The sequence below is a fragment of the Pituophis catenifer genome, unplaced genomic scaffold (genome assembly GCF_029215685.1).
Source record: "Pituophis catenifer annectens isolate HBS135680 unplaced genomic scaffold, rPitCat1.0.hap2 SCAF_3, whole genome shotgun sequence".
Classification (NCBI taxonomy): domain Eukaryota; kingdom Metazoa; phylum Chordata; class Lepidosauria; order Squamata; family Colubridae; genus Pituophis; species Pituophis catenifer.
The window spans coordinates 123,478,517-123,622,695 of NW_027256883.1; the positions used below are offsets into that span (position 1 = coordinate 123,478,517).

The following is a 144,179-nucleotide window of genomic DNA, read 5'->3' on the forward strand; positions in this document are numbered from 1 at the left end:
TCAGGCACTTGTGCTAAATATAGAACGCATCTTCCTGCTTCTCAGACGTAGAACCTGCTTCTTTAAAAGGAAAAAAAAAGCAAGCTATGAAATCCTGTAGAGAGGTGGATTTTCTGTCAATCTTCTCTCATGGCTGGAGAAAGAAAAGTTTTGATTCTTTGGGATCAAAGGCAGGTGTGCTGGATTACTGGGTCTAGGAAAAGGAAAGAAATACAGGCATTCCTCAATTTACGAACACAATTCAGCCCAAAATGTCTTTTCTTAAGTGAGACAGTTGTTAAGTGAGTTTTGCCCCATTTTACGACCTTTCCTGCCTCAGTTGCTAAGTGAATCACTACAGCTGATAAGTTAGTAACCCGGTTGTTAAGTGAATCTGGCTTCCCCATTGGCTTGTCAGAAGGTCACAAAAGGGGATCGCATGACCCCCAAGACACTGCAACCGTCATAAATATGAATCAGTTGCCAAGCATCTGGATTTTGATCACATGATCATGGGGCTGCTGCAAAGGTCGTAAATGTGAAACACGGTCATAAGCAGTGGTGGAATTCAGCCGGTTCTGTCCGGATCGCGCAAACTGGTAGCGGCGACTGCAGGAGGCTCCACCCACCTGCCCGGATGTAATGTGCGACTATTGCGCATGCGCAAAAGGTTGTGCCCATGCGCAGAGGTGGCGCGTGCTCTCACATTTGTGAACCAGTAGGGAAGGTAAGTGAATCCCACCTCTGGTCATAAGTCACTTTTTCAGTGTTGTAATTTTGAACAGTCACTAAATGAACTGTTGTAAGTCAAGGACTACATGTATATTGTTTTTGCTTAAGCCTCTGATTAAAGGTTGAGTCTAGAAGCAATTCCCCTTAACCAAGCTCACCAATTGAAGCAAACAAGCTCCATCTAGTGGTCTGCCTGGTACACTGCATGTTTTTTTCCCTTATGATCATTTCAAGTAGATAAAGTTTCATGCCTCTTGTACATTCACTTCTTTTTTGAAAACAAAGTTTGCTTTGGATGATTACTTGTAAGATTTTGTGTCACAAAAAGGGCAAAGGCAGTCTGAAACAGTGGCAAATATCTAGATAGAATCAAGATCACGTGAAGTGTTAATACCACTTTATAATACCTTGGTAAGGCCACATTTGGAATACTGCATCCAGTTTTGGTTGCCATGATGTAAAAAAGATGTTGAGATTCTAGAAAGAGCGTAGAGAAGAGCAACAAAGATGATTAGGGGACTGGAGGCTAAAACATATAAAGAACGGTTGGTGGAATTGGGTATGTCTAGTTTAACGAAAAGAAGGACTAGGGGTGACATGATAGCAGCGTTCTGCTATCTCAGGGGCTGCCACAAAGAAGAGAGAGTCAAGCTATTCTCCAAAGCACCTAAGGGCAGGACAAGAAGCAATGGATGGAAACTAATCAAGGAGAGAAGCAACCTAGAACTAAGAAGAAATTTCCTGACAGAATACTTATATATAAGGGGCCTGGTGGCTCAGCAGACTGATAGCATTGTGATTAACACCAGCTGTCTGCAATTACTGTAAGTTCGAATCTCACCAGGCTCAAGGTTGACTCAGCCTTCCATCCTTTCTAAGGTAGGTAAATTGAGGGCCCAGTTTGTGGGGGCAATAAGCTGACTTTGTATAAATATACAAAAGTATGAAGGCTCTTGCTTAACACATTGTAAGCCGCCCTGAGTCTCCGGAGAAGGGCGGCATATAAATCAAATTAAAAAAAAAAAAAAAGTTAACCAGTGGAACAACTTACCTCCAGAAGTTGTGAATTCTCCAACACTGGAAGTTTTAAAGAAGAGATTGAAAAACCATTTGTCTGAAATGGTATAGGGTTTTCTGCCTGAGCAAGGGGTTGGACTAGAAGACCTCCAAGGTCCCTTCCAACTCTGTTATTCTATTCTATTCTATTCTATTCTATTCTATTCTATTCTATTCTATTCTATTCTATTCTATTCTATTCTATTCTATTCTATATGGTAGCTTGGGTGTAGCTTGAGTGAGGATGAACGTTTTGTTACCAGACTAAGTAATATCTTCAGCGGAGTTTAGGGGGTGTCAGTGTTCTTAAGGGGTTCATGTGGTCAGTAGGTCTTGTGATGGCATCTCCTAAACTCTGATGAATATGTTAACTAGCCTAGTAATGAAACACTTGGAAACCAACCCACAAGCTCAGAGAATGAACCTTCACTCTCAAGGTCTAAAATCCCTAGTCACACATTTCTATGTTACAAGACAAAAAATTAACAATAGCCATATCAGGTTATGGTAGTTCTTCTGAGCTTGTTTTTTTTTTTTCCCATTTGCATAGATGTCATTACCTTCCCCCCCAATAGCATTTTCAGTGCATCTGCTTCATAATAAGTGCATCTGAATAATAAAATGACTGCAAATGAAAAACCAAACCCAGAGAATCTTACAATTCGAAGAAGTCATGTTTTTTCTTGTATTCATCGATAAATTGAAACCATACTTTTATTTCCAGCAAGAACTTCAAGTGGGGTAGGAGACAACCTAATAAAACTAAGGTTCAAGACTTAAAGGGGCACCTAATTCTGAGCAAGTGTATCTATGAGTTATGACCCAGTTAATTAATTGTACTTTATTTTTATTAAATTAATTATGGCCACCTAGTACAAAAGACTCCGGATAGCTGTAAGGATGGTTCCTGAGGCAACAGCCTGAGAAAGTTCCTTCTTGGACATTTATTTACTTATTTGTTTAATTAGGTTTCAGTGCTGCCCAACTCCAAACCAATTCTGGATGGCTCACGACACAAAAGAAATAGATAGGTTCTGGTCATTCAGTAGAAACATTCACAGAAGCACATCCAACAAGGGTCTCCATCCATTCTAACCCAAGCCTGGGAGAACAGCCATATCTTTGAGGGTCTCTGAAACATTTTTAGGATGGGAAACACATGGATCTCTAGAAGGATCTCATTCCAGAGGGCAGTTGCTGTGACAGAAGAGGCAAATTTCTTGGACCCTGATAGAAGGCACTATTTAATTGAAGGGACATGGACCATGTCCAGTCTCTTGATTCATACCAATCAGTCAGAAAGCATGGAAACATAGATGGCCGCTCTCTTCTTATGAAATGCTGTGGGTGCCCTCATAAAGTCATTGTGTTTGTAGTTAATGCCAATTCTTGGGGCTTTCCAGCAACAAATGAAGACTCATCTGTTGCCAACTTTTTGTTACCACATTACTGTGTTTATTGCTTCTGTATTTCCTGTTATCGTATATGCTTGGTATTGTTTTGTTTTTATGATTTTAAATTGAAATTTGGTATATATTTTTTATCTTGTTCTATAACCTGTCTCCCTTTTAGGTTTATAATTTAGCGATAAAAACCTATGGATGCATACTAAGCAATCAATTTTCTGGTTGCTGGTTCTCTAGTAACTGCTATAGTTTCATTTCCAGTTTTAAAAGCAACTCCCTGGAGGACAATTTCGGAAACCTTGCCTTTAATATAAAACTTGGAGGCATTTGTTCTGACTTTTTTTTCCCCCAGGTGAAATGTTCCGTATTCAATCCTCAGTGGCAGTTTCACATCAGGGAAGAGACCTCAACAGAAAGCACATTTGTCTCTTATACTGCCTGTGAATGCGGGTTGCTGACGGTTGGGGTTACTGAATGCTGTAACAATGATTTCAAAGTCTCTTGCCTATCTCTCTTGCTTCTGTTTTGAAAACGGCCCTGGGCTATTCCTGCATAAAATGGGAGAGATGAAATAATAAACACCATAGTCCACATGTATCATAGTACAAAAAAAAAAATTGAGTCACTTTAAAACAAACGATCAGAAAAAAAGGAAGGCAACAAACATAAAGCATTTAGACAAACTTTTGGATCTATTGAAAGCCGGAGTCAAACATCCATTGATTGCAACAAGAGCAGCATTTCATCCATATGGTGATCTTTGTGAATTGCCTGAATGGAGCCAACTGTTCTCCTTTTCCCTTTCTCTCTCTCTCTCTTTTTCATTTGCTCCTCCTGTATTCTTTTTTAAATGCATTTTAAAAAATGGATAACAAAACATGCACTAGATGGATATCCCAAAGAGTTAGAGTTCTAATAAGCATGTCATAGGATACAGTATGGCTATGCTGAAAAAGAAAAAGGGTCAGCCTTTGTTATTTATTTGAATGTACTTGCAAATCTTCCCCCTGCTCTTTGATTATTCAGAATATAACTCTAGAAATATTTCAGATCAGAACAGGTGTACATCTTTTCAAGACTGTGTGTCGCCGTCCCATTTTAGTGCCATGCTTTATTAAGTTTACTTATCATTTATTCAAGGCACTGGGTTATTTATGGGACCATTTCCTTCTGGTTGCAGCTACCTGTACTATTCTGTCCAAAAGGAGGGGCATGGTATGGTATTGTTGTTCAAGCAGTGGTAGCCAGCAAAGTCCCATAGGAGAGGCTTTTCTGCCATGGTGGAGCATCATCCCATGAGATAATAAGTTGGCTCTAACCTTAGTGGCCTTCTGTGGAGCCCTACAGGTGTGGATCTGTGCTCAACCTTGGGGCTTCAGGTATCAGGTGGAATTGTTACCAGAAGGTATGCACACATGTGCATAGACACATACGTGCACATATCTGCACACCCATTTTTGTTTTCACCTTTCTTCTCCTTATTTTTAGCTCTATTTGATCTTTGTTTGTAAAAGAATAAGAGAGAGTTTTAATTTACCATTATATCTTTTGCCAGAATGGTCTGATTTTTAAACTCGTCTGGGAGAGACACGTTTACAGACTGTCTTAAGAATTGATTCTCCCTTGCCTTATTCTATAGTAAAAGGTAAAAGAAGCAAACTGAAAAGGGGACCACATTTTTCCATGGTTTGGAATCATATATATATAAACAGTTTATTTTTAGGAGGATGGGGAAAATCTGACTATAAGGGGGAAAATAGACTTTACAGTAAAATTGTGTATGAAAGAAATTCTATTCTACTGTGGTTTTTGACAGATTTTGATAGTTATCATGAAGCAGCTTTCAAAAACCAACAATAAAATACACACAATTCTTCCATAGCCTATTCTGTATACGTTTCCATTGATGTACTGTACATCATGGAAACCAATGTTGTATCACATCCCAACAAACTTGTAATATGCATTTAGACCTGGCATGTCCAACTTTTGGCTTCCCTGAGCTACATTGTGTGAAGAAGAATTGACTTGGGCCCCCATATAAAATATACAACATAGTTAATTTATATAAAAATAAACTTCCTTTATTTGGGGGAGGGGGGTTGTGGGGCTGCTTTACTAGCAGTTCAGGGCTGCATGTGGCCTACAGACTAGATGTTGGACACCTGAATCAGACAGTGCAAAGTGCACAAGAACAAAGAGAAACCTGAATTAATTTTGCCGCCACTGGTGCTTTTCATCACAGTATAGTTTTCTGTTGATAATACTCTAGCCATCTATTCTTCAGATCAGGGTAGTCTACTGAATCTGATGTCCTTACTATCTAGGAACTGTGAGAGTCCACTACTTCAGGAATTGAAGTCTGCTTGATTTTGGTCCAAAATGCATGTTTGGCCTCTTTAGTCCCCCCTTTTCTCTTGTTTTATGTAGTTCTTTCCAAAATTCCTCCTCTCTCCCCAGGCCTTTGAAAGATCTCTCAGTTACATCAAAACAGACACATTTTTGGGGAATATGCCCCAGCAACAAATAAAACAAAACACCAAATCTACACATTTTAAGAAGAATATGCTGAATTTTCCCTCCAGTTGTTTCATTTCCAAACTTCTGGTCTGTCTGACTATAAAGTTTTTTCGCCACAGGAAATCAGGCATGTATGCTTTTATTTCATTACTTGGAATTACTTCACAAAGTTATTGGATCACCATCTTGATATACTCTACATTAGTTGATGCCATACAGTATATACATGAATGACTCAATGTAACAGAACGTTTATATCCTCTAATGCTGATTAGGTTTAAGGGAATTTCATACTTTCATATTTCCTATTGCTCCATTACACTTGGATGGTGGTTCTTCATACTGATATTAATCACAAACAAATGCTTTTTAATTTGAATACTGTTTTGAGTTTGAAGATCTCAAAACTTAGTAGCTATGTAAGTTTTAGCTCTATCATCAGACCAGACCAGGGGTCTGCAACCTTAAACACTCAAAGAGCCATTTGGACCCTTTTCCCACAGAAAAGAAAACACCGGGAGCCACAAAACCCTTCCTGTGCCTGAATATTTCTTGAGTGGCCACAAAACTAGCATATGTAGTTGAATTAAATGTTTTGTTTTCTTCTGAAACTTTTCTTTTCTTGGATTTATCCATGGTTGGCCTACTGGGGATTGAAAAGCTCAATAAATCGTGTACCAGTGGGTGTTGCACATTGGTGATTGTGATGCATATTTTGAGTGACTGGGAGCTGCAGCAGAGGGGTGAAAGAGCCACATGTGGCTCCAGAGCCGCAGGTTGCTGACTCCTGGACCAGACCAATCAATTGTTATTTCAGAATTCATTTCGGACATAACTATTTTGGTCTTTTAAAAATTGTTTTGGTACTACTGTGTCTGCTCATGGCTTCTACGCCAACTTCCTATTTGAAGAACATTAAAAATGTTGATATTTAGCATATTCTTTCCTATTGGGTGTAAATATATATATAACAAAACCATCAATTTTATATTTCATTGCAGTCGAGTTGTTACAACCATATTCCTCTTTTCTTGTCCTAACTGAGATGCAAATTCATTTTGCTGCCTTAGTTTCATTTTTTAATAATATTGCTCAATGGGGGCTAGTGTTCTGTGTTCTGTATGAAAACGTGGTCAGAACTCTTTCCTTTAATTGGACCTAATTGAGACTCGATTTTGGTGAAATTTGGTGATGCTAACAACAAGGACAGTGGTCCAAAACTGTAATTGTGAAGCTCTTGGATCCATTAGGGCAACTCTGAGGGTTTCTATGTGACAGATCAAATTGTAAATAATATCATAATCATGTTTCTGTTTGAACCTAATAGCTACTAAGTGACTCCTAATGAACGTACTAGGTAGGTGACTCAATTCTAAGGGTTTTTCTTACCTTCTTAAGAAATTGTCTGGATTGCTACAATGAAGGTAAAGGATTGACATTATTTCGGTAAAAGGATTTGTTGTTGCATTTCTTTACATGGGTCCAGTGTTCTCCCATATGATCTATCACTGAGTGGAATTTACTAGGAAATTGGGAATAACATTGCCTGTAGAGGAAATGTCACTAGAAAAATGCTTTGCTAGCTTTACTAAAGGTTGAAAACTCTGACAAACATAAGAAGAAGAAAAAAAGCTAATTAATCATATTCATAGATGAAGTGAAAAATAAGTACCGTGGTGGCCTAGTGGTGAATATGCTCTCCTTCCACTCGGAAAGTTGAATTCAATTCTAAGTAGCGACAGTTGTTTCTCTCTCAGGGCTCAAAGAGAAAATATCTGCTGCAAACTCCATATGGTGTCAGGAAGGGCATCCGGCCAGTAAATGCTCAGCTCCATCCAGTCAGCCTAACTGTACCCTAAATTAAGGGACTACAGGGTCGTTAAAAGGGAGTTTATAGATGAAATGAAAAACAAATGATATCACACTCTGAACTTCCTGTTCTACTTTGCCAGACAGAATCAGCTTCAGCTCTTTCAGTTTTAGCTTAGCTATATAGTTTCAGTTCAACTAAGTATTTAAAAAAGTCTAATTTAATCTGGTTATGATAGTTTCCTATCATTATTAATCCACAGATAACAGTGTATTAAATTCAGATGCACATGACCCATCTAGGTTCTGCAAAAATTGGCAAAAGCCAAAACTACAATAAAAAGCAAGATTGTTTAATAAATAAAATTAAAATTTATATATAAACTCGTTATATAAGCATGTTAACTATGTGAAATAATGACTGGGTTTGGTGGAAGAGAAAGCAAACATAAAGCCATGGATGGAATTCCTCTTCTTATTCTTACCCTACATGACAACAAAATATGTAAACCTTTCTCCAACACTACACCTTAGTTTTTGTAATCCCCTCTCAAGTCAGTATTGATTTCTAGTGATAGCCTGGACAAATCCCCGCAGGTTTTTTTGGCAAGATTTCAGAAATGGTTTGCCATTGACTTCTTGTAAGGGCTGAGAGAGAGTGACTGGCTGAAGGTCAGCCAGCTGGCTTGGGTGTAAAGTGGGACTAGAACTCATGGTCGCCTGGTTTCTAGCCTGGTACCTTAACCACTACACCAGTGGTGGGTTTCAAAAATTTTTACTACCGGTTCTGTGGGTGTGGCTTGGTGGGCGTGGCATGGCTATTTGATTTGGATATTCAAATTTCCTATTAAAAATTACTTACGTGAATCTTTTCTTTCTCCCTTACTTCTTTCCATTTTCCTCCTCAGTTATGTTCTTGGCTATTTCTGTAACATAACTTCAACTAATGTAAACCCTGAACTCTCCATTGCACCAAAATTTCACAACACAAATTTTTGTTGTCTTTTAAAATATCATTATATTGCTCTTTGTTTTGCAAAGGAAGCATTATCAGCGATATTATGTACAAAATTTAAATGCATTCCATTGTATAATAGGTTACTTTAACAACTACTGAGAAAAAAATGTAAGTAATTGACAGCGAGGACTGCACGAACCTGGTATCTTCAATATTTTTGCTTTTCCAAATAATCTTCAGATGAATGTATTATTCACATACCAGTTCTGTGGGTGTGGTTTGGTGGGCATGGCATGGCTTGGTGGGTGTGGCTTGGCGGATGTGGCAGGGGGAGGATACTGTAAAATCTCCATTCCCACCCCACTCCAGGGGAAAGTTACTGCAAAATCCCCATTTCCTCCCAATCAGCTGGGACTTGGGAGGCAGAGAATACATGGGCATAGGGCCAATCAGAATTTTTACTACCGGTTCTCCAAACTACTCAAAATTTCCACTACTGGTTCTCCAGAACTGGTCAGAATCTGCTGGAACCCACCTCTGCACTCACCAAACTGGCTCTCCGTGTTACATTATATGGTTGTTATTAGCACCATGGAATTTGACCCTTTCTTCTATAACTATTAATATTCAATTACTTGTCATCATCATCATTATCAGCAGCAGCAGCAGCAGCATGCCAATGTCCAGTAGCATTCTTTTAATGAAGAAGGCCTGCAAATATGGAAGCATGTTGGTTTCCTCCTTGCCTTACTCCTTGTGCCCCCAATTAACAAAAACAAAGCCCAATACGATCCATACTGGAGGAGCAGTGCAGGATAAAAGAAGGAGTGAATGAGGAAAGAACCACCTATAGTTACTGTTATTACACAACTGCTACATCTTAGCTACAAAAATTTGAACTACTACTAAATGGCAGTAAAGGTAACTTATTTATCAGGACCTTCTTCCTTTCTTCTGCTATGTCTTAGTTGCAAGAATGGTGGAGCCGATAAATTTGCTTTGCAGATTATAAAGCTCCTATTATGATTTAACTTCCAGTAAAATATAGACCTGCGTATATTCTGAACTTGATTAGTTCACCTTGACCTTTATTCTATGTATTACTTAAGTCTATCTCAGCAGATGTTCAGTGTGTTTTAGACATTAAAGTCTTTTGAAACTTGATTGCTAAGCAAGCATTTTCCATTCTTTGGTTCCCTTTGCAACTTTTTAATATAGTTTGACAAGTAAAATCAAAAATAATCTTATAAGAAGCCGTAGAAGGATACAGAGAAACATCTAGCAAGAGACCCTCTTTGAGGGAGATGGGCAGTTAAGAAATATGACATATAAATTAAAAGAATAGAAATATTTTGACTTGTGTCAAAATATTGGATATATTGTGGTAGAAAATGTTATATTGATGAAATATAGTCAATATCACATCCTTCCTCTCTTTATAGACAAAGCATTACCTTGCAGTGGGATAAATAAATAAATAAATAAATAAATAAATAAATAAATAACTTTCATAATCTAATATTATTAATATGTGAACTTAGACTGGTAGTGTTAGAAAATGGTATAAATCACATGTGATACCAGGGGTGAAATCCAGCAGGTTCTGACAGGTTCTGGAGAACCGATAGTGGAAATTTTGAGTAGTTCGGAGAACTGGCAAATACCACCTCTGGCTGGCCCCAGAGTGGGGTTGGAATGGAGATTTTGCAATAACCTTCCCCCAGGAGTGGGGTGGGAATGGAGATTTTGCAGTATCCTTCCCCTGCCACGCCCATCAAGCTACACCATGCCCACCAAGCTCAACCCATCCAAGACCGAGTGGCTGTGGTTTCCGACGTCCCGATATAGTCAGTTGACGCCATCGCTGACTATTGGGGGTGAATCGCTGGCCCCCACGGAGAGGGCTCGCAACTTGGGTGTCCTCCTGGATTCATGGCTGTCTTTAGAAGAGCACTTGACGGCCATGACTGGGAGGATTTTTCATCAGGTTCGCCTGATTCGCCAGTTGCGTCCCTTTCTGGATCGGGACTCCCTACACACAGTCACTCATGCCCTCGTCACTTCTCGCCTGGACTACTGCAATGCTCTCTACATAGGGCTCCCTTGAGGAGCACCCGGAGGCTCCAACTGGCGCAGAGTGCGGCCGCGCGGGTGGTTATGGGAGCAACATGGCGCTCCCGTGTGACACCTCTCCTGCGCGAGCTGCACTGGCTCCCGGTGGTCTTCCGGGTGTGCTTCAAGGTTCTGGTTACCACCTTTAGAGCGCTCCATGGCTTAGGATCTGGTTATTTATGGGACCGCCTACTACCACAAGCAGCCTCCCACCGGCCGGTATGCTCTCATAGAGAGGGGCTCCTCCGGGTGCCGTCAGCTAAACAATGTCGACTGGCGGCCCCCAGGGGGAGGGCTTCTCTGTGGGAGCACCCACTATCTGGAACGAGCTCCCCCCAGAGTTACGGAGGATCCCGGATCTACGCACTTTCCGCCGTGCTCTTAAGATTCTTCTATTCCAGCAAGCCGGCCTGGCCTAATTTTCTCCCCTGTTTTAAAATTCTTTGACATCGAAATTTTAATTTGTTTTAAATTATTGGGATTTTTTAATTGTCTTGGGCTAAATTATTTAATCTGGTTTTAATTACATCTTTTAACTTTTGTATTTATGTATTTTATTTTGTGCCTGTTCACTGCCCTGAGTCCTTCAGAAGTAGGGCAGTATATAAATCTAATAAAAGACAAAGACAAAAGACAAAGACCAAGCCACGCCCACAGAACCGGTAGTAAAAAAATTTGGATTTCACCACTGTGTGATACCTCTGGGTAATGTATAGGCAAGTATAAAGATCTGGACTGTAGATTATCTTCTGATTCCTTTATCTTGGTATTAGACTTCTTAGGAAGCTTTCTCAGTTGTTAAATGAATTGTCATGAACTGATGCAAATGAAACACAGACTTTTTCCTGAATATTTGGTGCAAGATAAATGTAACAAGATAAATTAGTCTCCAAGATTGATTTATACTCTGACAGGCCTTCCTGTGCTTGTGAGATTCCAATAGAGGACAATATATGCTGCTCAGGATTGAATTGTGGATTTCTTGGTGCTCTTTGGCTATTTTCTTACAGATGTTTCATTACCCATATCCATATCCAACTAGGGGTGAGTGAGTGTAAGATTTGCTCCCAGGTAGTTCCTTGTTTGGGGTATTGTTTCCTGCTTGATGGTTTTTCTGGTGTTAATCTCTGCATATCTGGGTGTTGGCTGCTGCAGAGGATGTATTCTGGTCTTTTTGAGTTTAGGGTTAGGTTTTTTTATTGTCTCTTTTGAATGGTGTGTCAATGTAATTTGTCTCAATGAGTGTATTGATGACTGATTTGTTTGAATGCCAATCTTCCAGGCTATTCTAGAGTATCCTAATAAAAGAATTTCCAAGAAGAAAACCACACTCCCATCAACACTGGCAGGGCAATCTATTGTATATAAACAGGGAGCACATCCCACACTCACTAGCATTGATGATGTTACCTAGTTGGGTAATGAAACATCTTCAAACAACCAAAGTCAGAGAATACCAAGGAATCAACATTTTATTATATTATTTAAACAAATGTACAGAATATAAAATACATTTATTTGACAAAGGCATTCTTCAAGGCTTGCATTTTCCAAGTTAGATCCCCATGCAGCAAACGGTTTAATTTTTTATACTTTCAGTCATTGGCCATTTCTTCTAATTTGATCACTGGTTAAAATAAGGAACTCCACAATTCAGGTTCTGTTTTGTTCATCTCTAGAATTGTTATTTAACTCCTTTGAATTCTGGCAAATATTAAGATTGTTATTTGTCTGGATAACAGTTTTAATACTAGCACTTAATGCTACAAGATAGATATGAAAAAGATTAGATCACATGTATAGTTCTGATCTGGTTTCTCATGAGATAATTGCAACATAAAATTAATAAGTAAATCCATATTTACATAAGTTAGGCCCCTCACAATATTATTACTTTGGAGCAATTCAGTTCTGAATAAGTTACTTTTAACATGTAATTGATTTACATGCAAAAAAAACTCTTAGAAGTTTATTCAATTTATATATCAATATATGATGTGTTTGACCCAGAAAATGCTATTGCTATTTCTAAAATCCCTTTGCTATTAGAGGAATTGGAGAAATCCATGGTGGCTCCTAAGCTAGTAAGAATCAGGACAGAAAAAAGAACATATTTTACATAAAACATAATTAAACTTTGAAATTTGCGCCCATGAAAATGTGGTGATGGTTACCAACTTGCCTAGCTTCAAAAAAAGATTGGGCAATTTCATGGAAGTCATGGGGAATGGTGGCTAATAGTTTTAGGGCAGTATGACTGCTCTGAAGTCCATCTGCTGGTGGTCTTGTATCAGGGTGGGTTCTACTTACCTTTACTACCAGTTTGCAATGGGACCCCATGTGCGCTTCTGTGCATGTGCAGAAACTTCCTGATGATATCCAGGTCGGTGGGCGGAGCCTCCCGCCTGTTTTACTACTGGTTCTTGCGAACCGGTCCGAACTGGGGGCAACCCACCACTGTCTTGTACAATTGGTTGGCCATTGTGAGAACAGACTGCTGGTATGTTCCTATGTTCTAACTCTTTTTTTTTTTATTTTTACAGAAAGTTGAAGAAAATTTATTAAACTGAGACTGGTTATTTATGCAATTTATGGAATAATGAGCTTCAACACCCTTTTCGGGTAAATCATCAGAAGGTCATTTTAAAAAACGAAACGATCAAATAAAAACATTTTGTATACACTGTACACCTCAGAAAATGTTTAACAGTGCATATTTACTTCTTGTCTATATTCCCTGTGTTTTGAATCTAGGAAAACAGCAAGAATTATGGACCTTTCAGGAATGGGACAGGCTAAAAGCTTTCTCATACAACAGTGGAAGGAGAAATCTATCTGATTAGCAGCAACAAATTACTGATTCAATATGTAATATTTGCCAACAAAGATTTTTGCGTTTTTTTGACATTAAGCTTCTTGTTAAAACATTAAAGCGACCAAATTTTGTGGGAATTATTCTCAGGTTTTCCTTCCCGTTCCTCCTTTTTAAATTATTATGATAAATAATTCTGAAAGTCAATTATATTGTTAATATAGTATGTATCTATTCTTTTTATTATATCAGATAGTTTAACACAATACAGTAATGAAATGATTAAAATGCACCAAGGGCGTCTGTTGGAAAAGATTGAATAGATTGTCGACCTAGTGAATTTTTGCTCACATAATTATTATAGGAAGTGTAATTTTAGAGAAGCATAATGTGTTGTATATATGCCATGAATTAGTCGGGGACATTTTTATCAAAGGTATCCTTCTTTGTTAATACTTGAGTCTAAGTTTGACTTGAAAAGCAGTGTGACATGTTAAACTCAATTATAGTAAATCTAGCTGAATAAATTCTTCACAGTTTTTGAGACACTTCCTGATGTTCTGAAAGAGGCCTGGAATTTGTAATGTTCCTGTGCCCCATAAAAATCAAAGGGTTTCAGATTATTAAATGTATATAAATTTTTAGCAATATAAACATAGGACAAGAAGATTTTTTACTTCAAGATAAACCAAGCTCTTCTTTTCTGGTAAGCTTTTTCATTCTGTTCTATGTGCAAAATAAGCTAACTGGTTTAAATTCAATAACCAAGACTAAAATTAACCAAACTTAGTTTTTAATATAATTGCAATAACAGAATCCATGCCCATACATTCACATACACACTGTCTGCACATACTAATCCCATCAGTTGAAGGGAATTGATGAAATGATAATTGTAAAGAAATGTTAATGCAGATGTTTCATTCTGTTGGATCATCTCTGTCTGCTGTCTAGTTGCCTGTTTCATGTGAAAATTAAACATGCAAAATGCAATTTAAAAGTTGTTAACCACTACCACCACACTCTATTTCTCAAGAATATTGTGAGAGAAAAAAAAGATAGTGGAGAAACAATGTGTTTTGGAGGAAGGAGAAAATATAAATTAAATAAAGTGATAGAAATACAAAGTACCACATGTATATTTGCCTTAAACCAACAAAGAAACAACCTCCTCATACAAAGACACATACACACATTTATACAGAAACATCAAAATAATAAAATACAAAGGAACACACACACAGAAATAGCTGCATAAAAATACTGAAACAAACATACGTATGTAGAAAAATACCTAACATCCATGTATTTTAGGACTAAAAAAATCACAGTAACAGAGAATGAAATGCAGATACATCCTTTCATACAAACACAAAACATAAATTGATACATACAGGATAAAACGCTCACAGAGAGATCCGTAGATTCAAAGGCCATTCATTTAAAAGATGGGAGGACATCCCGAGAAGAAAGCAGCTTTGGTGGCAAGAAGAGTGATGAAAAATAGGAGGATAGAATGGGAACCAGAAGGCATATGGAGGGAAAACAATGGAATAATGAGATGAATGAAACTTTAAAGAAAGAAATGGGGTGGGAAACAAAAGTGGAGAGCTTGATGAGAAAAGAAGATAGATGTTGCTTCAATGGGTAGGGAAATGGAAGAATGACAAGACAAGGGGAAACCACAGTGTGGTGGTACAGATGGGCAAAGATGCAATGGAAAAAGAAGCTATAGAAACTGGCATAGAAACTGGGTAGAATAGAAAGGATCTGGGACAATATATGTGAAGAACAGGACATACTGACCAAAGTCTAGCATAAAATGGCCCTGTTGAAAGCCACCTACTTCTTCAAGGCAAACACCTGTCAGAGTTCTATTTTTCACCCAACACACATATTTCCTTGCACATATAACCTTGCATTTATTTCAGATCACTGCAAAAAAGTAAGAAGTGCTGCATGCATGATTTAATGAGAAGATCCCCTGAATATTTTTCCCTATTTAAATACTTAGTTCTTTATTTGTTTAACAGTATACATTCAGTATTTACAGTCTGTTCCAATTTGTACAGATTCTTTTGGCAAACAACACTTCAATAATAATAGTAGTAATAGTAAACTACCTACAATAGTCACCCAAAATCATTAACAACCAAAAACTCATTGAATGGGTACAGATTTACGGTGGTGCAGTGGTTAGAGTGCAGAACTACAGCTACTTCAGCTGACTGCTAATTCAGCAGATCAGCGGATCAAATCTCACTGGCTCAAGGTTGACTCAGCCTTCCATCCTTCCGAGGTGGGTAAAATGAGGACCCAGATTGTTAGGGGGCAATATGCTATTTAGTATACTGTCTTTGGTGTAAGCCACCCCGAGTCCTCAGAGAGTGGGCGGCATAGAAATATGACTAATAAAGAATAAACTAATAAATAAATAATTTCCTTCTAGAAAGCAAAGAGGATTGGGCCACCAGACTTCCAGGAGATAGGTGTTCCATAGAATGAAAAACCCAATCAAAAAGGCCCATTATCTGCTCCATACCCCATATACTATGATATGGGAAGACCCTTAACAGATTTTCTCTAGTTATCTATACTGGAGGGCAGATTCTTATTGTTTGTTTGTTTTAAAATACTTATAAACCTGTCCATCCCAGAGGACCCTGAAGACTGTGCAACATCAAATAAAAACTTAATAAATAACTTAAGTCGAAATCAATAACTAAAACAAAGCCTAACTACAAAAGAAAAAGAAAACACAGCACCCAAAGCACACTGAAATAAAATAGATTTAACTTGGTTTGGAACTGACCCTAGCCTATCATCCACTCAGTGGATTGGAAGTAGTCTGATATACACTCCATTCCATCTCATTATTCACTGTTTTCCCTCTGTATCACTTCTGGTTTCCTTTCCACATTCATATCCATAAACAATTTAACAACATACACACTTAGCAACCATCAGCTATATTTCACCCACTTCCTACAATAGTTCTTCCCACTTATATTCTAAAACTTTCCACTTCTAGGGAATTTATACCTCTCAGACAGTTTTGGCTAAATTCAGCATCAAATTTTAAACATAACTTTAAATGGTCAAATTTGATCACAGCTCTCTAATTCCTCTTCTAGATTCATTCATTGATGAGGTCTCAGAATCAATTATTCAGGGTTTTTTAAAGTTGCTGTCTTTGATAAAAAATAATTTCTAATCGTCACAATATTTCAGTTTCACATAAACTAATTTCATAAATGTGAGTTCACACTTTTGATTTCATAAGCATTTAGAACCAAAGAGTTTTCAGTGGTGAAAAAGATGAACAGAGCTATTTTCTTAAGGCCTACTATATAACTCCAGTTCAAAAAAGTCTAGTTTAATTTTTGTTATTATTAAACTCTTGTATGTAATTTTCACTTTTTATTCCCAAACCATCTCCTAAGAACTCTTTTAAAAAGATCTTACAATTACCAGATACAGCATTTATTTTTGTAAATAATTGTTGTCCTGCATGCAGTGTAATGTCTAAGCAAATGTGAAGGATTATTTAAACATGCCTTTAACAGGGGAGAGCAAGATAGTTCTAATAAGCTACCCTTGCATTTACCAGATGGTGTGATCCTTACCCCTTTGATCACCCAGTGAAAATAAGTCAGCACCCATATATGCATGTACAGGTATGCATGTATATACACACAGATACATAAATGAGGAGCAGGATGTATGAAAGAAGAACAGGAAACTTATTTTCTTGACCTAAAAAGAATGTTAGCAATCTACAAGCATTCAATCAATTATAAGAGCCAGTATATTGTAGGTTGGACTGATATATAACTTGTCTGAGCTCAGGGTTTGTTCTGTCCCCCTTCCCCACACAAGCAAACACACAGCCAGGCACGCCTGCCAAGATTTTATTAAGCAATCAGACTAGAAACCCTTGCAGATAAGAGTTTTGGCAGTAAACTGCGAAATGCCAAGTCAGTTTTCATTCACAATCAGCAAGAGAGAGTTTCTCCTCAGTCCGGTTCAGTAGCAAAAAGTAATCCACGAATTGGCCAAGGTCCAATCCAAATATGACAAGCCAGATTTCAGGTAACGCGATGTGACTCTCAGGTTTTTAACTTTGACCGTCACAAAGCCTGAAGAGCAATCACACCCACTTTTATTCCTTGTGGGGTGTGGCTCAGTGACTCAGCTCAATCTCTGGCCCTCCCACGCCTCTTTCGTTGCTGCGCCCGCTTCTCCCTCCGACGCTGCCTGGGATCAAGCCAGGATTCATCATCCTCACTCCCTATCTGTTGTTGTTCTGATATGCTTTCCTCCTGGCATATCCCAGGCTGTTCCTCTTGGCCTTCGGATGGAACCTGAGGCATTGCCAGAGAGGAGGGACCTGGAGAGGGAGGCCTTATCAGTTCCTCCCCATCAGCTTCTGAGGCCTCTTCCTCTGTTAGGACAGGCTCAGAAGTCGGGGTCACAACAGGGTTATTATTTTGGGGAAAGATTATGGGATATGTACCACCTCAGGTTCCTAGAGAAAAACCTGGATATAAATAATACAATTTTATTTTATTGCATCAATACGAAGTATAATTAAATCTCAAATCAATCCTATTTGATTTGGATATTTAGATTTCCTATTAAAAATGTCAATTTACTTGAATCTTTTCTTTCTCCCTTACTTCTTTCCATTTTCCTCCTCAGTTATGTTCTTGGCTATTTCTGTAAGATAACTTTAACTAATGTAAACCCTGAACTCTCCATTGCCCCAAAATTTCACAACACAAATTTTCTTTGTCTTTTAAAATATTATATTGCTCTTTGTTTTGTTTTTAGCCAGAGCCCTATAAAATTTTGCAAGGGAGGCATTATTAGTGATATTATGTACAAAATTTAAATGCATTCCATTGTATAATAGGTTACTTTAACAACTACTGAGAAAAAATGTAAGTAATTGACAGCAAGGACTGCATGAACCTGGCATCTTCAATATTTTTGCTTTTCCAAATAAACTTCAGCTGAATGTATTATTCACATACCCCCCCACACACAAACACATAATTCATATGCCACCTACAGACACAGACACACCTATCCACCTGTATCAATATCGTAATTTTTCTTCAAGATGAACATCAAAGAGAAATTGAATAAAAGTGCAGATGGTCTATTAGAGAAAGATATTATGTATAAAGAAAATGGCACTAATGATACTCAATTCTTCTCATTCTTCCTTTAAACAATGTCTTATGTACTAGAAGTCAGTTAAAAGAAAAAAACAAGAATTTGTGGAAAGTTGTTGAAAAAGATGCAAAGGGTACCAACAGCCACGACATGTTGCATATACCTGCTGGTTGTGGTATATGCAACATGTCATGTCATGGCTGCTGGTGAACTTTTTTGATCCATCTGTTTCCTCTTTATTTCTCTCTGAGTTCCCTTCTCATTAAATATGTTTTTCTAGCCTCCTAATGGAGCCAGCTTCACACAACTCTCACTTTTTCTGGTTGGAAAAATGGATGAGATTAAGATTATCATATCAGAGCTACCAACATCTGGATAACTAGAAGAAGACAGGAAAGAATTTTAGGTTTCAGTATCTGTTTGACCATCTGGATTTCTATAGCCCACATTTGATAGTCCTAGAAAAGTAGAGGAATTGGGAATGTTTGTTTCATGAAATTTCTGGCCAAAAACTTCTTTTAAGAAGAACTCTTGGAGGCATGTACCTAGAGTTGTCAATTTCCAGAAAACCATCTTACTTCTCTTTCAGAGAAAGTAGAAAGAACACCTATCTAATTTGATAGATGCTAAATCTTTTAAGATGCCGTGGCATGGACCCCAAAATTCAGTGACAAACAAAAAAAGCACTCTAGTTACTGATATCAGATAATTTAATTTAATTTAATTTAATTTAATTTAATTTAATTTAATTTAATTTAATTTAATTTAATTTAATTTAATTTAATTTAATTTAATTTAATTTAATTTAATTTAATTTAATTTAATTTAATTTAATTTAATTTAATTTAAATGCCGGCCCTCTCCGAAGACTCAGGGCGGCTCACAATACATTTAAAAAATCATTATAAAAGGACATTGAAAAATTAAAAACATTAAAAACATTAAAAACTCATTCACACCATTCATGGCCGGATCTCGCCAGATCACAAGAGCGAGATCGACGGCCCCAGGCTTGCCGGAAAGCCAGGTCTTCACCGCTTTTCGGAAGGCCAATAGGGTGGGGATGGTCTGGACCTCAGGATGTAACTGGTTCCAGAGAGCTGGGGCCCACCAGCCACGGGCCCGCCAGCCGACATTGTTTAGCTGACGGGACCCGGAGGAGACCAACTCTGTGGGATCTTACCGGTCGCTGGCAGCTATGCGGCAGAAGGCAGTCTCAAAGATAACCTGGCCCTGAGCCATGTAGGGCTTTAAAGGTAATAACCAACACCTTGAATTGTGACTGGAGACCAATAGGGAGCCAGTGCAACTCGTGGAGAATTGGTGTAATGTGGGTGTACCTAGGTGCACCCACGACAGCTCGCGCAGCTGCGTTCTGGACCAACTGTAGTCTCCGAACACTTTTCAAGGGTAGGCCCATGTATCAATTATGCACCTCTTTTTGATGGAATTGCCAATGGACTCTTTGAAGTTACTACATAGATAGCTATGTAGTAGGTGACAACATTAGCAGAATGAAGATAGAAAATGGCAGAGCTAATGTAATTGCTAAACACTTGGTCTGTCATAAATAGCAAAAAATATAACAGCTCCCCTTAAATGATCATTTGGCAAACACATATCTGTCTTTGTACTTTCAGAATTCTATCTAGACTTGTGAATCGTATGAGCAGCTGCTACTACATGTTTTGTTTGATATATTAAACAACATATTCAATTATATCATAATTGAAAGTGGTTTCAACTCTTCCATGATGTGACTAATAGGAGGGAGGTTAGCTTTTACTAAAATCAGAACAAGTGGCTCTTCCACAAAAATAGAAAGTTTGTTGCCCTGAAAGCTCATTTCTTCTTTCCATAATTGGCTGATGTTCAGGCATTTGAGATATGTCAACACACAGATTACCATATTGTCAAGATTTGGGGGAATAAAGATTGTGTATATGGGCTCTTACAATGGAAGTTAGCATATCTAGACAACATATTTTTCCCCCATACAGAGAGCCTTATGAAACAGTTTTATATCCCCTTCGGAAATGACTGAAGTATAAATCAAAGGAGTCATTGGCAGATTTTCGTTATTCCACTTTTCAATATCTTCTTGCTTCATTTCGGCCCCACCCCCATAAGAAGCTAACATCTGGCACAATGAAAATGCCCAGTGATTATCGTCAATAGGTAAATGGGGGACTCAATTTTGTCTCCCAAGAATTCGGATGCCATGTCTGATAGCATCAGGAAGATTACCTATTCTTTTCTCTTTTTCAGCACATATGCTAACAATACACAGGCTATTGTGGAAAGAAAGATTATGCCAGCCTATTCCCAAATCAGCCCCCTTGTCAACTTTGTAAAAATTATGGCAGCTATAACCCTGAACAGACTGACCTGAGGTCTGGCCCCACCCTTTTGGTTTTCCAGGGGGGTATTAAAACCTGGCTCTACCACTTACCTTGGAGTCTTGATAGGGGCACTCAGTGTTGAAGGTGGCAGATGAATTCACTGAAAAGATGCTACCGATCTTACCTCTTTTGCTTCTTGTCTTTGTATTTAATGGTTTTTTTAAATATATATTTTAATTTTAGGCTGTCCAGAGTTACTTTTCAGAGTGAGATGGGTAGCATGTCAATTTAATAAATAAATAAACCAATAAAAATTGTGGGACAGTTTCATCAGGGTTTATTTATATTTTACTAATCAAATTTATATGGCTGTCAATCTCACAGAAAATGATTCTACTTCAATATTTCTACTGCTTTGAAAACTGCTTTAGCATAGGATTACTCACTGGGTAATTGACATGGGAGACAGGATTGGAGAAAAGTCACATATACCCACTTGTCCCCATGCTGACACATATTTTTTTGTGTGTAAATGACTGCAAGTAAGGGAAACAAGAAATAGGGTCAGTTGACTTTTTTGATGGACCTTCCATGGATTGATGTTGCATTACACTCAGATCAACCAGTAAGAGGAATGCATACTCTTCATAGAACCCAGGGGTGGGTTCTAAATTTTTTTAGTACTGGTTCTGTGGGCGTGGCTTATTTTGTGGGCACGGCTTGATGGTCATATGACAATTATTTAGGATTTAGCAGAGGTACTGGTCTACCAGACTTTTAACTGCTTGCAGAGCTGTACAGATCTACCCATTTATTTTTGCAGGCACTGGTCTACTCATGTATTTTTGCAGGCATTGGTCTACCCATTTATTTTTGCAGGCACCAGTCTACTCATGTATTTTTGCAGGCACTGGTCTACCCGTTTATTTTTGCAGGCACTGGTCTACCCATTTATTTTTGCAGGCACTGGTCTACCCATTTATTTTTGCAGGCATTGGTCTACTCATTTGTTTTCTTTTAACACTGATCAGCTGTAGGGCGGTCCTTTGAAGCCCCGCGGCAAGAGTTTAAACAGTTTTTTTTCCCTCTAGCCATCAGCTGGGACTCAGGAGGCAGCAAGAGATTGGGGGTGGGGCCAAATAAAAGGTAAGAATAACGCGGAAGGTGGGGGGCGGGGGGGCAGAACTGATTTGGTGATGTCATATCATCACCGCTACCGGCTCGGCAGAACCGGGCCAAACTGGGAGGAACCCACCACTGATAGAACCCCTCTAGAAGTTGTTACTGGACTGTAACAGAAAAGAGACCTTAGATGCATGCTAATATAAATATAATTATAATTACATTTAAATTTAGTTTGATTTTTCTCCTAAGCTCATTCATTTTTGGAAGGCAGACCTTCTACTTGAAAGCCAAAAATGGATCTCGGTCTGAAAAAAAAGTTGCATACATCTAATTTAGATGACTGATTCTTAAATTCGCTCCCAGGCTAATTTCTTCTTATGTTGTTGTACTATAATGTCCATAACCCTAGATAGCTTCCTTGATCACGAAGGAGAATTGTAACACAGTTACTTCATTTACTTTACTAGTGAGTACTTTAAAGAAGAATTAGATAATTTAGTGTAGACTTATTTTTAAACTTGTCACTATATTATAATCATAGAAAAGTTTGCCTTATTCTCTTTTTTAATAGCAGGGTTTTATTTTTTTTCTTTGATCAAAGGAAAGAGTATTTAAAATTACTTCAACATTCAATTCTACAGGAGCAATTGCTTCTTAAGTAGGATATCAGAACAGCACTGCAATAACTTTGGGGGGGGGAACTCTCTTCGTTACTTCCTGGAAACTGAAGAAAGAAGAAAAAGTGGTTTTAGAGAAGTGAGTAAAACTGACATCACTTTGCTGTAGAGTGTGACTGTCAGTAGTTAAATTTTGCTTGACAGAGGAAGCTGCTTCTTGGATTATAAGGACGTGTTTCAATGTATGCGTACAGCCTGTTCTACATTTGATGCTGGGAACTTTGCATGACTTTCATAGAGAGCAATAACTTTTATTTTACTTTCCAGAGACAGACATCCACATGCTGTTTTGTAAAGATACATATAATCCCTGGATATAACCATGTTTTTGTGGCTAGAACTCTTGGTGTTTGGCTTGGCTCTTGTGGACATGGAAGTTTTCATAAATGGTAGGTGCCTTCATTTGTTTTGATACCACAGGTTCTCTTGGTAATTGTAGCAACAACACTATGTTGCCTTGAATCAGTCTTTTGAGATAATTAGCTCTAAAAAGGAAAGTCAGGCTCTCAAACTTAAGTCTTTTTGAAGAAAGGTTGGAGTTGACCATAACCTTAAAAAGTCTTAGGCCTTGATATCCCTTTTTTGAGTTCCACAATTCTACGATCATCAAGAACCTCAAACTAAGTTTGGCTGAGTAAAATTCAGGCACAGCCTTGAGTTATATAAATAAGCAGCATGCAGAAATGAGCTCTAAACACTCCTGCAACATTTGAGGAAGCAGAGGTGTCCACATGGAAGTAGTTTCCTTCTCACAGGGAACTTTTTTTTATCCCAGATAACCTCATCATTTGGGATCTGGACCATGTGGTTTGATTATTTTTTCCCCCCACGCTGCGTCCGAGGCTGTCCACTAGGGGTTAAGGTCTTCCTTCATTGCCTATGTGGTCTTTGGGTTGTGCAAACCATGAAAGTATTCATACCACAATGAAGGTGAAGTGACTTTTCCTAGATCTCCTTTGGAACAGATTTTGGGGGGAAAATATTTTCTTTTTCAGTGCAATGTGCTTAAAATTTGGCCTTTTTTGTGAAGAACATTTAAGATTGCAGTCCTAGGGCTGTTATTCCTTATTATGATATGTAACTCAATAGATTCACATTTGGATGTTATACAATTACACGTTTTTTTCACATGTTTGTTTAAGCAATAATGTTACAGTGAATTTCCCCTGCTTTAAGATGGACTTCTGCATTACATTTTGAGCCACTCCCTAATCTCAGATCCTGTATTTAGTTCCTCAGATTTCAAGCTCTACTGCATCACATATTTTTGTTTCTTTTTTAGTTCTTAACTGAATTGATTAGTCCTTGGGCCATATCAAAGTGCAGAGTTCCAGACACAAATTATTACTAAAATCTGATAGAAACAATGTAAAATGGAATTGGATAAAATACAATTTAAAATTCTTTAGTTAAAATCACCGTCAGATTATAAATGATGCCAATATGTTGCATATAGATATAGTTTATACAGGTATTCATAATGGCTGACACATCTATATGTACTGTACTGCCATTTTATTTCAATTTCATTTAACCAAGCTTGTGAACCATTTTGAGTGTCTGGAAACCTGAACTTATTGTACAGTATAACTCTCAGTTCCTTGGGAACCCCAAAGATGACCATTTTGGATTCAGGCAAATATATAAGCCAAAAAGCTTATTATTCATAGGAAGAAAACTGCTTCACTTGATAAAAGTATTTGTGCATCTTTTATGTCTAGCTGGTGAGAAGATGCTCATGGCTTGATTTATAGTGATAAAGAATCTGATCACGGGAAGGGCTGAACCTTTATCTGTATCCTCTTTTAAAGTATATTTCTGCATGCTTTTGCAACCTAGAACTAGAAGCCAGTTTCTAAATCTGTTTGTTGCTGAATGTACAGTTTAGCAACAATATAAACACTGCAATACTGTATATAACACTGGCCCACCAACTTTTAAGAATTCTCATTCCCTTAATTTCAGGAACTGCTTAATTTCAACAGTTCCTCGAGTGGTTAGAAAATATTGAGGTCCCACAGTTGTTGTTGGTGCCACTAGTGGGGTTTTTTTTCTTTTCTTTTCACTGATGATGTCCAGCCTGATCACAATAGTGCGCTATCCATTTAAGAAACAAGGCAAAGGGAAACTTCAAAATTTACACCAGACAATATGTAAAGCATTAACTAATAACATTCACAGCTTCTCATAAAATACAGACTTACAACAGTTCATTTAAGGCTGTTCGAAGTCACAACGGCACAGAAAAAAGTGACTTGTGACCGTTTCCCACTTATGACCTTTGCAGCTTCCCCCTTGTCAAAATTCAGATGCTTGACGACTGACTCAATTTATGACGGTTGCAGTGTCCCAGCTTCATGTAATCCCCTTTTGCAACCTTCTGAGAAGCAGAGTCAACGGGGAAGCCAGATTCATTTAAGAACCGTGTCACTAACGTAACACCTGCAGTGATTCACTTAACAACTGTGGCAAGAAAGGCAGTAAAATGGGGCAACATTCAATTTAACAAATGTCTCACTTAGCAGCAGAAATTTTGGGCTCAATTGTGGTTGTAAGTCAAGGACTACCTTTGTATGGACTTTTTTTTTAAAAAAAAATCATAATATTACAACAAACGAGAGCAGATTTAATTCTGGAATATAAATACATTGTTATGAGTTTTTATCTTGCCTGGATATGGAAATCTAAGGGTTATAGAAGTTTCACAGTGGGCCACCCTGTATGTAAGGGCCTTGCATGATCCATTCGTGCATAAGCTGTTTTCCACCTAAAAGACTAATAGTACATTACTCACTAATGATTCTTCATGCAACAAGCCATTTTCTTCTTGCCAAATTAGTGTTATAAAGAGAGTGTGAGAATGAAGACCTCCATGTTTCTTTCTAATGCATAGTTTTGTCCAGATGGCGCTGCTTTTGTTGTTTACAACTAATGCTAAGTAGATTTATTTAAGCTCATTTTGCAACTTGATAAAATTGCTACAAAATTTTAAAAAACAGTTTGTCTACATCTGTATTTTGGGGGTAATTGGGGTGGGGAGAAGGAGGAAATCTTATTCTTCTGTGAACATTTACTACTCAGTTTAATTCCCTTTTAAGTTGTGAATGAAAATGAAAAACATTTTTGAAATGTTAATATTAAAATTTAAAATTTTAATATGTCAAAATAAAATCACCATGATTCAACATCCATTAAAATGATCCACATTTTACTTTTTTTTAATACACGAAGGCGGTATTCTGAACATCTACTAGTTTGTCAGCTATGTTTCTCAGTATTTATGCCTGTTGTATGAGTTCAAGATTTTAAAATTGTAAAAAAAGAATCCGAAAATCCAGCACTGAAACAGGTTTCCTGAATAAGAGTATCAGTACTGAAATATTTTTTTTGTTTTTTTAGTCTTGTATTGGACCTGGACCATTTTATAAAGATTTCAAATTTGTCAATATATATATATATATATATATATATATATATATATATATATATATATATATATATATATATATATTTGCAGTTTACATTTTTGACAAAATATAATTGCATCATAAAATATAGAAAAATGAGAATTTTAAAGGAATACTAACTTGACAATGTAAAATTGGGTAAAAATCCCTTCTAACAGGAGATGGGAGGCATAACAAACAAACAAACAAATTGCAAACAGAACAATTTTTTCCTGACATTTTTGTCAAAATATTATTCTTATATGCTTATTCAAACAGCTGTAATGAGCACATGGCAGTAATAAGTCTTTTTGTACCCATTGTGTATGTGTGTGTGTGTGTGTGTGTGTTTTGCTATTGCAGAATGGGACTGCTAAATTCCAAAAAGTACAAATTTCAAAGACGTCTGTTTACAATTTGTTATATATTGAAATTAGAAAATGAGCATTCAAATGTTTTCTGAATATTTGAATGCTTTTGGTCTTGTTAAACACTGATTAAATTGGTCATCTCCTTATTAAATTGGTTACCAAGAGAGAGAAATATAAGGCTTGAATGATTGTGGTAAGAAAGCAAATATATACAATATAGGAAAAAATTGTGCTTCTTCTTCAACCATTTCTCTTGCTGATGCAGCTGAGTGTTTATTTCTGCAGCTTCTCTGCATTGTGACTTCTTATGATGTCCAATAGGGAAAGTTATATGGCAATAATTTTCTTCAAAAACCAGATTGCAATCTTCTTTGCCTGCCTGACATAGATATCCAGGATATCCTAACAAATTGCTGTTATAGAAATGCTAACTATTACCTAAGAGTTAGAAACCATATTTCAAGGTATATCTGATTCATAACTGAGAAGTTAAAAAGAAAATCTCTTTTTCCTTCCTTAATTGTCATTTTGGAAGAGAATAGTTGCATGTTGGCATTCTCTTCTGTGTTTATTTATAGTCCTTGACTTACAACAGTTCATTTAGTGATCAAAGTTACAATAGCACTGAAAAAAGTGACTTATGACTATTTTTCACACTTATGACCGTTGCAGCATCCTAATGGTCAGGTGATTTACATTCGGATGCTTAACTAACTCAGATTTATGACGGTTGCAGAATCCTGGAGTCATGCGATCCTCTTTTGCGCTTTATTGACAAGCAAAGTCAATGGGGAAACCAGATTCACTTAACAACCGTGTTACTAATTTAAGAACTGCAGTGATTCGCTTAAGAAATGTGGCGAGAAAAGTTGTAAATGGAGAAAAGTCACTTAACAAATTTCTCATTTAACAACATAAATTTTGGGCTCAATTCTGGTTGTAAGTTGAGGACTACTTGTACATCTATTACATCACCTGTTATAAGGATATTTTCAGCAAGAAAAGGCCCCTTTTTTTGTGAAACAGGAAAGTGTGTTTTGCTCTGCCTGCCATGGATATGAATAAATAGGATATACATTTCTGAAAATAAAACCAAAAGAGATCATTTTCAAGTAGTTGATTAAGCACATAGGACTCTTCCCGTCAGAGTATGTGCTGCTTTTCCCAAGTTCTCATATTCTGAGTTTCACTTCTACTCTTGCCACATAAATTAGTCTGGGAGATACTTTCTCCCTTGCCTAATTTTTCTTTAGGCAGAGCAAGGGAGACGAAAAAAAGTTCAGTCCTGGCACGGTGAAGGGCGCTGTACGTAAATAAGGAGCTGCAGTCTGAAGCTCAGTCTGCCTTGGATGGATTGTGTAGTTTCTGAAGGAGCAGCTCTGTGGCCTGGGAATGCCTCTTGATCCACGGGTGTTATTCAGTTTGCAGGTAGCATCTGCAGTGAGCAGCACCTCTGCATAATTACAGCTGGTGCAGTCTGTTTTGGCAAGTTATTCCCAATTGGATTATTTGTAACATGCTTACTATGGGGGTTATCCTCAGAAAAGGTCTTGTGGTTGATGCAAGATGGTTGGCTGCTATTGGGGATCAGATAAGGACTGTGCTCGTTGCCAATGGCTTACCACATCTTTGGAATTGATCTTTAAAGGACTAGATGGTTTATAATCTGACTATCTTGGGACCATCTCCTTTCTTACAAAACTGTCTAGACTTTATTATCTGCAACAGTGATTCTCAACCTGTGGACCTCTGGGTGGGGGGACAATGTCATCACAGAGGGTCCACAAAGGCTTGAAGAAATGTTACGATTTGAATCTTGAGTTGAGTCTTGTGGGGGTTGTCAGTGGCCATGGTTTGTGGTCATAAAAGGTATTTGAAGGGGGTCCATGGTGAAGAAAAGATTGAGAACCACTGATCTGCAGGAAAGATCTGTTTGAAGTGACCCTGGGATCATAGGTTTCTTTTTCTGACACATAACACACAGAAAGGTCTATCCAGTGTTACTCCATTAGCAAATGAGTAAAATGTACCTCTTTCCCCAGGCTGTTGTGACACTGTTATTGCCTGTTTAAATGTTAATTTATGGCTTCTAACCATATATTCTATTTTTCTTTTAATTTTGTTAATCATCTTGAGTACACATCACAATAGAAAGGCAGAGAAACCAAACAATCATTCAAAGCTCTCTCTTATCATAAAGTTACAATTGAGAGCCTGGCACCTTACAATCCTTCTGAATTACCAAACTGTTTGCCCTACTACATTCGTTTCAATGTTCTCCCTAACTATTTCTTAGATTTATTCATTTATTAATATCCCACTTTTTCTCTGGGAGCTTAAAGTTACATTCTTTCTTCCATGTTAACACAAGTTTGTGAGGGAGATTGGAGTGAGAAGTGAGACCAGCAAGTTGATAGTGTCTCACTGCAGATATCTACCCGGATCTGCTGGTTAAACCCACCCTCCACCTTCTTGTGTTCTGAGTAACACAGTCATTGAATTTAGCTATTGTATTAATTTCCTACAATGCCCATGACGTAGGCATTGTGAGAGGTTTAATGGTGGTGCTGTTCAGAGCACTGTGCCCTTAGATGAACCCAGAGATTCCTGCCAGCAGAGAGAGATTTTTCCACCAGAGTTTAGCTGGCCCAGGTCACCTTGCAACCTGCAGCTTAGGTGGGGGAGTTTAGTTGGAATGAGATGTTAAAATGTACCAATAGAAAAAAAAAACCCACCATTGTCAACATTCTGCCACGTGTGTCGTTAAAAATGCTTCACACTCTAAGAAGAGTAATAATGAAGAAGACCAGTGTAAGAAAATAACCATTCCTACCTCCTATATGGTTCTCTATTGATTTAAAATCCCATATTAGATATTTTTAATAAGGTTGTATTTCTTTCACTTGTGCATCGTTGAGAGGAAATAAATTTTGGGAAGACAGCCAGGTATAAAGTTCAAGGAGAAAAAGGAGAACCTTTGTCTCTTTTCTAAACTTGCAGAAAATAGCACCTTTAAAAGAAGTGCAAAAGTGTGTTAGGCATTTTCTAAAAAAATAAAGAGCAGGGGTACTACAGTCTTGTGAATATTTCCTCTAGTTTTTACAATGAGGAGATGCACTCTATTGAAGCAGTGCCTTTTGTTCATTGCTCCAACCAAATTGTTCAGAGTTTTAGGGTGCTCCAAATTTCTTATGTATATGAAAGCCTTGGTTGATGCATTTTAGAATTATTAAAGCATTTATAGAAAGCGTAAGAAAACTCTGATGTTCCAGATGTTGCTAAAGTACAGCTTCAGCAACCTCATCTAGCATGGCTCCTCATGAGGGATGCTGAAGCTGGCTCATCATAAGGGATGCTGGCTTACAATCTAGCAACATCTGAAATGCTACAGCTCCTCCTTCACAGAGCAATAAAAAGCCAGATCCTCTGAAATGTGGGTTGCTAGATCAGGTAGTTGGGGCTAAGACATCTCTGCAAAGTCATTTATTTCAGGCTTTTGTTGGAGAAAATGACTGATCCTGGAACTGGTACTCAAGTAGTACCACTTTCCCCCTTCCTCCCCCCCACCCAAAAAATTCTGGTCAATTGTGTTTGATTCTCAGAGACTTGCCTGGACAAGTAAGTCTCTGCTGTTTACTTGGCAAGGTTTTTCAGAAATGGTTTGCCATTACCTCCTTCTAGGGCTGAAAAAAAGTGACTGGCTCAAGATAATACAGCTGGCTCTGTGCCTAAGTTGGAACTAGACCTCATGGTCTCCTGGTTTCTAGCCTGATGCCTTAACTACTACACCAAACTGGGTCTTGTACCACTTGATTAAAGGTCCACAAATGCCATCACAAATGAAACCAATACAGTCCATATTTTTAGATTTTACCTCAAGAATAATATGTATTTATTTCCCAGCTTTATTATTTTTACAAATTAATTAAGGCAGCAAACATAAATGACACACCTTCCTCCTCCTATTTTCCCCACAACAACCACACTGAGAGAGAGTGATTGTCCCAAGGTCACATTTTTAAGTGACCCTGGGTCAGATATTTTAAATAGAAGTCAGATTTGAAAAGGTACCCCTTCAAAATGAAACTAGGCTGGGTGGTCTTCTAATGAAGTCATGAGCTAAAAGGAAATATTAATTACAAAATAATACAAATACCACATCCTATGAGCCATTCTCTTTTCTCAGTAATATCTAGTGGCTTAAATGAAGAAGAAATAATGGCTGCTTTCCATTAAGAGGCCACAGTGGTGCCCCTATCCTCTACACTCTACACTCAGCTGGGTTAATATGTACAAGTTATTTTTCAAATAATGGAATGGTAATAGTGCCGATTGTAACTTTGAGTTTTTGAACAAACTGAACCCCACCAAACTCTGGCTTTCATTTAACTGTGATAAAGAGTGTATAAAAACACTTTTTTTTATTTCTACATCAGAGTCCATGGCGGTTTTTATTCATGTAAACTATTTTATAAAGCACATTACAACCAAGTCATAAAAAAGAAATAAAACTCTCAATCTAAGTTCTGATGCAAAGACCAAAACAACAACAACAATAACAACCAGATAAAGTTGAGGTGAACCTCTGGTGATGTCATGGACAACTCCATGTAATTTTCTTGACAATAATATAAAGTAGTTTTCCATTGCCTTCTTATAGTAGTTGTTTTTTTTTTTTTTTTTACTTCCTGGTCTAGCTTAATCCTAATGGTTTCAAGTCCAAACACTAACAAGGCCCAACCAAGCTATTAACTTTTTGGAACTAATAATTAAGCTTAAATTTAGTTTAAAGCTCTGGTAATTGTAGTGGATTCTGTTCAAGATTTAACCAGGTTTGAGACTGCTTAGTTTTAGGGGATCACCTTCAATTTCAAATTTGTTCAATTGAAATTAAATACATAGAAGGAAGGCTAAATGAAGCAGAGAACTTTGCTTTAAAGCTAGTTCCTTGGCTAAACCTTTGTTTTACCATTTTATGGCTAATGTTCTTAAAAAATACATTAAAATTTAATTTCAAATAGCTGTAAATCTTCCTTAAATTTTTAGTAGTTATTTTTCTGATTATAACAATTCCAAGTAAAATATATTTAACACTGCAAGGTATGATTCCAAAGATCAAAATTATATTTTGATTCACTACTTACTGCACTTGTTTATATCATGCAGCCAGATGTTAATTTTTTTTAAAAAAATATTTATTTTAAATCAAGATGGTAAATCATAATTATTCCTTCCTTCCCTCCTCTTTTCTTTCTTTCTTTCTTTCTTTCTTTCTTTCTTTCTTTCTTTCTTTCTTTCTTTCTTTCTTTCTTTCTTTCTTTCTCTTTCTTTCTTCCCCCCCTCTTTCTTTCCTACAGTTGTGAGCCTTCTAAAATTTTCTTGACATAATTATAACAGCTGAATTATTTATTGTTTATATTGTTGATTTATATTTCAATTTATATGGCCACCAATCTCAAATTCATGACTCTAGACCAGGAGTGTCAAACTCACGGCCCACGGGCCAGATGCATCACACGCTGGCCATCCCCACCCTCATTTTAGTGAAGGAGAAAAAAGTCGTGATATATCACGTGACAATGTGACACCATGAGTTTGACATCCCTCCTCTAGACAGTTAACACCATATATATTTAAAAAAAAAATTAAAATAATAATAATAAAAACAGGCAATGACAATGTGTAGATAAACAGCAGTCAAGATACAAAATAAACTCAACAGTAACAAACCAGCATAACCAATATACGGTATCAACTATACCTCCTGATCCCCAAACCCAGTAAAATAATTTAGGGTAACAACAGGAAAAAGAGCCAACTCAAACATATGCTGTATGCACTTTGTATATTTCAGTGTCTTTCTTTTTATTAAAAAATCATTTTGTTTATTAACTTTAGAAGGCTTTTTAGAATTGACAAGAAAAAGGCTGTGATAAGAATGAAATGGGAAAGCACAGCTGGAGAATGAAATTTCTAGCAGGAGATGCCATCTGCTGAGTTTCCGCTGCATATATCAATAAAATAGGACCCTTGCAAGCAAGTCATGCTTGCTATCCTTTTAAGAACCACTAAGCCATTTATCTATTTTCAAATATTTTCTCCATTCTTTCAAATAAAAAAAAGAAAAGAAATCCTTTTGTGGCTGTGGTTAACTAGATGTTTAAAAACTAACTATGACTCTTTCAGCATGCTCCACAAATGTATATAATGTTCAAAAGAAAAGCAGGCTATTTTTTCGCTCTTTTCAAAAATTTCCCCTTTTGCTCTTCAGGGTAGCCATTATTCCTTCTGTGTCAACATGTCCTTAGTTGATATGCTTGCTTGATTCTTCTTTTGCCAGTTCAAAGAGTTTGCATCCTTTTACTCCTAATTCATGATCTTGTACCTCAGTAAAGTTAGTACTGTCAACTAGATTTTGCATTTATACATACTTGAGCCAGAATGTTTGTCTGTTTCAAAAGATGTTGTTTCTGAGGTATTAAAATTAAGAGCCTTGGTGGTACAGGGGTTTAAAGCACCCTGTTATTAAGCTTATTAAGACCAGCTGCCTGCAATTACTGCAGGGTTCGAATCTCGCCAAGGCTCAAGGTTGACTCAGCCTTCCATCCTTTCTAAGGTAGGTGAAATGAGGACCCAGTTGTGGGGGCAATAAGCTGACTTTGTATAAATATACAAAAGGATGAAGGCTATTGCTGAGCACATTGTAAGCCGCCCTGAGTCTTCGGAGAAGGGCGGCATATAAATCAAATTAAAAAAAAAAAAATTACTTCAAAAATATTGAAAATAATCATACTGGCTGGTAGACAAGTGGAAAATGGAGATAGATCAAAGCTGCCCTTGCTAAGAGATCTGTTGTTACAACGTTAGTGATAGCAAATAAGGTTCATGAAATGCATTAAATGAATTGCAGACTGTTGTTAAGGAAGATTTCTTCTGGATATACAGTTTGTTATTCACAAAGGATATGATAATGTAAACCCTTGCGAACCATGTCAGATTACATTTAGGAATTTTAAAAAAGGTTTTAGATAGGTATCACATATGAAACATGTGTCAATTAATTTACAGGAAGATGACTTAATAGCTATTTGTTTAAGCACAGAAGTATGTATGATTCTATACAGAAGTCCTCTAGATATACTTTTATTTTATACAGAAAGAAAAAAAATTGCAAATGAAAACCAGTAATTCCCCACCCTCAACAGTTAGATCACAAAGTTGAATTATTAGGCACTGAAGATAATAGAACACATGTGTCCTTCTTGAATGAGAAATTTCAGAACAGTAAACCTAGCGATCAGTAATTGCACTTTCAAAATAATGATATTTTTTTTCATCTCCTCACCAGATACCAGAAAACAAATTGAAAAGAAAGGTTCAAATCTCACAGGAGGAAATAGCCTTCTACAATATAAAGACCATCCTTATTTACATCTATATAAACAGTGTTTGAAAATGGACTCCTCTATCAGGCATACACACTCAGTTTCAGAATTTTGGGATTAGAAAGTTGATTATTGCTTCCTTTTTCCAATCTAAGTGAACCAAAAAATGAAGACTTATCCCAAACCAAATAGATTTGAAGGGGATATGAGCCTTAATATCTCAGATATTAGATCTGCCGTCTCATTTTTGAATTTAATCACCACCTACCAATGAAAATCAGAAATTTAATAAATTTGCTATACTCTGTTTCTCATCCTTTCCACATCAACAGTTCCTAGTGCAATTAATCAAACCAAAAGCAATGTGTGACACTACAGGTAGTCCTCGACTTATGAACACAACTGAGCCCAAATTTTCTGCTGCTAGGTGAGACATTTGTTAAGTGAATTTTGCCCCACTTTACAACCTTTCTTGCCACGGTTGTTAAATGAATCACTGCTGTTGTTCACTTAGTAACATGATTACTAAGATTATTGTTACTTAGTAACAATAGGGAATCTGGCTTCCCTATTGACTTTGCTTGTCAGAATTTCACAAAAGGGGATCACATGACCCCAGGATACTGCAACCATCAAAAATATGAATCAGTTGCCAAGTGTCTGAATTTTGATCACATGACCATGGGAATACCTCAACAGTCGTAAGTGTGAAAAACAGTCATAAGTCACCTTTTTCAGTGCTGTTGTAACTTCAAATGGTCACTAAATGAACTGTTATAAGCGGAGGACTACCTGTATTTTGTATTTTTCCTTGTCTTTTTTATATTTGAAAGAACAAAAATTGGAAAAAATAGAAGACACAGGAAAATTATAAATGGAAGATGATACAGTCACGATTCTCCTTGCTTCTCCAGCATCATAAAATTCTACAAGTAAGGAAAGATGATTGCACATAAGAAAAAATGTCATCTAAGTAGTCATACTCTAGAGCAGTGATGCCTAACCTTTTCGGCGCTGAGTGCCGAAAGCGCATGCCCGCCCATAATGCAATGCATGCATGACCACCCCTGTGTGCCCTGCCTCACCATGCATGCAAGTGTGACCTTCCCCCTGCTCATGCGTATGCAACCCCCCCATGTGCGCCCACCCCCATGCATGCATGAATGTGTGACCCCGTGACCCCCACGCATGCGCATGCACCCCCTGTGTGTGCACCCCACCCCCTGTGCATTTGTGCACATCTGCATGCACCCCGCCCCTCACACATGTGTGACAGAGACCAGAAAACCAACTGGCCGGTGGGAGGCATATGCGCATGCACGGCGGAGCTGAGCTGGGGCGAAGGCTCGTGTGCCCACAGAGAGGGCTGTGCATGCTACCTCTGGCATGCAGAGGTATCGCCATCACGGCTCTAGAGAATAGTTTCCTGCAGCTCAAAAAATAAAAAGTTTTAATAGAGGTACAATTTAAGAAGGAGAAAATGGACCATAGTGTTAGGTCAGGCTTATTATAAGTGGATGTGTGAATATGCCTTTATTTTAACAATTTGCTGTGGAAGATGACATTATTCTTCTCTCTTTTTCTCCAGAAAAGTCTGCTTAAAAAGTGAGGGTCATGTTCAGGAACAGTCTGTTATTTCTTCACTTGAAAAATGTGTTCTCCTCTCCCAGGAGAAGGCAATCTGACCTGCCATCTCTTTCAGGCTGTATCCTGCATTGCAATTAGGCTTGGGGACAAAAAAAAAAAAATCTTCCCAGTTTTTCAGATAGGAAGGTTTTTTTCAAACAGGATTTGAAACCTAATGCACGAATGAGGAAAGGGAAAGTTTGTGGGTAGATCCATGTTTCCATCTTATCCTACCATGAGCCAATCACCATTTCTGGAGAACGGGAATCTGTGATATCATCAAATTACCCCCAGCCAGCAGCTAAAAGAACTTTCAGCAGTGTTTCCTGGTATAACATTGAAAGGAGCAGTCTTCATTCTGATCTGTCTCAAGCCATGAAATCTGGTGTATGTACTGAGTTTCAATTCCTTGTAAGCAAACTTCTCCATGTCATTTGGCTACTGTGGCCTGTGGTAGAAAACCCGTCTCCACCCCAGTCACAGGTTGCTATATATATAGTCTGCTACCATTTTTGGGGAGAGGTGAGAAGGTATGGGAGGAAATGGTGGAAAGCAGCTTTTTTTTCCTCTTAAAAGCAAAGTAACGATGATGGAACAGTGAAATGTTGATTCTCTCTCTGATTTTGTTTTTGCATGTCACAGATGAAGCAGTGCCATTAGACCAAGCCAGTTTAAACTATACATTTTAACGGATGTAGGCCATAACAAGATTGTCTGCTTCACAATCATTCTCTGCTCAGGCTAAATCCTAAAAACCAGCTTGCTTCACAAAAATATTGTCCTAGGACAGAGGTGTCAAACTCACGGTGTCATGTTGTCATGTGATGTATTGTGACTTTTCCCCACTTTGCTAAACCAGGGATGGGTGTTGCCAGCATGTGACACATCCGGCCCATCTAGGAGATTAAACGACACATCTAGGAGATTAAATGTTACTGGTCCACATTCAGCATGGGCCAAAAACTATGCAAACTGCTTGTATCTTAATATGGACTGTGGACTGTGGACTGTGTACAATCTGTGGACTGTATCAGTCTTGCTTCGGAGTGAAACCCAAATTGAATGGAAATCTTAATTCTGTTTCCACATTTGTTTTTATTTCTATACCGTCCTTGGAATTACACAAAATAGAATCTGAAGGCTTTATTTAAGGTTTAAGTAAAAAAAACCTTGATTTTTCACAACAGGCATTTTGGATCATAGAAATGGCTTGCAATTTTGTTCTCTGCTCAGAGTTGCTTGTTGAGATGGATGACTATGCAGATGGAATGGATAGCAAATAAATAACAACAGGATTGAATATCTAGGAGGAAGAGGAAAGTGGCAGGAAGAGAAAACAAAGTTATACTTGGTCGTTTTGGGTGTAGTATTCAAATGCAGCAGCCATGTCATCCTTTAATAAGACCAACAGGAAGCATTTCTCTCTGGGTGTCACTATTAATGGAACAGTTGATGCCTGGAACTGATGAATGGCCTTATCTGCAGCCACATGCAGAATGTTGCATTTTCTGAATGTTGGATTTTCTGCATTGAGTAGTTCCTTGACTCTTATCTGTTCCTTTATCTGTTATGGGTTTCTGAAGCAATTTTGATCTTAACTGATTTTTAGTATGATTGATAACTTTTATTTGTATGAATGCTATTCTAAATCACAGAAATCCTAACCAAAGAGAGTTTAGCATGTTGTGTGACAGTTAAGTAAAGCTAGCTAATTAAAGCATTGCTACTTTTGTTTAATATAATATAAATGCTCAGCAGCACATAATGTTATGTGAGCTTCCTCTCTTGCCATATTCTGTAATTATTCTCTGAAGGTCCTTTAACCTTTTATCTGTAATTCTAATAGCAAGATTCACCTTTTGTACTGAACTAACGATTGAAGGATAAGATTAAATCAGTCAGAATAAAAGAACAAATTAAAACAATCAATGAGCTTAATGCATTTAATTCTTTACTGATTTATAACCTCCATGTCAGAATTAAGATTGTTCTTCCTCATCGCTGAACTCTATTCAAATACAGTCTAGATAATTTTTTTAAAAGCATATTAGAATAAAAACTCAGCAATCATTAAAACTTTGCTTTGTCAAAATATAAAATAGCCTGAAGATAGAATGACCTGCATAAGATATAAGCATGACATATTATAAAAAGTCTTTGAGTTGATTAGATCATCATGCCCTCTTAACAGTAAGAAGAAAACAAAGTGAGTGAAGTGGAAGCCACAAATATTATGGCTGTTGTTAAGGAACACGCACCAGGTCGATAACAGAAAGTTGAAAAAGGCTTGTGGTATTGCAAACGCTCACAACTTAGGGCATTCAGCCACTCAGTCTAATAAGGAGTGATTTCAGGTTCATGAATTTTCATATGGCTTTTAAGGAAGAAAAGAAGGCAGTTTTATTACTGAATAATGAAAAATTGTTCAGCCATTTTGAATGCAACACAGGAGATATGAAATACATTGGCCCTTCATATTACAATGCAGGAAATTCATTTATGTGTGTCTGGTCAGTGCTAAAATTGCCTGTATCTCTTTCTTTTTAAGAAGAAAAGGAAAAAATGCAAATACTGAAACTTTATTTGTCCCCCCCCCCACACCTTATGATTAATGGTTGATTTCAAGATGTTTCAGTAGTAATTCAGTACCTGACCCCTTATGTAGATACAACATAGAATTATATGGTTTATCTGCCTCCCTATAGATCTAATCAATGCAGATATATTGATGGTATTTGCTTCACTGTCAGCAGAATTAAAGACAATCTAAGGGGCTGTTTAGCCTAACAAAGAGGCTTTAAGAAATCTTTTATGACCAATATAGGTGTTATTTGGAAGCAAACTGTGTGTACAGGAATTCTGTAAGTAGAACACTAGTAAAATGTCTGTGAATAGAAATTTTCACTTTATAAAATTAAAGATACCATGTATGTTTTCTTTGTCTTTGTTATACAGTATGTAACTACCAGCTACAATTTTCTAACTCTTCAGTTAGAACTAGCTTGGGATACGCCAGTTTTGCTTTCATTCCGTGTTATATTTTTCTAAACTTGCTTCAAGACATCTTCCAGTTTATATAGATATCTGAAAAATATCCACAGAAAAGTTCATAGGCATTTGATTTGATATGCTAATATTGATACAAACTTCCATGTAGTTTTCCAAGTGAGCATACTTTTCATTAAACATTTTAAAAAACATACGACAGGGGTGTCAAACTCAATTTCATTGAGGGCCACATCAGGGTTGTGTTTGATCTTGGGAGGCTGGGGTGGGCATGGCCAGGCTGGGCATGGCCAGCTCAATGTCATTCATGTCGGGGGTGCTTGTGGTGGCCCGAGTGCTCTGCCAGAGAAAATGGGCTCCCGAGCTCCATTTTTGGCTGTTACGGCCTCCTGCATGGGTGGCCCTCCTGAGCTCCGTTTTCACTGGCAGAGGCACTGAGGCCGGTCCTTGGCTGTTTCCAGGGCGGCCCCATGGGCCAGATCTAAGCACTCTGTGGGCCAGATCCGGCCCCCGGGCCTTGAGTTTGACATCCCTGATACAAGATATAATGACTGTTATAACAACATACAAATATCACAACACTAGCATACACATTTTGAGGGATAATTTTTGAGTTATCCTATAAAGTATATCATAAAAGTTTGATAAGGGCTAATTTTGTGGGGCATATATTTCATTTTAAGATTTAGGAGATGTAAATTAAGTATATTAGCATAAATATTTGAATATATTTATTTTTTCATTGGATCTTCATTGAAAATCCTTCTAGCATTCTAGGATTTAAGAGGAGGGAGGATAATTTACCAATACAGAGCAAGCTTTATAGAGACAAGTCTTAAAATTTAGTCTTGTTTATCCTAAGTACACTCAACCTGCTGAGTCTCATCTTATCCCACAGACAGGTTCTTTCCATACTAATGTACAATATTGTAGTAAATATCATGAAATATATTTTCAACTTTTTGTCTGAAAATAATGCTCCTAAATTTATTTATTTATTTAGCATATGGCATATCATACCATATGCTAAATGGACTGGCAATATTTATTAATATTTCACCTAGCTTAGTAAAACACAATAAAATACAAGTAGTCCTCAACTTACAACAGTTCATTTAGTGACCGTTCAAACAACACTGAAAACATGACTTATGACTGTTTTTCACACTTACGACCATTACAGTATCCCCATAGTCATGTGATCAAAATTCAGATGCTTGCAACTGACTCATATTTATGAAGGTTGAAGTGTTCCAGGATCATGTGATCCCCTTTTATGACTTTCTGACAAGCAAAATCAGGGTTAACGAGATTCACTTAACAACCATGTTACTAACTGAACAATTGCAATGATTCACTTAATAACTGTGGCAAGAAAGGCCGTAAAATGGGGCAAAATTCACTTAACAAACGTTTTGCTTAGCAGCAGAAATTTTAGGCTCAGTTGTGGTTGTAAGTTGAGGATTACCTGTATAAATGTTAAAAAGATCTATGTTCAAATACCAGTGTCTGGGCCAGGGGTGTCAAACTCCCATCGGCACGGCATCAGCATGTGACATAACTGTACTTTTTTCCCCTTCGCTAAACTGGGTGTGCGTGTGGCCAGTGCATGACGCATCTGGTACACGGGTCAGGAGTTTGACAGCCCTGGTCTAGGCCTTCTAACCATATGCTCATGGAATTGTAATTTGATCTGCATCACAAATCTGTTTCCCATTTTCTGTCTCTTGGTTTTACTTGACCTTTTAGTGTCTCAGTCCCACTTAAGAGAGTCTCCTTTTTGACTTCTGCTTTTTCTAAATGTGACTTCATTTTGCTTTTGCTTTTGTTCCATAAAGGAGCGTTCAGTCTGTTGAGTCTTGATCTACAGTAAAATGTAGTACATCCCCCCAAATAGATCTTATCTGACGGTGGAATCTAGTTGCTACTTAATTTCATATTTCCATTATCCAATAAAAACATGGATGAAAATGGAAAGGGGGTGTATTTGCCATGACTCTCCATAATCATAACATTCTTGTTGTTGTCACTCATGGTCAAACTAATCTAGTTTAGGAGTTGGACTGGGAAGGGTTAATTTAGCTATTACATTCAGTATGTGAGTTTCATCTGTTTCTCAGCCCATACTACCTCACAAGGCTCTTGAGAGGATTAAAATGAGAGAGGAGCCGTATATGTCGGTCTGATCCAGAGGAAAAGTAAATAGCTATAATAAACAACAGCTGCATTGTTGTGACATTTACATGGCATCCTTATTAAAACAGCATGGCTGTCAAAGGAAGACCCATGTTTAAAGAATCTGAAACATAAAAACACAAACTCTCTTGTACTTATTCTTGGCTGATGGTGTTATTTCAGTTTTTCAAGGGAAATTAGAACTGGGCCAGGGATTATAGATGTGTGTGACCATACCCATCTATGCTGTATGTTGCTAAATTCCTTTCCTCTCCTTTGTATTAAAATGTTCTTCAATGTTAAATAAGTTGCACTTTCTGCAAAACCCTCATCTTGCTCCTTCTTTAAAAAAAATTGAAATAAATAAACTTTATTAAAAACGTGCTTTTTTTACCAATCCTACCAATCCTCTCCTCTGTTTTACCTTTCTAGTCTATTGTAACCCTTTAGTCTCCTTTTCATTCATCTAGGCTGATCAAACTGAATTCCACACTTATTCCAAGCATTCAGACACATTCTTGTCCCAGATCTTGATTGTCTCCCTCAAGCATCTTTTTCAGAGTTGGATTAAGGCCAAGCAATGGCCTGAAGAACAGCCGCACTAGTATATCTTGACTGAAGCAAAATTCTCATGCCATGGGATGAAAACAAGAATGATAACCGATGATTCATTCAAACCAAGCTTTTAAACTTTAGTCATTCACCATGCCAAAGGCAGATTAAAGTTGAATTGTCCTTATTCCACATAAGGAAAATTACAAAAATCTGAAGTATAGTCAAATGTTGCATTGAAAGAGTTAAGGATATGATATCTAAGGGAAAAGTCTCTGTGGTGCCCTCCTTCGTTTGGTCCCCCAAGCATGTGCTTATCTTGCTTAATAGTTAATTCATGACTGATCATTCTCCTTCAGCTTTTTCTTTCTCAATTTATTTTGGTTCTTCAATTCTACTTCCTTTTCACTGCTCACTTGTTATCCTTCTTACTGTATGTTTGAGCATTTTCTCTTTCTGCTAGTATGTTCTTGTGTAAAATTGAAAATGGTCAGTTTTCCCTTCCTCCACATATAGTCTTTCTTTCTTTCTTTCTTTCTTTCTTTCTTTCTTTCTTTCTTTCTTTCTTTCTTTCTTTCTTTCTTTCTTTCTTTCTTTCTTTCTTTCCTGCCTACTTGTTTTCCTTCCTTCCTTCCCCCTCTCTCTTCTTTCTTTCTTTCTTTCTCTCTTTCTTTCTCTCTCTCTTTCTTTCTTTCTTTCTTTCTTTCTTTCTTTCTTTCTTTCTTTCTTTCTTTCTTTCTTTCTTTCTTTCTTTCTTTCTTTCTTATAACCAGTATTTTTAACAAAGGTTAACTAACTCATCAATTTCTGAGACATTCAACTAATTATTTTTAGTGGATTAACCACATGATTTTTAATAATTAAAAACTAATGAATTACATGTTCAATGTATAAAACAAGTACTTTAGTAATATTTAAAGAAAGATTAACATTTAAATAGAATAAAAGCTAAAGGAGAAACTACTTTTAATGCTTATTCTATACATTTTATATGATTAAAAAAGTCAGGACCAAGGGAGTCTAAACATTAAATATGTCCTTAACTAAATTAGGAGAATTACAACTTTCACCAATTAACCTTCCATTTAAAGCAGGGGTGTCAAACTGGCAGCCCACGGGCCAGATGCATCATGCCCATCCCAGCTCCACAAATGGGGAAAACTTTGTGAAACGTCGCATGACAGCAATGTGATGCGGCAAGTTTGACACCCGTGTTTTAAAGTGTTCACTAGCCATGGCTAATGAGAGAATAAGAAGTTGATACCATAAGGCAAGGGTGGGCAACTGTGGCCCTTTTACAACCTGTGGACTTCAACTCCCAGAATTGCTGAAATAGCTTGGCTGTCTCAGGAATTCTGGGAGTTGAAGTCCACAGGTTGTAAAAGGGCCACAGTTGCCCACCCCTGCCATAAGGAAACATAAAATCAAGCATATTCATGGTCTTCAAAGTAGTAAGTCTGACATTGTAAATCTGAGAACCCAGAAATCCTAATAGCTCAACCAATTTGGATGTAATGTTTTTTCTCTTGTTCAGTTTTATTTTCAATTGTTTCTGTATACTGTCAGGAGTCAGTCAGAATGTTTCATGGATTTATTGCTTGCTCTACATCTTAGTTCAAAATTATTTTGCAATGAACTTTTCTGGACCTAAGTCGACAAAATCAAAGGGCATCTGTTGAAATGGTTGATCTTGCTTGAACAGAAAAAGTAAGGAATGAAAAACCCTTGACTCCGTGGTGACTGGTAGCCACACATGGTAGTAAAATCAGGAAATGCAGTAAACCAAGAGCAAGCAGCAAGCAAAAGTGCTTTACAGGCTTGCATTTGAATGCATGTAGTGAAAAGAAAACTGAATGCGTGTATATAATTCGTTATCAGACCTTTGAGATAGATCTATTGCCAAATGATTCAACAATAGCATATATCAGGTCCAGGAGGCCAAGAATGACAGAAAGAATTACTTCGGAGTTTTTTTTTAATTGTCGTTTGCCTATAGACAGAAATCTTGCCCGTATAAAGCACCTTCCTACATAACTATTAGATATACCCTGTGAACTGCTAGGAAGGATCCACATTCACCCTCTTCCTGCTTACCAAAGATTCCAAGTTACATCATCTCTTTGCCCTCTGTGAGAGAACCCCTTCCTTCTGCAGCTCTAGATTACATTCATCCACAGCATGTTCTCTTTTAAATATGAAATGGCAGCATGCTGTAGATTGTGCATAAGGATGTGAAACTAACCTACCTACACCAATGACAGGAACCAGTATCAATCAGACACTTAGGAGAAATTCTTTTACCGATCATACAGAGCAAAAATGCAAGCAAAACTCCAATCTTCACCTGCAAGGGAAAAAGCTGGGCTATGCATCTTGACTGTGTGTTTGCTGTCTGGGGAACAATCCATGCTGATCCTGCCATTAGGCACAATGAAATCATTGCTTTGGACAGTAGACTGAGGGAGGAAAATTGCTGCTAAGCTCTGGTGCATGTATTTCTGACCCTGAAATCCTGAAAGGCTGTACCAGGTTATTATATGACAAGTGTCATTTAAAAGTTAAATCTCTTTCAGAATGATAAATTATTTGTGTTTGTCTGCTTCAGGCTGGAGTCACTGTGCACTGCGCTGCATGGTTTGGGGTTCCATGATCTGCATCTTATAGGGCTTCTTTGTACATATGTGCATCTGTGTGCTTCTTCTTCTTGTTGTGCCATGTCCGTCATCGGACGTTGGTGATCATGTTGGCAATCCTATTTTTGTCAACAGCCATATGAAAAAGTGCTGCTGAGTTTTGTCCAAACCAGTCCCTTAGGTTTTAAAGCCATGATGTTCTTCTTCTGCCTGGGCCTCGTTTGCCTTCAATTTTTCCCTGGAGGATTATGTGAATAATGCTGTATTTTTCTGGGTGTCACATCACATGTCCAAAATACTCTAACTTTTGCTTTTTAATAGCTTTGATTATTTCCCTTTGCTTTCCCAGGTGCCCGTGTGCATGGATCTTTTTCTCTAGTGTTCTGCTAATCTACTATTTGAGTCTAAAACCACTCTAGGACAATGTTTCTTAACCTTGGCAACTTTATGATGGCTGAGGAATTCTGGAAGTTAAAGTCTGCATATCTTAAAGCTGTTTTAGCAAACTGACAGAGATACTTTCTCAAGTCTTCAGATCGAACAATACCCGATTTAGAACATCACCTTGACAACTTGTTTGTTTGTTTAGGTCTGCCTATCTAAATATAAAACATATATTATACAGAAAATAATGTAATGTGTCACTTAATCTTGAGGGTAGATTCAGGCAGACATCTAACATAGTAGTTCCAAAGATTTTGCTAGGAACATCTCCCCCATATAGTTTCCATACAAGAAAGTAATTTCCAGGAATACGGACAGCAATACTTATTGCTATTCAAGTTTTGTTTTTACTTGCTGCTTACCCTTATTTACGTACTACATTACTTGTGAACTAATAACAGTTCTCTCCATGCAATGTTTCTATATGATCCAGAAGTTGTGAATGCTCCAACACTGGAAATTTTAAAGAAGAGAATGGATAACAATTTGTCTGAAATGATATAGGATTTCCTGCCTAAACTGAGGGTTGAACTAGAAGACCTCCAAGATCCCTTCCAAGTCTGTTATTCTAATTCCCATTGACATTTTGTATCTCACCCTTATGTAGATTTTTACATATTTAAATGTCCACAATACATATACAGTATAACTCCCTCAAAGATTTCAGACTTTGAAATTTCTGTATTTAAGAATCATCTTGTAGCAATAATTCCTAATTATTAATCCTTTCCCCCAACTCTCAATTTATTTAATGAGTTCACATGCCTATTTTTATCTTACATTTTAGAGTGTTAAGTGATATCTGATTAATTTCTTATAAATCAGAAATTCTATTTTTGGATGTGTTTTTTAAAAGTTTGAATGGTTAGGAGGACTGGACATTTGAAGAATGTGAATACAAGATCAGACAAATAGACCTTTGTTGTTTCAAGAAAATTCAGGTAGAACACGCTAATATTTATTACATTTATATATAAAGTTTATTGATGTACGTAGAAACATTCTAGAATCCATGTGGTTCACATTGTGAATTGTTTCACATTTAGAATGTAAAGATCAGCACAGAGTAAAATGTAATTTTAGCTTAAATGAATACTCAGATTAAAAAAAAAAGAATCCTTTAATTTAGCAAATGTTTGGAAGTTTCAGTGACAACAATATATTTTGATCAGGGGTGGGTTCTACTTACCTTTACTACCAGTTCACAATGGGGCTGCATGCACAGAAGCTTTCTGATGATGTCGGGGTCAGTGGGCGGAGCCTCCCACCGGTTTTACTACCAGTTCTTGCCAACCAGTCCAAACCGGGGGCAATCCACCACTGATTTTGATGCAAAAGAAGAATTTTAAGGGATAATATCTTACACTGTTCCAGGGAGAATAATTAAGTGAATTTAAGTGAAAACCAAATAAATCAAGTTAATTTTCAAGAAAGCAATATGTTGCAAGACAAAATTGTGTTCAGGGCTGTGGCCTTACAAGCTTGACACACTGTACCTGATACCCTAAGAACACTAAGTGTCCGCTAAGAACACCAGGCTTCATTTTGCAAGATTTTCAGCCATATGCTAGCCTTTCCAACTTGCTGCAGGATGAAAGTCTTACAATGGAATTCCAAATATCAACAAATAAAGGACACTAGATAGGAAAAATATTGGAAAGAATCATGTGAAAAAGCCAACAAGGTCCAACTTTGTTTCAAGAACACAAAGTTAGTTCTTCCAAACTGCTGATGTGGCAATGACAAAAGATGTTGATTCCCCTATTATATGTAATGTTCAAAGACTTCACACCCAGTAATGTTATTGCAATTTCTTAAAGTGGGTCAAGATCCTTATCTACCCCCCCCCCAAGTTTCTGCAATGTTGCTTTTGCTCATTGGTGCTCATTCACTTCTTCATTTACAAGAATCTGATCTTGGAAATGAGAAGGTTGCTTCTGAAAGCGTAGGAACTGAAACAGGTGCCAGCTCCCATTGCAAAGTAAAAAGACTCTGTATGCTGAAGATAAAATTAACATAGCCACATCCGGTGCCAGTCAGTTGTTCAATACATCAAGCCTATGCCAGGAAATAAACTAATGAAATGCAAAAAGCTGTATTTACATATGCACTGCTAATGGGGTGGCCAAATGCCGGGAAAAATTCATTTCTTCATTGTTGTACAAGAAGAGGGGAATTATTTTTCTCATTGTGTTCCACACTTACACTTGATTAGAATGTCTCCCTCATATTTCCAGCGAACTACTTCAACACTTATCATGCCCTTACTAAAGAGGGCTGAGCAAGCTATGTGAATTGTCTGATGCTGAAATAATTGCCGAGCTTTTCTCTGTAATTATTATTTTTTCTCATAAAGGAAATATATTTTCCCCTTCTCTCTCTCTCTCTCTCTCCAAATGTTGTTGTGACCAAAGGTATTTTTCGAACGTATTTTTTTGGAGGGCTTAGAAATCATACCCAAGCATTGATCCTTATGAAAACAAGAAGAGAGCTTGTCAGACCACGGAGGTCTAACAAGGTCTAAAGTTTCTTTCTGCTTACCTTGCTTATCTTTTCTGGTAAGCCTGTCCATTAAAAGATGATTTGTGAGCATCTGAATTCCTTGGGAATACTTTCAGTTCCATTGGCAGGCAGTCAGGCAGGCAGGCAGGCAGGGAGGGAGGGAGGGAGAGAGGGAAGAAAGAAGAAAAAGAAAGAAAGAAAGAAAGAAAGAAAGAAAGAAAGAAAGAAAGAAAGAAAGAAAGAAAGAAAGAAAGAAAGAAAGAAAGAAAGAAAGAAAGATACATTAAAGTATGAATGTTACAGACCTCCATTTGGCTAACTTAAGATGCAAAATTTTTCTTTGGACTTTCAAAGAAACTTCACAAATTTCACACTGGATTTCACAAACAATGGACAAATGGATCTAATTGACAACTTTTATCTCATAGCACAATTATGATGTCATTATAGGTGCTGTACTGTATTTGGAAGGTCTACTGATATTTACAGTATTTTATTTGTTTATTAAATTGTCATGCCATCCATCTCCTCTACAAGGTGACTCTGGGCAGCTTACAAGCAAGAAAGTAAAACTTGCTCTACTCTCCTACCAAATGGAATTGGATTGTAGATGAAACAAGATTACATCCTACCATTAATCCTTTTGTACACAAAGATGAATGGAATTAACATTCCATTTTGGAATTAACATTCCAAACTCGATTGCAGAAAATATGACTTCAGCAACAGAGTGGTCAGTGCCTGGAATGCACTATCTGACTCTGTGGTTTCATCCCAAAACCCTCAAAATTTTAACCTAAGACTGTCTACTGTTGACCCCACCCCATTCCTAAAAGGTCTGTAAGGGGCGTGCATAAGAGCACCAGGGTGCCTACTATCCCTGTCCTAATGTTCCCTTTATTTGTATTCATTTTATGTATTCGATTCATGCTTATACTTATATACAATATATCATCTAATACGTACTTGACAAATAAATAAATAAACATCAGAATATTCTCTCCAGCTTTTGCTTAGGTTGGAGTACTTCTCTAAGTTCCTACTGAAATTATATTGATAATTTGCTTAAACAGATTTAAAAGGTAACCTAAAATATACCAGATTGTTTAGCCTTAAGGCTTGCTGCCTTTTGTTGATTTATAGTTTTCCCAATAGTTTTCCCATTGAGGCTCAATTCTCAATGTTTCTTCTTGGTTTCTCAGTATGTTTCTTAGCACCATCTCGACTCTTGTCTACATTTCTTTCTTCTTGTTGAAATTTGCATTTGTGTTCTCAGACCCCAAAACCAAAACTTCATCTTTAATTGTTTACATCCCGGGCCAAGAGGAAGAGCAAGAGACTTATCATTTCCTGAGTTAGCCTTTGTGTCCTGTGGATTGCTATGTCAGCATATGACTTTAGCTATAAGGAACCTACTTCCTCATTGGATCTCCCGATGCTGCTTAGCGTCACATTGTTATAGAAATTGAAACAAGAAAGATGCACTGTACAGTCCAGAGTCCACTATGCTCCAGAAAGAATTGCTTTGCAAGCCAATGAAATAATTTAGAAAACGGGCTGGCACCTTAAAAAACAACAACAACCTTGTACCAAGTCAGGCAGACAAATAATACTGTACAATAGCTGAAATCTGTACAAAAGGTCCTCTTGTTTTTACAACAGGATGTTCGGAAGTTTTATTTTTGGACAGCCTGTTGGTGATAGTACACACAGATCTACTGCCAAACATTTATCATTGTGGAAGCACACCGAGGTTTGTTTTGTTGACACAACTAATAACACTCATGTCCTTTCCTTGTGATAGTTTGCTCTCTCACATTTTCTCTATGTGTCTCACTGGGAATATTTGAAATGCCACCTTAGAAATGCTTTGTTGTCAAGCCCAGAAAAGATGTTTACAGGTCTGTTGAATCCTCTGGCTCATGTTTATCAGAGAATGGAAGAAGGGTGGGAAAGAAAGTCACTGGAGCATGTAATCACTGGTTTTCTCAGCTATCGCCCAAAGGCTTTATCTGAGGCCTGGAGCAGAGACTTTTTTAAAATCGTGGCAGATTTTCAAAGCCTTGGCTTTACTCAAGATTTTGCATCTCAACATATGCAAAATCAAACCACACACACAAACTCTTTCATTTTCCTTTGCCTGCCACTTTTTCTCGGTACGGTACAAATTAAATGTGTGGTATAAAATGAATAAAATAAACATTTGGATGAAAGTGATAGCCAGCAGAAGTAGCTTTTTCTTCTTATTAATTATTTTAGCAGCATTTTGTAAAACAGATACAATGGCACACGTAACTACAATAAAATTTAACAAGTTTTTTTTTTTTTTAAAGACCTTTGTGGCTATAAACATTTTGGAGACAAATGAATCAATCCTGCTAAATCGTTTTAATTTGAATGAGGAAGTTAGAGGCAGGTTATAGTTCTCACTGACTAGGAATTTTGAGGGGGGAATAATTCTATATTTACAAAATTTGTAGGTAGCACTGAACCATAACGCTGGCAAGTGCACAATAAGGTAAATAGATAAAACAAAACAAAAAAAAAAGAAACATGAAGTCAAACACACACACACACGAAAACCCAAATAAATTTGTTCAATCAGGATCGAATGCACAGTAGAACAAAAAATGTCACTACCCTGCAAAGAGAAGAGGGAGGATGCTACCCACATCTTGGGGAAAACATATTCTATAGTTTGGGGACTTCTACAGAGAAGGCTTGTGTTTTGATGTTATTTCCAGAGTGTTTCAGTAGACCCTCAAGATTTTTGAACAAGATAGGCAGACTTAAGATTGACAAGGCAAGAGCTGATGGAAAGTTGAAGTTAGACAAGTAGAGAAGGTGTTATAGCAGGAAGAATGATCTACACAAACCATCAACTCTCAATGCTCATGGCACTGATTCAGTTCTTCATCATATCTAGGGTAGTCAATCCCATACAAACATTAATTTAGGGAGTATTCTTTTGCCATTGCTTGTAATTGCACACATTAGCATAGAAATGTTCACTAAAGAAATCAAACAATGACAGTAGTTCCATAAGGGCAATCAAGACCCTCTGAATGGCATTGTGGTATCCATGGTTTGCTAGAGTACCACAAGACATGTTCATTGCTGAAATAACTCATCAATATGTTCACCTGTTATTTATCTCACAAGACATTTTAAAAGCTGCTGAAAACCTGGTTCTCCCAGATTTTTCTGGATAGTGAGCAGAACAGTCAGGCCACTGATGGGTGATGACACCATTAATCTAAATATTATGGAGTATGATGCTGGATTGGTTACACAACTGTTACTATGAGATTGTTTTACTAATATTGTTTGTGAATATGGTGTTTTATAGATTTGGTTTTAGTAGAAATTTTTCAAAGATATTGTTGTGAGCCCTTTGGATTGGTGTAACTGAAGGACCTTAAAAGCACCTGAAAACTAAAAAACTCTCATGAGCTTACCAAAATTTTGTGGTGATAAAAAAAATCTTAAGTATCTTCTCCTAAAGGAGGATCCAGGATTAAATGCAAAGCTGATAGTGATGGCTCAGTTCTCAGGGCATCTATTGTAAAATGGAAGCAACTGGTATTTGAGACAATCGATAACAACCCAAAACATCTACATTCATTGAAATAGGATTTTGAATCCGCATTGACAGAAGAATGGTGACAGAGATAAAAGAATCCTGTAAAATGTCTGTTGATTCTTGCAATGACTATAGTACTAACTATAGTTTAGGTGCTCTTGGAAATTTTACAATTAAAATGTATAACAAGTTTATAAAGAGATTGATATTGGTGAAACTGGTTTCATGAGCTACCATTTCTGATGTCATCAAAATATTGCAAACATTGGGAAAAAGTTCATAATATATAATGCACTTCTAAGCATTCATATAGCCTCCTATAAAATTATTTTAATCAAAAGATCTTAAATACCTACTCATTATCAATAAAAGTTGCCTACCATTAGACTAATCACACTTGTGTGAAGAATTTGCTTATGATCTTTAATATTATTGAAACCCAATTTATGTTTTTGTATGAATGTCTGATATATGTACAGTGTTACTTCACTCCTTCTTATTGTCAAGTGACTCTGGGAGGCTTACAACGTCAGAAAAATTATCTTAAATTATAAACTACGATCAATGTGTACTTCAAAAGAAAGTATTTTTAAAAACTGCTTTTAAAATGTATAAAATGCTATTTTACTTTCCAATTGAAATTAGGGCAGAAGTTGCTTTCTTTCCATAGTTACACAACAATGTATATGGGAAGCCATTTGTTCCTTTTTCCTTTTTATCATCATCTCTTTTTTTAGAACTTACAATGATTGAAATGATATCAATCACATTGTTATCTTGGGCTATTCATCCCCATACTAGATGCTAAAGAAATCACATTTTATAAATCAAGGTACATGAAGTAGCTTATTTATGTCAGTTCTAGCACCAGCCCACCCATATGTTAGACAATATATTGGACTATATCAAAGCAAGAGCTGGGCAACCAGTGAGCTTAGGCCACAAATGCTAGGAAAAAACAGCAGGGACAGAAATGGTTTGTTGGGGTTGGGGATTCCATTTTGTTCTTCAGCCCCAAAGCAAAATATTTTGGACAGGCCCTGGAAAAGATGCTGCAAAGTACATACACATAAACACATGGGAATATGCACCACAAATGCTCTTCAAGGTTCCAATCATTCTGAAAAAGAATTTGTCCTTTGATGTCACCAGGTTTTCCAGAATAAAAGAAGAGAATGCTTACATCTTTCTCTGTTTTGTCTGATAATACAACTTCAGACTACTTGTTGCGTAAATCTGAGTAAATGTCTTGCCATATCAGAGCAGTATCAAGTGGAGAACATCCTATACAAAGCCACCCTTGTAAGTTCTGCTTCCCTATGAAAAAAAGACCAATCTAGTTGCCCAAGCTGCCCACTCTCTGTCCTAGACAGAATAGGACATGACCCTACCATGTCCTACTTCTTCAGAAATTCTGGGCTACTGCATAGCATGATATTCATAGAAAGATGCTGTCCATGGCAATTCTCAGAGGCATTAAGTGAAATGATATTCATTTCAGCTGCTTAGTCCATCTATCTTCAAAACCAGGACCTAATATTTTTTAAAGAATAACTGGAAGAGATTATCATTCATTATTGACAATATTAGATATCCATCTGGGGCCTTCTTAATGATTCTAGGGAATATGGGAAATCATTACTGCCATGGAATAGAGTATGCAGATATTCAAAACCACAACCTACATCCTTTAATCTTAAATTCTCCTCCACAGCTGAGTCCTCTCCCTGAATAGGAGATATATTATATCAACATAAAGAGTCACAAGGCACTTAATATTGTCCCCGGTTGACCATTTTTGTTCCCTAACAACTCATTTTAATACCCCACAGCTTACCTGTGGCAGGAATTTTACTAACTCATAATGAGAAGAATGTCCATAAATGTACTGAAATTAAGTTAAGACTCATTTGAATACCAGCTCGATTCCCACTTTGCAAGTTTTTCAACAGACCACATCCTAGATTTTAAAATTCCAGTGAAGGGAATTTATCCTGAAGAAATGAACCTGAATTCTTTAAAATGGTTTCAGATGCCTTCAGTTGAAGTCTTAAACAAAATGCACTGAGAAATCTTATTTTTCATTAAGACTGATTTATGATGTGCACAGGACTTTGAATGAAAAAAAAGTCCAAGATTCAATAAACTAAAATGAAAATTTGATTCATAAATCAGGTTTCAGCATACTATGGTAAGAGAAAGCTCCCATTACTGCCCTATGCTTATTTCGAACTGGAACTAATTTATGCAATTAGTTCTTCAATCAAATACAGCTTTATGTGTTATGGCTATAGTTTAGTGTGGACATACATTAAGCCAGTAACTAGTAAACTTTTCTGGCTTCAGGGACAATCATGCAATTTTGTATGTAGCGGATAAGCCTCAAATAATGTATTTTGTTGAGTGGCGGAAACCTCACAAGATTACAAAATTGTAATTTTGTTATCTAACATTTTATGTAGGCTTGCCAAGATCGTATGAGACCCTGTCACTGAATTGTGAAATGTCATATTAGAATTCTAAAACTTTGCTATTTTGTATACAGTCTTATCAATACTTTATCAAAATTATACACATAATTTTATGTGGCCCATCTACTGCTTGAGAACACTAGCAATGCTAGAGTGCTCATAACCAGACTAAATACTGGACATATACTCTGGGAAATGCATACAGTTTGTGAAAAGTTTCCAAAGTGATCATGAGTTCTTAAGGTTTTCATCTTTGTTATAGATTTCTGGGACAGCAAAAGGATAGCAAAAAGATGGAAATGTTCCCTTATTTTTTTGTGTTATGAAATTGGCCACTTATCTGTTAATGCATTGATGACATTTGAAAGTAGAATTGAATGAAAGTTTACTCATTGCTTTAGATTAATATCTTCATATTTCTGTCTGCCGGGAGGAGCTAACAAAAAGGTCATGGTGAACCCAGACTGATTTTTCTTCTAGCATCATAATACTTTAATCAGTGCATATTCAGTCAAATAAATTGTAATTGAAAATTCCACGGCCTTTCTTTCTCATAGGGAAGGAATTATTTGATAGCATTTTTCCCTTCTTTAAAGCTCCCTTCCCTTCCCTTCCCTTCCCTTCCCTTCCCTTCCCTTCCCTTCCCTTCCCTTCCCTTCCCTTCCCTTTCCTTTCCCCTTCCCCTTCCCCTTCCCCTTCCCCTTCCCCTTCCCCTTCCCCTTCCCCTTCCTTCCTGCCTTCCTTCCTTGATAATATCACCCATCTCACTCTGAAAAGCAACTCTGTCTGTAGTACAACTATACACAATTTTTGAGCATCATTAGAAATGCCCAGTTGTAGCAAAGAGTGAGAATCAGGAAGCATGGCAACTGCACTGGAGAAGTTGTGGTTTAGCACTCAGAGTGGGCTGAGACTCTGAGCCTGTTGCTGCTATGGAAACTGTTTCACCACTTAGACAAGCTTGTGTTCTAAAACCACAATGCGCTGCATATCCTCTTCCTTTTCTACAGGCTTCTGAAAAAGAAAAACAGAAATACGCATAGCGAAACCGCACATGTGTAACTAAGGACTCATTTGCTGCAGGTATCCTGTTTGCTGTGTTTTTTCTAAATTAGTTAGTTGAAGATCAGATAATGGGGAACTTGCAGCACACAGAGAATTGCAACTAAGGATTAGAAATTAACTGTATTTTCATTTCAGTACAGATTAGCCTCCTTTTTATTTCCCAAATGTTCACCTTAACTGGAGCAGAGTGATATGCTCAAGTCTGAATTTTCTAGATTTTGTGATTTACTTCTTAAGATATAATAATGGACCTAAAATACCTCTTTTTACGGAAGAATGTCTATAAAATACTTATATTACAGCAAAGGGTTTAATTATAGCTTAATTACATGGCTTAGAAAATATGCACATTAGTAAAATTGCATCAAAAGTCTACAAAGTCATGTTTGCGTTTTATGATGGAAGCAAGAAAAGCATCTTGAAAATAAGCTGAGCCAAACATGGGGTTTGAAAAAAAAATAGCCTTGGTGAAACTAAAATAGACTGGGTTTTTCCATCCCTAGTCTCGAGTGACTTCAGCTTTCAATTTGGTAGGTCAGAATTACTTTAACTTTGCCACATAGCCATATGTTGGACCAGATCTTTGATCAGTTAAAAGAAGAAGGCTGACTTCAACCACTGATGTCTTCTTTATTTATTATGGCTGAGGACTTTCATTCCTGATAAACTTTGCAGAAATATCTAAACTGGTTTTTAAGTCTATTAATATTTTAGTGAAGGCTTTGTTACATGTGTTTATATATAGGGTCATTCTATTAATAACTTGAAATGGTTTTAGCTTAATTAAAATCCAAACTTATCCATACAATTATATACAGGAAACTAAAGGACGATGCTGGTTAAGCATATTGCTCCAAGTCAGACACCCTAGCGACTGGAGCACTGCTAAAATATTCTTTTCCATTTTCAGAGGTTTCCAGGATATGGTAAAAAAAAAAAAAAAAAAGGCAAGATGGAGGCTGTGAGGATACAGTTCAGGGTTGTCTTCTTTTTAACCATGTCCTACATGTTAAAATAATGGAACATTTCCATGTTAAAATAATAGAGCAAGAAGGGGAGGGGGGAAATGGGATTGTTTTGCAGATGGAAAAACTGTAGAAAAAGGCTTTACTTCTCAGATCAATATGCTTGAACTCATGTCACTGTAGACCAGGTGTGATCTGTTGTTTGACATAGAATTCAGATTATATCTGGCTTCCGCTCAGCAAAACCTGATCTCACATTCACATATTTAGCAAAGCTGTTTTTATTTTCAACATATCCCCATTACAGCTCCACATGGCCCTTCTTTTACAGCAGGGGTGTCAAACTTGCAGCCCGCGGCCTGGATGCGTCATGTGCTGGCCCCGCCCCCGCCCAGTTTAGCAAAGGGGAAAAAATCCCGATACTTCACGTGACACCACTGTGATGAAGCTAGTTTGACACCCCTGTTTTACAGCTTCTGTTGGTGGTGGGTGCTCCTCAGAAGAGGCTTTAAGAATTTCCAGGCCTCTTCTAAATATCAGCTGCACTTAGGAGGTTAATTGAGGAACTGTGCAGGTTGAATGAGCTTGCTAGCAATGTACAGTATGTTATGTAAGCCAATATTTGCAAAGCAGTTGCAATATTCATAGATTATTGATTATTAACTGGACGTAACATCTCCTGACCAAGCCAAACATATTTTTGTCTCCTTGTGATATAAGAACACTGTTTGAATTCCCTGGACCATTCCATGACAATGCACCCAATGATTTCTCGACAGTTGCTGCCAAACATAGAGCTCGGGAGGGCCTCATGCCCGTTTTCACTGGCAGAGTGCTCGGGCCACCACAGGCGCCCCTGACATTGAGCTGCCTATGTCCATCCTGTCCATGTCCATCCCGGCCCCCTGAGATCAAACAAAACTCTCATGCAGCCCTCAATGAAATCAAGTTTGACACCCCTGCATCAGATCATCTTCCGTGAAAGATCCTTCATTTCAAGACATGTTCTTGGCAGCCATCTTTTTCTATTTAAGAAACGTTTAGTACCCTGTTGAAGGCAGACCACACATGGACTGGAAAAATTAGATGGCAAATTTTTGCTGTTGGTCATCTGGTTTTTTTGTAGTCCAAATCTGTTGTGACTACTTATAGGGGCAAATTGAAGTTTCTAAGATAATGACTTAAAAAAAACTCAATGGGCCCTAAGATGATCTAATATCAGTAAACCAGTTTTTTTGTCAAAAACATGCCAAAAGTTAGCAATGTTTTCTTACAAATATCATATTTATGTTGAAGTTTCAATCATGTAAGCTTCCCTAAACCCCTGTGGACTATGTAAAATATAAATAACTAGCTAGATAGGGTTTTTACATCTTAGTCTTTTAAAAGCAACTCTCTTCATCAATTGCCTGGTGGCTCATAGCTACTTTGTTATAGTGAAACTGATTTCTACGTCATAAGAGTTTGTTATGTTATAGTGCCATCTACTGATTTCTTGTTAAATGCTTTTTAAAAACTCAAGGAAGAGCAAAGATAGCAAAAAGAATAACTTGATGACTGTCCTCTAGTTACTGTACCTTTCCCAGCTGTGAATAGTATTAATAGTATTCATTAATACTATATAAGTATTAATAAACTTTCTATTCCAGCACAAATAATATATAAATCTTACTTATATGGACATGTGGACATATATACACAACACACAAATATATCACCTGTATTCTTTCTCTGCCTCTGTCTTTCTATGCGGCTACTTTATTTTGTATCTGGCAGAATCTGTGTAGGCAATTGATTGGGCTGGACTCATCCTTCATACTAAAGCTTACATATTGCTTAACGCATTGTAAGCCACCCTGAAATAAATAAATAAATAAATCATAATTTGGTTTATTTGTTTTGGGTTTAACATATAGCGCAAGCCCAGTCACTGTGGTTTGTAGCTGGTGAGTTATGCTTTATTGTGATCTACTGAAGCAAATCATGATATGCAAGTAGTCCTCAATTTAAGACTGTAATTACGATTTCAGTTGTAAACCATCATGGTCGTAAAGCCACGTAACAGACCTCTTTTGCAGTGGTCATTGAGCGAATACGGTAGTTATTAAGTAAATCCATTGTTTGCTTTGGGGCAGTTTTTGCTGGAAGTAAACATCCATTTCCAGCAAAAATGTCATAAATCGCAGTCACAAGATTGCAGGGCCCTGCAAATGGCTGTAAGTGTGGGCCCAATGGTGAACATCCAAAATGTGGTCATGTGACCCTGGGGGAAGCAGACACTTGAATCCAGGTCATAAGTAGATTTTTCGGGGTCGGTTGTAACTTCAAATGATTGCTAAGTGACCAGTCATAAATTGAAGACTATCTATAGTACAATGATTATATCAGTCTCTATAGGTAACTTGTGTATTTCCGTTGTGTATACAACAGATGTATGTTTGTGTGAGTACCTATATATTCACATATTTTCCCTTCCCTACATTCGAGAAACTAAAAAGGGTTGATTTAATTATCATTTTCTAAACTGGAATATGATAGTCTGCTCAAAGAAGCTGTTACCATGAGGTGTGGAAATTTGGAAGGTGCTCAAAGAGGCTTTTACTGTGAGTTCTAGGAGAACTCACTTTAACTCACATTACTCTCTACAGATTCCAGAATGCTGTTTTTAGGTAATAAAGTGTTGGCGTTATTTAAAGCTTTTCCTGTGACTGTCATCTCATCTTATTCCATTCAAGCAATACGACAATGTCAAAGAATGTGACAGGACTGACAGTGACTTTCCTAAACTTGAGATAAGAAGTCCTAAGTAAGGGATTTATTTTCCCCAGAAACCTACAAGTGAAACCTTGAGCCTGAACCAGTTTGGGTTTTCTTTTGCTAGGCTGTAGCATTCCATTTAACTTACATTTTAATATTTTATTGTGCACTTTAACTTTTGTTAGCTTCCATCTTTAAAAAAAAAACACGATATAAATCAAATATATCCTTACATAAGAGGCGAGGAGGGAACGATCATCAATCAGTTAAAATATTCCTTAGATACAAACTGTCATCTGAAAGTAATAAAGTTTTCAAAACTGCTTATGTTGGGTGAGGTGGGCACCCTTTGTTTCATATCGATAAACCTATGTTAGTGTTTTTAAAGTGTATGGACAGAGCTGGACCTGGTTCCCAGAAAACCCACAAAGGTATTATGTTAGATTGAGGTCTGCTGATGTTAGAGTTGACTTATTGAATCACAGAGTCTCTAGTCTGAGGGCGTGTCATATTAACAACTATGTCTCTCTCCAAGAGCTTGAAGGAAGGTATGCACTTGTTGTATGGAAGCAACAATGTCGTCTTGCATGTCATGTCATCATCATGTAATAATGTGGATTATGCAGGTTACATCATTTGAACTATAATTGTTATAGTAAGATTGGCCAATACAGAATACTGGGAAACACTACCCTTCAGTTACATTTAGCCATGTGGCAAGTACAGAATTCAAATAAAATGAAATCTTAGAACAAAATAAAATGCATTTTGTCCTGTGACTGGACCATTTTTTTTTTCATAACTACACTGTATTCATGTCTCCTTTTTCCTCCTTCTTAGGCCAATCAATACCACCACCGCTAACAACATCTATTATAAAAACAACAAATGGTAAGCAATTCATGTATTTAATTCGTTTTTGTGAAATCATGAGATATGATCTTATGCCACAATAGTCATTCATCAGCAACATCTTCATGAGCAGAACCTTGCTAAGAAATGAGGGCAATGGGATGGAGATGTATCATTACAGCTTTGAAATTAAGTTGCTATAAAGTGACCAAAAACAGAAGAGGTTTGCATTCTATCCTTCTATAATTGATCTCACAATGTTATTCAGTGGTTCTAACCTTTGAGCAGCGTGGTGGCCTAGAGGTTAAGATGCTTGCCTCACAATCAGGAGGCTGAGAGTTCGATCCTAGGCAGAAGCACATGTTTCTCTATCAGGGCACAAAGAGAAAATATCTGCTGTGAACTCCATGTAAGCATTAGGAAGGGCATCTGGCACTTGGCTCCATTCAGTTGCCCCGACTCCACCCTGATGGAAGGGATTACAGGGTTATAAAAAGAAAAAAATATGGTATCAACATGACATTAGCCTCTCCAAATTTTTGGGAAGTACTGGTTTAGTTTGGCTTTTCTTGTTTTCCCTGGTGTTGTCAATTTAATTCTGTTGTAGTACATATGGGCTTATCTGCTCAGTTGTCCCATTACCAAAATAGGAAGGCAAAAATGGACAATGCCATCCTCTATGGATTTCTGACTTATAAAAGCAACTTCAAGGTGTGATTTTCTGACCTGTTTCTGAAAAACACTTTTCCATCTTATGTCATCTCAAGTGTTCTTATCTATTTAAACCAGTTTGTTGCGGATGCCTTGGGGTAGAATAGAATAGAATAGAATAGAATAGAATAGAATAGAATAGAATAGAATAGAATAGAATAGAATAGAATAGAATAGAATAGAATTTTTATTGGCCAAGTGTGATTGGACACACAAGGAATTTGTCTTGGTGCATATGCTCTCAGTGTACATAAAAAGAAAAGATACATTTGTCAAGAATCATAAGGTACAACACTTAACAATAGTCATAGGGTACAAATAAGCAATCAGGAAACAAGTGTGCAGACAAATGTACACTCGCATATACTTATACACAAGAGTGTAGATATTTGTGTATGTGGGTGTGCATGCATGTGAGCCCCAGAAGATCCACACAAGAGAAAATAATTCACAGTTGTATTTTTGGGGAGACAATAGTGGCAAGGCACAGCAGCAGAGACCTTGTCCAATGGAGGATGTGGTAGCTTATCATTTGATATCTTGCATATCTTGCAAGCTGTTGGAAGAGGGTCTCAGTCTGGATAAGATTTTCTTAAAATGATTTCATCAAATTTGCCTGAGCACCGTGTAGGAGCAACTGAGATGTGTGACTATGCTTTAGGTTTGTATCTTATTCTTTTACTGGTTTTGTAAACTGCATTCAGAAACATGGTTGCTGAATGATATGCTAACAGTATAAATCAGGGGTCTCCAAACATGGCGACTTTAAGACTTGTGGACTTCAGCTTCCAGAATTCCCCAGCCAGCTGTGCTGGCTGGGGAATTCTGGGAGCTGAAGTCCACAAGTCTTAAAGTCGCCATGTTTGGAGACCCCTGGTATAAATGAATGGTGTCCTTTCCCTCTGATATATCTTTAACCAGTTTCTTTCCAAGGGGCAAATATTGAAAATTTACTTCAGTTAATTATGTTCTAATTGTTTGTACTACCTTTTGGAGTGATTTCCATGACTTTCTGATCAGTGAAGCTCATCTTATTTTAATTTAATATATTTAATATACTGCAACTTCCAGGAAGTTTTTCAAAAATAATAACAATATAATTGAAGAATTAGAAGAGTTAAAAGTGCTAAAAATGCACATTGCAGCTACAATAAACCTTATCAGGAAATCAGTGTTGTATTCTTCTAAAGTGTAATTGCATTTAAACGTTAAACTGCCTTTAATCTCGGCAGAATTGCTAAATTTAAGGATGGAAGTGATATTAGAGTAATAAAATGAGAAATGGGTGAGTAGACCTGGGTTTTGCAATGTTTAATTATAAAGCCTCTGAGAAATGGTCTCAGGTCATTACAGGTAGTCCTCGAGTTACGACAATGGAGCCCCAAATTTCAGTTATTAAGTGAGGTATTTATTAAGTGAGTTTTGCTCCCCCTCCCATTTTACAACCTTTTTTGCCACCGTTGTTAAGTGAATTACTGCAGTAGGTAAGTTAGTAACCCAGTTGTTAAGTGAATCTGGTTTCCCCATTGACTTTGATTGTCAAAAGGTCTCAAAAGGTGATCACACGATCACATCTGAATTTTGATCACATGATCGTGGGGATGCTGCAAAGCATCATAACTATGAAAGACAGCCATAAGTCACTTTATTGAGTGCCATTGTAAATTTGAATGGCCATTAAATGAACTGTTGTAAATCTAGGACTACCTGTACTGTGTTTTTCATACATTTCTGAGTGAACCAAATCAATTTGTGGGGATTTTTTTTTTTAATCTGTGTACAATAATGCTGATTTTTTTCCCATTCCTTATTTGCCCTCCATAGGAAAAACAACTCCTGACTTTCCATTGACACCTGCACGCACCACTCCATTCTCACCTGCAAGCACCTTTGAAGCAAAGCCTGGTCCTTCAACCAACGAAACAGTGCCTCCTCCTGTTTCTCAGGCTGTTAATTTTACTGAAGCCTCTCTTAGCAAAGAGAGTGTGGCTTTCCTTGCTACTTCTGCTTCCCTCACTATCTCAGGTTTGCTTTAGCGATTCAGGCATAAGGAAACTAAGCTAAACTGAGAATTTCAGGTCATAATGCCTTATAAATATTGTCTGTTTGCAATGGGAAAGCTCTGTGTGTATGTTGCAAAGTTGAATTCCACAGGGCTGGAAGCATTTAATTGGGACTCTTGATTATACTAAATTGCAATGCAGGAATGCAGGTAATGGTGATAGCTGTCTGCTCTCTGTCTGGAATGGTCAGTCCCTATGTCAGCTTCCCCTGACTTGGCTCCTTTCAGATGGTGGGATTCAATTTTTTTTTACTACCAGTTCTGTGGGTGTGGCTTGGTGGGTGTGGCAGGGGAAGCATACTCCCTCCATTCTCTCCCCACTCCAGGGGAAGGTTACTGCAAAATCCCCATTTCCTCCCAATCAGCTGGGACTCAGGAGGCAGAGAATAGATCAGGGCGGAGCCAGTCAGAGGTGGTATTTACCATTTTTCCGAACTACTCAAAATTTCCACTACCAGTTCTTCAGATGTCAGCATTCTGATGCTGCCATAAAAAGGAGGAGACGAGGCTTGACTTTTCACCTACTTATTTTCTCTGTAGATAATATCCCCTAGGAGATGGGATGGGAGTGGGGACATTCCTATGGGTTGAGGTCAGAAGCTGGGGAGACTGACTTGGAAGATGGCCAATGAGAAGATGAGAATTGGGGAACGGAAAGGGAAGGGTTTGGGGGTCAGAGGGTTAGTATCGGCTACGACGAAGTTGGGGCCAGATCTGTCGTACTCAATAAATGGAATATTTCAGCAAAGATTAATTGTTTGGGAGTGCAATTTATTTGAGATGACATCGAAACCTGACATCAGAACTGGTCAGAACCTGCTGAACATCACCTCTGGGTTAGACCAATAACTCTCCAAATTCCCATAGACCGAGACTGATACACTGAGAATGCTGGGAACAGACATAACCACTGTAACACTACTCTCCCAAACCATCTGAATGGCATCAGGCTAGCAAAGGTTGTTTATACTGTATATGTAGCTAGACAATGAAGTAGGAAATGAGGCAGCAGCTCCTTCTGTAGTGTCTAAGGGGTAAATACATGGAAAAGTGTGGAAGGTGATGTATCTCATCAAGGCACAAGCTGGTCTTAAGTCTACTTTGTTTTATGCACCAGCAAAGGCTGAACCTCTAGGGAGCCTTCAGCTAGCCTTATCTGTTAAGTGATATTTAGAACTACCTTCTCCTCCTCCTTCTCCTGAAAATTTTGAGATTCAGGAATGTTAACACCATCTGCTTAGTGTGGCAATAAGGGAAACAATTAGTGCGACACCTGTGCTATGACTATGCACTAAGACAAGGGTATCAAAATTGCGGCCCATGGGCCGGATATGTCACACAAACTGGCCACACCTACCTCCGGTTAATGAAGGGGGGGAGTCATTATACATCACATGACGACAACGTGATGCCATGAGTTTGACATCCCAGCACTAAGATAACCAGATAATGAATACTCAGATGCTTGGGCCAATATGCAACATTATGAGTTGCATGACTCAGAGTAAGATGGACAGTACCTAAATTTGACAAATAAATAAAATGTTAACATAGAATTAACATGTTGAAAGTCAACCTCTATTTGTTTGGGGGTGGGGTTTCTACAAGCTGAGGTATAGGATCATCTGAATCATGTAGCATCTTCCTTTTTTCGCAAAATTGCAAGAGAGCAATATTTCAACCAATTGTGTAGTTGCGAAGGCTTGGCAAGTCCCTTTGACTGAGTGAGTAAGACTCAGTGAGACTTACTCTCAGATAAGTATGCATCGCAACCTTGCTCAGCCTGACCATTCTTCTGATGTGCTGGACTCCAGCTCCCAGGATGCTTAGTAATCTATCCTTTAACAATGCAGGTTGAGGGAATTATGGGAGCTGGTCCACCATATCTGAAGAGCATCACATTGGAAAAGGATGATGTATAAGACTGTTGTCTGATTAAGTTGTGACATTCTGATGGACAAATTATTTTTTTGTGCTCTGACCGTGGAAAGCAGGACTTCTCAGTCTATGGATTAAGCCTCCTGGAAGTTTCAAGCGACTTGTGTGTGTATGTTTGTGTGTGTCACTGGGCGTACATAACTATGTGAGTTGAAAAACTTGATTGGACTGATTGGACAGGTAGAGTAAACATGCTGTGAAAACATGCTCTGGGCTTTGGTCCTTCTTCTGTCTGCAAAACCTAGAGTGAGCAGTTACAGTACCACAAAGTTTCACAACCCTTATGATATTTAGATTAGTACATTAATAGATCTATACCACATATAGATTAGCAGTAATATATTTATTATGATCGGTGATCAGTATTTTCTTATTTTTTTTGTAAAGACAAGATTCAAAGACATAGAAAATTTTGAGATGTTTAATAGGAATAAATTTAAAAAAACATAAATAGTAAAAGAATAGTAAAAGTCTAAACCTTTCAAAATAGTTGAAAGAAAGAGATTAACATTTGACTATTAAAACATAAATGGCATATTATTTCTTGTCCAACCCTAACATCAGTGCGGCTGTTAATTTTTTAAAGGGAAAGTCTTATAAATTAGCATAGGATATTGTAGTACTATAAGGAGTTAGAAAATCACTGATTCAGTAGCGTTGAAACCAATGTTTTATTAAATTCAAAGTGTACTGAATTCAACAATTAATATGGATTGCACAATTCTGCTTATATTTCAGTGTAAAAATATAGTATCTAAATATCTTTTCTAGTCTTCATGACTGCTCTATCAAGTTTGTGACATTTTTCTTAATAGCTTGTTCCTTTACAGCAAGCCATGGGGTGAATAAAAGGCTAATTCGACTCTAATCTGATCACCATCATGACAGGCCATTGTTCATCATGACCCCTGATGCGACCACTGTGAGGTGTCATAATCTCCAATTAAGTAGGGGAAGGATTTTTACCTTAAATTAACATGAGTTTCTACGCATGTGTGTTCAGAATGTATGCTCTGTGATTGTGCAATAGATTGAGTGTAGCACGTAATACTACATAATGTGTAGTAGAAAAATTATATTTTTTTCTACTTTTGATTTGGAAAAGCAACACGGCACATTTTCTTTCCTTTCAGCTTTAAAATTATTTCCCAAATGGGAAATATATTAGCAGTTATTTCTGGATGTGATGCTAACATTCTGTTTATTTCTTGGCAGATGATGGGAGTACTTTCTTTACTCCAACCACTGGCACTGCAACAAGCATCTCTTCAGCTCTCCCAAACACCACCTCAATAGGTGACAAACCTGCACCCATTTACTTACTGTGCATGCAAAGTTTTGAATACAAACCACACTTTAATCTTAAAGTGTGGTTTGATCCTATGAACGTTTGTTGAAAATGTTTTCCTGTAGAAGTCAACTGAATTGAATAGGAATTATGTAAAAACTGTTTCCGAATTCTGCATTCAGCCCTATAATCTGAATGAAGAACTAAAATTTATAAAGTACTTGATTCAGGGGTTGTCGTTGTTGTTTTGTCTCTTTGAGCTTGCTTGACAAGATTTTCAGTAGTGGTTTGCCTTTGCCTTCTTCTTAGGGTAGTGAGAGAGTGACTAGCCCAAGGTCACTCAGTTGGCTTTGTGCCTAAGGCAAGACTAGAACCCTTGGTTTCCTGGTTTCTAGATTGGTGCCTCAACCACTACAACAAGTGAAACGTCTTCAAGGAAAAACAAAATATTAAGCTTGCTCTCCGCTTTTTAAGTTCCCATCCTAATAAAACCCCTCTCTTCATGCTTGCTAAGAAGAGTTTCTTAGTTGGTTTTGACAAATCAACTAGGTCAGATCCTTGCAGTTTGCTTTATTGTCCTGGATGAAGGCTCAATGACTAAGATGCTAAACTTGTCGTCGAAAGGTTGTCAGTTCAACGGTTCAAATCCCTAGTGCCACGTAATGGGTTGAGCTCCCGTTACTTGTCCCAGCTTCTGCCAACCTAGCAGTTCAAAAGCACATTAAAAATGCAAGTAGAAGAATAGGGACCACCTTTGGTGGGAAGGTAATAGCATTCCCTGAGTCTTTGGCATTTAGTCAAGCTGGCCACATGACCACAGAGACATCTTTGGACAGTGCTGGCTCTTCGGCTTTGAAACAAAGCTGAGCACCGCCCCCTAGAGTCGGGAATGACTAGCACATACGTGCGAGGGTAACCTTTACCTTTACCTTACTGGATGAAGAGATGCCCATGTACTGTATGTATCTCCAAAAACATGAAGGAGCATTGTGACAATCCAAATGTATGATTACTCTAATAATGGCAATGCAATTTCTGCATGATTGCTATATGGGTCTCAACTGAGTACATAGATAACTATAACATAAATTATCAATTAAAAACTGTGAGCTTTACAAGCTCCCAAATATCTTTCAAGTACAGTCTTAAGATTGGAGGTTGGAGTAATGCATCTCAATCTTCAATTAGCTTGAGCAATGTTTCCGTAGGATGATCTAATCCCATTGCTGTTGTTAAATAGTCAGTGGAAGAGGCCAGTTGACTATAAACTGGTTCACTATGGTGTCCCCTTCAAGTCACTGCAATCTGAACATAATTCTGCTAAAAATTCTCAAACAGCACACTGTATATGTAATGTTGAATGACAGCTGGAGATGAATTGAGCTTTGTAGTATATTACAATCTGCTGGTACAGCATACGTTCTCCACCAAATTAGCAGATTACTCCCAATGACTAACTAAAGATCATAGAGCATTGTGATGTTATGATGTCTGCCTTCCACTGTAAAAGAAGTAGGTTATAGCATGTCACAGCATGTGGAATGTTGTAGCCTCGTGTGGCAAGGACAGTAGAAGGCAACAATTACGTTCTACTGTGCCACAACCTTAATGAAGATTCTGAGTACATTTAATTTCCTCCATGTTGGAAAACTTTCTTTAAAAAAAAGAGGATGGTGGACATATTATTTATTATCTGGCTCCCATTCAATGTTGCATACAAGGTAACTAAATTCTGGTCAGCTCTGATGCATGTTTGGCAAAAGGTTTCCGTGCATAAGGCAAGGTTACAATACGGTTACTCTTGATAAGCTTGTGTGTGTAGTGTATTGGGCAATTACCCGGTTATAGGAAGTCCTTGACTTAATGACAATTTGTTTAACAACAGTTCAAAGTTATAACAGTCTAATAAAAAGCTACTTATGACATGCACCCACACTTAGGACTGTCGCACCCTCCCCTGCAGACACAGGATCATAATTCAGCCCCTTCTCATCGTCCTCCTCAACGATGGCGAGACCCATCTGGGGCTTGACATGGACATTTGGCAACTGACTCACTTTGCAACCAGTTGCAATGTCTGTAGTCACGTGATCACAATATTTTTTTTGTCAATTTCTTATCAAATATGGCAAAAAATTCCTCTTGGGGAAGCTGTGACCACTTGACTCTCTTCACAACACCTTAACAATTTCATAAAATTGGGTCTGTTCATGGGTTGACTCAATTTGATCGTAGTGATTTACAACAGAAATTCCATTCCCAATTCTGGTGGTAAACTGAAGATTACCTGCATACAGTTCAGTCACTGTGAAGCTGTTAAAAACTCTGCAACTGATTGGAGCAGTCCAACTAACTTTATCCAATATAAGGGTCTGGGGCTATCTGATACAGCCAAGAGTTACTGAGGTATCTAGTGAAACTTGAGAGAGAGATTATATTCTGAAATTAATGTCTGCTAGGGTCTGATGTCATTAATGGGGTAGAACATTTCAGCATGGTTTATGAGCCACTTCCCAAATATGGCAGGATACTGAATATCCAATTATTGTTTTCATGAAATTATGAAATAATTCTATTAAGCAACGCAACATATTATGTAATTTTCATCTTCTCAATCAGAAACCCAATGAAATAATGTACATGAATATGTAAATGTTAAATAATTTTTTTTCCCATTTAAGAGGCATTTGCTACAACTGACTTTCTCTTATTTTTGTTTTTTGTTTTCCTTTGCAGACAATCGTAAGGCTTGTGGTAAGTTTTTAATTCCCCCTCCCCAAGAAGATGGAATATAACCATTTGAATAAGAAAGAAGCTCTATCAGTTGGAAAGGCTGCCTTCACAGTTCTTTTGCATACTCTTGTCCCATCAAAATATACATATACAGATGCCATATACATTATTATACCCTTAAAAAAAAAAAACAGAAGAGCTTTTGCTGGAATCCTTAGCATATGTCTATGGAGACTCTCAGTCATCCAAGTCATGGCTGTCCCAAAGGTGCTTTTTCAAGAGGCAACTGGACTTTCTGGTTTTTCTTTGAAGACGTTTTGCTTCTCATCCAAGAAGCTTCTTCGGCTCTCAGAGAAGAAGAAGCTTCTTAGATGAGAAGCAAAACGTCTTCAAAGAAAAACCAGAAAGTCCAGTTGCCTCTTGAAAAAGCACCTTTGGGACAATCCTTAGGATTAGAATCATTTTCATGGGCCGTTCATCTGTATTTGTGCATTTTGTAACAAATATAGCTAGTCCTCGATTTACAACAATTCAATTAGTGACTGTTCAAAGTTACAACGGCACTGAAAAAAGCGACTTATGACCGTTTTTCACACTTACAACCATTCCCATGGTCATGTGATTTCCATTCAGATGCTTAACAACTCACAGTTATGGCGGTTGTGTTCCGGGGTCACATGATCCCCTTTTGCATCCTTCTGATGAGCAAATTCAAGGGGGAAGCCAGATTCACTGAACAATTGGGTTACTAACTTAACAACTGCAGTGATTCACTTAACAACTGTGGCAAGAAAAGTCATAAAATGGGGCAAAACTCACTTAACAAATGTCTCACTTAACAAATGTCTCACTTAACAATGTAAATTTTGGGCCCAATTGTGGTTGTAAGTGGAGGACTACTTGTAGGTTGCTTAATAGGTAGATTTCCAGCTATATATACAGGATGACATCAGCCTTCTGAGGATTCCCAGCTCTATTCCTCCTTTCCATCAAACTCCAAGAAAGCCACTGCAGTTGCTAATGTCCATTATGGCCTTGTCAAGAATGGGCTTTATGATAAGGGAGATAACCAAACAGACAAATTGTAGTGCACTACAAATGGTGCAAAATGGTGCAAGAAGTGACACTGTTTCAAAAAATAGTTAGTCAATCTCCTGATGAGTGCAAAGAGCAGGGATCTATGGAGATTCTCAACCATCCAGGTCATGGTTGTTCTAAAGGTTCTTTTCAAAACGCTACTGGACTTTCTTTGTATTTGTGTGTGTGTGTGTGTGTGTGTGTGTGTGTGTGTGTGTGTGTGAGAGAGAGAGAGAAAATGTTTCACTTCTCATCCAAGAAGCTTCTTTCATTCTGTTTGAATAGTGGGGAATATTATATTATTCCTCACCATTCAGTCGGAAATGAAGAAGCTTCTTGGATGAGAAGCGAAATTTTTCCAAGGAAGAAATAACAACAACAACCAATCCAGCTGTATTTTGAAAAGTTAGGTAAGTGTCTTTTTGAGATCAAAAATATCCCGAAAAGGTCATTTGGAAGCATAATTTGGGACTTTGGATCTGTTAGCCTCTGTTGAAGTGAAGGATATGTTGTATGGTCTCAGAGATAGTTTTGTCCCATCATTGTTAATGCTTGAACTGATAGGCTACAAGGAAAAAAATTGCTATGTGCCCCCCCCCAAAGAATTAAATCTATCTATAAGAACTATTGGGCCAAATTTCCATAATTTATTTTTAATCACTACTTAAGCAGTATAGGAAAACCTAATCCAGATTGAGTAAATACATCAAGGACCTTGAAGAATGATTTGAGGTGGCTTTATAAATCAATATAAATATAACTAGAAAAATTTAGATTACACTGATTCTAGAGGCTTTGTGTTTTTATATGGGTAGAGTCATTGCCACAGAGCAGACATCGAATCCTCTGGGTACTGAGTACCGTATTTTTCGGAGTATAAGATGCACCTTTTTCCCCCCTAAAAGGGGGTAAAAATTTAGTTGTGTCTTATACACCAAATGTAGCCCCACCCACCCACTGGCCCCCACTCTTTGGCCTCTGTCTCGCAGCAGTTACCTCCTTGCAAGCAAACAGCAAGAAAAAATAGCTCCTTTCAGCTTCAGCCCAGCCTAATTAGCACAAGTTGATTGGATCGGCCTCCCGACCTCAGCTGATTTGCTCTCAGGGCTCTGCTGCAAAGAGTAAAATTGCTGGAGCAGATTTTTTTTTCCTTGTGCTGATCAAGCTATGCTGAAAATGAAAATGAAAGTAAAGCAGGCTGTTTGCTGTTTGCTGCAACAAAATTGCTCAGAGTCCAAAAAATACGGTAGGTTAATTAACACAGGAATAAAACTGTAACCTTATGATTTACATATTTTATTATATCATTTGTGGCCTTCTGTGGATTTAATTCTTTTATTTTAAAGTTTCAGAATGATTACCTCCAACTTTGATTTGTTCGTTTGTCTTATAGACGCTATTTCGCCTATTCCGACGTTTACGGACGATCGTCATGCTGCAAATCTTATGTTTAATGGATCATTAGATTTGCTGAATGTTACCTGCATTTCTTGTGATTGGAAAAAAAAGACCATTACTTTATCTCATCTGATAGAATGCCAAACCTATAACATAACAGCAAAGTTCAGCGAAGATTGCGAGAAACCTTTTTCCATTAATGTTCCCATTTCTGGTAATTATAATTCATTAAAACAAAATGCACATTATTGTTCTTAATGTTGTTTTCCATACTTTGTTAAACCCTGCCTTAAACATCATTTTTTGGGAGGGGTAGGTAAAACCTAATGTGCTTCTTAGCAATACATAGCACAAATTGATCAAATTTAGCTAAATGAGATGGACTGAATAGACCTGCTTTAATGCTGTGGGAACCAGACAGACGAGTTGCTTAACAGTTATGTGGGATTCAGGTACCGATGGCAACTGTAAATGTCAACATTACCATTGTAAGTCAGCACTACCATGTGGCATCATGCTTTACAATTGCACCATTTAGGGATGGAGTTGCTGATCCCAATTACCGCCATTAAGCAAGAACCTGGAGTTATCTTTACTTTGACTGTCAGAATTTTCAAAATAACGTTTTCATCTTTACTAACACTAAAAATGTCTTCCTGAAATCCTAGTGGCTCTTGAGTTTGCCAGCTAGGTGGAGCTGGTAGTAACTCATCAGAAAGCAATTTTCTGAATAGGAAACACTCCAGGGGTGGGTTCTACTTACCTTTACTACCTTCGCAACGGGATTGCGTGCTTCGCTCCTGCACGTGCCCTGCTTCTGCAGATGCGCAGAAGCATCTGTGCATGCACAGATCGCCAATGGCATCATCTGGGAAGGTGGGTGGGGCCTCCCACCAGTTTTACTACCGGTTCTTGAGAACCGATCCGAACCGGGGGCAACCCACCACTGAAACACTTCCTTCTTGTTTGTCATGATCTCAAGATCACAAGTGTTACCAAGTATCACTCCCCCTTTAAAGGATATTTGCAGGGGTGGGCTGCTGGGGGTTCGCATGAGTTCGGGAGAACCACTAGCTAAGTTTCTGTACAGTTTGGAGAGCCCCCAAATCCCACTCATGGCTGGCCCCGCCCATCCTGCTCCGCCCCTCACAGGAGTCCCCACATGGTCCGTTTTGGATGCAGGTTAATGCAGGGCACGCATGGAGGCTTGTGGAGGGAGAAAAATGGGCCTACTAGAAGTTCAGGAAGTCTGGAAATGGGCCCATTTCCAGCCTCAAGAGGGACTCCAGAGCTCGGGGAGGCCATTTTCGCACTCCCGGAGGCTCGAGAAAAACCTCTGGAGCCTGGGGAGAGCAAAAATGCCCAGGAATATCCAGGAATTCCCATTTAATAGCTGAAAACCAGAAATTGGTTTCACTTGCTATAGCTGCTTCCCTCATCCCAGAACTTTGTATCCCAGCTTCCTAGAAACTGTGGTTGGTAGGCAGGTGAAGATTTCAGTGGGAGAAACATGGGAGAAACTAAGACAACTCTGGCTGGAAATGGCATTTTATCCTTTAGTCCTGTTGGGAGAGAGAGGCAGGCCTATCAGCCCATGGAAGAAAAAGAGTTTCCAATGTTGTGATCGAAATGTGAGAAACCTCTTTGAAATGATTAATAAGGAGCTGTTCATCATTGCAATTACACTTCTACCTTTCTTTTTCCTCTCGTTTGTTGAAAATTTTGTTCATTTTTCATCCAGTGTACAGTTTTGTAACCCGTGCATTGTATATAAATAAGGAGGTAATTTTCCAGCATTTTTTTAAAAAACATGAAAAATACTTAAATGAATTCATTTTTTTTTCTCTCCCTCTCTTTCAGATAACAAGCATTTGGATAAAACCGTCACTAATACTACAATAACTTTAGTTTGGGACATTGCTAATCGGTGTGAATTGAAATATTCATATTGCTGTTTCCAAAATGGTAGGATTTTTTTTTAAAGCAATTAGTTGGCATTTGATCTAAAATTAATGGGGAAATCAAAAAGTACTTTGTATAGAAGTGCTTCACCTTATAAAAGATAAAGGCAATATTATAAAAATGTTTAAAGAATTTGAGTTTTCATGTATGTTCATATAAGAAATCCTCACTGAGCAACTGACTTATACAGTGATAAAAAGTGACTTTGTGACCAGTCTTCACATTTATGACCTTCAAACATCTGTAAAGCAAAAGAAAGCTGAGGAAAGGTTATAAGCCCAGCCATGGTTTCACTTATTGACTGCTTCATTTAGCAATCAAATTGTGGGTCTCAATTATGGCCACTATAGGAAGATTATCTGTAGTACTATTATTGATTAAGCGAAATACAACCTTTTGGTACATTGTCTTTAGAATTATTTCTGTTCCATTGTAGACTTAATTTTTTTCTCCTTGCAATAGCACATCATTTTTTTTCTTCTTTAAAAATCAAATCAAAACTCAGCATACAAGTTTATCAGCATACAACACCCCTGATGTTCTTGAGCATTTAAGTTTACAGAATTCTCAGTTATGCTTATATGGTTTGAGAATTCTAGGAGTTGAAGTTTACACATCGGGAGGACAATTATATCCAAGCTTGGCAAGACTATTGAAGATGTAGAATCTCCGAGATGCCTGGATTTCAGGGCAATATTTTTTTTCCATTCCTTACAGATAATAAGTCTAGCTGCATTTGGAATGATGTGAATAAGTCAGAGTATCAGTTTAAAGAGTTGCCACCCAACACAAATTACACATGCAAATCAAAAATTGACCAATCAAGATTTCTTAATACACCAGTACATCGTACACTTCAGATAACAACGGACTATGGAAGTGAGTATCACACCGTGATTTTTAAAAATATGTTGTTACTTATTGCTTACTGAATTTGCCCAGAAACTAAATATTTCTGCATGTGTTTAAACAGGAAGAGATATGTATTGAGATCCTGGTAACTGATATTTGGTAAGATATATCAGATAATAATGCTAAATCAGCCAAGTTCATTATAAACAGCCAGGTCCACAGGGAAAATGGAGGCAGCGTTCTCAAGTGTGGTCATTATCACAGGATAATGAGATTAAAGACAATTAACGTAAGATGAGATAGCCATTAAAGAGAGGAATGGCACCAGTTTGTGATTTCATCCCTGTGTAGGTAACTGCTTCAGAATATTTACTTCTTTTCGGGACTAAAGAAATCATGCATATTAAGTGTGAATATGCATTCAACATTTAGTTTGGCCCAAAGCTTGTGAAACATTTCTGTTCATGGCCATCTAAAAGATTATGTATAATGCTTGTTAACTTTTTCCACCTTTCTTCAATTTTTTTTTTTGTTTGGTGCAACAGTATAAATACTGTATGATTAGCCGATCTTGACAACATTAGTAATCTCAGGATTTTAGATTAGATTGTGAAAAGCCTGGAAAAAGACAATGGGAAGTCAATGCTATTAATTGCTGCTGAGAAAATTAGATGGATATGTCCATAGCATCATAAGGAGTCAAGCTGAACTTGAAGGAATCAAAACCTAGATTAACAAGATGATTGTACGTTACTTGGAGAATATAGGTGATTTGATTTTCCAAAATCTTCAATAACTTGGAGATTTTGTTGTTGTTGTTATAAATACCCACCCACCCTCCCTCCCTCCCTCCCTCCCTCCCTCCCTCCCTCCCTCTCTCTCTCTCTCTCTCTCTCTCTCTCTCTCTCTCTCTCTCTCTCCACACAGGGCACAGGATAATTGGTCATATTTACTTCCCTTTGCCAGATTTAGCATGGGATGTGTTGACTTTTCATCTCAGCCAATCAGAAGTCATTGGGAATGATTAACTGCTCTTATAGTCACCAACAAAAAATGTAACCGATTAGAAATGATGAAAGTTTATGATTCATTGTTCATGGGCCCAGCTGGCAGGAGATTCTAGAGACCAATATGTGATTTCTAAAGAGATGTATTTTGTGGAAAGAGGAATTTAGTATGCTTACATGCCACCCAACTCTCAACAGAGGCTATCAACATACATCTTATCTTGAACCTAAGGAATAAATATCACCTCTGGGGCAAATAGAAGTTCTAAAAACAGAGTTGGAATTGAAGTGATCGGTCTATGTTGGTAGTTGACTAATGTCACATAGGATTTGCTGGTCTTGTATTCTTACTCTGGAGTTGATAAACTTTTCTAAGACCTGAAATTCCTGACATTTTCTGGAAATACACAATGTTGCACAAATACACAATTTACTGCTTGACACTGGTTCTATTTCCCTCCTGTAAAGTCATGGTAGTCATGGATTATATTGCTCATATTGTATTTATGTTGTCATGTCCCAGAGATCACTGTTTTATCATTACTTGATTTTCTGTTAATTTTTGTATCAGGGCCAGACCTACCTAAAAACTGTTCATCAAGGTCAACTACAGAAAGTATAACAGTTACTTGGAGTGCACCACAAACCCAGAGAAATGGCCCTATTGATGGTTATATAATCAAAATATTTGACAAGAAATCTGGTGGTATGTATATATACTAATACTACTATTGCTATGTACTACTGGTATGTATTTCTAATTGTTTGAAAGCACCTATTCATGCATTTTCAGGATTTTTAAACATTATTTTCAAAATTTTCTGGATGGATAATTGTAATAACCTTGATAAGTAGCTGCTGTTGTTCACTACTTCTCCTAGTAATAGGTTTGCTCTATTAATCTCTGAAAATTTCAAGAATATTTCAAGGATATTTCAAGGATATTTCAAGGATAATTTCAAGGATATTTTCAGAGTAGTTTTCTAATCTCTATCACTAACACTGAAAATAGTTTGATTTTGTATTGATTCCTCCAAATAGAAGGCATTTTCCTTTCTGTAGATTCCATCAGTGACGGGTTTCAAAAATTTTTACTACCGATTCTGTGGGTGTGGCTTGGTGGGTGTGGCGTGGCGGGTGTGACAGAGGAAGGATACTCAAAATCCCCATTCCCTCCCCAGGGGAAGGTTACTTCAAAATCCCCATTCCTTCCCCACCCCACTAACCTGCTCTGGGAAGGAATCAAACTCCCTCCTCTTCATTTCCCCAAATAAAATATTACTCATAAGAAAAGGCTCCCAGAAAAGCAAGGAAAAATCAAGCTGCTAACAAGGAACCTGCCTGATACCCATTCCACAATCCTGCCAGCTGCATAAAGGAAACTTTGTAAGAAGAAAACAGCTACCAGTGCTTAGAGATAATAGAAAATGGAAGCTGGAAGTTCGGCTCCATTTACAAGCAGGCAGAAAACTCATTCAAGACAGGATATTTCACAATGGAAATTGCCCAAATCTTTTTAGAAACACAAAGCCCATGTTGCACAAATCCCAAAACTTTAAAAACATAGAACCATATAAGAATCCCTCCTCTTATCCAGTTTGTTGTTCAGCTGACCCAGAAACGAACTGCTGAATGTCACTTCGCTTCTGCAAGTAAAAACCTCCTTCCAGAAGCTGCTTCTTGGCTTCTCAATTTAAAGCAACGGTGTCTTGTTTTTTTCCCTCTTCTTTGTCAGGTGAGCCCTGATTTTTTCCTTCTAGCAGATCAGCTGGGAGACTGGGAGGCAGTGAATAGACTGAGGGCGAGGCCAGGCAGAGGTGGTATTTACCGGTTCCCTGAACTACTCAAAATTTCCACTACTGGTTTACAAGAACCGGGCAGAACCGGTAGCAACCCACCACTGGATCCCATGTATCTTGACAGTATCATCCCCCTGTTTCAATTAGCAGACAGAAGTGGCAGACATTGGTGGAGGACAGTGATTACTTCTCAGCCCCTCCTTCTGGACCTCAAATTATTCCCACTCTCTTAGAAGGTGGGGCAGTAGATGCCCCTCAACCAGTACTACATCTCAGATATCTTGGCAATCTGTACATGGCTTGTGTATTTTATCAGTGCCAGTATAAAAGCCAGTTGCCACTCCAGTTCATATTGATATATTGAATGAATAGAATGTCCGTATGTCCTTCATTGCAAAATATCCCTGTCCAATTTCACTTGAGGCCACATGAAACCAAATTTTGTTCAAAAGGTTCCCTTTAGACTTTACTGACTTCTTGTTTTCTTTGGGGGGGGGCAATATTTAAACAAAGTAGTGAACTGAAATATCAGAGAGAAATTATTTTTAACTATAAGTAAAGTTCTATCATATAGACCAATATAGAAATAAAGGAAAATACAGTATTTTGGCTAGGAGTTCAGCAGAGGGAAAGAACAGGAAATTATCTGCCCATTCATCCATTCTTCTTTCCACCCACCCATCCATCCACCCATCCATCTATTTATCTATCCATCCATCGTTGCATCCATTCACCTATCCATCACCTCCACTTAAGAGACAATTTTTTTCCATGTCAGAAGCAAAGTGCTTCTGTGGCAAAAGGATTTGCCAGTGAGAACACCATTGCTCAGGGACACCCAGCTCAGGGCTCTTTTCGTGTCCCCATGAAGTTGCTCACTCATTAATCTAGTCATGGTTGCCCACTTTCAAACTGCTTGGTCAGCAGGAGGTAGAGTGTATGATGGGAGCACACTGGGGTGAAATTCAGCAGGTTTTGACAGGTTCTGGAGAACCGGTAGCGGAAATTTTGAGTAGTTCGGAGAACCGGCAAATACCACCTCTGGCTGGTCCCAGAGTGGGATGGGAATGGGGATTTTGCAGTATCCTTCCCCTGCCACATCCACCAAGTCATGCCCACCAAGCCAAACCACACCCACCATGCCACGCCCACAGAACCGATAGTAAAAAAAAATGAGTTTCATCACTGGAGCACACCCCATCCGCTGCAGCAATGGGTGTCAAACATGAGCCAGCCAATCATCAGCCAAGACTTCTAACCTCATGAGCCACTGTGTTTCTTAGGAGACTAATTTCCCCAAGTAGATAGAAGAGACAGATGATAGATAGAACTAGAATTTATTGGAATGGGATTCTCCATCTCCCAAACTCCAGCATTAACACCAATAATAATTGCCCCAATGTTTGCACACATTTGAAGTGAACAGTATATTATCACCTGGGAAAAAAACCTTGTAAACTACAATAAATATTCTAAAGTAAAAATCAATTAAGGGTAAATCAATCGAAGCAAAATATTATTCTGGGATAAGGTAAGAAATTTGTTTAGTTTGCATTGGAAAGTATTGTTACTTCTAGATCTAATTCATATTAATTGAATATTAACTAACGAAGTTAGTTAATATTCAAACAGCACCATTTTACAGTTTTCTAATTTTAAAAAATATATTAGAGAAAAATGTATATATTTGTAAAAACAATGTTCATAAATGCATTGTTAAAGAAAATTGTAATAACTGTGTAATACACAAAACTGCAAATGAAATGGAAGCAATATACATAAAAATGCATAAAAATCTTAAACTTTAAAAAATAGATCTCAGTTTGACAAATGAAAGTTGTTGGATTCAGAAAAAACAAGAAATCAAATCTGATATGTTCATTCATCCATCTATATTTTGGCATTCTTAATAGGAGGTTGGTTTCCTTCTATGTAAATCAGTGCCAATAATTATTTCTGAATTTGTGTCTCTGCATAAACATTATTTATATTTGAATGTATTTATGTTTTTAACAGTTCCAGACGATCTAAACCCTAGGACAGAATATAATAGCATGCAATATAAAAGGACTGGTTTAAAACCTTATACAAATTATACAGTGAAGATATTGGCATTCACAGAGAAGAAAAGACTCCCATCACTTGAGGGGCTTCCCTGTACTGGTTATATTATGACTATGCCAACAAGTAAGTTGTGAATATTTAATTGTGAATATTTCATTTAGCTGTGAAAATATAATTATGGAGTAAGGTTATAACCACAATAAATATTATTATTTATTAAATTTATATGCTATTTGACTCCCAGTTACTCTGAATGGTTATATATAAAAAGGGCCATCATGTGTACTTCACAAGTGTACAAATGGGGCACAGAACTCCGGACTGTTGGCTGAACAAGCAGGGCCAATAGCTGCAGGACTACTAGAAGAAAAGGTGTTTAAAAGTAAAGGTTTCCCCCTTCCAAGTTGTGTCTGATTCTAGGGGTAGTGCTCATTCTGTTTCTTAGCCAAGGAAACCATTGTTGTCTGAAAACATTCACGTGGCCAGCATGACTATATGCCAAGGTGCACAAAACCTTATTACCTTCCTGCCAAAGTGGTAACTATTTATCTATTTGCATTTTCATGCTTTCAAACTGCTAGATGAGGAGAAGCTGGGGCAAGTAATGGGAACTCGTTCAGCAGTACTTGGGTCTCAAACCTGGACTGTTAGCTTTCCATCTGACAAGCTCAGCATCTTTAACTGAGTGACCCATTGCATCCCCAAAGGGGTTTACCTGTTGCAGATATACAAAGATTGAAAACAAAGTGAAGAAGAAGAAGGAGGAGGAGAAGGAGGAGGAGGAGGAGGAGGAGGAGGAGGAGGAGGAGGAGGAGGAGGAGGAGGAGGAGGAGGAGAAGAAGAAGAAGAAGAAGAAGAAGAAGAAGAAGAAGAAGAAGAAGAAGAAGAAGAAGAAGAAGAAGAAGAAGAAGAAGAAGAAGAAGAAGAAGAAGGAGAAGACAATGATGTTATTCATTTAGTTGTGTCTGACTTTCAGTGATTCTATGGGCCAGATCTCTCCACATCTTCCAGTCTTGCACTACTTCCTTCTGTTTTTCTATAATCTGTCTGTTATCAGCTTTGATGATGTCCAGTACCAGGTTCTTTGACTGCCTGGTTTCCTTTTACCACTAACTCTTCCCAGCATATTGTTTTCTCCAGTGAATTCCCCTGCATGACATGGCCAAAGTAAATGAGACACAGTTTCATGATTTTGCCTTCTAGTGACATGTCTGGTATTATATGCTCCAGTATTGCTTGTTAGTCACCTTTGCTGTCCAAAGAATATGCAGGAGCCTTCTCCAGCACCAGGCTGATTGCTAGGCTGATGTCCTTGGTTTTCCATATTAGGCATTTGCTCATCATTGCTGTCCAACCCAGTGCAATCCAATGTTTTATTTACAAATCAAGCGTAACAAGAAGAGGATATTTAAAAAGAGCGCATCTAGAAACAACAACATCCAGAATCAGAAATCAGAGAACCGAGACTAGTAGTTCAACTTCAATTTATAACATGAAATAAAGAATCCATAGAAGCAGAATTGGAAGAATTGCAAATCAGAGCAAAGAAGTTGAAAGCTTTGCCAGAAGTACCTCAGATTGTAAAGGCAAACCAGAAGGAGTCAGCAGTAGAAGAAGCCAGCATTGCTATTGAATAATTCTTATTCCCAAACCAAGCATTTCCTTGCTTTCTCCACAGAAAGAACAATATCTTCTAATTAAAAAAGACAAATTGAAACAAAGACTAACCAAGCATTTTGAACAGTACAAAAACATCAGAATAAGACTGTCTGTATTGAGGCTTGTTCCAAAGAAACAACTAGCCCAAGTATTAAAAGATACCAATACTGTAACATCAAATATAAACACCCGTTCACTACAAGAAACAAACCAACTAATGTACAGCATGGCTGCATTTATAACTGAATACCTAGGATGCAAAATTAACAAAGAAGGAGAAAGAAGCCAAAAATCACCAAATTAAAAAATAAGATCAGCAAGCTAAAATCAGATGCAAGCAAGCTAGAACAGATGAAAGAAAAGCTGAAGAACAAGAAGCACAAGGAATACCACATCAAGAAATATCAACTAGAAACAAAGAAATAATAAAGCAGCAATAACAGCTATATGGTTATATATAAAGAAGATCAGAGATATCAATCTCAAACTGCACACTATAGACAAAATCTCCAATTTCAGTCAAATCAAAAACATTTCTAGTAATCCATCAAAGGAGAGGCTGCAATTAACCAGTCAGCACCTGACTAAGAAGAAACGATACAGTTCTGGGAACAGCTATGAGTCAAATTTTAAAAATGCAACAAGAATGCAGCTTGGATTAAAAAAGAAACCAAAATGAAAAAACTTGTAATTACAGCAAAAATGGTGGAGAAAAGAGCAAGAAAGTTCAAGAATTGTTCAGCACTAGATAAAAATAAACTGCATGGTTTGGGAGTGAAACATCTGACTAGCCTATACCAACTCACTGCTAAACAGTTTTCAACATACTGCCAGAAGATGAAATTGAGGATTGGAAAGTGCAAATTCTACCTGATAATGAAAAGTCCAACAAAAGGGGCATCACCAGGCAGCTACAGGCCAATTATTTGCTTACCAACAACTTTCAAATTGCTAACTGTTGTAGCTGATGAAACCCAACAGCGCTTAGTTGAAAACATACTCCTTCCACCTGAACAGAAAGGAAACTGCCCAAGCAGCAAAAGAACAAAAGATCAGTTCCGAATTGATGAGTTTTGGAAAATTACAAGAAAGGGATGACAAAGTTGAATGAAACTTGGGTTGATTACAAGAAGGTATTCAACTCCCTGCCACATGAATAGATAATTAAGTGCCTAGAAATAACAGGGCTCAGTAGAAACATCAGAAACTTTGTGAAAAGATCAATGGCACAATGGAAGACACAGTTGCTGATCAATAGTGATTGTTAAGGTTATTGTTGTTGTGTTACCAACCAGCAGAGTAGATTGCACAGAGAAACTGAACACGTTGCAGTACCTTGCTTAAATATTCTTACAACCAGTAATTATGTGATTACAGCATGACTCAGCATTAAAGCCACATAATACATTTTCAGCTTAAAGTAACAGTACACTTATATTGCCTGTACAACATAGTTAGGCTCAAACCATATCCTAACAGTGATAAACTGGGAGAGGTTAATATCAAGAGAGGAATCTTACAAGGTGACTCATTATTATTATCTGTTATTGCATCGATTCCTTTGTCAACAATACTGAATAAGTCAGGCTTTTAAAAAAAAACTTTAGTGCCATTTTGACTTTTGGAACACACTCCATCTGCACAAAGCAAAATGAGGATCAAATTGAGAATGGCGAAAACCAGGATTTTTTTTTTGAAAAATTATTTTGGTGATTTTCGTAAATTCTTAAAAAATGTTCCACCTAAAGGATCAACCAATGAAAAGCTTATAATTAATGCTAATTAATTGCTAATGCAGTTTTGGTGGTTTTATGGATTATAGTCATCATCACCATAGTTTGTGGAAATAGATTTTAAAAGGGAGAAAGCAATTCTGTGCCACAAAGAATATCAACATCTGAGTATATAAATCTCATGGCTAGGAAAAAAATATGTGTTTTTGTGGAGTGAAGAGGAGAAGAAATTATTGAGAAAATTGGTTTTATTTTCGTGAAGATGAATCCCAGTGAAATAGTGAAAATAATCCTGGTGAAATAGTGAAAATATTTAGCATCTATAATTAATACAGGTAGCACCAGGACAATGTATGTTTGTAGTCCTTGTTTAGCAACTGCCTTAGATAGTGACCTTTTGTAAATGTGACAGTAATAAACAGTAGTAAAAAAATCATTTCCCAACCAATGCACACATTTAGGACAACAAAAATATGCAATGCAAAACTGATTATGGTCTGGTCAGTTTCAGACAGCAACAGCCAGTTACCCAGAGTTCTAATCAACTAAGCTGAGCTTGTCATTTTGGTTAGTACTTTTTGTGGAACTGCTGCACTGTAGAGAAAAACAACTCAGAAAGACATACTGGTAGTCCTCGAATTACGAACTCAACTGAGCCCAAAATTTCTGTTGCTAAATGAGATATTTGTTAAGTGAGTTTTGCTCCATTTTACAACCTTTCTTGCCACAGTTGTTAAGTGAATCACTGTAGTTGATAAGTTAGTAACCCAGTTGTTAAGTAAATCTGGATTCCCCATTTCTGACCATTTGCTGGTCAGAAGGTTGCAAAAGGCAATCACATGACCCTGGAACACGGCAGTGGTCATAAATATGAATCAGTTGTCAAGCATCTGAATTTTGATCCCATGATCATGGGGATGCTGCATAGCAGAGGTGGGCTTCAGCAGGTTCTAACAGTTCTGGAGAACCGGTAGCGAAAACTTTGAGTAGTTCGGAGAACCGGTAGTAAAAATTCTGACTGCCCCCCCATCTATTCTCTGCCTCCCAAGTCCCAGCTGATCAGGAGGAAATGGGGATTTTGCAGTAACCTTCCCCTGGAGTGTGGAGGGAATGGAGATTTTACAGTATCCTTCCCCCTGCCATGCCCAACCAAGCCACGCCCACCAAGCTATGCCATGACCACCAAGCCATGCCCACAGAACCGGTAGTAAAAAATTTTGAAACCCACCACTGCTGCATAGGTTGTAACTATGAAAAACGGTCATTTTTCAGAGCTGTTGTAATTTTTAACAGTCACTAAACGATCTATTGTAAATCAAGGACTATCTGTAGCTTGTTTAAGCAATCTCTCTGCCCTGCAAAGGAGCAAAAAAAGAGTGGAAATGGGTCAAACACAGTACACTGTATAAAAGAATTTTATCTGAGTGAAACATCAGCAATCAGTGAATTTCAGTGTCCATCACTGTCTCGGTCTTAGTCACGTCTTCACTTAGTGATCATTTTGCTTAACAGCTGATTGCAGTCATTAAACAAGAACTACTTGTTCTTGTTTATAACTAATTATAACTAATAACTAATAACTAATCTATAACTAATTGTTAAAGCATTCTGATTCCTATACTCTTAGCACTGCTTATTTTCTTTTATTGAAAACCATTTTAATTTTCAACAGAACCTAGTCCTTTGAGAAACTTTGAAGTAAACATAGCCGGGGATGGAAACAATATTGTAGATGTTTCTTGTGAAGGACCAGATGAATTAAATGGACCCGGCAAAGTCTATATTTTAAAATGGAATGGCGGTGAGACAAAGAACAGCAGCACTTGCAAATTCAAAGTGGACAACCTTTCTTTTTTGAAAACATACACTTTTCAAGTAAGTTGCATTGTTCTAAACTTGAGACTGAGATATTTCACTTTTCCCCCCTGAAATGCAGTATATCTATCTACTTATTCATCAATCAGTGAACTCAAAATTTTGAGAAAATAATGAATTAATTTTTTTTTTTTAAAAAAAAATGGAACACTTCATGAATTTGCGTGTCATTCTTGAGCAGGGGCCATGCTAATCTCTGTATCGTTCCAATTTTAATTTATGTGCTGCCGAAGCGAGCACAATAATGAATTAAGTTGATGGTCTGAATCAGTCCTTCAGCAAGCTAATGGATTGGGTAAAAGCTGACATGCACACAAACCGAAATCGCTGTTTATGCTTGGTTAATCTGGTGATTAAATTCAGGACACACTGTTCTGGAGTGGGTTGCTCCAGAATTATAAAAGCAATACTTAGTAGTACTTGGATCTACAGTAGTGGCCAAAATTGTGGAAACCTTTTGGGAAAAGCATATTTTCTAAAATTAGCTAATAACACCACTTTTTTTTTTTTAGTAGTACCATAAAATTATATATCAATGGAAAGATAATTTAATCAAGAATGTAATGCAGTAACTTTTATGAAGGATTTGCTATTAAAATAGCAGTTACAGTATAAAGAAGAAAAGTGAAGCGCATAGAAAAAAATGAGACATGCAAAAATTATCACCATAAAAAAATGTGATATATAAAAATTATCACATCAGTTAATACTTAGTTGGGTAACCCTTAGCATGAATTACGGCCTTACAACATCTTCCCATGGAGTGAACCAAGTCTTTTAGTTCTGCAGCTGTTATAATGTGAAACCAAGATTGAATGATTGCTTCTATTAACTGGGTTTTATTGCTGGGTCGCTTCTGACTAACAAGTTTCTTTAGTCGGCTCCATAGATTTTCAATTAGGTCAGGGTCTGGGCTATTCCCAGGCCATTCCAGCAATGGAATATGATTATCTTGAAACTCCAAAAAAAAAGTGGTGTTATTAGCCATCAGACCTCCAAAATACACTTTTCCCAAAAGGTTTCCATAGATTTTCAATTAGGTCAGGGTCTGGGCTATTCCCAGGCCATTCCAGCAATGGAATATGATTATCTTGAAACTCCAAAAAAAAAGTGGTGTTATTAGCCATCAGACCTCCAAAATACACTTTTCCCAAAAGGTTTCCACAATTTTGGCCACTACTATATCATTGTCATTAGTTTGTTGTCAATTGACAAGTAGTTTCAAGGACCGAGTGTATCTTTTATCCCTTTGGTCAGATGTAGTAACTACATCCTTATCTGGTCAGGGGCACCCTGCAACCATTTTTAAACTAAACTAAATCGAGTACAGTCAAATTGCTAATTGAATAAATTAATTCATTAACAGCCAAGCATCCACAGCCATTTCCTTAAAATTAACATTGTATCTGGCATTGAACACTTGGGTAGCTTTTCCGTCGCATTTTTTTTTTTATAGTATCAAAGTTTTCATCTTCCTCATAAATGAGGGCAGGGTGAAATATATATTTTCTTATTTCTATTTTGTATTTTTGAGCTGATTCTTACAGCTCATTAAGATGTTTATATTCTTAATGAAGGTGGTATATTTCATATCGTATAGCTTTCATAGAAGATTTTGGAAAATTTATACAACAATTCGTTTTTTTGTGCATTTCAGATCTCTACATTAATTTTTTCTTTTTCTTATCAGGTATCTGTTTCCAATGGACATTATTCTACAGAGCCAATATTGGAAGATATAACTACCAAATGTATGTTTACATTTTAAAAATTCCTTTTCATTTACTGATTAGTTTAATTTGCATACTGAAAACACAAGATGATAACAAAATGTTGACATTTCCTAAAACCTTTTTTCAGTGGTGGGTTTTAAAACATTTTACTACCGGTTCTGTGGGTGTGGCTTGGTGGGCGTGGCATGGCATGGCTTGGTGGGTGTAGCTTGGTGGGCGTGGCGGGGGAAGGATACTGTAAAATCTCCATTCCCACCCCACTCCAGGGGAAAGATACTGTAAAACCTCCATTCCGTCCCCAATCCAAGAGAAGGTTACTGCAAAATCCCCATTTCTTCCTGATCAGCTGGGACTTAGAAGGCAGAGGATAGATGGGGGCGGGGCCAGTCAGAATTTTTACTACCGGTTCTCTGAACTAGTCAAAATTTCCGCTACCGGTTCTCCAGAACTGGTCAGAACCTACTGAAGCCCACGTCTGCCTTCATTTCATTTCATTTCATTTCATTTCATTTCATTTCATTATTTCATTTCATTTCATTATTTCATTTCATTTCATTCTACAGATAATACTAAAGCTGTCATTGGATTCTTGGCATTCCTGATTATTGTAACAGTTTTGGCTTTACTTCTTGTCCTGTATAAAATATACATTCTTAACAGAAAAAACTCAAGGTAACTTTGTGAAATGTATTCTTTTCTTCTCCTATGTGTGCATGACAACAATAGGAAAACTGCACCCTGATCTGCCCCATTACAAATGTCTGGCACTGACCACTTGGGGAGCTTCCCTGTTGCAAATGAACTGTACAATTATCATTGTCATTCTGTTGCAGAAAATCATAGAAAATTTTGCATAAAATTATAGACAGAATTCTTTATTATTATCACAATTACAGTTAGTTGCATTCAAGTTAGAGACCAAAGCCTTCCAGATTTTAACTACTTACACTTCTTTATCCCCCTCCACTCAATTGATTGATTTCTTTTGATTTTATGGAAGTTCATTGCAATTCTGATTTTCTGAGGGGCATGGTTTTACACAGATAGTCCTCAACTTACGATCGCAATTGGGACCAGAATTTACATTGCAAAACAAGATGGTTGTTAAATGAGTTGCACCCAATTTTATGACATTTTTGCTACGGTTGTTAACTGAATCATCGCAGAAGTAAATCACTACAACTGTTAAATAAATCACACAGTCATTAAATGAATCCAGCTTCCCCCATTGACTTTGTTTATTGGCAGCCAACTAGGAAGATCTCAAATTGTGATCCCATGATCCCATGACACAAGTGCCATGTGCACTTATGTCAATAATTTTGGGTCACGTGACCATGAGGATGGTCCAATAGTTGTGTGTGCAAGGACTAGTCACAACTCATTTTTTCAGCGCTGTTGGAACTTCAAACAGTCACTAAACAAATGTTTCAAATTGAGAACTACCTGTATTAATATTTTGGCCTTCTTAATTTAGCTCTTAATACTCAAGTGATATTTTCTTTTTAGAACTTATTTCTCTTTAACATTATTTGCAATCTCTTTTTAGTATCATAAGTATCTCTTATGTACTTCTTTCATTTATTTACCTTTTCTTTTGGTTTTTATTCTTCTTGGAACTTAGTAATTTTAGATTTATTTTTAAAAAATTGATCAATAATCATAATGAACCTGTACTTCGATTAAACATTTAGAAAGATGTTGATTGAATAGTTCAGTTCCAGTCAGCAAGTTTTCTACCAGGAGATGACCTTTTATTTTTCTGTCCTTTTTGGGTCCCCCCCCCACTTTTTCCCAATAAGCAGCCAGATGTTTGTGTATTTATTATGTACATGGAATACATAGACCTTCCTACCAATTCTTGACACCAAGTGCTCTAGAATTAAGTGCCCTGCCTTAACACAATCATCATACGGAGATTTTTTCAGGTTCAAACCCCAGTAAAAGTATCTGAGCCATGCATTGAAGCTATGCCTGTCTTATGATCTGCAAATAGGGTGAAACCAGTTTCAAGTGGTCTCCAGGGGAATCAATTAATGACTTGTTATTCAGTGGTGGGATTCAAATCCCGTAACTACCAGTTCGCTCGTGGACGCATGCACAGAGACATCTGGGGTGGGCGGAGCTGCCGCTACCGGTTCACCCGATCCTGAGCAAACCGGTAGCAACCCACCACTGATGGTATTGTAGTTCAGGAATATGCTTGGTTGTATATCAGGGGTGAGGCTGTCCTCATGCTTATCTAAAAAAAAATAAGTGGCATTTGAAATAGTTGTTAATATGCATCAGGGGAGCACACTCTACTATTCTGGGTCTTGTGTGAGTAGAAGGGGAACCTGCTTTTTTTCAAAGCTGGAGTAGCAGAATTAGAAAGAAGTCTTAATGTGCTCATATTCTGACCACACCAGTGTGCTCATTAACATCTATTGAAAAATAGTAATATTTTGTTCTCACCATTCAGTCTTATCTCTTTGATGTTTTTTGCAGGGATGAAGAAGAAGGAGTAAGGCTTGTAACCAGAGGTAAATATTTAAAGACAAAACTAGAAAGTACGAGATCCTTTGTGTTGTGACCCAGGCCCAGGTAGTTAGTATTAAATACAAAACAGTTCCAAAAAACAAACAAAGATTTTATTAAAACAGCTGAGAATTAACTCATTCTCAGTGTATTCCAAATTAAATGAAAGCAAAGTTCTCAAAACACCATTCTTCAGTTTATCTCTGACCTTGGAATAATTAGGCAAACTGCCAAAGGCTTTTCTTGGCAACAGTTCAGGAACAGAAGACGCTGACAAGAAAGAAATACATCCAAACACGAAGCAAATCTCTCAATGGTGGTTTTCCGGCAAAGAGGCCAAGAGCCGTTGCTGGTCTTTTAAGCCTTATGAGAGGGGCCAATCATCTCTTGGCCCTACTCCCAAGTCATCCTCTCTGCTTTAGTTGCTCCTGCCTTCGGGCAGCTCTTCTCCTACATGCACTAGGAACAGGCTCCTCCTGTTCCTCTGCCTCTCTACTGTCAGCCTCTGGAGGCTCCGAAGTCCGCACATCACTCCCTGATGGCCTTGGTCCCATCTCTGCCTCTGACGCAGAGCCCTCATCCGGGCCTTCCCCAAGCCTCCAGGACTGGCCCATGTTCTTCCTCAGCCTCATCGCTGTCCGACTCCGCTGCCAGCTCCGCAGGCTGCTGGCGGACCACAACACTATGAAAGTTTTTTCAGATGTTCATAAAGCCCCATGGAATTCTCTATCCCAGGGGTGTCAAACTCATGGCATCACGTTGTCATCATGTGACGTATCGTGACTTTCCCCCCCTTTGTTAAGCAGGGATGGGGTGGCCAGTGTGTGATGCATCCAGCCCATGGGTCACAAGTTTGACACCCCTTCTCTATCCTGATGCATTTTCCTGCCTTGTTTCTGAACTATGGTGCAACAAAGAGAAATTCTAAGGACAATGTTGTCTCCCTTTTTATATCAGTGGGTACATGGCCTATATATCAATGGAATTAGGACACCCTCATTATTATTGTGAAAATAATTGTAAAAAGCAGGGGCCACTCTTTATCTTATTTAGTTTATTCTTTCTGTTTTGTTCACAAATGAAGTGTTAGCTTTATTATGATGTCATTTGAAGCAGTGAATCTAAACTTCATTTCAGCATAATTTCATATTTCTTTAGAGCCTTTTCAAGAGTTTCTAAGATAAAGAACACATGTGCTAAACTAGGTACTCTAAAAGACTTTTTTTTCCCTTTGCAAATGAGGACCAATTTCAATAAGACATAAAAGTCATCTTGCTCTAATTCAGGCTGGATTGTAAACAGAATGTGGCCTGATTAGCATCACAAAAACTATACAATATGTGGGAAAAGACTAATTCTTTCCTGATCCTTGATCAAAACAAACTTCAAAGCCTTTGTGGCTACATAGGATTTTTTTTAAAAAAAAATGCAATTAGCACCATTGAAGAATGTTAAAAACAGTATCTAAAAGTAATATCCATGTATAACTTTTTTTCCCCTGAAAAAAAGGAATAAGTACAGGAAAAACGTATGCTTCCTTCATCTTAGTGTTCTCAACCTTGGCAAATGTAAGGCTCCAAAAGGAAAGATGGAAAAATCATTGTTATAAATTACAGTTGCATGATCATATTAATTTTAGGTGCTGTTTTATTCGCTTCTCTACTGTTACTGTGAAAAGGCTTAAATTCATATGCCATAAGTGAATTAAATGCCCTTGCATTGAATAATTGGGTGGTAAATTTTAAAGTTTAGCTCACTGGGTTCAGGCAGCAAACCCATTCAATAATTTTGACACATGTGCTCAAGCATGTGTTGCATTACAGTTTCATTGCACATATCAGAAGCAATGCACATATGCTTATCTGGAAGTGTTTCTTTCTACCTCTTTTAAAGATGATGAAAGACACATGAAGAACATAGACCCAATTCCTGCAGAATTATTGTGGGAAGCTTATAAAACAAAAATAGCAGATGAAGGAAGGCTTTTTCTGGATGAATTTCAGGTTAGTATCCCAATCAAAAATCTAAGGAGGGTCTATGTATGGTGTTGGTGGTTAGCTTTTTTTAGTAGATCATTCCCACCAGAGGTGGGTTTCAGCAGGTTCTGACCAGTTCTGGAGAACCGGTAGTGGAAATTTTGAGTAGTTCAAAGAACCAGTAAATACCAACTCTGACTGGCCCCACCCTTATCTATTCTCTGCCTCCCGAGTCCCAGCTGATCGGGAGGAAATGGGGATTTTGCAGTAACCTTCCCCTGGATTGGGGAGGGAATGGAGATTTTATAGTATCCTTCCCCTGCCACGCCCACCATGCCCACCAAGCCATGTGATACCCACCAAGCCACACCCACAGAACCGGTAATAAAAAATGTTGAAACCCACCACTGGTTCCCACCCTAACGGTCTCACACATTTTAATTCTTTTACTCCCTTTCAATATCAGGGAGCAGTGTCGTCTAGAGGTGGAGTTTTGCTTCACAATCAGGAGACTGTGGGTTCGATCCTAGGTAGCAACAGATATTTCTCTCTCTGGGTGCAATGAGTAATTGTCTGCTGCAAACTCCGCAGAGGCATCAGGAAGGGCGTCCGGCCAATAAACACTCAGTTCCAATCAGTCATCCTGACCCCACCCCAAAGCAAGAGAATGCAGAGTCATAATAAAAGACTCCCTTTCTATATCAGGGAAATTAGATATGTCTGAATAGGGATATATATATACATACATATACATATATATATATATATATATATATATATATATATATATATATATATATACATATATACATATATACATACATACATACATATATACATATATATATATATATATATATATATATATATATATATATATATATATATATGGCTCTTCATAATAATTGGAAGTACTTATATGGAAAATGAAAATAAGCATCTTTATATCTCCATTCAGATTATATTGTTTATTTAATAGGCCTGAATTATTGTTATTTCTACATAGGTTTATTTAGAAATATATCCTGCTGATTGATTTGGATCTTGTGGTAAACAAATGAAAATAGAAAACTGGATTCAGAATAGCCAGAAAAAACCAAAACCAAAACAAGGATTCAGTAACTCATCCTCTTTGTCTGAGTTTATAATGTTTTTTACCTAAAGTTTTTTGGCTCAGATGCATATTGCCTTTTGCAGAGCATTCCCAGAGTCTTCAGTAAATACCCCATAAAAGAAGCACGCAAGCCTTATAACCAGAACAAGAACCGTTACATCGATATCCTCCCTTGTAAGTGCATCATGCAAACATGAACTTTTCAACTTCTTGTTCCCCTGCCCGCTTTCAAAAATTATACCAAACTAACAATATTGATTGATTGACATTCTTGGTCTTGATTTTTTTGTTTCCATATGAAAAGATGATTACAATCGTGTGGAGCTTAAGTCAAGCCCCGGGGAGCAGGGATATGACTACATAAATGCAAGCTATATCGATGTGAGTGACTTTCATTTAAATGTGCAAACTCATAGTCAGACATTATTCATCATCTTCTAATTTTAGTTTGTGCAAATATATTTTTTTTCTGAGCCCGTACATGCAAGATAATAATATATGACTTTCTATCACAGGGTTTTAAAGAAATGAAAAAATACATTGCTGCACAAGGTTTGTATTATTTTTCTGACTTTGAATAGCACGTAGAAGTGAATTAATACAATCATTGCTACCTCTATTTTCTCTCAGTAGACCGCCAAGCAAAATGGTGATGCCGTTCCATACCACAAAACAAACTGGGGTGGAAGTTTCCGTCCCATTCTACATTACGACTCGCCCATCCATTATTCTTTCTATCCTAGAGAGCAATGTGTTCCTTTACATGCATAAGAACGTGCAAAATAATAAACTTTTTAAGTTCCATAGATTTATCTTTAGCTGGTTCATGGTAACCATCACTAGGGATTAATTTATTTCAGTTCCATAGATTGTACAAAGTTGATCAAATATGTATCTAACTCAGTGGTGAAATCCAAATTTTTTTACTACCTGTTCTGTGGGCGTGGCTTGGTGGGCATGGTGTGGCTTGGTGGGCATGGCGGGGGAAGGATAGTGCATAATCCCCATTCCCTCCCAACTCCTGGAGGAAGGATATTGCAAAATCTCTATTCCCACCCCACTCTGGGACCAGCCAGAGGTGGCATTTGCCCGTTCTCCAAACTACTCAAAATTTGCACTACCAGTTCTCCAGAACCTGTCAGAACCGGCTGGATTTCACCACTGATCTAACTAGCTGTCACACTGAAAAGAAAGTCAGGTTTAGTTGGTTCTTGTTAACCATCTCTAAGGATTGAGTTATTTATTTGTTTGTTAAAGCCACCCATTCCATCAGGCTCTTGGTAGCTTGCAAAATCCAGGAAACAATTTAAATAGTTAAAAGCATTTTAAAAAACCACTTTCTGATTTTTTTTAACAATTTTTAATTTTTTTAAAAAATTAAGACATTCAATTTAGTAGCAATTAATAGTAAATATTTTATTTTGTCAATAAAGGATAATATTTGTAGCTCAGGATTGAAATTGGGGTTTCTTGTTATCTGAACTTGGTTCAGCTCAGAAAACAGCAAAGAACCCTCATATTTTATTTTAGTTTACTTTTTTCATTTGGAGTATGAAATATGTATATATACTTCACTTAATCCTCCAAGGAAAGATTGAAGGCAAACAAGATCCAGGCAGAAGAACATCATGGCTTCAAAATCTAAGGGACTGATTTGGACAAAACTCAACAGCACTTTTTTGTGTGGCATATTCCAACTGAAATATATTTGTGTATTCGTGTGTGTGTGTGTGTGTGTGTGTGTGTAGTATGTAAAAATAATATATAAAAGGGAGCAAGTAAGGGAGCAATTTAAGAAAACCATAGAAACATTTTTTTAAAAAAATACATTCTTTTGCTGCATATAATTTTTGTTATACAAAAACTTGTCAATATTTACATTGGATTTTACTAAGATGTTGATTTGTAGGTAACTCTTGATAATAAATGCCATTTTAACCTCTTAATTTCTGTTCTTTAGTAAGACATTATGCTTAATTAAAATAAATGGAATTGAGTGAAAACAATATAAAATAAATAGAGAAGAATAAAAAAAATAAAAAAGTTACAAATAAAGCAAAAAGGAAAGGGAAAAATAATGAAAACACTAAACCTTTAGAATTTTAAAATTATAATACAGTTTAAAAGTCTTCATTTGATATTATGTGCTGGTTAAGAACGGCAATTTCATTTCTTTTCAAATTAATTCAAAGGTTGCTATGGAATTTTTAAACAGCAAACTAAAATTAGACTATATGAAATTGTGCAGTATTCTCCAATCTTGTCTGTTATTTGATACAAAATTAGCTGAAAGTCTGAGAGTCAACAAATTTTATTTAGCCAACACAATCATGAAATATTTAATTGCCTAGATTTTGGGCATCTACTACATCTAGAAGGCAATAAAAAACTATCCTAACCATTTCAGTACAATCTACTTAAAATAGCTCCTGAAAGAACTTTGCTTTACATTCTGCCAAATACTATTCATGTTTCAGATAAAAAATAAACAGTTAATGCCTTATACATATATCAGAGACAAAGACCAACTAATCAGAGTGACCTATGAGTCAGGGATGGGTTCTACTTATCTTTACTACCGGTTCACAACGGGAACTGTGCATGCGCAGATCGCTGATGTTGACATCCGGGGCAGTGGGCAGGGCCTCCTGCCGGTTTTCCTGCCGGTTCTTGCGAACCAGTTCGAACCGGAGGCGAACCCACCACTGCTATGAGTCCTGTAAATAAAATTAAATACATGTGCCTGGATATAATAAAAATTCCTTCTAAAACAAGCATACATTAGGAAAAAATGTCAGAGTCAGGTAGCATACAGGTTTAATAAATGATCATTATTAAAATATACAAAAATGCATGACTATGAACATTTGCACGCGTGTTTCTCCCGTGCTAGTTCGATTTGGAGAAAATCATGTTCTGCTAACCACAGAAAAAGAATGCTTTTTCAAATATTCATGCTGCGGAAAAACCAAAGAAGCTGTGAGATGCAATCCATTTAGGGCTGGAGAAAGGAAAACTCGGCGACATTTCAGTTGACAAATTAGCCCATCCCTAATTATCACTTTGAAATGCTTCACGTGATCAAAGTAATATTTTTGGCAGGTCCCAAGGAAGAGACAATAGATGATTTCTGGAGAATGATCTGGGAACAAAAAGCAACCATTGTTGTCATGGTGACTCGCTGTGAGGAAGGCAGCAAGGTGAGCAGAAAATACCCATTGTGTTATTTATTAGTTCCTTTACTTGGGAAAAAATCCCACTTTTAAACCATCCATTATTCTAGTGTGTCAATGGCTACTTGAAAGTTGACACAATTTGCTTAGCTGATTAATTTAGTAGGAAACTTCTTTGCTATAAGCTACCTGAAATGATAATAAGGGTCTTGAGGTTTTTCAGTTTGCCGTTTGTTTTATTAAGTGTAATATTTAAGTAACTTAATCTGTTTCAGGATTAAGTTGCTGTTCCAGGATCTGGAATGGGAGAAACAAGAGTAGAAAATAGTTCTTACCTATGCTAATGGTAAATCTACGCTGGTATAGGGCCATAAAAAAAGATTTAATTTGATTTGAAGGTTAAACTAGTTTCTAACTGCTGCCATCTTTTTTTCTGGTGTGACTTGTTTTTTATTCATGCTGCCTAGAAAGCATAAAAGTGAACAACTATTTTAGTGTCTTCACCTGGCTTTGGCCAAGCTTGATATGCAGCATACACCCATCTAGCAATAGTAGTTAGACTTAGATACTGCTTCACAGTGCTTTACAGCCCACTCTAAGCGGTTTACAGAGTCAGCATCTTGCCCCCAGCAATCTGCCTCCTCATTTTACCAACCTCGGAAGGATGGAAGGCGGAGTCAACCTTGAGCCAGTGAGAATTGAATTGCTGGCAGTAGGCAGAATTAGCCTGCAATACTGCATTCTAACCACTGTGTTACCATGACTCTTTTTAATCTAAATATATTTTGCTCTAGTCTAGATCATTGTGTAAAGGTGTCATTAGGGTGATATACCAATACTGTGTTGCCCCCAAAATAAGACCCTGTCTTATATTTTTTTGAACCCTGAAATAAGCGCTTGGCCTTATTTTTGGGGATGTCTTATTATTTTGGGGCACATGGAGCAAGATGGGGCTCCTCTTGCCGTCTTATCTGTTTTCCAGCTCTGTCTCCCTAACCCTAAACAGAGGAAATGGCGGGGACCGGCTGTACATGGGTTTAAGTATTTTCAGGGAGGGCTTATTTTGGGGGGAGGGTTTATTTTCAGGGGAGGACTTGTTTTCAGGGAGGGATTATTTTTGGGAGAGAGCTTATTTTTGGGAAAACACATTAACAAACTGAAAATCTATGCAAAGATTAGTTTAGCAATAAAGCATCTTTGTATTTCCATAGATCAAATGTGCCAAGTATTGGCCATCAATGGAAGAGGAGACTGCATCTTATGGGGACATTATAGTAAGCATAAATGAACGCAAAGTGTGTCCAGATTACATTATTCAGAAGCTGCACATCAACCATGTAAGTAAGAACACTAAAAAACTTATAAGAGTTTGCTTAATAATTGTAGAAAGTAAGGGGGATGGCCTTGTCAGAATATGCAAGAACTGTTACCTAGCCAAAGAGGACTGAACCATTCTTCAGGTACTGAGAAACAAGATAATATCTGGAAGGAACTCAGGCAAATGACTTCCTGATTTACTGGACTATAACAAAGAGAATTGCAATTATATCTGCTATTATAGCCCATGTCAATAAAGTATAGTTTTAGTCTTCCAATGGAATTGATTTTTTTCTCTAGTGTACCTGGTGGGGCTGACAGAACTAGATATTATCCATGAGACAGTTAATGTAACATCAGATGATAATTATAATATCCAAATCCTTAAAACCATGAGATGTGGACCAGTGGTTTATTGATACATATCTCATTTTCTTTATCCCATACCTACATAGCTACTACGTAAATTTTGCCTGGTTAGGGTTAGGATTATATATACTGGATTATGCTGAAGAAGTCTTAACAAAAGTCACTGGGATGAATACATGTTGACGGCATTTCATAAACTTGTTCGCCTCTGGCCTATGTCATACTTAGGGGTGGGTTCTACTTACCTTTACTACCGGTTCGCAACGGTGCCTTGTGCGTGCTCTCTTATGCGCATTCACAGAAGCATTTTGATTATGTTGGGGTCGGTGCGAAGCGGGGGCAACTCACCCCTGGTCATACTAATCAATGATTGCTACATGGACATTTTGATATATAACTCACATTAAACTGACTTTTTTTTTCCAGAGAAGAGACAAGTCATCAGGAAGAGATGTGACCCACATTCAATTTACAAGCTGGCCAGATCACGGGGTACCCGATGACCCCCATCTTCTGCTCAAGCTGCGGCGCAGAGTCAATATTTTAAGCAACTTCTTTAGTGGCCCAATAGTAGTCCATTGCAGGTAAAATAAGTTTTGATCAATAAGCTTGTGCTCAAATCAGTCTTCCTTTACACATGCAGTTAGATGATACTGATAAAACCTGCAAAGTGATAAGAACACACAATTTTTACTAAACGACTTAAGCAATACATTTGTTTAAACTTTACTTAACAGTTTAAATAATAAAAGGGATGTTATAAATGTGTAACTAGAGGAATAAATTTATCAGACATCAAAATCTCTGTGAGTTCAGTTGAACTGATTTAAGGGCAAATCTCAGCATGTTTCCCATAATCTGTCAATTTTAACAGCAGCAGCTTGAATGATGCTTGTTGCGTTTTCTTCTTTTTTTTACAATTATGACAGTGCTGGTGTAGGACGCACTGGAACCTATATTGGGATTGATGCAATGCTGGAGGGATTAGAGGCTGAAGGACGAGTCGATGTATATGGATATATTGCAAAATTACGGCGTCAGCGATGCCTTATGGTTCAAGTGGAGGTATATTTAAAGAGTTTGATTAATTAGCACTGCCTTTCTGTAATGTATGAGATCATTCTCACCTTTGTTATATTGTGATATTTTACTTCACTTGCCCACAACTGTATATATTTCTGCAACAAAAACCATAGAATTCAAAGATAAGAATTTGCTTATCTCCAGCAATTTTTTAAAAAAACAGAGTTCCTATCAGGTCCATTTAACATATATGCTATGGGCCAGTGGTGGGTTTCAAATTTTTTTACTACCAGTTCTGTGGGCGTGGCTTGGTGGGCATGGCATGGCTTGGTGGGCGTGGCTTGGTGGGCATGGCAGGGGGAAGGATACTGTAAAAATCTTCATTCCCTCCCCACTCCAGGAGAAGGATACTGCAAAATCCCCATTTCCTCCCGATCAGCTGGGACTTGGGAGGCAGAGAATAGGTGGGGGTGGGGCAAGTCAGAATTTTTACTACTGGTTCTCTGAACTACTCAAAATTTTCGCTACCGGTTCTTCAGAACTGGTCAGAACCTGCTGAAATCCACTTCTGCTATGGGCATTTAAAAGAATTTTATTTCGAATAGAATACAGTGATATCTTGATACTCAACTGCTTTGAAACTCATCTAATTTGGTATTCATTGAATTTTTAGGTGAAAATTTTGTACTGGTACACATTGTTTGTTTGGTACTCAATGCACAAGCCAGAATTTGTCTGTGTCACTGCCTTGTGACTCACTACATTATTCCTTATGGGAAAAATGTGTTTTGTACTCATCAGTTTCAATAGTCATTGTGCCTCCCCAAACCAGTTAATGTTGAGTACCTAGGTAGCACTGTATTTTATTTTATACAATGTTGAATTGATTCAATTACTAGTCCCATTTTTATTGCGACTTTCCATTTCTACCATTTACAAAATCTGCAATTCTTGGATCCATTAGGCACAGTACATCTTGATCCATCACGCTTTGGTTGAATATGTCCAATTTGGCGAAACAGAGGTCTTTGTTTCAGAACTGCCCAACTATCTCAGCCAGCTAAAGAAAAAGGATTCGCTCAGTGATCCATCTCTGCTGGAAGCTGAATTTCAGGTAAATAGAATTTCTTTCTCTGGCCATACAGAGACAGCCAGTTTAGAATAGTGCAAAGGTCAGCAACCTGAGGCTCTGGAGCCGCATGTGACTCTTTCACTCCTCTGCTGTGGCTCCCTGTCACTCAAAATATGCATCACAACTGCCAATGTGCGACACTTGCTGGCACACGATTTATTGAGCTTTTCAACCTCTGGTAGGCCAACCATGGATAAATCCAAGAAAATAAAAGTTTCAGAAGAAAACAGAATGTTTGATTCAACTACATATGCTAGTTTTGTGGCTGCTCAAGAAATAGTCAGACATGGGAAGGGTTTTGTGGCTCCCGGTGTTTTCTTTTCTGTGGGAAATGGGTCCAAATGGCTCTTTGAGTGTTTAAGGTTGCAGACCCCTGGTCTACTAGTTAAGGCACCAGACTAGAAAGCAACGAACTGTGAGTTCATTAAAGCTGTCTGGGTTACTTTAGAACAGTCACTCTTTTTCAGCCCAATCCACCTCACAGGGTTGCTATTGTGGAAAATATGAGGAAGAAGGTATGTTGGGTATGTTCTCTGGCTTGAGTTATTTCTGATAATAATAAAGATGGGATATAATTAAATGAGGAAGTGCAGTGACTTAGCAGCTGGAAAGCTGGCAGGTTTGAGACCTGAGCACCCTGCAATGGGGTGCTCAGGTCCTTACCTCACCCCAGCTCCTGCCTACCTAGCAGTTCGAAAGCATGCAAATGCAAGTAGATAAATAGGTACCATTTTGGTGGGAAGGTAACAGCACTTTGTGATGTCATGCTGGCCATGTAACCAGCATAACACGGCCTTGAAATGATGAGAACCACCTCCTATAGTCAGCAACGATTAGCAGAGTAAAATCCACAGGGACTCCTTTTTTTATGAATAAATGAATGAAATAAAATAAATGCAGCAAATGACTGCTAAACTAACACTTTAATTTTAAGCAGGGGTGGGAATGTTAATACTCTGCATCATTGCAAGTTGGTTTCTGCTCACTTTAGTTGATTGGCATTTAAGATTAAGCAAACATAGCAGAGTGGTGAGATACAGTTTAGAATTTCTGCTTAACTCTAACTTTTCTTTGGTACATCTGTTTTTTTAGCGACTGCCTTTATACAGGAACTGGCAGAATCAGAAAGTTGGTAGAAAACCAGAGAACACACAGAAAAACCGGAGTGCCACAGTAATTCCATGTGAGTATTGCAAGGGGAAATCTCCACATTCTTGAGTTTTATTGTCTAAACTGATCCATGGAATTTTTAAAAATATTACATTTTAAAACAATTTGCTTAGAGCTTTTATAACAAACTGCATGGAAACTTTCTTTCTGCATCTCCTGTTCCTGTGAGAAGTCACACATTTCTCCAAGTAATTTGTAAAGCACCCCTAAAAATATTAGATTTTGCCTTAGTCATCTAAGCAATACAATCAATTTTTACAACTCCAAGTCTTCCCAATCACCTTTATTTATTAATTAATTTTATATCCACTTTTTATAAGGACTCAAAATGTTGTACAGGTTATTTCCTCCTCCTGGTTTTTCCCCAGAGTAACAACCCTGTGAGATGGATTGGATTGAGAGTAAAGTGGCTCAAAGTTACTCAGTGAGTTTCCATGGCTAAGGATGAACCAGGCTCTGGGTTTCCCCAGTGCCTGTCCTTCTGTCTTCCCCATTGACTTGTCGGGAGCAATCAGAGAACATTGGAAATGACTTCATGTGACCATGGCTGACCACAGCAGTGTGTCAGCATGGCAGTGCTGAAGTGGGCACAACATTTCCAAATTTCAATCCTATGAGTGTAATGATCCTAGATTTGGATGCATTCTGTAAGTTCACCCATTTGAGGTACCTTGGTTCAAAAACTATTGCCTTACAATGCACCGTTTCACCCAATTGATGGTTACAAATAGACAGACATAAGAACTTTAGCAGACCGACTCAGAGCTTACAACATAAATACTAAATACCTATGCTGACCTTTGTTTGCCAGGAAGTGGGCTGCTTCGTTTGTACCCAATGAAGGTGCACATTTTCCGAAGTAGCCCAATAAGATTGAGTGGTGTTATTTAGTGGCCAAGGAATGCTGATTGACTGCTGTAGAAGACAAGAGAGAGAGCGAGAATGAGAATGAGAATGAGAATGAGAATGAGAAGTGTGGAAGAGTGGCATGAAATATCATAGACTCAAGCAAGCATGCCTGACTACCTGGAACACCAATGAAGATCTAGCTTGTGTGATTATAATAATTCTTTGTACAATTTCTTCTAGACTAAAAGGACTGATAAGCTGCCATAGCCTTTGTAGTGGTTTATGAATAACTGAGATGTGCTATTAACTTCTATGAAGCTATTTGACTTGTATGTTCTGACTTTCTTGTGGTGTAGATGATTACAACAGAGTGTTATTCAAACACGAAGAAGAAGGGAACAGAGAAAGTGAACAAGATGTTGATTCATCTGATGAGGATAGTGATTGTGAAGAAGAACCCAATAAATACATCAATGCTTCCTTTATACCCGTATGTCTACTTGATTCATTTTGCCACTGCCATAGGTCTCTGAAGTGACAGTTATTTTCCAACTTTAAAAAAAAAATCATTTAATGAAAAGGGCATTTTTCATAACATAGAAACCTAAAATGTCCTTATAAGATTTCTTTGCATGGAGGTAAAAAGTATCTGTTTTCTTCCCCTCCTACTTTCAATGGATATTATTATTATTAGCGTATGGCATTGCTACAGTAGCCAGGAGACAACAATGCTATTGCAAAGTAGTAGTTTGGCTTGCCAAGGTACCAACCGGTTATAGGAAATGCTCTAGTTTCCCAAGGCATTCCACAGGAGGGCGAGCTGGTTTCGCATCAGAGAGAGAAATGAGTGGCTCTTCCTGCAGTGTCAACCAAAGCCTCTCCCTTCCTGGAGTTGCCTCGCAAATGGACAATGCAACTGGGAAGGTTCAGAGTCATCAAGTATCTGACTGCCTGCACAGAGTACCAGCTTGTCTCCCCACCAAAGTGATACTTATCTATCTACTTGCATAGAACATGCTTTCAAACTGTTAGGCGGACAGAAGCTGGGGCGAGTTTCAGGAACTCACCCTGCTTGGGCTCAAACTGCTGGAGCTGAGACCATCTCCAGCGTCATTAAGCCACTGAGCCACCACGCTTCAATGGATACTTATAGATACGTAAAAACATATGCATCAGTATATATATTGCTTTCTTGAACTTTGTATCAGGAATTAACTAAATGTGAGTCACAACCGCCAATGTGTAACACACGCCGGCACACAATTTATTGAGCTTTTCGACTCCCAGTAGGCCAACCCTGGAGAAATCCAAGAAAAGAAAAGTTTCAGAAGAAAACAGAACATTGAATTCAACTACATATGCTAGTTTTGTGGCCGCTCAGGAAATAGTCAGGCATGGGAAGGGTTTTGGTTCCCAGTGTTTTCTTTTCTTTGGAAAACAAGTCCAAATGGCTCTTTAAGTGTTTATGGTTGCTGACCCCTGAACTAAATCAACAGAAATTTGCTCTTTCTTTGGTTTTATTTGATTTCTCCCAATTGCATGGATGATCTTTAAAGCAAGTTACCAACTTTTAAGTGATGTCAGACAGTGATTTATCTTTCATTTCTTTCCTTTAATTTACCATGTATTCAATTTATGTGTATTGGTAGATGTTACTCCCTGCATATTTTCATACTATTGGTTTTTAATTATTTCATTTTCATTTTTATTTTTTTAATTATTTAACAGAGTTACTGGGTTCAAAATGGAATTATAGCAACACAAGGACCCCTTCCAGAAACAATAGGTGACTTCTGGAACATGATTTATCAAAAGAAAGTCAAAGTTATTGCTATGCTGACAGACAATCAGGTAAGCAAATTTATTTATCTATAATCAAACTGTGATGTTTTTGATATGGAAAAATGCCAATTTCAATTCTCTAAACCGAACACTGTAGACATACCCTGACTGAAAGCATATCCATTAGGAAACAAAATATACCGATTGAATCTAGGCTCAGTGGCACCTATTCCTAGGTTGAAAGACGTGATTGTAAGTATTTAAGTATTTTCATTTATCAAGAAATATGTGTTTAGAAAAAGATATTCAGTATGTTATAGTATTGAGTTCATATATTAGTTTGAAAATACAAACTTAGGTTAATTTAAAAAACTAAACAAACTTTTCCCTAAATATCATCGACAATTCAGCATGAAATATCCTGAAGCTATCTGGCCTTTCACATTTACATTAGCATTTACAAGAATTTGTGAAAGAAACATCCATACATTTCATCCGGTCAATTTATTTCTAGTTTTCCTCAGCCTGGTTTCCTATTTCTCACTATACCGCTAGTTTTGCATATCTAAATAATAGTTCTGTGCACACATAAGACTAGTAAAATAGTCTTACATGCTACATGACTAAATTATGATCTTCAGTGTTTATGTCCTATGATCCACTTTGTGACCTTATTCCCGAGAAAGTGAATGGCTGTTTTTTCTCAATGGAATACCACGTACAGGTAGTTTTCAAGTTATGACCACAATTGTAACCAGAATTTTCCTTGCTGAATAAGGTGGTTGTTATGAGAGTTGCACTTGATTTTACAAACTTTTTTTTGCTATGGTTGTTAACTGAATCACTGCAGTTGTTAAAGTGAATCAGTCAGTTGTTAAGCAAATCTGGCTTCCCACACTGACTTTGCTTGTTGGAAACCATTTGAGAAAGTTGCAAATGGTAAGTCCTTGACTTACGACCACAATTGAGCCCAAAATTTTTGTTGTTCAGTGAGACGTTTGCTAAGCTTTGCCCCATTTTATGACTTTACTTGCCTCAGTTGTTAAGTGCAATTGGTAAGTTAGTAACCTGGTTGTTAAGTGAATCTGGCTTCCCCCCAACTTGCCAGAAGGTCGCAAAACATGACCTTGGGACACAGCAACTGTCATAAATACGAGCCAGTTCCCAAGCAGCTGAATTTTGATCACATGATCATGGGTCAAAGGTCATAACTGTAAAAATGGTCATAAATCACCTTTTTCAGTGCTGTTCTTAACTTCAAACAGTTACTAAACAAAAGGTTGCAAATTGAGGACTATCTTATATATTGCTCTTATATAATTTGATTCAAGACAACTCATTTTATTTTGTCCACATTTCCATATATGCTTCTTCCACACTGATTTGGTCTTTCTTCAATTCTAGGAACTCTGTGCACAATATTGGCAAGAAGAAAAAATGACATATGATAATATCACTGTTGAACTAAAAGACAGCAACTGTAGCCCCAGTTATACCATCCGTGCCTTTGACATAACTCACGTAAAGGTAAAAGGACTACTTATTCATCCTCATCTACTTCATCTCTGGCTTTTGGTTGCACTTCTAAAGTTTTATTTTCCACTTCCTTTGGTGTCCCTGTTTGTTTCTATATGTTATTAATATCATGAAGCAATTCTGGGTTTATTTTAAATGCTACAGTACTATAGATGTTTTCAAATATTGAACTGATGGAGACACATAAACAAACATTTATTTTAATGCACACAACTTGGAGACAAACTATAGTTGTTCAAATTATTTAATGTAGCATGTAGGAAGAAGGCATATTTACTGTTATGTAAATAGGATTCACATTCATAGCAACTTGCTTTCTCAACTTGATGCTCTTCAGCAGTGCTGGACTTCAACTATTATAATTCAGCCAACTTGATGAACCTTGACCATATTTTCTGGGGATTCTAATGATCTCCAACTCACTATGAATGTATCTTGAATTTAAACCAGGATGTAGATTCCCTTCCCTTCCCTTCCCTTCCCTTGCCTATGTATGGTTGTTTTTTGAGATAATTTTATTTTCCTATTTAAATAATTTTATTTTGTTGTGACTCTTTCAAGTATACCATTTCAATATGTTTGAACGCATGAGCAGAAATAGAAACAATAACAATAAAGCTATGAGCATTGACCTGTTACCAGAGAAAAGGAAAGTACAAAACAGCAAGTATTGTAGAAACAGGACCCAATCTGGGCCGGTCACAGGGACCAGGGGTTTAGTGTTCCAAGCTTTTGGACTCATGCTGGAGGCCATCTTCTGGGAATTTCTTTCTAACTTCTCTCCAACACATTCTGCCAGAAAGAATTTCCCTGAGGATGGGCTCCAGCATGAATCTGAAACTCAGAAGATTAAACCTCTGGTCCCAATAACCGACCCAGATTAGATCCTGCAACAATATTTTAGGACATATATATTTGCCTTCATTCATTGTTGCTTAACGCATTGTAAGCCGCCCTGAGTCTCCAGAGGAGGGCGGCATATAAATCAATTTTTTTTAAAAAAATTGTATAAATAGCCTAGTCAATGAGATATTGGAGAACAGGTCTGTGAGAGTCACCTACATGTTAGTGGGAAATCCCTTCTGAAGGTTTGTGTCATTTACATCTAAGTTGCAGGCTGGTGTTTTTCTTTATATGGAAACGTTGGATAGAGGAGAATTCTGTCTCTATTGCAGTCAGAAGATACCCCCCACAGCAACAGAAATATCAACTTGTTTTTTTTTATTTGACAAACTGGAGCAAGGCACTAAGCAATTAAATACTTTCATAACCTCAATAAAGAAGCTCATAGCTCCTAAGATTCTAGTTAATCTTTTGAGGAAGTCTTTCAGCAGCAAATGTCATCACTTGGGTCAGCATTATTAGACTTTCCAGGTTCAATATTTTGATCTTTGTGCATGTACAAGTAAGGGTCCTCAGCGCTAAACATGTATATATTGTTTTGTTCTATCTGCATTCGTTACAGAGGAAAGACAGCAGAAAAGTGTTTCAGTATCAGTACCATAAATGGGATAGTTCTGCTCTCCCAGAAACCCCCCAAGACTTAATCACCATGATCCAGAGTCTCAAACAGAAATTTTCAACCCAAGTTGCAGCTGAAGCAAATGTGACCAACAAGAACAAGAACGTTCCACTTGTTGTCCACTGTGGGTAGGTACCACCTTTAGAGGTATTTTGACATGCTTTGAGGTGTGCCTGTTGCATGTATAATACTTTCATCTTTATATCAGAGTAGGTTATGTTCTATAGTTCTTGATCCTGAGGCAGAGTACAAATTTATAGTATCAGTCCCATAAATAGGAAAGCTCTGCCCTTGCTAAAAAAATAAAAGTGTGATAATGTCAGGCCAAGAAACAAGATTGATTTAACAGTAATTTTCTTTATTATTATTCACCTATAGACAGAATCTTGCCAGACTAAAGCAACCATATGCATTACTACAATATACTCTGGGAAAAGCTAAGAAGGAGCCATTTTAATTCTTTTCCTGCCAACCAAACTTTCCAAAGTCCACTGCCTTTTTGCCCTTGGAAAGCAGCCCCTCCCTTCTGAGAATGCACACCACATTGTTCCACAGACAGGAATGATAACGAATCTTTCATGCTATTATATAAATTATTTGTTTTTAAAAAGCAACATTATTTATTGCTTAATTAAACTAATTTATGTAGCCACCAATTTAACAAACAAGAGACTCTTGGTGGCATACAGTTATGCTAAAAGGAGTTAAATTATTCATTTTATATCCATTTTATAATCCTGTCTGGATCCTACCCAGATTTCTATACTGCTTTAGTCTAGAGTGTATTTTTCTACATGACATCCTTGAACATGGTGGCTACATATTAGCCAGGACCAGTGGTGGGTTGCCCCTGGTTCAGACCGGTTCTATAAAACAGGTAGTAAAACCGGAGGGAGGCTCCGCCCACTGACCCCGATGTCATCAGAATGCTTCTGCGCATGCGCAGAAGAGCGCACGTGCACGAACGAAGTGAGCGTGTGCACGGCCCCGCACACCAGTAGTAAAAGTAAATAGAACCTTCCCCTGGCCAGAATACCAAACTCTGGAATAAGTATTAATTCTTTCTGAATTCAAAACTGTTTTATCCAAATCTATGAAACATCTGTAATCCTTAATCCTGTGCAATTCAGGTTCTTACAGAAAGCCTACATCACTTCCTTCATAGAGACAACTCAGCAAAAGTTTGGTGCTACTACAGAGAAAAGTGGCGCTCTGAAAGCATGACGGTGTACAAACATGTTAAACCATAGTTTGCTTTTCACCTACCTTTACACAATGATTAATAATTAAAATTTTGGTTCAGAAAATATGAAATGAATCAGGGAAGCACAAACCTACCATGTTCAACTGCACTTTGTTAATTCACATATGTAACCAATAAGCCAACAAGCAAGATGGAGGACAAGATGGGCAGCATATAAATAATAAAATAAAATAAGATTAAATTATATCCAATAATCTATACTTTGCGCAGAACCCTAAATCTAAACTTAAGGCTTCAACGATTATTCAAGGGTTCAATACTAATCTCTTGGAACTATTTCCAAGGAACCATGGATTACTGTTCTTAATCCCCCTTGTATTATTCTTTGAACTGTTAATTGATTTGAATGTTCTTTTTGTTTCTTCACTTATCTCAGAAATGGTAGTAACATTTGTTTTAATATCAAAGTAAGTTGTTTGTTTTTTGCCTACATTTTAAGAACTTCTAGTGAGCCCTCCTAATTAGGATTTAGCAATTCTTTCTAATTTCTCCTATAGTAGTTGTACATGTTGTAGAGGTAGTCCTTGATTTACGGTTCACTTAGTGACTGTTCCAAGTTACGACACTGAATAGTGACTTATGACCATTTTTCACACTTATGACCATTGCAGCATCCCTGTGGTCACGTGACTTTTATATTCAAATGCTTAATAACTGACTCACATTTATGACGGTTGCAGTGTCCCGGGGTCATGTGATTCCCTTTTGCAACCTTCTGACAAGCAAAGTCAATGGGAAAGCCAGATTCACTTAACAACTGTGTTACTAATTTGACAACTGCCATGATTCACTTAACAACTGTGGCAAGAAAGGTTGTAAAATGGGGCAAAACTCACTTAACAAATTTTTCACTTAGCAACATCAATTTTGGGCTCAATTGTGGTCATAAATTTGACCTCTACTATTTCAAGCTTTGTTGGTCTTTCCATTTTACTGCTGCTGTTAACAATATTTTTGATTTCATATAAATATATATATATATATAATATATATTTTTATAGTGATGGTTCTAAACAAACGGGAGTATTTTGTGCTTTGCTAAATCTCTTGGAATGTGCTGAGACTGAAGATGTAATCGATGTTTTCCAAGTTGTGAAAGCTCTTCGTAGAGCCAGAACAGAAATGATTTCCTCCTTTGTAAGTAAATTATATTAGTAGTTAATTACTTTTATTTTCTTTTTTAAAGTCTATCTGTTCTATAGAAATACTTTCATTGTCATTATCGTTCAGTAGGCAAATGTCCAGAGTCCAAACAATGATTGCTTTGCTGGTGTATTTGCCTTATGATTTATTTTGGACAGTCGTTTAATTCTTGAATATTGAACATATTTACTAATAATAAAGTAGGACGCATGTACTTTGCTGAATTGAAGAAGTAAATACTGGATAAATTTGGCTTCTGTTCTGTGTATATTTAAGGGAGGGGATACTTTCCTGTCCCTGTTGTGGATTCCTCTGCTATATCTCTGTGCTATAGCAGGGAGGGATAGTAAGTAATGGACAAGCGACAAGCTATAGCCGTGATGGCGAACCTATGGCATGCGTGGCAGAGGTGGCACACAGCACCCTCTCTGTAGGCACACGAGCCGTTGCCCCAGTTCAACTCCGCCGCGTATGCACATGCATCTCCCTTGGCCACCTGGTCTTTGGTCTCTGCCTCGCATGCGTGGGGAGTGGAGCATGTGCAGGGGGGGCATGTGCATGCACAGGAGGGTGGGGTGTGAGCGGGGGGCAGTGCATGCATGTGCGGGGGCAGGGCGAGTGCGGGGGTGCATGTGCATGTGTGTGGGGGGGTGCATGCATGGGGGACATTCATGCATTGCATTTTGGGAGTTCGGGAGTGCTTTGGGCACTCGGTCCGGAAAAGGTTAGCCATCACTGAAAGGTGGGCAAGGTTTGGCAAATGGTTACTCATATCTTCTATTGAAGAATGGTTTGTAAAGGCTTCCTGTATTCATGAAAACCAAATGTGAGAGTAGCAGAACTTTATGAACACTGCAATGTATTAACTAATTAAGTCTAGGCAGCATATTGTGTCTTTCTCTCAGGTTTTGGAGCATTATCATATCATTAAGTGAAACTACATGATGGGTTTGCACATATGCTAACTCTCTCTTTTTAAATCCCATTTAGGAAGGTTATCAGTTTCTATACGATACTGTTGCAAGCCTGTATCCTGCCCAGAATGGACAGCTACAAAATGCCCAACGCCATGAACAAATCACTAACATCCAGAATGAAGTCAAGAAAGAAGAAGAGAGTAACTCTTTGGAATCTGATGTCCAACTTATGAGTCATGAAAATGGAAATGATGCTGAAAGATGCGATGATTTCAAAGCCAAGGATACATCTAGGGAAGCAGAGAGTTCTGTTAATGGACCTACAAATCCAGTTTTAAGTGACATGGCTTAGAATTTGAATCAATCCTCTGTCCGCACCACAGAGAATCTTACCTGCAAAAGAAAATTGAAACCAGAATGTTAGAAATGGGCATTCCTTTAGAGAACACATCTTGTAAAACTCAAAAGGATTATTTTCCTTCAAGGAACAATATGGAAGAATGAGGAACTTTCGGCTAGATATAAGAAGACTGTGAATTTTGTACGTGTGTTTGTATGGAGATATGGAGATTTTAATCACTGGTTGTGATTTGTACTGTTCAATATTTTTGGAAGTACAACATACTTTTTTTATATATATAAAGGTCTTTTCCATAGTTCCAAAAGAAGAGAATTGCTCTTCTCTTCCTTCTTGTTGTTTTTAAGAGGAAAGAAAGTTATTCATACATAGTTTTGTCTGTGAACATATTCAGGTTGGTATCCAAAAAGAAATCACAACTGATTCTGAATGCCCAGAGTATGCAAAAAAAGGATGAGGCTTCAAGTATATGCTTGTAGTCACCATCTTGATTTTTTTGACCTTCCCTGCATATGCCGTAATATATGTTTAAATTGAGAACTACTAGACCCATACTTCTAAAATGATTTGAATTTTAAAATGAATTTCTGCTATTGGATGAGAGTTATTGATAAATGTCTTGGAATGGGGACCAAACCCTTTCATCCTTGGTCAAAATCCATAGCGATTGCATGCTAATTTTATCGGTCAATTAGTTTTAGCCCATTCACAAAGTGAGTCCAGTTTAAATATGGATAATGAAAGTACAACGTTCACTGGAGTCATAGGATATTAAAATGAAATGACTGTAGTCTTGCAGGTTTACATGGTAATAATGAACTGAGACAACAGACAAAAAGTTATCAAAACAAGAGATGTGAAATAAAGTTTATGATCTGGGTTAGTATAAACGTGGACACAGAAACTGAGCAAAAAACCTTAAAAAGTTAAAATTCCTTTGACTTGAGCTCAGCTAGTGAAGAAGGTATGATAGATATCCTTTTCTTAACAGCAACGTGGGAAGTGTTTTGCCAAAGCACAATTTTCTAGTAAAAGTTTTTCAAATTGCAAATCTAAACGTGGCCTCACGATGGCACTATACGTACAAGGAATTCATCTGAATCACCAACAAATTTAAAGTTATGAATGCTGAAAGCTGCATAAACTTAATTCAGCTAACGTTTTTTTAGATATGTTAATACAGATGTTCTGTTTTGTACTCTGTTTCTATGGCTTGAATAGAAGTTTTATTTACAAGACGCTCTATTTTATTCTTTATAGTTTATTCCTTTGGAAAGGCTGCACTTTGCATTAAATTTTATATGGAAAACAGTTTCAGATATTATATTTTTGGACCCTTCCTATTTTAAAATAAAAATAATGTATAGGACTTTTTTTTTATAAAAAAGAAAGTAAAATTATGATAAAAAAAACCTTCAGACAATGTGAAAGGCTAAACTGTCAATACTTTATAAATATATAAAATTCATGTTTTTAAATGATTATCAATTATTAGTTACAATTACCATATTTCCCTGAAAATAAAACCCTGTCTTATGTTTTTTTTGAACCCTGAAATAAGTGCTTGGCCTTATTACCATGCGCTCAAAAGCCCGATTGGGCTTATTATCAGAGGATGTCTTATTTAGGGGAAAACAGGGTACTACCTACAACCTGGTTCTGAAGTACCGATTGCTGCGCCCCTCCCATGGTCTATATTTGTATTTGACAATCAACCCACATTTATGGCCATTTGCAGCACTGCGGAGTCACACGACCCCATTTTACATTTTTGTCGGAAATCAGATCTACTTCCGGTTTTTGCCAAAACTGGTCAACAGTGAGCCATTGATTCACTTAATGACCCCTGGCAGTCAAGTCAATGACCATGGCAAAAAAAAAAATATGGGTGACCTGCTTTACAATTGTCATGACTTATGACCATGAGAGGCAGGCTCTATTATGGTCATAAGTCAAGGGCTATCTGTAAGGAAGCTTCTAAATGAGGGTTTCAGAGAAATAGGAAACAAAAAAGTATGCAATTTTCACAATGGAGTAACAGCAAAGGGGAGAGCCAGGAAATCAGAAGGCTAGGTGAGGCTTCACATTTTGAGGGCAAACCTTGCTTTCAATGCAGAGAAACAGAGAGACTGGCACAACACCTGTTGGCAACTCTTTAAATTAATGCAACTTTTCTCTGGATCAAAGGAACTGTGGAGGACAGCTGCATGACTCATAGGAAAAAATCAGCTGCTTTAAAGAGTGGCAGATGGGTGTACATGGGCTGGTTAAAAGATTAGGGTGTCATCTTGCAGTGATGCTAAGTAGGGAAAAAAAACTACTAGGAAAACATCAGGGGTGGGTTCTACTTACTTTTACTACTGGTTCGCATCGTGCATGCGCAGATTGCCTATGATGACATCCGGGTCAGTGGGTGGAGCCTCCCTCCGGTTTTACTACCGGTTCTTGCGAACCGGTCTGAACCGGGGGCAATCCACCACTGGAAAACATGCATGGTATCGATCAGTGTTTTTCAACCTTGGCAACTTTAAGATGAGTGGACTTGAAATCCTAGAATTCTCCAGCCAGCATATTGCAGTCCACACTTTTTAAAGGTATCAACTTTGAAAAACACCATTGTAATTGCAAATGGCTCCAGTCCTGAGAATATCTTTAAAATTAGCTGGAAGATTAGATCGCTAGCTATTGCTTGGAAGATGTTCCTGCCAGATAACCATATTGTTTTCGCATTGCATAACCAGGAATATTCTCTCTCTTAACACTTTGGCTGTCCTGTTACCTTCTTGCTTCCATTTTGTTCTTCTTTGTCCTTCCCATTTAATGCTAATCTTTTTATTACTATTTTGTTCTTCTTCTTGTTGTTTTTCGAAGTTGTGTGCGTGCATGATATCTTAAATATAGAGTCATCTGATTGGATAAACTATGTATATACCAAGTGGACTTCGAACAATCCTTTATTAGGTTGGTGGAAAAATGTCTCTACAGCTCAGCTTCTGTGTCCAATTCTGAAGGTAAAGGTTCCTGTTGCACTTCATTAATTGCCCACCAGGTTGTGCTAAAATACTTCTAATGTATTGTCATCTTTAAATATTCACTGAAGCAAATACAGCAGGATAAAAAGGCTTATTGATGAAACTAATAATGTTTCTAGTTCAGGTGTTTTTGATAATATCCTCTCACAGATCTCCAAACTGATGTTACTGCTGAAATGAATCAAGTGTGCAAACAGACTTCCTCCTCTTCAGTGTCCTTCCAGTTTTAAGAATTTTAATTACAATAGTAAAATCTAATACAAACTAAACTTACAGACAGAGAAGAAAATGGGGAACAAAAATGTGCAGAAAAAGAAAAGGAAAAAAAGAATACAATAAAAAAAAAAGAAATATATAAAGAAATGTCTTCCAGCCTTTATCACAACAAGTATAAACAAATTTAGTAACTCTTCAACCTATGTAAGGTTACAGATATTTCTTCATTTTACGTCCCATCCCTTGTTTATAAATAAATCCATAAACATCAAGTTTTCCAAGTTTCCTGGTGTCTGCAAAAGTCCATAAAGGGTTCCTAGAACACTGCAAAAAGAAATGTCTTATTTTAACTTTGATAAAATAAACCAACTTTATATTCCTTACTTTTCATTCTAACAGTTTAATCTTTAACTCAGTCAGATATTGTCATAGGATACAGAAAAATTGAACAGAAATCAAATCCTATCGCACAGATTTCTTCAAGATTTTAACAAGCCTACAATAAGAAAACATTTTCTTGGTTTATTATTTACTTGGTTTATTGTTTGCACTTCTCTTTTAATTTTTAAACCTTTGGTCAATTTCTTTTGTATATCCAGTAAAGTGTCCTTTTCCAAATCATTCTCTTGGCATGTCACTTGTAGTTCCACTTCCAATACTTTTTCTATTTTATTCGATAAATTATAATTTGCCCTACATCTGTCATTCTTTCATTAACATCTTTTAAACATAGTCTACTCATAGAAGCAGACATCATAATTGACAGTGTTGATATTGTAGTTACTAATTTCTGCCACCATTCTTCAAAAATCTCCTTTAATATTTCTGATGTTATATTTTGTGTCATTTTATAAGTACCAATATTAACTCACAATAAGATCAGGTTTCTAATTTGTTAAATAAATTTTTTGTTCCTTCTAATCTCTAATTTCTAAAATTATTACTTATTTTTGTTTTGTTTTGACTTACAATACCCAGTATAGTCAAAATAAGTCTGCTTCCCATACAAAGCTATTTATTTCAATTTCAAAATCTTACAGTAAAAGTCAATATTCCAAAGTTATCTGGACCCTTATATATGTGTAACTTTTTTTTAGTTCAGAGTCTTAGCTTTTTACTGTTTATTTCAAATTCTTTAAATTCTCAATCTTACAATTTTTCTTTTGTTCAGAAGGGAAGAAAAACTCACCTTATGATTTTTTGAACTTGTTCTGAAGGTCATTTCAATAGCTTTAATATGGTTATTACAGCGAACAATTTCCGACAGTGATTATAAGTTTAGGTTTGCAAACTAAGTGTCCTTTAAAAGACTCCCCTGCAGTTGTGAGCTGGGGAATTATGCACAGTTAGACTTTTGTGTTGTTCTCTTCAATGTCCTGCCTCTCTCTACTTGTAGGGTTATTGATCTTTTTCTTCCCAAAAAATTATGCTACTCTCCTAGACTGCTTATGTGTGTTTTACAGGTCACAATAAAGGAATTCTCATTTAAAATATTTATAATCCTATAATCTGTATCTCCTAACAAATTTGATTCAAAATGATGAAAACCATTTGAAGCAGGAGCAGGGGATAATTTCAGCAAAGTTCTCATAGCTGGAGTATTATACTCATGCCCTTAATTTACTACAAGGTTCCCAAGTATGTATATAAATATATTGGGGTGTTTTTTTTTCTTTCTCTCTCCAGTAGCCTTGATCAATCTGCTTCCCCCATTTCAAATAAACCCCAAGAGAACATACTGGATTTTTATAGATGGGATAAGTCAAGGAGATTTGGGATGACCAGACAGGAAACACACACTGATGAGCTAATTCTATTTTATTGTAAAATCCATTTAAAAATCTTTGAAGTTTGAAAGTGCAATTCTCATGCACAGGGGAGCAGGGAATGCAAGGGGGGTGTTTCATGTGTGCATTGCATTATGGGTGTATGCACGCACATGCACGTATTTGTGTGCGCACGTGTGCTTTGGGCACTCGGTGCAGAAAAGGTTAGCCATCACTGCCATATATTCTTACAGAGAGGGTGGGAAAATCTACCTACAACACATCCAACAATACAGCATGCTCAAAGCACCATCAAAAAGTAAACAACAACAACAACAACCCCCGAATTCTGTTTCCAGGAGAATTAAAAAAAATCAGATATTGCAAGGTATACTTTATCAAAACTTTAATCCTGAAATAAAAGTGAAATGCAAACATGTTTTTTTAAAAAGGGAAATGAATATATTTTGCAAAATGTAAGAACGAGCAACATTCTCGATCTACAAAAGCATAACACACAAAACTAACCACCTTCATTGGCAATTTTTTGTAATTCAGCACATTGAAGGATGGACACTTCTTCATTTGGAGGTTTGATACAAAGATACAGTAATGATTTCAGGCCTTTGGAAAGAGCAGCTCAGGGTAAGACCACACAAGAAAACAGAGTTTAATAAAATATAAGCAGAAGTACAGGATATAGATTGAGCTTGGCCAAAAAAAGAAACCAAAAATAATTTCTTTATGCAGGTGTGCAGCTGTTGACCTACCGGACCTCTCTGGAGGAAGTGGGCATGCCAAATTAAACAGTGTATGTTGCTGCCAAATGTGTGCTTGTGAATCTTACGTGAGGCAAGGATTCATGTCTCATCATAGCTCAAAGCCTGATACTTATGGTAATGAACTTACAACTTTTTTCTGCCGATTCATATGGTAAATTTTTTTCTTCATCATATGGTCAAGGGTGAATTGCGTGTATCAATGGGTATTTTCATGACTCAGTGATTTTGGCATCTGCTCATTACCTTTATTTATTTATTAAACAGATTTATATAGCCACCCAACTCACACACAGGTGACTCCAAACAGTTTACAACATTTTAAAATCCAATACATAATCCCCCCTCCATTAAAATCCCCACCCACCCCACCTCCACGGCAGCAGCAACGCAATCAAATCAACCACATGATTGGCTCTATCTCCATTTGCGATTCCCAGGCCCACTGACAAAACCATGGTTTTGGGCCCTTTCAGAAAAGCAACAGGAGTTTGTACAGGCGGTTTCAGCAATTTATCAAGAACAAACAGCACAAATTATTATTAATGGAAGTTTAACTACAAATTTTAGTATAGAAAAAGGTACAAGACAAGGTTGTCCGTTATCCCCGTTGTTGTTTATTCTAACTTTAGAAGTCTTGTTGAATACAATACGGGACTCGAGCACTTTGAAGGGAATAGTGATAAGGCAAGAGGATTACAGAACAAGGGCATTTGCAGATGATCTGGTTGTTACCCTAACACAGCCGATGGAATCAATAATTCAGATGAAAGACATTATAGAAGAATATGGTATGGTATCAGGATTTAGACTGAATCAGAAAAAAACCAAGATGATAGTTAAAAATATGACAGTTGATCAAAAGAAGGAACTGGAAAGGAAGGCAGGCTTTGAAATAGTATCAAAAGTGAGATATCTAGGAGTTCAAGTTGCAGATTCAAATATAAAACTGTTTCAAAATAATTATGAGGTGCTGTGGTGAAAGGTACAAAAGGATATGGAAACCTGGAAAAAACTGCAGCTGTCTTTACTTGGAAGAATAGCAGCTCTACCTAGATTTTTATTTCTGTTTCAAATGATTCCGGTGCTTAAAAGTGATAAATACTTGACTGAATGGCAAAAAGGAGTGAACAAGTTTGTTTGGAATGAGAAAAAGCCAAGAGTTAAACTGAAAATTATGCAAGATGTTCGTGAAAGGGATGGTCTTAAACTTCCAAACCTGAGATTATATTATGAAGCTGCAGCGTTTACACAAGCAAGTGATTGGTTTGGAAGGACAAAGACTGGAATATTGAATATAGAAAGTCATGATCTTGAATATGGTTGGCATGCATATTTATTTTATGAAAACAAGGTTGACAAAGTATTTAATAGCCATATACTTAGAAGCTCCTTAATGAGAGTATGGAAGAAGCACTGATTCAAATGGGATTACAAAATACCGTTGTGGTTGAATCTTGGTCACATCATACGGAATATAAATATAAAGTCACTCGGGGGGTTTTCATATAAAGAAGTACTTTTTAATGATGGGGGCAGATGGCAACTAAAAACATTGAATACGCTGTTGGAAGAGGGGATTAATTTAACTTGGTTACAGTATAATCAACTTCAATTGAGATGGAGAGAAGATCAAAAAACCGGTTTAATGTTGCATGAAGAAGAATTGGTTAGACAGATAAAAGAGAAAGGCCCAATGCATATTAAGAGGATTTATAATGTCTTGTTAGAAAGAGATTCAGAAAATGAATTGGTTAAAGATTGTATGATAAAATGGGCGCAAAATTTTGGAGAACCAGTTATGATGGAAACATGGGAAAAAATATGGGTTCAGAATGTTAAGTTTACACAGTCGCAGAATTTAAGGGAAAACTTTTATAAAATGTTTTATAGGTGGCATTTAGATCCCAAGAAATTGTCATGTATGTATCCCAATGTTCAACCGAAATGTTGGAGATGCGATTGTTTAGATGCTACATATTATCATATATGGTGGACATGCAAGAAAGTTAAGGCTTTTTGGATAAAGATTTGGTGGGTTATGCAAAATGTTTTAAAGAAAAAAATTAAATTTTCTCCACATTTGTTTTTACTGGATATAGTTAAGGGTTTTTCAGTGGGTGAAACAAAATTGATATTGCATATGGTGACAGCAGCCAGGTTACTGATTGGTCAATACTGGAAAAGGGTTGATGTGCCTACAATTCAAGAATGGACTTTGAAGATGGCCAGTTTTGCAGAAATGGTGAAGATATCAGCATACTTAAAAGATCAGACTCAAGAGACTTATGTATGGGAGTGGAAGAATTGGATAGATTATGTGCAGAATAAATACCAAACCAGGAAGTACCAGATAGTTTTTAGCTAAATGTTGTGTAGAAATGTATAGTTTATAGGGGGCAAAATAGCTTACTGTGATGTAGAAATGTATAGTGCATAGGGAGGAGAATAGAGGGGTGGTAAAGTATGATATAACACAATGTGGATGGATTTCACCTTGGGGAAGTCATGGGGAGGGAGGGTTTGAGGGGATTAGGGAGGGATGGGGGGAGGGAAATGGGGGGGAAATTGTTGTTTGTAAAACTTTTTCAATAAAAAAAAAGAAAAAAGAAAAGCAACAGGGTGGGGGCCAACCCAACTGGGTTGCTTACCAATTAAATTGTCTATGTTTGTATTTATTCAGCCCTGGGTGATTTTCTAAATTTCTTCAGGTACATGCACTGGATCAGGCTATATCCAGATCGATTAATCCATATACTTGGGTTGTATTTGGCTGGATCAGGGGTGTCAAACTCGCATTGTCACGGCGTCATCATGTATCATATTGTGACTTTTCCCCCCTTCGCTAAACTGGACGTGGGCGTGGCCAGTCCATGACACATCCAGACCACAGGCTGCAAGTTTGACACCCCTGGGCTAGCTGCATACAATCAACTCTCAGAATGGTTTCTATTCTGATGAAACTAAACAAATTACGTGTAAGAGCTGAGGTGGCACAGTGGTAAGAGTGCAGTACTGCAGCTATTTCAGCTGACTGCTAGTTCAGCAGATCACCAGATCAAATCTCACCAGCTCAAGGTTGACTCAGCCTTCCATCCTTCTGATGTGGGTAAAATGAGGACCCAGATTGTTGGGGCCAATATGCTATTTAGTATACTGTCTTTGGTGTAAGCCGCCCAGAGTCCTCGGCGAGTGGGCGGCTTAGAAATATTAATAATAATAATAATAATAATAATAATAATAATAATAATAATAACAACAACAACAACAACAACAACTCTATTGTTTTAAGCATATCATTCACTGATTAGATATAGATTGGCTGCTTAAACTTCTTTAAGTTTAAACTTCTGCTGAGATGGTGGATGAGAAAAGGTTTACTCTGGGTATCTGATAGATCTAAATGGCTTCCCAAAAGAATTTGGGTTTTCCTGCCTCTATTGCTAACCAGCTGTGACTGATCTACAAAAAGCCACAATAGTTTAAGGAAGTCACCTGTATGTTGACATTTTCTTGCTATTTTCTCCAAAAAGATAAATTACTAGAAGTATTTCATGGATTGGGAAAGGCCATCTGGGAACTTCCAGTTCTTTTGGACTTCAAAGAAAATAGCAAGGAATTATGAACATTCCTCTCCATATATGTTCATTATATTAGCCAAATATACTGGAAAAATAAGAATTTTCTTGCTACAGACAATTAAAAAATGAAATGGACAACAGTGAGTCAAAGGCTAGGCAAATCAAATTAGCTTATTCTGAATGACTAGGAATGTACATTATAAACAAATGGGGGAATAGTGTAAATTGCAATTTGTCTTTTAGTTAGAGTTAGCAGAAATGCTTTTCTAGATAGACAATAATTTGACTCATCAAAAATTACCCTGGGTTCAGTCACTTTAGAATCTAAGAGTTTTGCAAAAGAATAAACTTGTGTGGATTAAAGTCCATGTTTTAAACCCTTTGTTTAAAATGGAAGGAGCCCTTTATCAAAAGAACTCAATGAAACAGTGGAATCACCAATTTTATCCTCTTAATAGTATGATAGGATAACACATATAGGGGTACAACATACCCCAAGTCCAATGACATGCCCTTGCTGGCCAATGAACCCAGTAGCCACACAATGGGATAAAATTTTTCTGGAGAGAAGTCATTTCTATATATACTATCCCTGCTCTGTTTATCATGATTTAAAGCCGGGTGCTCTTAATGTGAATGTACATCAGGCCTACTTAATACTCTCATACATAATTATTAAACATGTAAAAGAAACTTCCAAATGAAACTACCAAGTGACCAGGCCAAGTCATCAAACATGTTTTATACTATAGTTTGACTTAAATAAAATAAACAACCTCTCAACAGTAGCCATAAGTTTGATTCTCAAAAAATTGTGTCATGTCAGATAACTGTGGAACGAGGTTTGATTTCCCCTGTCTGTATCACAATGCCAATAAAAAAATTATTTCATTTTCATTTGATGATCAACCCCCACCTACTCCCATTAGATAAACATGAAAACATTTGGATACACCCCAGAATTGACCTTGCTAGAGAAAATGGAGCTAAAGATAAAATGCATGTTTTCTTTGAAAAATATTCTGATAGACAATTTTGTAGACGGTTCCTTCCTGTAATCTTAGAAAACTTTCGCAAAAGAATCCAAAGAATATGCTTTTGAGATATGGTGGGACTATAAATGCAGGCACCCCCCCACCCCCATCAGTTTGGAATCTGGCTGGTGTAGAGCCTGCAGAACATGTCAAATAAACTTTCTGGCCTGATATAACTTGTTCCATACAGGCAGATAGTGGAGAGAATTTCTACCACATCAGTAATAACATTATCATTCCCAATACTAAACTATTAATTGACTGGCTTACTTATTTCTGCTGACATTATTTTATTCTTGACTTTTAAGTATGGTGACGAGGATGGGGCTTATTTCCCTAAGTGTTTTTTTAATCTTCTATATCCAATAAACTGAAACACAATTACTATGTGTTAGTATATTAGTTATGCAAAAGTGTTTAGCACAACTGGGTAGTTAACATATTTAACTAGGCTTATTTCAGGTTGACCGTAAGGCAGTAGTCTTTGTACAAAGAGCATCTTCACTCAGCAAAACATTGCAGGTTTTTCCTCTTGTCCATATGGCAATTATTGTGGGTGTGAGGGGAGAAGATAGGAACACAACTAGGGTTGACTCAATCTAGTTGTCCTTGGCTTTGATAAAAGCCTTTGCTTCTATTCTCTCTTGCAAATTCCCTCTGTGAAGCATTATTCTGATGATGTTTACCAAGAACCTTTGGTACCCATGAGTGAATTCTTCCCAGAATTCATAGACACTTTCTGCTCTTCACCCACACCATATTCTCTCTCTCCCTCTCTCTCTCCCCCTCTCCCTCTCCCCCCTCAAATATTGCAAAACTGATGTTCCAAGGAGTCAGTGCCTCTCATTATGAGCTTATCTGAGATGAGTGAAGGCAGCTGCTGAGTTTCAGCAGCTAACCTCATTAGGAGTGTGGGAGCTTGTCTGCAGGAGGGAAATATAGAGGGGAGACCTGAGGGAAAAGCTTTGCATAATTTCACGGCGCCTTTAAGGAAGGATAGACTTTGTGAGAGGGAAGGTGTGAACAAAGGTACAGATAGACAAAGTGTGGAATTAAACACAGGCGGCTGCAAGAAATACAGATAAAGGAGAAAAAAAATGAACAAAGGGAGAAGAAAAAAAACTTAGCTGGACGAACAAGAGGACCACTAATGATGGGGGGTGACAGGATTCCTCTGATATTCTGAAATCTTGTCAAACCACCTGGGAAAACATATCTTGATAGAAACATTGATTATAGCTAACACGTTGTTTATTCTGCCTAGAAAAGGATTCTGAATTTGTAATGGGTTGAGACTAGGCATCAGATGTCTGTTCCCTTAGACAAAATGGGAAAATGGTGCCTATAGGCTTTCAGACTTCCAAACAGATAGGTAAAAAGAAAAGGATGGAAATGCTAACATTTATAATCATTTTGTAGATACTGTTTTATAATGATTTATAATCATTTTGTTGGTTGAATCTGATTGCATTCACAGAAGAATACCAAACATTCAGCTTCTTTTGCTCCTTCACCTCATTCAGTTTGCTGAAATCAGTAAGATTTCTGAATTGTTAAAGTAGCCAAGAGTGGTGTTCCCTCCCCCTTCCTTTTGTCCTTCTCTTCAGGAATTGGTTTTGCTGGGGGTTAATAATGCCCAAACCATTTTCACACAATCAATGGTGAAGTTTCAAAAGAAGGACTCTCCAGTCATATCCCTGCAATCTCAAAAGCCATGATCACAAGCACAAGAAGTAGGCTTGTTAAACCTCTGGATTGTTAAGGCCACAAATGCACTTCAATAAACCTCCAGCCCCCAAATAATTTGAATTCACTCTTATGTAGTTTATGCTTGCTCTTCTTCTACCTCAATTTTTCTGCCTTTTTCCCCCCTTCAATTGCTTAACATGCTTTAAAGAAAGCTTACAGCAAATGTGTAGCTGCATTGTGTGGGCATTGTTCCCTCAGATTGCCTTAGTGGATCACCCTGTCATGGAAGGCTCAGAGGAAGCCCTAATCAGAAAGCTTTACAAGAACTTTGTTTCATCTTTTAAAAAAAACAGAACACTAGAAAGAAAATCTTGGTTTAACACACGTGTTAAGTTAGTAAACATCACTATGTACTGGTAATCTAATAACAATATTCACATGTGGAGAGTTGTCCACAAAAATCCTCCTACTGATTTCCAAGCATCTAGCAATTAACATATATTAGGTGGAGTCTGGCTGTCCAGCAACAGATAATAAGCTATTTTCTGATCATCCCATCTTATCTGCAACTGAGAGTCAAAAATGAATAACTGTACTTTCTCATCTCATGTTATACATTCAGCAAGAAATATTGGCTCAGATTTATCATAACACAGCATACATAACATTTTGAATGCAGATCCATGACGTTCATTGCTTTTCCAATCTATGTGGGTTTTCCCCCCCTGAAATATGTAGAAGTATTCTCAGTCTTCCTTGCCCTCTTCTAAGTGTTTTAATCCATTCTACTTTTGTTTCAATATTCTTCGAGATAGATTTGAACAATATTATAAATGGAAGCTGGCATGTGGCATCACAAAACATCAGCTTTGGGATTCATTTCCAAGATCTTGTTAGAAAATACAAACGGCTGCATTCCAGTTTTTGCTTACAGAAGTGCCATCTTATTCAGAATATATTTACATGAATGAGTTAATAGGGCATTTACTAAGAGCCAGAAAGTGTCAGCAGTTTCCTGGCTTTGAGTTTGGTAACTTAATGATTTATAACTAACATTACCACTGCATGAATGGATTAGCCTCTCTTCTCTACAGCAGCCATTTTATTTGATGTACTCACAAAATGTTAATAGCAATAGCACCTAGACTTATATGCCACTTCACAGTGCTTTACAGCCCTCTCTAAGTGGTTTACACAGTCAGCATATTGCCCCTAACAGTTTGGGTCTTCATCATGTTACTGACTCAAAAGAATGGAAGGCTGAGCAAAAGATTGGGAATCCTGGATTTAAAGATTTTTAAACTCCTTGTTTAATTGTGAAACCATTTGCATTATTATCAAGAGTGATCTATGGAGGATTTTTAGTTTGAGAGAATTGTTATGAAATCCGATACTGTAGTAACTTTAATCAAAGTTATAGTGAAAAACATTAAAATGCTTAAAAGCAAATAATAACTATGAGTTACATCTCTTACTGAAATTCTGAGTAGCTTCATACGATAGTAGAATTGAGGATAAAGGGGTTTCCAGATGTCCACTAAGCAGCTAAGCAGTGTAGAACATTCATATCTCATGATAAATCACATTGAAAAGTTGCACTGGTGACAAATTGCTTTCACAGCAACAATCAAGGAGTTGATTTTAATATTTAAGGCCTTATGCAGAATCATCAATATGAGGAATCATTTACTACAATATGAATCTACATGAAAAATGATGTCAGCAGAAGCTCACTTAAGGATACTCACAATTTTTTTTCTGCCTGGGAGCTAATTATGTTATATGTGATGTTACCGAAGTGGTTGGGGCGGGGCCTCAGCTTTTGGCCCAGTTTCTTTCCACTTTGGTGGGGAAAGGGAGAGATTTTAAGAAAAAAAATGGTTACGAAGCATTTGCAAGGCTTAAGGTACTCTTTTTCAAACTTAACAACTTTAATGTGTGGACTCCTAGAATTCCCCAGCCAGCATGAGTTGAAGAGCACACATCATAAAGTTACCAAGTTTGAAAAACACTGCTACAAGGCATAATTTTGCTACTTAAAAGACCGATAAATCCCCAAATGTCAAAATAAGGTAAAAAATATTCAGCCTGCATATTCCAGAGAGGTTCAGGAATGCAAACAGGTGCTGGAAGCCTGCAAAAGATATTTTACATTTTACCATTTTTGAGACTCACATTGCCTTGAATATTCAATCTGAATAAAAAAATAACACATACATTGAATAAAAGAAAGAAAATACTAACCATTCCTGTTTATTTGCAGAAAGGACAACTCGTTCACTAAATCCAAATCTATCTAGCTATAATAGTTGTTATTATAGCCCACAGGCACCATAACCTCTTTGTTTGCATTGTTATTTATTCATTTATTTACAAAGAAAATTATGAATGTTGAAAATCAGGTAGAAAGAATATAGAAACTGTACAGTAGAAACAAGAAATAGAAATTTCACACAATACAGAAAATACTGTGTATGCTGGACACAAAGCACAATTTACATTACGTGTATAGTCTAGCATCTTATCCTAGATGAAACTTTAACGTTACCTTTTATTTCGGGAACATATATAATTCTGGAAATTGGCACATTTTCTTAAACAAGGTAAAATATGCTGCTTCTTTAAGTAAATGCCTCTTGATGGAGCTGAACACTCCGTTAATAGGTTTTATAGTGAAATCTCTGGTAATCTTAGACATATGTTTGTATCTTTAATTGCATTCCTTATAAAATATAGACTTTGTACAGTTATGACTAACAAGCAGGCAATTTATGATTTATGGCTTGGAATGCAGTGGCTTTAATCGTATTTCCTGCTGTGTTGGAGTAATTCATAAAGATACACTGGTTGGTGAGTAACTTAGGTATTTAGAGATGAAAGTGATTTTAAAAAAGCAAGTTCCCCCACTTTACTTTTTAGTAGTCATGCTGTCTGCTAACATGCAATGTATGAGCAGCTTCTGAGACATTCAGGCACCATTCTTGAAAACTAAATGCTTGCTTTTTTTTCTTTTTCTTTTTTTCCCCCCTGGTAGTGGGCAACTGTAATGGAAATGTGTGAAAAATTGCTTCAAGGACTTTATGTCTCCAGTTTAAGGATCTGAACTCTAACAACAGCAAGCTTGTTTTAAAAGTTATATGGGAAAACCATAGTGGACATATCAGCCATTTTTTAAAATATGCTGGTGCAGTTGCTCAATAGGATTTTTGCTAGATTGGTAAATTAGTATTCTCAACCTCACTTAAGAAGTATGGACTTCGACTCCCATAATTCCTCAGCCTGTTTCTTAACCTCCACAATTTCAAGATACGTGGAATACAACTCCCAGAATAGTTTAGCATTCTGGCTGCAGATTTCCAGAAGTTGAAATCCATGCAGTTTAAGGTTGTTGAAGTTGACAAACACTAAATTACAGGAGTAAAAGACTCATCATACTAATCTGTCTGACATAAATTTGAGTTGATTCCTGTGTGTGGAAATTTTAATGATAAATATGAAGGGTTTCACAAATACTTGATTTTCTTAGGAAACCCAGGATATAAATGAATTAAATAAGTAAAAAAGTCAGAGAAATTATTGACAATGCTTTCCAGGAGCCAAAATACATAGAAAGGAAAAGATAAAATGACTTCTTTTTCCATGTGAGATTTAAGAAACATCTTTTATGTTTCTATAAAAAATTTCCCACAACTAATCCCACTTAATCTGAAGCAGAATAGCAGACTTTGCAATGCCAGCTACCAATCCCTTCTAAAATGGGCAGATGCATTCAAATAGTGGCGTCTTACTAGCTGAGCAATAATATCTCAGAAATATTATTGTACTTCTATTGTACTTTGTTGTAGTGATTAAGGTACCAGGATAGAAACTGGGAGATTGTGCATTCTAGTTCTGCTCTAGGTTTAACACCAGCTTGGTGACTGTGACTTAGTCCTTCTTACTTAGCCCTGGAAGGAAGCAATGACAAACCATTCTGAAATCTTGTCAAAAAAAACCCCTTCAGGAACCTGAAGAGGAGGAGGAGGAAGAGGAGAAGGAGAAGAATTCCTGTAATTCAAGGTATTCTCAGCACCATAAAGATTTTCTTCAGCACCACAAAACGGCATTATTTTTTCTTTAGTAATTCTTTATGATCTATGTTACCACTGAGAAAACCATGGTCTTGACGACAAATCCCTTTACTGTCAGTATGATATTTCTGCATTTAAGAAAATCCCTATCTCATTCCGAATTTTACTCCTACTCCCTCCAAGGATCTTTTTTCTTTAGAAAAAAAAATGTCTGCCAGACATCTCTTTCTTCTCCCTAACTGTTTCAGAGAAACTTAAGAAAAGTCCTGCAGAGAAAAAACACAAAACATTTTGCTTTCTACAGTGTTTAAGCATTAAAAAATTATTTCAGCTAGTTATTTTGGTCAAGATGAGGTTAAATTATGCTTGGGAATGCTGCAAATATCTCAGGAGCTGTATTTTCACAAAATGCTCCACAACAGTTTTATACCTATGAGATATTCAACAAGCCGGGCTGGCTTAATTTCTTTTTAAGGGTTTTTAATTGTTTTGTTTTGCTTATCATTTTAATTAATGGGGCCAAATCTATATATATTTTTTTAAATATGTTTTAATATTTGTATTTGATGTTTTTATCTGGCTGTTCACCACCCTGAGTCCTCAGGGAGAAGGGGGGTATACAAATTCAAAAAATAAATAAATAAATAAATAAATATTCAATTAACTCAATTTTTTGAAGTTCACATAACTTTCTGTTCAACATTTAACCAACCATGTAACCTGAGTTTGAAAAACAAAAACAGCCTAAAGTTTGGAGAAGTAGTTTATTTATTTTTGAGATTTGGGGGCTGCCAAAATGATTCTGGCCAGCTTACATCAAAAGTAGCATAAATAAATAAATAAATATCTAATACAAAGTTTACTTTCTGCTTCAGCAGAATTCTAATGTTCTGTGTGAATTCTCATTTTTGTCCTCCCCCCCTCCCTTTTTCTTTATTTGTTGCAGTGAGTCCCAAGGCAATTTAGTTTTCTCTAATATCAATCAACAATCATAATTATAACTCTTCAGTCCTGGGAAAAAACATGTTAATTAAAAATATAAATCCACCAGTAATCACAGTACTATATCACAATATATCACAGTAATAATATCAACTGCAAAACCTAGCATCGAAGTAGTAACTAATAATACCTGGACAACTTCAAACTTTAAAACTATTTGAATGACCTTCTTAAAAACCAAGTTCTAAAAGACAAAACAGAAGGATAAATGTAATCTTTAAAACAAATATGAAAAGGAGCATTCCAAACTTGGATGTGAGCTGGTCTCACCTATGAGGAATATGGCTGGCTGGGGAATTCTGGGAGTTGAAGTCCACAAGTTTTAAAGTTGTCAAGGTTGGACACCACTGCAAGAGGGCAAGGTTTCTCAAACTATGAGGTCCCTTGGGGTGGAACAGACAGAATCTAGGGGAACTATGAAGAATCCTTTAATTGTACATTGTTACAATAAATCCACCTTCTCCAACATTCCATTGTATTGTTTTCATTGATCATTTGCATTCATTTGGATTTTCAGGCTATGTACATTAAGATTACACTAAAGCAAGGTATGACAGTAAAAAGTTAAGGAACCCCTGCACGAGGTTGACTTAAATCAGTGGATGAATTCAAAAATTTTTACTACTGGTTCTGTGGGTGTGGCTTGGTGGGCATGGTGTGGCTTGGTGGGCATGGCAGGGGAAGGATACTGCAAAATCTCCATTCCCACCCCACTCTGGGGCCAGCCAGAGGTGGTATTTGCCGGTTCTCTGAACTACTCAAAATTTCCGCTACCAGTTCTCCAGAACCTGTCAGAACCTGCTGAATAGCACCCCTGACTTAAATAGGCTTAAAGTCAAGGATTTATTTGTTAAGAATGAATTAAGTATACATTAATTAATATATGACATTAAATTGTTTAAGTATTTAATTAATATTAATTTGGAGTTTATAATTTATTCTTTAAATTAATCTTTATTGATATTATATATTTTTAATTATTAGTTAATTAAATCACTCATGTCCCAGTCATCTCACATTTGGGCAACTGCAGTGCCCTTAAGAGTATTTGGAAGTTACAGCTGATGCAGAATGTAGCCTTGTGGTCAGTTCTAGAAGTCTGTAAGGTGTCCCAAGTTCAGGGGTGAAATCCAGCAGGTTCTGACAGGTTCTGGACAACTGGTAGCCAAAATTTTGAGCAGTTAAGAGAACCGGCAGCGGAAATTTTGAGTAGTTCGGAGAACTGGCAAACACCACCTCTGGCTGGCCCCAGAGTGGGGTTGGAATGGAGATTTTGCAAAATCCTTTCCCCAGGAGTGGGGAGGGAATGGGGATTTTGCAGTATCCTTCCCCTGAAGTGGGATGGGAATGGAGATTTTTCCAGTATCCTTCCCCTGCCATGCCCACCAAGCCACACTCACCAAGCCATACCTCACCACGCTCACCAAGCGGTGCCCACAGAACCAATAGTAAAAAAAAATTGGATTTCACCACTGCCCAAGTTGCCGAAGCTGCATGGTTGCCAGTCTGCTTCTCGGTCCAATTCAAGGTGCTAGTTATGACCTTTATGGTCCAGAGCACTTGAGGAACCATCTCACCCCAATGGGATTGGCCTTTCCCACTCATTGTAGCAGAAGGTAGGTTCTTCCCCCACCCTCTCGGCCTTCCATAAGAGCCTTAAAAACTGACTCTGCCAATTGGCCTGGGATCCTGATGGGGGCTTTCCATGTTGGAGATGTCTATTGCAATAGGAAGAAGGTCCTATCAACCATGAACTGAAGGGAAGTCTAAATACTTCCAATATAGCTATGCCAAAAAAAGTGTCACATGCATGAGAGGCATGGTTGACATTTTCTGGACTCACAGCAATATCTGAGCTTCCTTCAAGGACATCGATGGGAAATACTTTATAGTCATTTGATCAGGAGGTAAACTTTTAATTTCAGCAAGGTTTTGTAAAGCAAACTCTCCAAAATGGTCTTACATATTTGACTATAACTCTCTAAGCTGCTAAAATTAGATCAGATGCAAGTAATTAGAGAGAAATTCCAGCATTGTAATCAGGATCCTATTCCAAATTCCTGTACGGTAGATTTGCAAAGTAATTAAAAGAGGTTCTTCTACAGGAAAATTTGCTGGGCCAAATATCATAAGTAATTAGCACATCATTAAGTAAAACTTGGTGTTTCCAGTTCAAAAGGAATTAAAGGCAAATTCCAGCTGCTTTAGCTGATCAAAGATGGATACAAATTTAATTTATTGTGTATCCGTGCTTGAACAGGTAAATACATTGATACTAAAACCATGATTTCTCCCCACAGGATCATCCTTCACTTCTCCTAATGATGCTAGCGAGGAAAGTTCCATTTCTTGCATATACATAGAAGTGTGTAAACAGAATGCACATTCAGCACATGCCCTTGAGAACTCAGTAGCTTTTAATGTTAAGGCAAACTGAAACAGTTCTCTTTCCAAGTTAATAATATGGAGCAGCATGATACAATTTATATAACAAATTTAAATGCTCAGAACACACATACTCTCTCTTCGTGCGTGTATTTGTGTGCTAGGTCTATGCAGTACTTCTTCATTATTCAGGCCAAGTATGTGATCTTCAGGTAGCTTTCATAAGTGGGATCAGAATTAAACGTTTTTCCCATGTGAAAACAATCAATGGCCTTTCATATATGGCTGAACACATGACATTAGATAGGCTAATAAAGCTTTTCCTCTGGATTGCAAGTTCTAATTCTTCTTCGTCTCTCACTTGGTGATCCCAGTAGTTGACTATTTAAAAAAAAAAAAAAAGCTGAAAGGCAGCACCTGTGTGTCATTTTTTAAAAATGGCTTAACATTTCTTTCTCTCTTATCTTTCTCTTTTGGCTGAGCACTAACAAAGACAGTTATTAAAGCAGAAAATGCTCTCCTCTGCACAACTTTTGCCTCTGCACAGCTTGAGACGTCAGGATGTGAAAGCTCTCAGGATTGGCACAGCAACCTCTCTGTTTTCCTTCTCATAAAGCTCTGCAATGAAAGTGGAGAAATTATTAACTGGAACCTTTACAATGATAGCCCCAACAGCACCTGCTATAGGCTGTGAGTACTGTATTTACACAAGAGATCTCCCTTTCTCTGTGGCATCTGAAACAGATGCAATACCATAAATTTTTTTGGGATGAATAAGCTGGAGTTCTGTGTTGGTTTCAAATTTCTCATTGATTTCAGCAGAGGAATATTGCCCGTATCTTGAAGCAATCGCTGCTATGCCTCAGCAGAATTCAATATTTTCAGGAAATCCTTTGCATGTTGAATATTGAAGGAAATTCACATGATGCTGCCACTCTTTCACCCTCCAGAAGTTTCTGGAATACACTTGAAGTGCAGAAAAAATGTCACACCAAAATGTTGATTTGCATGGAAAGAGAGTTTTCATTCTAATCTTTTGAATGCAGGACCCATTTTTAAGCTACCCATCCAATTTGGAAACAGCTCCTGACTATTTTTTTTAGGAGATACCTATCATTTTCTGTCTTTTGAGAGGTAGCAGGTAATAGCATAATGAGGAAGTTTAGGCAGATATAATTTTAAGACGTACCAGGTACTTAATTTCTTCCTCTGCCATCATTAACCCAATTGTAATAGAATCCTTTTGTACCAATAGAAGAGAATATATGTAGAGGACTTCCAGCTGATGTCGCAGTGATATCGGACATGAGGAGCGGGTCTCCACGCTCCCATGCCAAGTTATTCCTGTTGGAGAGCTCCGAAAGGAGCTAAAGCCACCCTGTAGGAGTGGTGAAAAAAAGAGGGGTGCCTTGTCGTTTGGGGAGAGCAGCAACTCTCCTGTTGGACTCAGGGTTTCTTCCCTCTCCCTCGACGAGGAGAACAGGCAGCCATCATGGCTGCCATGAAGCTGGATAGCCGAGACAACAAAGAAACGTGCAGGAGCGGTGCAGATGAACAGTGATTGGAGCTGGGTGAGAAGATTCTTTTTTATTTAGACCCTAATTTTAAAGAAAAAAAGAAAGAGGAAAATCCAGGAAAAGAGACTCTTAGAACTATTTTTTAAAGTGGTGAATAACCATAGAGAGAAAAATCCTAGACCTGAAAGAAAGGAACTAAGGGGAGAAAAGCTAAAGACCTTTTAAAACATAGAAAATTGGATTTTTAAATTGGGCAGATGTTGTTTTGGAAAGGCATTAAAAATGCTGGACTATCTACTTGAATTTACTTGAATAGTTGATTTTGCCTCCATAAACTGAATTAAATTTGGATTAATTAAAATCTATAAGACTTGAAACAACACTGAAACCTAAGCTGAGGGCGCCATCTACTGGTGAATGGAATATACCAGTCCCCTACAAGTTTAGAACAACATTCATCTGGAGGATTGTGGTGACACTTACTGTTCTATAACTAGTTCCTGGAGACTCTACTATGAGAATAAGGAAGACTTTTAAGTAAAGCAAAGTGACTTTTGACTTACAGAAGCTTCCTGGACTACTTAAATGGAATTGAGATGTAAAGGATGATGATTGCTGAACTTTCTGAGGAGTAACATTGGACTGGAATATATTGCTTTTGGACTTGAGTAAGAGTGGGAGTTATTAAATTAAGAGAAGATGCTCCATCATGGGGAAAGGAGTGAGAATTCAAGAGAAATGGTGTTGATGTTTCAAAGCATTAGGGGTACTATGGAAAAGAATCACAGAGAGATAAAGTACCTAATGCAAGGATATATGGGAAAATAGAAAATATGGTACAACTGATGATGAATGAAGATCAAAGAGTCCAGGAAAGAGAGAAGATAGCAGAAACAACAGAAGAAAAGACAGAATGGACAAACCAGCAAACAAAGCAAGAAGATGGGAAGAAGATGATAAAGATAATAATGACTGATGAAATAAACCAAGGGGAAAGCACTTTAAGAGATTTTATAAAGGAATCAGATAACCGGGAAGATACCTTTGAAGATACCTGATTAAGTAACACCTAACATGCAGTGAAGATATTAACCTAGTCATAACAAAACATCTGCAAGCAAACAACCAAGCTCAGAAATCACCCAGGATTCTTCTGTATCACTGCTCTCCTTTTTTTTACTTTATATTAGTGTATTTTTAAAAAAATGTCAAACTGGCTTGCCATTACTATGACTCGGCTTAGAAGGAAAGCACAATTACATTCTCCACAAAGAAATCTTGTGTGTGGAGAGGATTGGCAAATAGCTACGTGGCTATGGGAAAGGCATGGGTACCCCAGTGGTAGAGTGAGCAGGAATGGGCCAATGTGCCATGGCCAACTCACCATGGCCAGTTTGCCAAAGGAGAACTCTCCATGGCCAATTCCCCATGGAACTGCTCACTGCGGGACAATTCAACAATTCAATTATTTGAAATAATTTTAAAAATATTTTAATTTTTGTCATTCACATTTTATTTTATCCCTCATTTGGCATCTCTTCTCTAATGATTCTATTCCACTATTTCTTCAATATTAGTGTAACTCTTGTCCCATGGCGAGTTGTCATGTAGTGAGTTGGCTGTGGCAAGTTACTAATTGTGACTCGTGAATAAAAGTAGTTTGCCCAATGAGGCCAGTATTGAGTATACCCTTCTCCCATCCTTGTCCAGCAATATAGTTTTACCTACTAGAGTAGGTTGCATTGGAGGGTGAGAGGTGGTAAGGAAAGTTCTACTTAGTAGCAGCACCCACTTGTTCTTGCACAGATAAGCAAACACAGATCACTTAATTCTATACTGTCAAACTATTAACAATCTAAAGTACTAGGATGTATTTTAATTCAGCCACAAGAATTGGGTCATGATAAAGTGCACCCCTTGTGCATAGATGATCCCAGTTTCCCATATCTCTAATTAAGATCTAATTAATCTCTCCCACCAAACTCAAGAAGGACTTCAGTCTAACCTAAAAGCTGTTATTGATATATAAGTATTTCTTTCCATTATCTTGTCATGCAGGATTTGAGGTTTTTTTAACGGCCCTAGAGCAGGGCTGTTAAACTCGCGGTCTGCAGGCTGGATGTATCATGCACTGGTGACGCCCACACCCAGTTTAGTGAAGGGGGGAAGTTGCAATACGTCACGTGATGATGTGAGTTTGACACCCCTGCCCTAGAGTCTTCATTTGCTTGCCTAGTTTATTCATGGTAATTATACACCCATTCAATTCACAGATTGTGATTTGGAGTGGCTACCATAGGATTAAACAGAAAATGCCCATACAGATTAAAATAAGAATAGAAAAACAATGTGAAACAACACCTTGAGTTTGATCCTGTGACCCCTGAGGACGTGGACAGGATTCTGGGTAGACTGAACGCGACCACTAGTTTATTGGACCCGTGTCCCTCCTGGTTGGTGCTGGCTTCTCGGGAGGTGACACGAGGCTGGTTCCAGGGGATTATAAATGCTTCGTTGGGTGAGAGTGTCTTTCCTGCTGCCTTGAAAGAGGCGGTGGTGAGGCCTCTCCTCAAGAAGCCTTCTCTGGACCCGGCAATGTTGGTAAATTATCGTCCGGTCTCCAACCTTCGTTTTGTGGCGAAGGTTGTTGAGAGTGTGGTCGCGCAACAGCTCCCCCAGCACCTGGATGAAACGACGTATCTGGATCTGTTCCAGTTGGGCTTCAGGCCTGGATACAGCACGGAAACGGCATTGGTCGCGTTGGTTGATGATCTCTGGAGGGCTCGGGACAGGGGGTGCTCCTCTGTCCTGGTCCTGTTAGATCTCTCAGTGGCTTTTGATACCATCGACCATGGTATCATGCTGCACCGGTTGGTAGAGTTAGGGGTGGGAGGCACTGTGTTGCGGTGGTTCTCCTCCTTTCTCTCTGACCGGTCGCAGTCTGTGTTGACAGGGGGACAGAGGTCGACCCCGAGGCCCTTCATATGTGGGGTGCCGCAAGGGTCGGTCCTCTCGCCTCTCCTGTTCAACATTTATGTGAAGCCGCTGGGCGAGATCATCCGTGGTTTCAGGGTGGAGTACCATCAGTACGCTGACGACACCCAGCTGTACATCTCCACCCCGGATCACCCCAACGATGCCCTTGAAGTGATGTCCCAGTGCCTGGAGGCCATACGGATCTGGATGGGGAGGAACAGGCTCAGGCTCAACCCATCCAAGACCGAGTGGCTGTGGTTTCCGACATCCCGATATAGTCAGTTGATGCTATCACTGACTATTGGGGGCGAATCACTGGCCCCCACGGAGAGGGCTTGCAACTTGGGCGTCCTCCTGGATTCACGGCTGTCTTTAGAAGAGCACTTGACGGCCGTGACCGGGAGGATTTTTTATCAGGTTCGCCTGATTTGCCAGTTGCGTCCCTTTCTGGATCAGGACTCGTTACGCACGGTCACTCATGCCCTCGTCACCTCCCGCCTGGACTATTGTAATGCTCTCTACATGGGGCTCCCCTTGAGGAGCACCCGGAGGCTCCAACTGGCGCAGAGTGCGGCCGCGCGGGTGGTAATGGGAGCGACATGGCGCTCCCATGTGACACCTCTCCTGCGCGAGCTGCACTGGCTCCCGGTGGTCTTCCGGGTGCGCTTCAAGGTTTTAGTTACCACCTTTAAAGCGCTCCATGGCTTAGGACCTGGTTATCTATGGGACCTCCTACTACCACCAATAGCCTCCCACCGGCCAGTACACTCTCATAGAGGGACTCCTCCGGATGCCGTCAGCCAAACAGTGTCGGCTGGCGATCCCTAGGGGGAGAGCCTTCTCTGTGGGGGCACCTACCGTCTGGAATGAGCTCCCCCCAGAGATACGGAGGATCCCGGATCTGCACACCTTCCGCCGCGCTGTGAAGACTTTTTTATTCCATCAAGCGGGCTTGGCCTAATCTCCTCCTTCTTTTAATATGTAAATTTTAAATCTGTTTTTAAATTATTGGGGTGTTTTAATTTGTCTGGGCCAAAATGATTTAATTTGATTTTATCTGGTTTTTAAATTTTTTGTATTTATGTATTTTATTGTTTGGCTGTTCACCGCCCTGAGTCCTTCGGGAGTAGGGCGGTATACAAATCAAATAAACTAACTAAACTAACTAACTAACCTTGTTAGTATGCACAACCTTATACTGTTACATATTGCAATTTATAGGAAAAATGATTCATCTAGACTCTTTCAGCAATCATTCTGATTGCTTTAGATATACTTCAGTGTTCCTTTGAAAGATAACCATTCTGTAAATTGGTCTAGCAAAATATCAGTGGTCAGCTTTTATCTCTTTCCTTTTTTTCACATGATGAGGTCTCTCATATCAGGAATATATGTATAGTTTCATTGTATACTTGATCTGTTCCAGTTTAGCAGGAAATAAGATGGTCAATTATATACTTTTCGTACCCCTCCAAAATATTTATCTGTCTGCAGAGACTCAAGCCATTTCCACCCAGTGATAACTGGTGCAGTGTTATGGGACTTCTGGCTGCTGGATTAATTCTTCAGGCTAACTGATTCAGAAGATGAGAAAAAAAAGCTGGGGAAATAGTTTTGTGGTGTTTTTGCTGCAGCTGCAACTTAAATCTTTTGACATTTGGGATTCCACCCCCCATCTTCTGGAGGGCAAGCTGTAGGCACCTCTTTCATCCACCTGTTTCCTATCAGAGTGGCTTTGCCTGTATCTGGTGTTTCTAAATGACATTTTTGTCCTGTTTAATTAATGGGATTTTATAGAATAAGATAGTGTTGTTCTCCCAGACAACAATTTCCATTTCTAGTCCTTCTTTTTCCCCAAAAAATACTTCTCTAAAAAAGTCATTAAGAAGAAAAAAAGTAGCTTATAATATTGGGCAATGGTAGGAGTTATTTGTCTGGAAGGATCTTTATTAAACATTAGCTAAACTAATCTGCTTAAATTACAGTTACTGAACAAGTTTTAAAAGATATAAGTAAAACCACCCCGACTTTGATATGGTTATCAAAGGATGCAAACTGAATTTCCGTTCTGAAGCAATGTTGGGAGGGACCTACATAGTTGACCTGGAGTTATGGCGGAGGCTGATTCGTAATCCAATCAGTAACAATGTAGTAGGTCATGACTCTCCACTAACTGTGCTTTGCATCAGAATTTTTCTTTAAATGTATAAAATTTAATTGTCAAAATAACAGATAGACTAGAGGCAAAAGCTACTGACCTAGAATATTATCTTCCAGCTTCTGAGCATGGCTGATTATACAGTGATGTAAAATGACATGAAAGCCAAAGGTATAATTGTTTGTTGTAGGCCTCAATTTTATTTCTAATATTACACTGAAAGATGAAAAACCAGTTTTTATTTTTGGCATATTTTGTCTTAGTAAAAGAATACATAACCCCCTTTACCCCGTTATGGGGATAAATCTGAATTAAACTCCAAGGGATTTATTTAATGTCCCTGTAGACCAAAATCTAAACATGATCTTCATCCAAAAGTTAATTTAATGTTTTCAGAGACATACGAACTATAAATAGGAAGCCAAATTGCATGCAACCAAAAAGGAGGGGGGGAGGAAAAGAGAGAGATAAACAGTAGACTACCAAAAATTCCAAGTTTGCTTAAGCCAAAAAAGTAGCAGTTACAGGAAAATTATGGCAGCTCTTAAAATTCTGATTGTTGTGAAATATTATTTTTTCTTGAAAATATACATTTCTATATAGTAGCCTACCATATGCCTGGCTGATTAACAGTTGCTTTGCAAAACATGTATTCAACTGTAATTTATTACAGAGGCTTATTTGAGAGTTTCTCAAATATAGTTCGATTCCAAATTCCCAGAAGCTTATCCATTACTGACAATAATGGAGTTTTACCAGAGAACATCTTAAAAAATAGCAGAGCCTTTCTCTGTTTCACTAGGTGATTACCTACAGAGGATTCTAGAGGAAATGGTTTATCTGTATCTGTTTGGATCAAAATGAACAGTGATTATTGTGATAGGTGGTTGGACTTCATTGAGATCTAAATCACAAACCAGCTTATGTATCTATTTATAGTACTCTTATGGTCATCCAGATTTTTATATCCGGTTATGGAAGCCTTATTTGAAATGGAAGACTAATCTTCAATTCATTGAGAAATTAAAGTATTAGAAAGAAAGAATATTAGCTTTCCTTGGTCGATGGGAAATAGTAGGGCTGGAATGAAAAAATCTGGGTCATCTTCCTTTTGACTAAGTATGGTTATTCTCATACATTTTACCAGTCATGGTAAGTGAGCTACCATGACTTCCTATGTTCTATGTTTTAAGTAATGAATGAAAAATGATACAAACCTAGGATAATGAACATCTGTCATGTTTTAAATGTGTTGCTGTTATGACTATCTGGACCCTTGGTCCCCTGCTCTGAATCTTGGGGCTGTATTGTTTGAATCCAAAATAGTTTGTCTAAATAAAGTGGCATTTTATGAAGTTTTCAATTTCAAGACTGAATAAGCTGCATGGAACATTTTGTTTTTTTAATTTAGGCCTAGAAACTCTGTTTATATATATTTATAAATTCTATCCCTTGACCAGGCAAAGAAAGACAAGTTCTGAGTATATCAAATGCTTCTTCGGGTGTTTCGCTGTGCACTGAAGACCCTGCTGTTCCGCCAGGCTGGGCTATCAACCTAATAATTTTAAATTGGGGTATTTTAAATTTGTGGGGTTTTAAATTGAGCCAAATTTATTTAATTATTTTAAATTTTTAATCGATGTTTTGTCTTGTGTTTTTAAATAGGCTGTACACCGCCCTGAGTCCTTAGGGAGAAGGGCGGTATAGAAATAAAATAATAATAATAATAATAATAATAATAATAATAATAATAATAATAATAACAACAACAACAACAACAATAACAATAACAACAACAACAACAACAACAACAACAACAACAACAACAACAACAATAATAATAATAATAATAATAATAATAACAACAACAACAACAACCCGGGTGCAGCAAAATTTCACAAACTGACTACCTACAACGCCATGACCGTGTTGCTAAGATCATTCACTGGAAATTGTGCCAGAAGTTTGGATTTGAGTACAGCAAAAACCACTGGGAACATCAGGTTGAGAAAGTTTTAGAGAATGAGAAACTCAAGATCTTGTGGGACTTTAGGATTCAGACTGACAGGCACTTGGTCCACAACACACCTGACATAACAATAGTTGAAAAGAAAAAAGTATGGTTCATTGACATTGCAATACCTGGTGATGCACGGATTGAAGATAAGCAGCAAGAAAAAATCACAAAGTACCGGGATTTGCAAATTGAAGTTGAGCGACTGTGGAAAAAGAAATCATGTGTTGTCCCGATTGTAATTGGAGCCCTTGGAGCAATACCCAAAGGGCTACCCCGCTATTTAGAAATTCTAAATTTGCCGGACTTGAACATTTTGACTCTACAAAAAACCACCTTACTCAGAACAGCTTACATCCTCCGACGATACCTTAACAGTTCCTAGGTCCTTGGTTAGGACTTGAGCTGCTGAGCTATTAATCAGCCTCAAAGGCTGTGAATCTCACTAAAGATTAACTTATTATTATTATTATTATTATTATTATTATTATTATTATTATTATTATTATTATTATTATTCTCACTACGAAGACATAGGTAAAGGTTCCCCCACACATGCGTGCTAGTTGTTTCCGGCTCTAGGGGCAGTGCTCATCTCCGTTTCTAAGTCGAGGAGCCAGTGGTATCCAAAGACATCTCCGTGGTCATGTGACTGGCATGACTAAATGCCAAAGGTGCACAGAGTGCTGTTACCTTCCCACCAAAGTGGTTCCTATTTTTGTACTTGCATTTTTTATGTGCTTTCGAACTGCTAGGTTGGCAGAAACTGGGACAAGTAACAGCTCACTCTGTTATGCAGCACTAGGGATTCGAAGCACTGAACTGCTGACCTTCCGATCGACAAGCTCAGCATCTTAGCCACTTCATCCCCTTGGGTAGACATAATATAATATTATTTCCTTGAACCCGATAAAAAGCTTTGATATTTGAATATGTCCTTTGTACTCATTTTCAGTATTAAGGTTTAATTGCATGTTATCCTTAGACTGTATTCTTATGACACACTGGGCTACAACCAAAATCAGCCTTGCACATGCAAACCTCCTCTGTGTGATCAGTGTGTCACAGAAAATTAATGGAATAAATTATGGTTAAGTATCTATACATTGTAGTTAGGCCCCTTCTTTTTCTTATATGAATTACAAGAGATGAGGTAGTCTGTGAACATGGAGACTTTATTTTCTTTCTTAGCCAGGATTAAGGCCCTAGGTGACCCTAACTCACAGGTGGATTTCAGCAGGTTCTGACCCGTTCTGGAGAATTGGTAGCGGAAATTTTGAATAGTTTGGCAAAGCGGTAGTAAAAATTCTGACTGGCCCCACCCCCATCTATTCTCTGCCTCCCAAGTCCCAGCTGATCGGGAGGAAATGGGGATTTTGCAGTATCCTTCCCCTAGAGTGGAGTGGGAATGGAGATTTTACAGTATCCTTCCCCTGCTACACCCACCAAGCCACACCCACCAAGCCACACCACAGAACCGGTAGTAAAAATGTTGAAACCCATCACTGCCCTAAGTGATATTAACCAAGACTCAGCTGATAGATTGGTGTCTGTTTTTAACTCTTTTTGGAGCTACTTTTGGACCACACCTGTCTTATCTCCACCTACAATTGTCTGCATAGTCAGAGGTAGTTAAAATAAGGTTAAAATCATTCTGTAGGAGTGTGTTTGTCATTGTGCCTTATTTCAGCAGAAATGCATCAATTAGCACTGATTGTACTTGATAATTAAAATGATTTACACATCAGATGGTGTTATTGACGTTTGGGGCAACCACCTGTGCCATCTCCTGTAGCCAGAAGTGATGAGATTTGTAGTTCCTTTCCCCTTCCTTCCCTTATCATTATAATGGGGGGGGGGGTAAAGTAGTTAATTTAGCCTTTTTTCTTTCCTCTTAATGATAAATTAACTCAAGATAATTCTTTTTCCTTTGGCAAAGCTTTTCGTAAGGTTGGGCCTTTTTGTTACTGAATCTTTTCCAGCTTGGGAGAAAAAGGTAGCGCTGATATGTTTCTTTTTTTCAGCTTTATTGGTTTATGTCTAAAAAATGTGAATGTTGGCATCTGAGACACAAAATCTGGCTCAGACTCAGCTCTCGTCTCAGTCATGGGCTCCTACAGAGAAATGTTCAAGCTTCATTATAAAGACAAGTTGGGAGAAATTAATGGCTGCAAGACTGTAATTTTGACAAGGCTGTTATTGGCAATGTCAGGATTTTGTCACTCCCTCTCTTTGCTTCCGTTGAATTCCCTGGTGTGTTCACTTCAGGCTGAAATATTCTCAGTTCATTCAGCAATTCTGTAAGGATTGCTTTCCATAGTTAAAAAATAGGTCTACTTGAATGTTCAGAAGTAAATACAATTAATTAAGAACTTTTAAAGGTACAAGCACACGTCCCCTCCCACTTTTTCAGGCAAGTAAGATTTGTCAAGGAAGTGTGTATTAAAGACAACACAAAAAGCATAAAAAGGAGAAAAATTAGCAAGGAATGAGTTAGCTAGCTTCATTTTTTTTCTTGCTTTGAATTTGGTAATAGGCAAAGTACAAGTCATAGTGTCTAAGTGAGTATGAATGAATAAGCTTCATATTTTCCAAACAGAATTTTTATAGAATCGTATTAAGAAATAATCCTGGATATATGATGATAAGTCTAGCAAGTTACTGGTTTTAGATGTTAAAAAGACACTGAGCAATATAATATTTTTTATCTAAAGTAATTCCTGGACAGCATAGTCCTAGAAACATTTGTTAAAAATTATTTTTTATGGAATGTGAAACGCCACAGCTATCAGAGTTCTGGGTCCTCTTTCTTAAGAAATAGTGGATAGTACAGATCGATCTGTGACATTAACTTGATGAATTAATTGTTGGTTGCTGTAACAGACTCTTAACTCCAGTTGTGAACATTTTAGTGAGATTTCATATCACGGTCCTTCCCAAAAAAGGGATCGGATCCTATCCTAACTACAGCCTCATATCCAAATGTAGACATGAGGCTGGTATAAGTCCTCAAAGGGACATTTTACTTCATTTGAGGCTTGGATACGTCAGTGTCTTGCTTCTAAGCAAAAGGGTACAATGACACTTTCTCATGCTAATGTCACTTCACTCATGTGTTTGGAGCTGAAGTGGCTCCTATAGCCATAGTAGACCCTGAGATTTTCACTGCTGCTTTATCATAGATTATCCTTTTTAACAACGTGCACGCATTTCTGACTGCCCAGATTCTGATAATATTAGCACCTTTTGTTGTTGTTGTTATTGTTGACTTTACGAAGTCATGTCCGACCCATCACAACCCCATGGACAACTTTCCTCCAGGTCTTCCTGTCCTCTACCATCCTCTGGAGTCCATTTAAGCTCACACCTACTGCTTCAGTGACTCCATCCAGCCACCTCATTCTCTGTCGTCCCATTCTTCTTTTGCCCTAAATCTTTCCTAGCATTAAAATCTTCTCCAGTGAGTCCTTCCTTCTCATTAGGTGGCCAAAGTATTTGAGTTTCATCTTCAGGATCTGGCCTTCTAAAGAGCAGTCAGAGTTGATCTCTAGGACTGACTGGACTTTGCAGTCCAAGGGACTCGCAGGAGTCTTCTCCAGACCATAGTTCAAAGGAGTCAATTCGTTGACGCTCAGTCTTTCTTATGGTCCAACTTTCACAGCCATACATTGCAACTGGGAAAACCATAGCCTTGACTATACGCACTTTCGTTGGCAGGTTGATGTCTCTGCTTTTTAGTATGCTGTCTAGATTTGCCATAGCTTTCCTCCCCAGGATCAAGCATCTTTTAGCACCTTACCTGATGTAAAAACCTAACTCAAAATGGATGGAATTGAGTTGCTATAATTTCTATGAATGTTTTGAGCACTTTTGAAATCATTTCTAAAGGTGAATTTTGAGATATTACGGGCTTTCAGTGTTTTGCATCTTGGGGAAACAAATACTGGTAGTCCTCAATTTACAACCATTTGTTTAGTGACCATTCTGTTACAATGGCACTGAAAAAGTGACTTATGACTGTTTTTCACATAACCATTGTAGCATCCCCTGGTCATGTGATCAAAACTCAAGATGCTTGACAACTGACTCATATTTATGACAGTTGCAATGTCCCAGGGTTTTGTGACCTTCTGACACGCAAAGTCAATGGGGAAATCATATTCACTTAACAACTATGTTACTAACTTAACTGCAGTGATTCACTTAACAACCGCTAACAAGATCATACAATGGGGCAAAACTCACTTAATATATATTTCACTTAGCAATTTTGGGCTTAATTGTAGTAGTAAATCAAGGATTACCTGTATTCATCTGGGCCCCACTGTATTTAATATCTAGATCAGGGATGTCAAACTTGATTTTATTGATGGCTGTATTAGGGTTGTGTTTGATCTTGGGGGCTGGGATGGGCGTGGCCAGGGTGGGCATGGTCAGCTCGATGTCACTCCTGTTGGGGGCGCCTGTGGTGGCCCGAGTGCTCTGCCTGTGAAAACAGGCTCCCGAGCTCCGTTTTTGGCTGCCATGGCCTCCTGCAACCCTCTGCCAGTGAAAACAGAGTGGCCCTCCTGAGCTCGGTTTTCACTGGCAGAGGGTTGTAGGAGGCTGTGGCAACCAAAAATAGACCTCGGGACCGCAGGCTGGTCATTTCTGTTTCCAGGGCAGCCCTGCAGGCCAGATCTAAGTACCCCTTGGGCCAGATCCGGTCCCCGGGCTTTGAGTTTGACACCCCTGCACTAGATCATGAATTTTTAAAGTTGTATTCTGAATTTTTAAAATCTCAGTATAGTAATTCCTGGATGATTTCTCAGTTGGTAAATGTATCTTTGACATAAAGGAAGCAAAACCTAGATAATCCAGAATATCCTTACAGAACCGGAACAAGATACAGTAAATATTATTAATGTGAACTGAATTTTGGAGCTAAGCTGTATTGCAAAGACTTTTTTTATCCATTCATATTATTTTCAGTAAATTGAAATTTTCATGCATAAGTGTACAACACCCTGTTGAAAATGTGATTTTTTTTTCACTTCCAAGCTTTATTATTTAGCTTGGTTTATAAATTAACTGAGAATTTTAGAATGTGCTTCTCTTTGAATTTGTTAGGCTCTGTTGCAGCACTTTATAAAATTTGCAGAGCATAACATTAACCTTAATTTACATCAGAATGCTTCTTGGCAATTAATTCAACCCAAGCATTGTTTCTTAGATGCTGCAGTGCACTGGTGGGTTCCTCCCGGTTGGGCCGAGCGGTGACGATATGACATCATCGAACCGGTTCTGCCCCCCCATCCCCCTACCCCCCAGGTTATTCTTACCTTTTATTTTGCCCCACCCCCAATCTATTGCTGCCTCCTGAGTCCCAGCTGACGGCTAGAGGGAAAAAAACTGTTTAAACTCTTGCTGCTGGGCTTCAAAGGGCTGCCCTACAGCTGATCAGTGTTAAAAGAAAACAAATGAGTAGACCGGTGCCTGTAAAAATAAATGGGCAGACCCAGTGGTGGGATTCTACTTCGGTAGAACCGGTTGTTAAGTAGTTAAACAGTTCGGAGAACCGTTGTTAAAACAAATCTCCTTTTGTTTTTTTCCACTTTACAGGGTTAATCCTGTAAGGATTAATTGCAACATTTGGTGTTGTTTCCTAGCCTAATCTTTATTACAGAAACTGCCTCTCAGGCAGTATGCCTAGACTTACTGTCACTTCTGGTTCCGGAGGCTATTGTTTTGCTTGACTTTCTTAAAGGGGAAGGGTTGTTTTAAGCTTTTTACACCGCTGTTGGGAGGAAATACTCCCCTGTTGGAGCTCTTCCAGCCAGGGTGCAATCATCAGCACTTTGAAGAAAAAATTGAATCCTTTTGTGCATATGGACTACTCAGAGGGCTGAAAAAGTTATTTTTGACTGGTCCTTGCACTTATGACTGTCCTCACATTTTACGTTTTTTGCCCTATCTTGTCATCATGGTGAAGAGAAGCAGTTGTGAAATGAGTGACATGGTTGTTAAGAATGAGCATAAATGTGAGGGTGGTCATAAGTGTGAGGACCAGTCAAAAGTGTGAGGCCCTGTCTGAAATGACTTTTTTCACCCCACTGAGTAGTCCCTATACACATAGCCATGGCCACCCAGTCACATGACCAGCTAGCCATGCCCAGTCACATGACCTCTAAGCCACACCCACAAAATAAGCCATGCCCACAGAACCAGTAATAAAAAATTTTAAAATCCACCCCTACTGCAGTGCCTTTGCTCCTTCTGGATTTCCTTATTTTGAGCATCTTTTTGAGAAAACTCTGACATGGGTTTCTTATGTTATTTTGTAAATGATGCAATCTTCAAGCCATTTTAGGCAGGCAGTTCATATTTTTTAACTATTGAGAAAATATGGTTTGTTAATATTTATGTAGCACTGAAAGGTTAGTATTTATATAACACTGAAAGTTGAATTTGCTCATTGCATTTTTGTATGTCTTAAACTTTATTGTTACTATCACTATTATAAAGTAGATGAAGTAATGGAATTTGCAGAACTAACAATGGGAATCAGAAGGCAAAAAATGGTGTCATGGCATTCTAGCATAAGCCCCTTCGCTTTTTGATGCATTATGATGCATGTACCCAAAAAGGGCATAGATTGTAGCAATATGCTTTCATTGTTTTCATGAAGGCAGCAAGGTACTTTGGATGCCCATAAAGCTAAATAGAGATATTTTTAGATCAGTATTTCAAAAGATGATTTGTTCAACATATTTTCACAAAAGCCAAAGGCACTTGATTGCACAACTTCTAGGCCACTGATTTGGAATAGTTCTAGCTAAATTACATTTGTTTTAGGCAAGCATAAAGAAAAAAAAATGTTAGGAAGAAAGCCAGTATCCTGAGAAATGATCCACATGGATATTATTCTTCACGCTAACGATGGCTAATTGAGAATTTTTAGCATGCATTTTCTGTGACATAGATAACCAATGAGAACTATAGAATAAATGCATATATTATCCTCCATGTGTTTCAGACAATTTACACCCAAAAAATTCAATGAGACTGTTTTGGAAGGAATTGGAATTCCCAAATTGGAATTTTGGGATTATAAACAAACAATGAACATCTTAAGCAATTATTGTTTGTTAATATCAAGGATCTTCCCTATCAGTTTTTGAAAAAGGCACTATCCTGGAAGTTGGTAGATTTTATACCCAAATCACAAAACCAATATTCAGCATAGAGTAGTATACTGATAGTACTGTGACCAGGCATCCCAAAAATTATTGACTATACTTTTATTTGCAATGTAGTGTTTCAGGAAATTGCATTTGGGCTGTGGGTGAACATTTCCTTTATCCAGCTAAACGGACAGTGCATATTTCCTTGCTCTTAATAAGAATTTTACAGTTAAGGTAACCTAAAATAAAGTAATGATCTGCATGAGTTCCCACGGGCAGAAAAACACAAATTTTTGTGTGATGATGTGTACAAGAGTTTCACAGTTTCACTGAGTAATAGTTTTCATTGATTTCTGCATGATTTGGAAGAAATTTCATTTACACAACTTATTCAACCTTTCTTTATAAGACACCCTTTGCTATCTTGTAGGTATGAGGCTTAGTTAGCCTTTAACAAAATGATTTTCACAACTACTGCATCCTACTTTCTGTTTTCTGTAATCAAGGATAATGCTGAATTTCTATCCAAGCATCATACATACAATGAATTCACATAGTATTCAACCTACAACCACAATTGGGCCCATAATCTCAGGCATTGAGTGAAGCAGTCATTAAAAGAAGATGCCACATGACTTCACTCAGTGACTGCAATTCTGGCTCTCCCAGTTGCAATTGTTTGGTGATCATGTAGGTCAGGGGTGGGTTCTACTTACCTTTACTACCGGTTCGCAACAGGGCCGCACACATGTGAAGCTTCCTGATGACGTCGGAGCCTCCCGCCAGTTTTACTACCAGTTCTATAGAACCAGTCCGAACCGGGGGCAAATCACCACTGCTGTAGGTCATTAAGACTGTCTGAGAGAGAATATGGGCCTTTTGGGCATGATGGGCTGGGGAGAGAAACAGGGCCTGGGCTCTCTCCCTATGAGAATGCTGACATTTGCTAACATAGTTGAGGTCTTTTCCTCTAACATGTCGAGAAATCCACTGGCACACCAAAGGAAGAGACCTCAAATCCAGTGAAAATTCTAGCAAACACCAACATTGAGTTTTTCAGAATGCTGACCTTCACTATTGATTTCCCCTCCATTCTCGAGGTTTTGAGTTTTACAGAGGGAACACACTGGTATTTGCTAGCATTTTCTCTTCCAGAAATGGTGTATCATAGGCAATGATGTCTGAACCAAGGTACCTCTCAA

General features: G+C 37.7%; 1 protein-coding gene and 1 non-coding gene across 2 annotated transcripts; one reads left to right on the top strand and one right to left on the bottom strand.

Moving 5' to 3' along the window:
* The first annotated feature begins 23,031 nt into the window (after positions 1-23,031).
* On the top strand, positions 23,032-107,737 carry PTPRC (protein tyrosine phosphatase receptor type C). The gene is made up of 30 exons (XM_070939318.1): positions 23,032-23,098; positions 58,531-58,581; positions 61,078-61,278; positions 64,469-64,549; positions 67,278-67,295; positions 69,745-69,963; positions 71,610-71,714; positions 72,429-72,590; positions 74,142-74,276; positions 77,386-77,556; positions 82,498-82,700; positions 84,391-84,451; positions 84,997-85,105; positions 86,921-86,955; positions 88,844-88,953; positions 90,124-90,214; positions 90,345-90,421; positions 90,556-90,592; positions 93,143-93,240; positions 94,425-94,550; positions 95,326-95,483; positions 95,829-95,964; positions 96,887-97,036; positions 98,147-98,237; positions 99,430-99,563; positions 100,802-100,924; positions 102,260-102,382; positions 103,857-104,041; positions 106,179-106,314; positions 107,311-107,737. Exons 1-30 carry the CDS (start codon positions 23,032-23,034, stop codon positions 107,587-107,589), a joined length of 3,672 nt encoding a protein of 1,223 aa, XP_070795419.1. The 3' UTR covers positions 107,590-107,737.
* Positions 82,837-82,940, bottom strand: LOC139316058 (U6 spliceosomal RNA). The gene has a single exon (XR_011600315.1). It is a non-coding gene; the product is annotated as a U6 spliceosomal RNA (small nuclear RNA).
* Positions 107,738-144,179: the final 36,442 nt, after the last annotated feature.

Bases quoted from the DNA above. Each gene is read 5' to 3' on its own strand.
- PTPRC (XM_070939318.1), top strand. From the start codon at position 23,032: ATGTTTTTGTGGCTAGAACTCTTGGTGTTTGGCTTGGCTCTTGTGGAC. The intron at 61,279-64,468 runs GTTTGCTTTAGC...ATTTCTTGGCAG, and splicing joins TGCTTCCCTCACTATCTCAG to ATGATGGGAGTACTTTCTTT. The intron at 100,925-102,259 runs GTAAGCAAATTT...CTTCAATTCTAG, and splicing joins CTATGCTGACAGACAATCAG to GAACTCTGTGCACAATATTG.